At 40.6% G+C, this 144179-nt stretch overlaps 3 long non-coding RNA genes and 1 pseudogene across 6 annotated transcripts; 2 read left to right on the forward strand and 2 right to left on the reverse strand.

Moving 5' to 3' along the window:
* The first annotated feature begins 29905 nt into the window (after positions 1–29905).
* On the forward strand, positions 29906–31053 carry LOC147577320 (uncharacterized). The gene is made up of 2 exons (XR_015255800.1): positions 29906–30005; positions 30753–31053. It is a non-coding gene; the product is annotated as an uncharacterized LOC147577320 (long non-coding RNA).
* Positions 31054–43245: 12192 nt separating this feature from the next.
* On the forward strand, positions 43246–100545 carry LOC147577321 (uncharacterized). 4 transcript variants are annotated; one of them, XR_015240145.1, is made up of 7 exons: positions 43246–44814; positions 45313–45392; positions 48077–48123; positions 50092–50193; positions 57960–58101; positions 86540–86750; positions 99393–100544. It is a non-coding gene; the product is annotated as an uncharacterized LOC147577321 (long non-coding RNA). The 4 variants fall into 4 exon arrangements; XR_015240147.1 differs by lacking the exon at positions 50092–50193 and having other exon boundaries at positions 99393–100545; XR_015240146.1 differs by lacking the exon at positions 45313–45392 and having other exon boundaries at positions 43247–44814; positions 99393–100543.
* On the reverse strand, positions 87918–89050 carry LOC112850201 (glyceraldehyde-3-phosphate dehydrogenase pseudogene; annotated as a pseudogene).
* Positions 100546–119591: 19046 nt separating the features above from the next.
* Positions 119592–131066, reverse strand: LOC147577322 (uncharacterized). The gene is made up of 3 exons (XR_015255801.1): positions 130948–131066; positions 121865–122002; positions 119592–120035 (listed from the first exon to the last, which is right to left on the reverse strand). It is a non-coding gene; the product is annotated as an uncharacterized LOC147577322 (long non-coding RNA).
* Positions 131067–144179: the final 13113 nt, after the last annotated feature.

A 144179-nucleotide genomic window follows, 5' to 3' on the forward strand; every position in this document is an offset into this window, starting at 1 on the left:
TCTATAAAAAGAAACTCACTCTCAGCTCCTATTTATCGAACTGCTACCATACGCTGAGTATTTTACAGATAATGTTTCCTAAGTCGAAGTGCTGATAATTCTCACATAAAATTATTCCCGTTGTCCCATAAAATTAATTTTTAGGCATATTTCATTTGGTTGCACTGTATTTCTTCATCTTTCCATCCTTCTTTTCTCCCTTTCCCCATTCCCTTTCTTCCAGTTCTCTTTGGAGAACTTTTTTCCAGGGGGGAACTCTCCCCCCACCCCCTTTTTAATGCTTATTTATTTCTGACGGAGAGAAAGCATGAGCGGGGGAGGGGCAGAGAGAGAGGGGGACAGAGGATCTGAAGTGGGTTCTGCTCTGGCAGCAGGGAGCCCAATGTTCAAGAAGAACCATGAGATCGTGACCTGAGCTGAAGTCGGACACTCAACTGACAGTCCCACAGGCTCTCCTCTTTTTCCCCCTTGAAATTTGTTTCTGCAAGGACATAGTCATGTCAGTGGTCACTACTGGATCATGAGAAGAGTTCAAGATTCTGAACGTGCAGAAATGAAAATTTAATGTTCAAGAAAATGTAACCTTTCCCAACAGCACTTGCCACATGCAGGTGGAGATGTAACTGCTCTGATCAGGTTTTACCAGAATCTCTGATATTTGGAGGGTAAAGCTCATTCTGGAATTTATGTGTTCAATTTTACCTTTTTTGGGGGTGACTCACTATTGCTTTCAGCCCATTTATGATATTTATGAGTAGATATAAGTAAGTTGGTTGTTTTTCAGAGTTTAAATCAATATTTGTAGTTACAGTTGTCTGATACAAGATGGTCTCCAAAACCAAATCAAAGATTGCTGGGATTTCCCACAAAATTGCTCTTGGTCCACAGAGTCTGGGGTACTTTAAAAAAAATCTGTGCAGATTGGGGGCTCAGTCCTTGTTGAATAGGTGGGGCCCAGATGTGAGGAAGAAGGGACCTTTTTAGGAAAATGAACTTTTATAGAAAGCCAGGGCACCTCAAAGGCTGGGTTGAGTTAAAGCACTTCACCCAGAGTCCTGATCAGTCCAGGCTGGGGGAACCGGTCTCCTTGAGGTGAGCATAAAGCAGAAACTTGAGTGAAAGGACACAGAAGTAAGGGCATCATGCAGACTTGGTTCAAGCGCTGGGACAGATACTTCCTAAGAGGGACTATAGACCGGAAGACTCTCAGCCTCAGCTTCTTCATTTGTCAAGTGGTGATAAATATGCCCTCACCACCTCTCCAGGGTTGTTATGTAAATCAAATAAGATAATGCTACTGTTTTGAAAGTTTTATAGCCTTGTTTAAATGAAAATATTTCAATGAATATTTATTTCTTTTAATAGTGAAAAATAGCAAAATTCGGAAAAGATTAAAAAATATATATATCTGGTTTCCTTAACACCTTTTTATTGTTGTGTATTATTTCTGGTCATTATTCACATGCCAAAGTTTTACAGACTTGACGTCATGCTAGAATACCATTGGATATTTTGCATTTGTAGTTAACATTTTATTGTTAATATGACTCGGTTGCTGCATTATCCTTATAATTATTGTTTCTTTGTTATAACCACAGTTGAACATTTAAATGATTTCACTTTTACACAGGAAACTGCCATGAACATCTTTGTACATGAATTATTTCCTTAGAATAAATTCCCAGGGGTGTGATGACTGGGTGAAAATATATGGGCATTTTTATGGCTCTTAATAGATTTTGCCATATTGCTTTCCAAAGGCTAGTAACAATGAACCTGACACCAGCAATGAATGTGTGTCATTTACAGTGATTATTTCAAATCAATTATTCACCAGCCATATGTGAAGGCATGTCCCAGGATCCCTGTCTGCCAGGACCTTCCATTTCTGACTCATTCATTCATAAGAAATAAGTAGATGAAACAAGGAGACTGTGTATGCTGAATAAATGAAGAGTTCTTTTAGTTAAGATTCTAGAAAAGCCAGAGGGTTGTTGTTCAATGTGATACTTGCTTGCCTGTTTGATTTTACAGATTTGGTGATATTTTTTTGCAATTTTCCTGGAACCTACAGAGAACCAATACATGCCACTATCTAGAATCTTTTATACAAGCATATATAGAAGTAGGAGTTCTCATACTAGTTTTCAAGAATTTATCTTTTTTTTTTTTTTTTTTTTTTTGATCAGTCAAGATCTTTTTTTGTTTTGCTTTGTTTTGTTTGGGGTCTGTGGTTAGGTAGGTCATGATTCAAAAGCACAACTGAACCCAGAGTAGATATTAACATGTATAGTTTCAAACTATGGAATTATAATAACATCCACCATTTGTGAATACAGATCTTTTAACTTTCAAAGCTTTTTCCTGTGTGTGTGTGTGTGTGTGTGTGTGTGTGTGTGTGTGTGCGCGTGTGTGTATTTTATTTGATCCTTGCAACCACTGCATGGGGTAGGCCGTGGTGGCATTATCATCTCAGAGTGACTGAGATGGGGAGACTGAGGTACAGGAGCCTTGTCTAAGATCGCACAACATCTCAGCTGCCACAGCGCCTGACTCCCAGCTCCTGGCCCTTTTCACCCAAGTGTACGCTTTACAATAGTCTTTCGTATCAGTACAGTGCTGCTCAATTAGCATTTTAAAAATATATGGTCATATAGAATTAGCTTGTGGCTTGTTCTCTACAGCAGTTGTGGGGAGAAGGAAGTTTCTTAGTTAACGTTAGCAATAGTTAATATGATTAACCTACATTCTCAGTTAATGACAGCAATACCTGTCACATGCTGAGTGGCTAGTGTGTGTCAGGCCCTTCTTACCATTTTAGTCCCCGTCACAGCTCTGTGAAAGAGCAGGTGTTATCACTCACCGTGTTACAGGAGAGGACACTGCAGTTTGGAGAAGTAAAGGAATTCTCCACTTTCATAGAGCTAGGAGGTGACAGAGTTGGGACTTGAACCCAAATCCATCTCAATTCGAATCGAATGATTTTTCATCTGTACCGCACAGCTTTGCTCAAGGGCCACTTTTCAAATACTGAACATAATATAAATTAATTTTTTATTACAAAAGAATTATATGTTCACCAAACAGCACTTGGAAATATAGAACTTATATTTAAACAATGTCAGGCTGTGGTTTTTCATGCAGAGTACCTGATGTAAGATGCTACAAAGACTGGTATTTAATTAGCTGTCATCTCAGAGACAGAAGCATGGAGTTTAAGCGTCCAGTGAGCCATTTTTTGGCCGCCTCAAAGTCTACGTTTCTGTGAAGCTTAAAGGTTTAACTCGTTGAATCCCACCTACCTAGTTTATGTACTCTCTAGTTTCCGGTCTTGTACTTACTTTATTTGCCCACTTGGGAAGAAAGCAAACACAACAAAAAGAAATCAAGCTCTGACTTGGTACAGTAGTTAATAGAGCATCTTAAATCAACACAGGCAGGGGAACTTGTACTGATTCAAGTAATTACTTTTGTCTCTAGCATTTCACATTGTCTCTGCTACCAAAACTTCCTGATACGTAGACATGGGACAATGGGAAGCCCAGCTGTTTATTGGCACGGCACTCATCTTCGGCTTATGAAAAGAAGATGCCATTCCCGGTCTTGTCTCCTAGACCTCCAGTGTCACACCCTTTCCTTTGACTACAGTAAAGTGGTAGCAGAAAGCATTCCTCGAGACACAATAGAGCACCTTAGCAGCCACTCCAGAGTTGGAATTGGTATTAGGTTACCATTCTGCATTTTTTTTCGTACCATACCCGTTTACAGGAAAGTTGGAACGAGGTCAGGGAAAGTGCGTAATTGTTATCAGCTTTGCTGAGGCCACACCTGAATGAAAAGTTTGGGGCTGAAACAAGATCGAACTTGAATGTTATTTGGGACTTAAAACAGCAAACATCACCGTAGAAGTGAAACAGCCTCATGGAATTGTTGTAAAGGGGACCAAAGCCCCATTGGAGCAAATTAACTTTAATCTGGCGGATGTTTCTTGTGGGCCTGTTGCGTGCACCTATTTGTGCTGTACAGCCCAGGGTGTGCCTGTAGAGCTCAGACTGGCCAAGCTGGGCGTCCCAGCAGTTAGCAGCTCAGGCCCTGGCTGCACGCACTCTCGCAGAATACTACTTGTTATCACGGTGATTCGGATCTAAAACAGATCTGCTCCTGTTCTCAGAAACAAATTCCATCCAGCAAAAGCTTGATAGAGCATAATTAACCTATATCCTGTTCTGTCCCCTGACCCCGGTGATATACAGATCTTTAACATTTTGCTCATATTCTAGCGGCTGGCATGCTGACTCCTTTAATGAAATTCATATCTGGTCTTGGGAGCTGTCATTAGATGAAAATTATTACTGAGCCTGCAAGCAACTCTCAGATGATTTTGAGAACCTCCAGAATTAATTATGTTTAGAGACACTGCAAGCTACATTGGGTCAATCTGTTTTTTCTCATTTCAATTAAATTGAATTTACCAAACATTCATTGCATTCCTACTGTGTGCCAAGCACTGTGGTTACAAAAATGGATGGGATGCGGTTTGTGCCTGAAGGAGTTCTTCGTCATTGAGCAAGTTTTGGAGTCTTTCTCCCTTGCTGCCATCACAGCCGTATTCCATTCTCCCCGCCCCCGGTCTTTGGGTGTGTGTGTGGGTGCTGTTTCTTTTCTTTACACCACATGTGGGTGGTTTCCCCCCTTCTGCTGTGGATAAAACTCTCCCCAGTCCCATTCCTAACTCTGCGGTAGTCTTCCTAGTTCTAGGGAATAGCAGCATTGGGAGGGTGGGCCTGTGCCTCTGGATTTGAAAATGAGGCCAGTTGTCATTATCAGACAAGTGGAGCCAAATGCTTGGCGAAACATGGGTTTGTCAGGGGGGGAAATAGTTATGCTGTGTTTTTTTGAGTTATGGGAAAAAAAAGTGGTTGTGATTTGAATTCCCCTAAAGCATTTGCAGGGAAGGAAGAAAATATGCAGAAGACTCCAGTCTTTTCATTTCTGTCTCCATTTAAAAGATTCCCCAAGTCATCACAGACCATTGGCTGGCCTGGCTAAGGATGGCTGTTTAGAAGTTTTAATTGAAAAGTTGGCTTGGATTTTTCAGTTTGGACCTACAGATGAGAATCTACATTTTGAGGCGCAATTCAAAATGAGCAATTTGCCTTGAAAACAGGCATATTTTCCAGCTTCCTATGACTAATGGCACATGAAGGGAGTTTAGTAATCACATAATTAGTTTGCCATTACTAAGAAATCATTTTCAGAGACCAGGAGATGTGGTTTGCAATAACTTCAGTGGTTCTGCACCAACGACGTAGACTTTGGAGGCCTGCATTTGAAGAGAAAGGCCCAATTTTCAATGATAGAGCTCTGGGGAATTCTTCTAATTGGGGGATAAAGCTTGGTTTAACTCATTTTCTTTTTATTTTGTTTAGATTCCAACCCTTGGACCAGGTTTGGGGAAAAAACTTCTTAAAGTGTTTGTAAACTTTACAAATCTCAGGCCCTACTCAAGTTCATATATGTACATTGATTCCATGCTGAGTTTGAGAATTCGATAGATCATATATCTTTTGTAAAAGTATTGCACCGTGTAATATTATAAACCATGCTTCCAAAAAGATGGAGCTCTTTTTTCAATTTTTATTTTTAAAACCGGCTAAAGGGAAGTAAAGTGTGAGCCGTATTTGTACGTTTGAAAATAATTCCTGGTATTTTTGAAATTTTATTCAGAGAAACTCAAGTGATCCTATATGACAAGTACATTGAAGAGGATTTATTAAAATTTAGGGTTAACCTTTAGAAGATTAGCTACACATTAATAATTATTGGAGCTCAGTGATGGATATTTGGGGGTTTCTATTTTCTCTAAATTTTGTATGTTTGAAATCTTTTATAATAAAAAAATGTAAAATTTCAAAGAAAGAAGAGTGATAAAGATATAAAAGGAAATGAGACAGAAAGAGAGGAAAATGAGGAAGAGGAGGAGAAAGGAGGAGGAAAAGAGGTGAGTTAACCTTCTGCAATCACGTGGCAAAAATACCACATCTCTGGAGCCACTGGTTGAATCAGCGAAAAACAATAATAGTTACTAATAACGGTCTCTGACAGAATACTTAACATGTACTGGGACCGAATGAACATTACCTCATTTAGCCTTCACAACAGTCTTTGATGTAAGTAGCACATCAAGGTCTGCATTTTTAAACTTGTAAGCCCCGAGGTTCGGAGGGTTTACGTGAATTGCCCAGGGTCACACATCAATAAATGGCAGATTATCTGCAACCAGAGCCCCGGTCCCAAGCAAGGGGCTATTTTACAATGGCCTCCTGCAGGGTGAAGGAGCTTGGGTGAGAAGCACTCCTCATTTAGAGTCATGAAGGTACATTTCCGTAAAGATATCCACCAAAGTGCAGTGGAAACACTGCTGAACTGGACTTTCTTCACCTTGAATCCTACATCTGTAGCTTAAGGCTGCGTGACCTCAGGCAAAATGGAGCACTCCTGAGCCCTAGTTCCCTCATCTGTAAAACAGCACACAGTAGGTACAGAGGCACAGAGTAGGCAGTCGGTGTAGAGCACACCTATCATTTTCTTTTCATGCCCTGGCTCCGTTCCAGTGAGTGTCCACAATGTAGCAGCTTTTCATGGTAGAAGAGACCGTAATGAGTGAACTTTAGAATAGTTTTTGACCATGAGAAGAGGCTTAAAAATGGACCTTGCCTTATATTAATAGAATATGGAGTCTAGGTCTACATGAAATGTACTTCATCAGCCACACAGCGGTATTTTTATAATTGCTTGTGAGACGATGGTGAATCATCTTATTGCCGCTGAATCATCTCTCCACTCCTGGGAGAAAGATGAGCAAGGGCTCATCAGGGCTGACCTGAGCATTCCTCGGAAGTCTGGCAGTTGTTTGGATGGGTTTGATTATTTTCTTATTCTTCCTATGAGCCCCAGATAATTTTGGGGGACATAGTGAGTGGCATGGTCACGGTTACCTACTCAGTGGCTAAATGTGCTTATACTTACTGTTCCAATGAATAAAAACCACCCAAATTGGTTAATTCGGTAAAAAATTAGGTTAGCCACAGAAGTTGTTTGAAATAACTAATTTAATCAAAACAATAACTCAATAACCCCTACAGACCAGGCTAAAGAAAGTAAAATTAACTTAGTATTCTTAAATGTGTCATGCCACATGCTGAATTGATAAGAACATGAAAAAGAAGAACGTGTGAAAGACAGAGGATGAAAGTTTCTTAGTGTACCATGCTTATATCTACAACATCAGGAACCTCTCTTGACTTTTCTTCCTTCACCACGATCCCCAGCCAGGACTGTGTTACTTAGATATGCTCTTAACTATCGGCATTTAAAGGGTTTTCTTCGAATCTCCTTTGAGGACTAGAACAAACATTTTCAGACACTTTGTTGGACAGCCTTTCCTCCCATATAAAGAAAGCAATACATAATTATTTCCAAGTGCTGCAGTTCACTTCAACTCCAAAATTGGGCTTGCCATGATGTGGACATGGCTTGTGGTAATAGGTCAAGTACTTAATTAAATTGGGGACATCCTAGGTAAAGAAGCTGGTGAAAGAATTTTTTCCTGTTTAAAACAGACATTTTTTTTTTCTTGTAGGAAGGCTTTCATATTCTAAGTCATTTATATTATAAAACAGTTTCTTATTTACAGCTTCACTATTAGACATTGACAGGGTAGGAAAGAAGACAGAATAAAACATTATCAAGTAAAAGCAAATGGTGCCTCTTAAATATTACTTGGTAATTTTGAAAGCTTAATCTCTCTGAGGAGGGAGGCTTTTAGCTACTTTGCAGAAACCACTCTTGTTTATAAATTAACTACCTAACTTACTTCGTCTTTGCAGCATGATTTAGTAGTTCCTTGCTTGATCGAATTCCCCTAAACATCACTGGAAGTTATGTCTCAGTAACTAGTTCAAAACTAGGCCCAAAGCAGATTTTTGAGTGGGAAAATTCTAGATAATGTGTGAAATTTTGGTGTCTGTGTGTCAGGTTGGGGAGGGGGACATGGAACCTCCTAGCTTCAGATAGTAATACACATTTTATTTCGGTCCTACATTTGGTGAGACTGCTACAGAACACAAGGGGGTTCCTTGTGGAGGCCACACGTGGTCATATGGAGAAGTGAGACTTTAACATGTGTGAAATCCTGAGAATTATCCTGCAAATCTGTTTTCAGAAAAAACAACCCTTATTCAACTGCCCTTCCCATACAGGTGGTCTCCCAGACAGCTTTTTTTGTGTGAACAAATGAACAAGTGGAGGAATCTGACTGTTCCATTAGTGAATAAGCTGCTTTTGCAGAAAAATGCAAACTGGATTAAGGCTGGATTTTCTAAGAAAGAGGATAGGATCTAAGACCTGGAGATTGGTATTTGGTTTTGACGTCCACAATACCCTTTTAGCGATTGGTTCAGTAGTTGGCTGTAGATCTGGAAAGGAAGTGTAGGCAGCTCTCATCTACTTGAGAGGAAGACCCGAAACTAGCCCCTTGGGAGCCTGGATGCGCTTGAAGGTTAAGGGTTGGGCGGAGCTAGCCCAGGGCAAAATTGTGAAGAAGGGAAATCTTGATTTTTCAGGTGCATTCGCACTCCCAGCCCAAGCATCCAGTAACTTCCAAAGCGGGTGCCAACACTGTCATTTCCTCCCTAAGCCTAGATCGCTTGGTTGGGATCCAGATTTCAAAAGAAGCAAGAAAATAATAAAACAAAAACAAAAGCCAACAATTTATGTATTTGCAATTACAAAATAGTGGATACTAATTGCATAAAACCTGGAATATTCAATAAAGAATAAAGACAACGATTACTCTCCACCCATTACTCAGAGATGATCACATTAGCTTTTCTGATTATTCTATTTCTATTATATGTCACGTACATTTTTAGTAGGAGTGAGGGTATCACAGTTGGCCCTTAAGATTATTTTTTACCCTCTTCCCAATAAGATTTATTTATTCTGAATCTCTCTTTTTAAAAAAGTGTATTTACTTATTTTGAGAGAAAGAGAGAACACGTGATTGGGGGAGTGGAAGTGAGAGAAAAAGAGAGAGAGAATCCTAAGCAGGTTCTGTGCTGTCAGCACGGATCCTGACGCAGGACTCAGTCCCATGAATGAGATCATGACCTGAGCCGAAATTGAGTCTGAACTTAATTAACTGAGCCACCCAGGCGCCCGTGTATCTCCTTCTTTTAAGATCCTGTTGAATGCTAGAGATACAGTCAGTTCTGTTCTAATGTGATATATGCACTTCTGAGAATATACATGTTCAGCACAGCTGTACAATAAAAACCGTAGTCCTTATGAGAAAATGAGATTAAAGGGAAAACACTCAAAAACATTGTCAGTGACACATAAAAAGACAGAAACCCAATAAAGTGGTAGCACAGTTGTACCCATGCAAACAGTGATGAAATGTATAAACACTACAATACATAGGGCACTATATCTGGAAAAAAGAGCTGATGTTTACTTGGAGAAGTATGTATTGGGAGGGCTGGCTCTTGTGAGTTATTATGAAATGCTACAAGAAAGGTTATCTAAAATGTTTTTGGTAATTTAGCTTAGGGAAAACTTGATCCAGTTTAGGTTCATTTGTCAGCACCTGGTTTAAACTGACGTAAGGCTCTTTGTTTTGCACAGTGTGAATATTTATACACTTTGCTGCAAAAATATTTTTGTATTTGACAGTTAGATGGTATCTCAGACCCTCCTGGAGGTTTAAATAATATACGGCATAAGCAATCTTCTAATATCCCCCAAATTCTGAATTCTGAAATACATATAGCCCCAAGAGTTTTAGATAAAAGACTGAATCTGAAGGGGCCAAAAATGTGTAACTCATTTTAGATAACAGCACATTTCCATTGTGACGGGGACCTTCAGGGCTGTAACATTTAGGGTCAGCCATCTTGGGAAGGCTGTTGTAGAGAACGGTGTGACTGACCATTCTTCCCTTGTTGAAGCTGTCTTATTTGTCTCCAGGAGCTATATTCTAGTCCTACTTTTTCTACTCCAGCTGCTCTTTCTTAAATTTTATTGTGTTTCTTTCCCTCCGCCCATCGGTAACATTAGTGTTTTTTTTTTTTTTTTAAAGATTTTATTTTTAAGTAATCTCCACACACAATGTGGGCCTCAACCTCACAACCTTAAGATCAAGAGTTGCATGTCCTGCCAACTGAGTCAGCCAGGTGCCCCAAAATTAGCATTTCTAAAGGTGTGGTCCAAGGCCTGTCTGCATCAGAGACATCCAGCAAAATGCAAACTTTCAGGCCTCAGGGCAGACTTTCTAAATTTGAAACTCATAGAGTGGAGCCCCGTATTTTTAACAATTTGCCCCATGATTCAGAAATGTAAATAATCGTATACCTCAATATCCTTTCCTGTATTCACTTCTTAGTCTTACTTTGGTCTCACTGGATCAATGGCCACGTGTATGCCGACCACTTTATTGTTTATGGCACGTCAGCATACAGTATCTTTATCTTTACTCCTGGGCTTCAGATTCCTATGAGCAGCTGCTAATGTGGATGTCCCAGGGGCATTGCAAAGTTAGCTTATTCAAACTGGACCCCTCTTCTTTTTACATTTCAGTGAATGGAGCCACAACCATCCCATTTTCTCCAGCCAAAACTCTCAGCTCATCTCAGCTCTCCACTTCCATACCCTTCTTCCACTTTCAAAACATATCTCCAAGTTTTCCACTTTTCTCCTTCCCCTAACCTAGGCCACCACAATCTCTTGCCTCGACTACTGCAGCAGCACAAGCTTCCCCTTCCAGACTGTTCTTGTCCAATCCATTCTCCATAATGGAGCTGGACTGATCTTGTTAAAATGTAAGTTAGAGCATATTAGTCCCCAGATTAAAAACATTTAAGAGAATAAAAGGTCCTACCTGTTGTTACTTGCAAGAGCCCAAACTCCTTATCAAGACCAGCAAGGCCCTGGTTAGTCCTCCAGCTTCAGCTCTATGGCCCCTGTCCCCTGTGACACTCCTCCCCGGGCCCCCCACTGCATTTAGGTCTCCCTGCCATGTGCTCCTGTGGCACCTCATGCTTCCCTCTCAGAACACTCATTGAACTGTATGCAATTACTTGCTTAATTATCCGTTTCCTCCATCATCAGACTCTAAGCTCCATGATAGCAGGACCCTGTCTTTCTTATTACGGAGTATTCCAATGGAAAGCGCTCAATTAATATCTGATGAACAAACGAATAAATGAATTATTTTGGCATGTGTGGATGTGAGGGCAGGGGTGGGGCCTTTTATGCTTCTTAAGCAATATAAGTGAGGATGGATGGCCAATTCAATTTAGTTCAAGACAACTCAATTTAACAAACAGTTATTATTGAGTATTTATTATGCTCTATTGGGCCTGTCACAAAGTTGGAGAAGACAAGGCCTCTGCCCTCAAAGACCACTGCCCTAACCTAACTTGTCACTTGCTGGCATCCTGCTGTTATGGACAGATGGCTCAGAATCACAATGCCACTGATGCCCTGACTTCAGGAACTGCCCACGCCTCTAACCCCCACTCGGTGTCCTGCCTGTTTCCACTTCAGGTGTTTGGCCAAACTAAGCCTGAATTTGCTACATTCATTAGCATGAGCAAAGAACTGTTTAATGACTAAATTTTCTTAAGGACATTCCGACTAACTCCCCACTGCCATGTGCCCTTGACCATTGGGCGACAAGCAATTTCCATATAAGATTACACTTATAGAGGAAGTTACAGCAGAAGCAGGAGTGAGGCAGAACTCTCAATTCCAACTTTTAGTAGTTTAGTAGTTTAGTAGTTTGTTGACCATGGGCAAGTCTTGATTTTCTCACGTATAAATAAAGAAAACAATAGCCAACTCATAGATTTTTGTGACTTTTAATGCTGTTAACCAAAAATAATAATGGCAAAGATTTCTAGAGTGCTGGGCCTTGCCCCCAGGTTAGCACCAGAGTCCATGTCTGCCGTCACTGCGCTATTTCCTTGGGGGTAAGCTTAACTGAAGATAAGGATAACCTTCTATTCTGGTATTGGGGAAAATCAGCAAAACCTTTCTTTCTTTTTTGTTTTTAAGTTTATTTATTTATTTTGAGAGAGACAGAGACAGCACAAGTAGGGGAAGGGCAGAGGGAGAAGGAGAGAGAGAGAGAGAGAGAGAGAGAGAGAGAGAGAATCCCAGGCAGGCTCCATGCTGCCAGCGCAGAGCCTGGCACAGTGCTCAAATTCACCAAACCAAGAGATCACGACCTGAGCCGAAACCCAGAGTCAGATGCTCAACCCACTGAGCCATCCAGGCCCCCCAACAAAACATTTCTGAAGGGATTTATTTTATTTTATGTGAATTCTCTTATTTTCCAGGGCCCAGAGAAAATGTGCTGTTAAGTTTTTTACAGAACAAACAGGTGCTATTAAAAATAACATGCCACCGTTCATGTTATCTTCAGGGGCGCCTGGGTGGCTCAGGTCATGATCTCACAGTCGGTGAGTTCGAGCCCTGCGTCAGGCTCTGTGCTGACAGCTCGGAGCCTGGAGTCTGCTTTAGATTCTGTGTCTCCCTCTCTCTCTGCCCCTCCCCTGCTCATGCTGTGTCTCTCTCTGTCTCAAAAATAAATAAAAACATAAAAAAAAAAAAAAGTAAATAACATGCCAGTGTTCATGTTATCTTTTACTTGGCTTTTCCTTCTTATGTTACTGATGTATTATCTGTTAGGTGTAGTTGGATTCCACGTGGCCTGGTCTTACATACGTTCAGCCCTTTGGAAGGTACTTTGGAGTAACTGAGCATATTGAGGAGGGGAGGGGGAGAGAAGGTACATCTTTTAGTCACTTGTTGAAGTAAGTTTAGCAGTCAAGTTAATTCTTGAGTCTAACGGCTGTCTTCGAGCCAGATTTTTGCTTTATTTGATATATTATTATCTTGATTATACAGTATAACTGAAGTAATTTTACATCACAGGAAGAGTTTTTGTTTAAGTGCTTGCAGGTATACAGTGACTCTAGAGCAACATTCCAGCTCACAGTACGGTCAAAAGGGAATTATACCAGTGTTTTAAAAAATATTTTAATTTTTGTTTTTAATTTTTTTCCCCAGAGGAATCTATCAAACATTTATTTTTATTTTTTAAATATAATTTATTGTCAAATTGGCTCACATACAGTGTATATACAGTGTGCTCTTGGTTTTGGGGGTAGATTCCTGTGATTCATCGTTTACATACAAGGCACAGTGCTCATCCCAACAAGTGCCCTCCTCAATGCCCAGCACCCATTTTTCCCCTCTCCCCCGCCCCCCTTCAGCCCTCTGTTTGTTCTCTGTATTTAAGAGTCTCTTATGGTTTGCCTCCCTCCCTCTCTGTTTGTAACTATATTTTTTCACTTCCTCTCCCCCCATGGTCTTCTGTTCAGTTTCTCTTGGTCCACATACTCACAAGTATCTGCTAGACACTAAGGATTTCTAGATTATAAGAATTTGGGGACACAGAAGGCATATTAGTGACTGAATGTGGCTAACACCCATTATCCTAAAATATTCCTACAGTCTTACTTCTACAGGTTTTGAGCTTTTTGGGGGCATAATATAGGGCTCTACTGTGATGAGACACATTTAAAGGAGATAAATAGTTGGGTCGAAAGCCCAGTCCATGGCACGTAATTGACTTCACTGGAGTTCATGTAACCAAATTTCCTTGGTCACATGTAGCTCAGAATAACTGAGGCCAGCTACCTCCATATTCATATCGTGTTTTCTCTAAGAAAGATTCAGGATAGTGGCAGGAATATAAATAAATATGCTGTAACTTCATAAATCTATGTATGTGTATATATTTGTGTTCATTCAAGTTTGGATTAAAGTAGAAATTATTGCAGTAAATAAGTCCATCAGCAAAGGGTACCTTTCATCAAGTAACTGCAGCATTTAAAGAAGTTAAATATATTTAGGCTTCTATCCATTTGAAGGCAGATTCTGAAGTACTGACACGAGGCCCTAAAAATAAATGTGAAAAGACATATGTACTAAGTAAATAAGATTGCAAATTTAGTGAGATTTAACATAAGCATTTACAGAAGCTGATGTGGAAGGAGCAGAGGCAATCTATAACTCAGAATATGGAGGGAAATGTCTCTTAAGTGGTGTTATGGGCTGAACTGTGTTTCTCCAAAATTCGTATGTTGAAGCCCTAATCCCCAGGATGTGATTATATTTGAAGAGGTAAATTTTAAAAAGATAATTAAGTTAAAATGAGGTCATTAGGGTGGCCCTAATCCAACATGACTGATTTTCTTATAAAAACAGGAGATTATGATACATACATGTACAAAGAAAAGACCCAGGGAAAGACAAAGAGAGAAGACCATCTATGAGTCAAGGAGAAATGGTTCACAGGAAATCAACCCAACCAACAGATGCTTTGGTCTCAGACTTCTAGCGTCTGGAATTGTGAGAAAATTCATTTCTGGTTTTTGGTTTTTGTTTTTAAAGCTATGCATTCTGGGGTACTTTGTTATGGCAGCCCTAGGAAACTATACAAGTGGTTTTTACCACTTCTCACCCCTTGACCCTCTTGCTTTGTTTTTGAAGACACAAGCATTGTTTCACTTCTACTTGATTTGGCTCTGAATATGATGTGACTCTCAGAATTGCTGATGAGGCACAAGAGTTTCATTTCTACACGGAAATGCCGTGTTAGCTAAGTTTGATGCTGAGAGACCCTGTAAATATCTTCAAGTTTATCGTTGAATGGGAACAGAGAAAGATGCTTACTATATTTGTAGCTAACAAGAAACCAGACGGTACGGGCCAACCCGAATCATCTTGGTTGGTTGAACAAGGAGCTGAGCGGAAGTAGAGGAAAATTCAAAAAAGATAAGGATAAGCTCTTGAACTTGGATTTTAAAATGTCAATTGCATAAGCACAAGGTAGGAGAGAAATTGTTAAGCAGTAGTATGTATTGAAAGCTCATTATGAGTCATCTGAATCATGAGAATGCCCTCATACCCAGTATTCTTATAAGCTATCATTTATGGATTCCATGTTTTCAGGGGTGCCTAGTAAGAACATGAGCTGCCTTAGGAAGCAGGACTATGAATTTCATATGGCTGGAGGTGTCCAAGCAATAACTGGGCAGCCACAGGGATGTGGCAGAGGATACCTAGTTAACTTGACACACTGGTGGTTGAAGTTAGACTCACACTAATTGCTGCCTGAGGAATTCAAGACCACCTGCCCCCACATAATTCTGAGTTTTTGGCATTGCTATCTTTTAAATATTAGTGCTTGGGAAAGCTGGTGGAGAGAAATGGAGATAGCCCTGAAAGCCAATGACACCGATATTAATTGATTTTTAGCTCTGTTTGCTTACATCTTCCTTTGAGATAAATCATTTATTTAAATGGGGATTTGGAAACAGTGGTCTTTGACTGTATCGAGGGTCTGTCCAGCTTGACAACTCCAGATATTGGGTGAATTTGATTTATTTGGAGGTTAGTATCTTAAATGATGGTATGTTGATCTTGGTTTCACCTCTATCCTCTGTTGCTTTTAAGATAAGCAGAAACAGATTGATCCATAAACCATGTGTTTACCTGTATACACTAGTGAAATCTTATGCTGGGAAAAGTCCCCATTTTAATAAGCTTTAAACAAAAAATTCTACCTTAGGTGCTAATTAGAATCTAAATTCAGGTGTTAACCTCTTTGACTGAAAGTGCATGTTGAGTAATTGCAGGAAAGGGGCCAATTTCAGGCACAGCAGTAATTACTGAATTAGTAGAAAAGTTCAAGTAGGGCTTCGGATTTCAGATCATTACTGAGCTTTCTGAGGAACAGCTAATCCTGGAGTGGTTGGGCTTCTCACACCTGTGCGCGCGCACTTGTTTGTGTGTGTGTGAGCATGAGTGAGTGTGAAGGGAGCTCCACTTAGATTTCAAAGAAATAACCTCACAAATGACCACAGAATTGGATACCGATATTTCCTATTATTTAAAAATATAATTTTAAAGACCTCTGAGTTGACCTTTACTGCTTTTTTACCCTTTACTTCAAAAGCAGGGGAAAAAACAGAGTCTGTTTTATCTGATAAAATGGTTTTATTCTTAAATTTTAATCTGTTGCATTATTTACTTCCTTAATGTCCTGGGAATTAGCCTTTAATACGCCAGGGAGTATGAACCTCTGACGTACACTCTTCATTGAATTTAGTTGTTGCCAAGGGTTGATTAAGCCCTTAAACCTACTGTAGTGATACTCTCCAATGATGTAGAAGAGGAAAACATGAGAGACTACAGTTGCCTTGTTGGTACATGGGGTGCTGTTCAATCACAACGTTATCTTCCACCTTCAAACAAAATCTAATGGTCCTAAGTAGAAACAAGATCCGTAAAGACAAAATCAACCCAAATCTTCAGGGCACAAAATAGCTTATGCCCTCCTTCACTATGGTGACTGTTTCTTTACCTTGGGTGTAATTTCAAGTGTTAGCTCTGATTTATAAAGTGTTAAATGGTCTGTAGTCTTGTAAAGAGCTTCTCGCTTACCCTAGGAACAATGGTGAATTATTAGCATCTATTCACTGACCTCAAAAGTCAAACTGTGGAAATTCGCGGTACCTAACTGTTTATGAGCATTTTTCAAGGAGACTCTGCACACATTATTTTTTAGTGTTTACAGCGTGTGATGTAGAAAAATATGCCATAGGCTTCATGCCCTGATGAAGAATTCATAATCAAATAAGATATAAATATGGGTAGAGTTAAATAGTAATACCAAATAGAATAAAACTGAAATAAGGGTAGCTATTCATCAATATGGAAATTGATAAATAAATTATGGGATATCCATATACTGAATGGGATACTGTGTACCCATTAAAAAATTTAGGTAGGTCTGCATTAGTATATAAAGGGCCTCAAGATCTATCTTTGAGATTAGAAAAAAAGCAGAATTAGGATATAGAATTAGCTTACCTGTACGGTTTTTTTTTTAAAGAAAAGGATGTCTATAAATAATGTGTATGCTTATTACTTTTTCTTAATGTTCTATAAGAAATATGATAGTAGTTATTTTTAGGTGATTGGGGATAATTATGGGAGGACAGGAATGTGTGAATAAGGAAAGAATTACTTTAATTTGTATCTTTTGGTATGTTTTGATTTTTTTTACCATATATTTATTGATCTATTTTAAAAATATAAGTAATTTCTGAAAGGCATGCAAAGTCAGACTATATTTAAAATAAAATAAGGTGGTATATTATTCATTATCAAATGATGTTATACTCAGTGGGCATCACAGAAATTCAAGAGAGAGAGAGATCAGTAAATGAGCTCCTGCGTAATTACTCTAATAATTACTCCATTTATGGAACTGTGCTAACATCATATTTGATGTTTCTATCCATTACAGTTATTTTTTTTATTTATTATTTTTTAATTGATTAATTTTTTTAACGTTTATTCATTTTTGAGAGACAGAGAGAGACAGAGCATGAGCGGGGAAGGAGCAGAGAGAGGGAGACACAGAGTCTGAAGCAGGCTCCAGGCTCTGAGCTGTCAGCACAGAGCCCAAAGCAGGGCTTGAACTCACGAGCCGCGAGAGCATGACCTGAGCCAAAGTTGGACGCTCAACTGACTGAGCCACCCAGGCACCCCCATTGCAGTTATTATCTTTATTGATTCTCAAATTATCTTTTCTTAAGCCAGTGGAAGCCTCTTCAAGTTGGGTCCCACATCCTTTTGATATAACCTTGGTAATCGTTGATAGTTTCTTGCAAGATATTCCAGGATCATCTTGTACATTTTCTACCCTACATCTGGAATTGGACTTCTCTCCAAAGAGCACTGGTCTGTTTTACTGAGAGATGGTGTTTAGAGAGGATGTCTGGACACTAGTAGTACTTATTGCTACAGGGTTGGTCGCTTTTTCTAAGCCTTTCAGTGAACATACTTAGGAAATTGGGTGTGTGTGTGTGTGTGTGTGTGTGTGTGTATAATACATATTTATTTACATGGTAAAATACACATGAGTTCACACTGATATTTTCTATCAATAATTGCTTTAAACGTAAATGGTTTAAATGCTCTAACCAAAAGACATAGGGTGGCAGAAAAGATAAAAAAACAAGACCCACTTATATGTTGCCTACAAGAGACTTATTTCTGACCTAAAGACATGGCAGAATGAAAATGAAACTATGGAAAAAGATACTGTATGCAAATGGAAAAAAAAAGTACCGATATTTTCAATTCAGATTCAGAGGTTTTTCTTAACCTCACTGATCTTACATATTTATCTCTTTTTATTCACACTGGAAATTCCAGTTCTCATAACATAATTACATAACAGTCTCACAATAACAATACCAACACTGCTACTACTAATGTAATTATGGAAAACAGAATTAGTGAAAACAGTTGTCTTTAGAGTATGTCCTCCCAAGAACATATGGTCAAATAGCTGTTGTAAAAGTCATTTGAACTAGCTCTTCTCTGTGATGTTAGGCTGTCAGCTGGCCACACAGTGAGGTTCATTTGTTTTACCTTACTTTTGATTCTTCAAAGATGGCATTTTAAAATTTAATTTTGTTTATTTATGCAAAATATTAACTTGGTGCCAAAGTCAAAGCTATAAAACAATATATATCCAAAAATGTTAAGCACTAATGTCCCCTGCCCTATAAGTAACCTTTAAATTTTTTTATTTGCTGATTTGCTTTTCCTTTGTTGTATTTTTTAATTTTTAAAGTTTTGTGCCCTACCACCCGCCTGCCCCCCCCCCCCCGTTTTATTTTTAATATAATCAAATGGGTATTTTAGGGAAATGGAAGCACATAAAATATAATGGAGATCACACCATAGTAGGAGGTAAAGATATCCTTTATTTCTTTTTATAGCATCTTTCATAGCTTTTTGTTTTCTTTGAAGTTTTTAGTTCTCAATATTCCATTTTACCTATTTATTTTTTTACTTTGCTTACTTTTTCTAGGTATTTAACACCAACTTATATATCACACTCCCTAATTGTCTAAATCTTTCCTCAGTGTATTTGAGCACATCCAGTATTTCATCAAGTTCATCTCTGAGTCTTTCTCCCAGAGGCATCAGACTCTGATGGCTATCTGGTTGGGTAACTCCTCCAGCCTACTGCACAATTGCCAGCCCATCCTTTCCCATCTCGCTTCACTACCATCTTGGGAATTTCCTCCTTTTTATTGAGTAAAATCACCTGCTTATTGATTCCCCTGTCGCCTTCCTTCTTGTTTTCCTCCCTCATTTTGATAGTGTGTCGTTAACTCCTTTGGCTTGATTATGTGATGAGGTTCATAAGTATTGTTCACTCTGTTTCATCTCCCATCACCCAAAACTGGGGCTATCACTGGAGATTATCCCAAGGAATCATCTTGACCCATCCTGTGTTTTCATATGGCACTTAAATCATGTAATGTGTAAATGTTTCACAACTTGATTTAGATTCTACCCTTGCTCCAGAAGGCCATGACTTAAGGCTGTGTCCATGACAATTAACTAGGGAGTCATTTGCTCTAAGTTCAGATAAGCTTCTTTGCCTACTGCTGAGCAGTTTCTGATATAATTGGTTGAAAGCTGTTTTATGTACATGGTAGAAGTATGTGACACAGCCTAAACAAAGCCTTGAATAAGTCCAAGGATCTCAGAGTGTGGTTGTTTGCATCAGATTATCAGTGTCTTTGTGGGGATGATGAGAGTCAATGATAGGTGTGATATCTTCATGCCCACAGAGCATGATTCTCTCATACAGGTACAGTGAAATTCCCAGGTTGAGTTTGAAATAACGAGAGGGCATAAGCTACTTGAATTTAAAGCAAGTAAGCAAACAAACAAATAACAGTAGCAAGATTATTGTAAAACGAGAGATGCATGCATGCATGGATGCTGCAGAAGAAAAGAGGAAAGACATTCATTGGTAGGCTTTTGGTTATGTATTTCAATAATGTACAGGGTTTGTGGCTTATAACATCATCAGAGTTATACAGTAGCATTATATCCCTGAGAGTTGTGCAGTTATCTCTCCCTTTCTCTTTCTTTTCTTTGTATATAATGGGGGATCTAAGCCTGGATCCATGCCCTACCCAGGACATTTCCTCTTTGTGGCATGTGAGCCGTTACCAATGCTAAGATTTACTGCTTTGGGGATCGGTTCAGAACAAATGTTCCAAACAGCCGTCTGCCTCAGGCAAGGTAATTTTGGACAAATTCAACAAGACTTCAAAGGAAGCCACCTACTACAATGCCTAAGGAGGATAAAGACCTGATTTAAATGAATGTATTGCAATTAGTGGGTATTTACTTTATATGTTGCCAAGTTCTGATAGCTTTCTCTAACCCTCAGGGAAATAATATATATGTCTACTTCTGGTGAGCTGAAGAAACGGGATATGTGCTTTCCAGAGAGACAGGTGTTGTGAGCATACACAGATCTAAAGGAGAGAAAAGACAAAAAGTCCATGAAAGCTGGAGACAAAGAATAAATGCGATGTTTGTTTTGAACAGAAGCGGAAAAAAAAGGTGCGTGTAAGTGATGTGCTCCCAGCATCCCCTTCCCTGGAAAAGGGGTAGCCCGTCTTCCGCAAAATTCTGTTTTCTTTGAAAACAGCTTGTATTAACTAAAGAAGTAAGGAGGAGGAAACATTTATTATCGGCAAATGTGGAAAAGCCACGTATCAACTAAAGGAGTCTTGGACCACCACGCTGACTTAGGTCCATCCTGAAGGGCTGGAGTTTAATCCAATCATTCAGCACGAAGCATTCCAGTAGTGGAGGAAATGAAGGATTAAATAGTGGTGGAAGAATGAGAAAGTAAGACGTTGGATGTATAGCCAGAGTGGACTTTAATCAAATCAAGCCAGAAACAGACTGAAATGGAAATCTAATAGCCCCATGTTCTCAGATTCATGTTCCCAGTTTCATTCCAGATCTTATTCTTAAGAGGGAGGTTTAGCGTAAGAATTGTTACAGGAAGAGACTAACATGTTCTCTCAGCATTTTTCGCAGAAGGAATGTTGAGAAGGTCAGTCCCAAGTTTTGTCAAGAAGTACAAATAATACTGTATAGAGACTTCTATTTGGGGGTGAGGGGAAAGTAGAAGGGGCTCCATGCCAAAGTCTCCCAATCTGACTTCTCTTTGCCCCCAAAAGATCCCAGGAGAAGAGAAGCAAAATACACTCCCTCTCCTCTGTGCTTGTGCTTATTTCAGGCAGTACACAATTGAGCAAAGAATCTCTCACTAGGAAATCTACTCCAAGACACAGATTTAAAAGCAGATCTAGAGTTATTAGAAGTCTGTTAACCAGTAAGACTACCTTACTCAGATTTCCAAACCCTATTTATCTAGACAATTGTCAACCTTCTCTTCCACTGGAGATACAGCCATGTATTTCCATCATGTTTATCACTAAGCTCTTCCTGAGTTTTGGACTCAAACTCATACTCCGATGTTTAGAACTTATCTGACAGATGAAGACGCTTTGTAAAACTAGCCTCTAGAAAAGACTGCTCAAATATCGTTTTGATAATGGTGCTGTCTCTTGCTATCCGGAACACATTTCCTGATCTTTATCATTCGATATTCTGTGAACCAGCTGAATGTTTTTCAGTCGGTGGCATATTTCCTCCTTGATGTCCTGCACCATTCCTAGTCTGGGAGCTTTGCTGTTGCCCCTGAACTTTGGAGTTCTCTGAGACTGTTGACTCTGATTACTGGTGTTTCTGAGGAGGTGGAAAAACAGAGGAACCGTTTAGGAATGGAGAGTGGAACTTCAGGCGGCATGAGACGAGGTATTTCAATCAGTCTTAAACCATCTGACATGCGCTAATGGTTGAAACGGAGGTGTCTTTTAGGTGTGTGGCCTGGCGTTGCTCTCGCCTCCTGTTTACGTTAGCAGCTTGTCTGTCTGAAAGTTATGATACCACAAAGCCTCTTTAGGGTCTCAGAGCATGATGCGGCACGCTGGCTCCGAGAAACAGCCCCCAGGGCCAGCTCTCTAAGCCGCTGCAGGTAAACGTCAGAGGTGTGGGCAGGTAAGCGTTCAAGGGAACAATGAGGAGGAGAGCAGGTGAACGCAGCCTGGCTTCAGCTGGACGTCCTGAAACAATTAGGCAACTTCTATCGGAAAAGGCTCTCCTTTGGAAAGATAAAGGCAAATCTGTTAAGTGACTACTGTCACGTCCTGAAATGCCATGCGATGCTGATTTCTTACTTCCTGGGCCGGCCATTCCACCCAAATCAGATCTTGCTCAGCACACTTGTTAGCAAAGTCAATCCTGTTGATTGGTGCCTTTTAAGTAAGGAAACTTTCTAATTTTTAAAAACACATTAGCAAAGGAATTTATTCTCAGATAAGGCAGCTTGAAGTGGCAGTGTAAACATAATGAGCTAAAGGAAAGCAACCTTTAAACCACGGGGGGGGGGGGGGGGAATAAGAGATTTGAAATGATCAATTTCTTTAATCTGGCGGCCACACTTTGGCAAATATGTTTTTCACTGCATCATTTCTGAAACAATTACTTGTAACACAATTTAAATTGTTTATCCCCCCACCCCTTTGACAGTCTGTTCATTTTTTTTTTTTTATTATACAGGTAATACACAAATACAGCATTATTGTAAAAGATTCAAGGAATACTTCTATCCTGACGCCTTCCAGCCCTGCCCAGTCAGACATAATCATGCACCCTGTCTTTCCCCTTAGAGGTACGTGACTACTGCTAGAAGTTTGCTCTGTGTCATTTGAATTTCCTTTCACTATTTTTACATATAAATATAAATTCTTCAGAGGTTTAAAAAAATAAGCATAAATAGAAATGTATCTACTTTATTTGAAATTCTCTCTTTTTTTTTTTTTTACTTTAAAACATGTATTGGAGAGTTTTCTAAGTCAGTGCATATTTGATCCTTTGCATTTTTTTTTAAATGTTTATTTTTGAGAGAGAGAGAGCATGTGAGAGCAGGGTAGGGGCAGAGAGAGAGAGAGAGGATCCGAAGCGGGCTCTATACTGACAGCAGAGAGCCTGATGTAAGGCTCGAACTCACAAACTGTGAGATCTGGACCGAGCTGAAGTCAGACACTTAATCAACTGAGCCACCCAGGTGCCCTGAGCCTCTGCATTTCTTAATGGCTGCATTAGTGTGGAGTTACCATTAACTCATTTACACCTCCCTCTGTTGATGGACAGTGAGGCTGTCTCTCTTTTTTTCTATTATAGTGAAACACTTTCTCTTCTCCCCCCAACCCCTCCCACAGGTGTGAATGTATTTTTCGCGGAAATTTCTACAAGTAGAATCTTTGGGTCAAAGATGTCAATTTTGCTATCCTTTCCCAATAAAACTCATCTTTTAATTGATAAATCAATTACTAGCATATATTGTATACCTACTATGCGCATGGGGCTTTAGACAAGACATAAACATATATGTCTTAGTAGGGGATATGAATGACTCCCATATGAGGCCAAGGCCTTTTCAGACAAAAACCACCTTTTAATTAATTTTGCTTTCTTTGGTCACAAGACTGTCCTCTAATGTAATTAAAGACTGTGGGCCTTTGTTGTAAAGCCGACTGAGGCTACTTTATTATAACATAACAGTTTTCCATTTAGGACCTTGCATCGCAAGTTTTAATTGATATTTAAGTACAAGATTTCAAAGGACTAGTGGCTGTTTTTGTCTGGGGACTCCCAGTCTCTGAATATCTAACTATCCCTCATATATCTGGGCAGTGCAATCCTTAAAATACCTTGTGACCCCAAATCAGGGCTCAGGGACTAGACTGACAGCCCAGCCACGATGTGCAGCAGACTCAGATGGGGGTAGGAGGCGTGAGTCTGATGGTTTCCCTCCAGGACAGCTTGATATGATGGGACATCAGCTCTGGGTGAAGTGATCTGCCTTTAGCCAGTGAAGAGTACAGCAGAGACTAGAATTCAGGTATTTTGACACCACAGCCTGAACATTTCACTACTAGGTTATCCTGCAACTCCTCTGTTCAAAATGGGATTTTTGTCTCAACGGTGTGGCTGTATCCTTGTGTGCTTGCTTAGGGGGCCTCGTGCTCCAGCAAAAAGAGTCTGAGTTTGAAACCAGAAGGACCTGGATTCACATCTTGGCTCTGCCACTTTGTAGCTTGGAGCAAATTCCTGAATGAAGAGTCACTGGTCCCCGGGATCAAGCGGGGAGAGGCTGAGACCTGGTCACACTTGAATGCCTGGCTAATGAGCTTTGTAAGAATTTTTTGATTAATAAGTGAATGGAGTTTTCTGAGCCTTTATCTCTTCATCTGTAAAATGAGGATCATCAAGCTTATTGCATAAAGTCCTGCCTCCCATAAACCAAAAAATTGTGAATACTCTAGGCCCACACTAGAGACAGAGGCCTGTGCCACAGTATCTTGCTTTTCTAGGAGTTTGGTGATTAGGGGGGAATGATAATTCCTGGCTGGTTGTTATTTCAAAAGATGATTTTTTTTTTTTTTTTATTGGAGTAGTACACATTCATTTTATAGAGAATTTGGAAAAACTCAGGGAAGTTAAGAATAGAAGATAGAAAGTAAAAATATGTCACTGTAGGACACCTTTTGGGATGAGCACTGGGTGTTGTATGGAAACCAATTTGACAATAAATTTCATATATTGAAAAAAATAAAAATAAAAATAAAAATGAATGATTACAAAAAATAGAAAATAAAAAAATTAAAAATATGTCACTGTAAGATAATAGATATCAGTGTTACTGTTTTGGCCAATCTTCTTCCAAACTTTAATTATTGCTTTTCCTGTCTGAATATATTTTATGTAATGTAAATGAATGAATAAATGAATATAATGAATATAAAACTTTCTAACCTGTTTTTTTCCAAGTACCGTTTTATTATGAGAATTTCCCCAGACCTTAACTAGTCATTGAAAACAGGATTTTGAATGTCTGTCTAAAATTTCATTATATAAAGTATCCTTACATCATTGAAACATTTTTTTATTATTGAGCCATTTCTTGTTTTACAGTTTTTCAGGATTGTCAAGAAATGGCAAGAAACCACCTCACTAGTGGTGCTCTGAGGTTGATTCCGGGCTGACAATATTAGAATTACCTGGGTAACTTTTGAACTGGACCTTTCTGTCTTCCACCCTGGGGATCCTGAGCAGTAGGCTTATGGGGAGGGAGGTGTTTTTTAAGGGGGTTAAATAAAAAGGTTAGTGTAGGGTACCTGAGTGGTTCAGTCGGTTGAGCATCTGACTTCAGCTCAGGTCATGATGGAGCGGTTCGTGAGTTCTAGTGCCACATCAGGCTTGCTGCTGTCAGCCTGTCTGCTCAGAGCTGGCTTTGGAACCTCTGTCCTCTGCCCCTCCCCAACTTGCACTACAAACAAACAAAAAGGGGTTGGTCTCTCTAGGTGTTCCTGTTAGAGATGAGGGACCACTGACCTTGAGTTCCCTGAAGACTGGCTCGTGCACTGCTGGAGTCCCCATGTCCCAGGCAGTACCTGGCACATAGTGGGTACTTACTAAATCCACGTCAAACACATTGTTCAACACGTTTTGATATTGGTTACTATTTCTTTAACACAGAAACTTGAGAGAGAAATTAGCAGGTTAACATTTTAATTAAAAATATCTTGAGAGTTTATAGTGCCTTCTTAAGAAATCAACACATATTTCTTTTTCTTTTAAAATAAATAATTTTCAAGAGCAATATAGGTTCATCATAGGAAAATTATAAACTGCAGATAGGTAAAAAGGAAAAAAAAAACCTTTCTATAATTCTACATCTTGGGATGTAAACATTCTCCATCTAGTTCTTTTCCTCCATGGGTATATATATAGAATATTATATGAAAAATACATATTAGACACATATCTAAACATAGTGTTTTATAATCTGCTTTTCCCCCCCTCTTTATGGGTACCATAATCAGGGTTTTAAATCTTGGTTTCCAGTTTTTGTTACTAGCCTGTTCATAATTAATTCCTAGTCTATTAAATCTGCATTCAATAAGGATCTCCTTTGATGGCTGAATTTAAATATTTCCTAAACAATTAGCAAACACATTAAAAAATAATCAGTGAAACATTTTGTTTGGCAAGGTGTAGATTGAAAGTTTTCATAATTTTTGTACTTAAAAAACTGGTAAATACCTTTTTGGGACCAGTGTGGAATTGACATGAGTAAAGGTATTTAAATAACCTAACTACCATCTACTACTGTATCACCAAAGGAGTGACACATGGGTGGTTCAGTAGGTTGAGTGTCCGGCTTGGGCTCAGGTCTAGATCTTATGGTTCTTGGGTTTGAGCCCCACATCAGGTTCTGTGCTGACAGCTCAGAGCCTGGAGCCTGCTTTGGGTTCTGTGTGTCTCTCTCTCTGCCCCTTCCCTGCTTATGCTCTCTCTTTCTCTCAAAAAAATAAATAAACATTAAAAAAATTGTTTTTTAAATATGGGGCACCTGGTTGGCTCAGTCAGTTAAACATCCAACTTTGGCTAAGGTCATGATCTCATATGTTCCTGAGTTCGAGCCCCACATCGGGCTCTGGGCCGACAGCTCAGAGCCTGGAGCCTGCTTTGGATTCTGTGTCTCCCTTCCTCTCTGCATCTCCCGTGCTCATGCTCTTTCTCTGTCTCTCAGGAATGAATAAATGTTAAAAAAAAATTTAAAAATAAAATACATTTACTTTTATGAAAATTAAGACATGCTCTCTGATGAGTGTCACCCTAGAATCACAGGCTTGTGCAGTGAGATGGTGTGTAGCCATTGCAAAAGATGAGTTGAGACTACGAAGGATAATATTGAGAAGTTTGCTCATTTTGCTTCAGACTGGCAAAAACATGGTCATTAAGCAGCTTTGGCCCCTCAGTGTCACCAAAGCAAACCCATGTTTTTTGCTTTTCAGCCATTTTTTTTTTTTTTTTGCTCGCTGATTTGTGGGCTCCTAGAAGGCAGAGACCATATCTACTTCATCTTTCTTTGTTTTAAACATTTAAAAAAAAAATCAGGCTCCAAGCTCTGAGTAGTCAGCACATAGCCCAATGTGGGGCTCGAACTTGTGAACTTCGAGATCATGACCTGAGCTGAAGTTGGATGCTTAACCAGCTGAGCCACCCAGGCACCCCTCTAACTCATCTTTCTAACCTCAGTGTTTAGGACCATGCAGTTAGAGTAAATGAAACAGTGGCTGAGGGGACGTGCTAAATAGTGGATTCCAATGAGAAAGCATCACTTGTTTCGGGAACTGCTTTCTTTTCACCTTATCTTTCAAGTTTCCTAAAGTTGCTGTTTAAATTGTTGTTAACAATTTGAGCAAAAGACGTAGGTGGTAGAGTTGGGCAATAGGAAGTTTTGATACAGTATAAACTTGATTTTCAAGCTCTGGCTGAATCAGGGAAAGGTGTTTGACATGTATTATCTTTGTAGCAACTTGAACCATTAAAGAAAGGGAAGTCTTCAAGAAAGCATGAACACATTGCTATTGTGCATATAAGGTTGAAAGTGCTTTGCCAATTTGGTCTCTGTTGCTTACACACTTCAATGTCTCCTTGCTATTTTGTTGTGTTTCCTCTGCCAGAGGGTCCAGGCTTTACCTTCCAAACTTCCTCCTCCTCTTTGAAAGCCCAGCTCAAATGACACTTCCTCCATGGAGCCTTTATCTCCTTCCCCTTTGGTGTCTCCAAACTGGCCAGATGTAGTCATTCTCATCTTTGTTCTCCCATAATGCTTTGTTCATGTCTTTGTTTTAACACATCACTGTGCTTTTTGTGTTAAGTGTATGTTTTAGTCCGTTTATGCTGCTATAACAGAATACCACAGACTGGGTGGCTTATAAACAGCAAACATTTATTTCTCACAGTTCTGGGAGCTGGAATTTCAAGCTCAGGGTGCCAGCATGTCCAGGGAGGGTTACAGACTTCTCATTGTATTGTATCCTCACAAGGTGGAAGGGAGCTCTCTGGACCTCTCTCTCTCTCTCACTCTCCCTCTCTCTTTTTTAAGTCTTTCTTTTGATTCTAGTTAGTTAACATACAGTGTTATATTAGTTCCAGTTGTACAATATAGCGATTCAACACTTCCATGCCTCACCCGGTGCTCATCATGATAAGTGCACTCCTTAATTCTCAGGCTTCTTTTATAAAGGCACGAATCCCATTCATAAGAGCCTGTCCTTATGACCTAATCACCTTCCAAATGCTCTACCTCCTAATACCGTCACACTAGGGACCAGAGTTTAATAGAGGAATTTTGGAGGACACGAACATTCAGTCTCTAGCAGTGTATATGGGTCTATCTTGGCTGCCAGGTAGAATTCCCTGAGGGCCAGGAGGGTTATTATTTATCTTTGTGTCCTCAATATCTGGCACAACACACGATATAGAGTAGGGACTCCTGAACTTTGACCTTTTCAGGGCTCTTCCATTCAGCATCACCAGCTGTAAGTATACTCGCTTTTTTTTGTCCTCAGTGGTGGCTGAGCTGAACCTGCAATGATACACAGCAAAATCAGGATGTTCTTTGTGAATGGGCTCTGTTGGCTGGGTGGCTTCCCAGGCATCTTCCGCCCATTGTTAATCCCCATGAGAAGGCGCTGTGGGTGGGGTGGGATGGGACTCTTGAAGCAGATGCGGGGCTCAAAGTCTCTCTCCCCCTACACTGTTACCAAGCAGGGAGGCTTGCTTCTCACCCCATTGGTCTTCCAAACCCAAATGTGTTTAATCACCTACAAGTACCACTCATTAGCTGCCCCTAAAAACAATAATTAGGTAGCACTTTTTAATGTGAAGTGATCCATGTTACTATTGTTTCCTCCACATAGTGACTCTCCCACTGCTGGTATTGTGACAGCTAAATAAAAAGGCCAGTAATATGTGGGTTTCTGTTGTGTGTGTGTGTGAGTGTATGTGTGTGTGTGTGTTTTACCTTGAGGAAACAAAGACTACCCTGACGTAATGAGATACTAGGAATCTCAAAAGAGTCAAGCAGAACAATACAGATTCTTTTAAAAATGTTTTATAAAGCCACCAAGAAGGAATTATTCAGCAATAATATATTGGAGACTGGTTATTGTTAGAACTTACAGTCCATGGGGAAGGGTGGGGCTTGGGGAGAGAAACCAAGCTGTTCAAGGCAACCTGTGAAGGGCGGGTGACCACACACACATGCACATGTGTTGTTAGAGTTGACACTGTCTTCCAAGGACAGACATGAAAAAAAAGCAAGATTGCTAATAGGAATTGGCCAATGCACCTTTTCAAGAAAGCTCTCTAGCTTTCTTGGTAAAATGTTAAACCAACATTTTTACAAGAAGCAAACCTCTTGATTAAAAAAAGTGCTCTGGCAGCTCCTGGGTGGCTCAGTCAGTTAAGCGTGGGACTTTGGATTTTGGCACAGGTCATGATCTCACAGTTTGTGAGTTCGAGCCCTGCCTCTGACTCTGCACTGACAGCGTGGAGCCTGCTTGGGATTCACTGTCTCCCTTTCTCTGCCCCTCCCTTGCTCGTGCTCAGACTTTCTCTCTCTTTCAAAATAAATAAATAAATAAACTTAAACAAAAAGTGTTCTGCCAAATGCCACTCTGTATAACATGAGTTTCAGAGTCCTCACTGGAAACCTGCTTGCCCTAATCTCCCTGGAATTTCTCCATTTCCTGGTTGGAAAGTTTGGAATATGTCAGCACCAAGATTCTAACTCATTGGTCTGAGGAGTATGCCCCTCTCCCTCAAGGTTCCTGCCTGTGCTCTATGGGGAAGACCCTCCTAACTGTCATAGAATGCTCGGGTGACAAAACTGACATCTCACCATCTGATTGGCTTGGTGCCCAGAAGCACTCTGGGAAAGAATTTGAGTGTTCTAGGTGGTTGAGATTCAGACCCTGACAGTTGTAACTGATGGACTAGGCTGGGCACTGCTGATGAACCTCACATTCCTGAGAGAAAAATCATCCAAAGTAAGGCATTTTGCATGATAGACTAGACTCGGCATCAGAGCTTGTCACTGGAAAGATGTGGTATTTCCAAGGACTTGACCCTACCTAGACACCATACCTGAGAGGGCTCTGTGCCTTGTGAATGAGAGGATTATGAAATAAAACTGGAAAACAAAACAAAACAAATATCATTTGGGTTTCCAGTCACTTGAGAGAGTTTGGCACTAAAAGGGACAATGTTTCCATGTTGGATGGAGAGAGGTGTTAGGACTGGAGATTAGGTGGTGGGTGATGAAGAAATAAAGGCAGGGGGAGAACAGATAAAGCAAGGTCACTGGAGGTCAGGAGTGGGTCAGTACTCCCTCATGGGGCTTTCAGTTGGTACCAATCTTCACATTACAAGCCACTGCTCTGAGGGCTGTGGAAATTTTCTGGAATTAAGAGGACGTTCTTAATTTTAAAGTGAGAATAACCTATATGAAAGGGTGGGACATAATGACCAACATAGGGCATTGACATTTTATATTAGTACCAATAGTAAGAGCACTAAGGATCCAAAGGAAGAAGGGATTTCTGGGAAGTCATTTAGAGGGGGATTAGAGAGCCTTAATAAAAAACCAGAGACACCATTTAGGTAGTTGGAGGGAGAAACAAGGGGGGCAAGAAACTGTCCTAGGAGCTGAGATGTACCTTGATTCTGTGAGTGATTTGGGGTGCCTTCAATATCCCACCTATCTTAACCATTGTGTTTACTTTTTTTTTTTTAAGAGTATTCTTCAACTTTCTAGAAGTCATTATGAGGGGCCCTGACTAACTGAGGAGACTCATACAGAAACCCTTGTCCCCATCACAGATACCTGGTTACCATGTTCCTTCAAGATGGCCATCCCTTGGGAGGATTACCCTTGGGCCTCAGAGAAGAAAGAAAACCAAAAGGCATAAACAATAAATTGAAAATTGAAGGTGAAAGTCAAGTCTAAAGATTTAGAGTAAGAGTTGTAGGTAGTATGAAGTTATATCCTTAAAGGGAATAAACTCTACCTGAGGTAGTAGGACATTTGTTAGTTAATGAATTTTGTCAGTGTGGTTATTTGTATAATTCATGTGAGTGCACATTTACAACCTGAGATGAATTCCTTTACCTTGGTCTGCTTTTGGCTCTATCTTGGTATACAAGGCTGCTATAAAATGGAAGATGCAAACTAATTACAAGATTAGGAGAATTTTCAGATAGGTGCTTATCCTTGACCTGGCCCTACTAGAAAATGAGGATCACTTCATTTTTTTTTTTTTTTTTTTTTTTTTATTTATATATGAAATTTATTGTCAAATTGGTTTCCATACAACACCCAGTGCTCATCCCAAAAGGTGCCCTCCTCAGTACCCATCACCCACCCTCTCCTCCCTCCCACCCCCCATCAACCCTTAGTTTGTTCTCAGTTCTCAACAGTCTCTTATGCTTTGGCTCTCTCCCACTCTAACCTCTTTTTTTTTTTTTTTTTTTTTTTGTTCCCCTCCCCCATGGGTTTCTCTTAAGTTTCTCAGGATCCACATAAGAGTGAAACCATATGGTATCTGTCTTTCTCTGTATGGCTTATTTCACTTAGCATCACACTCTCCAGTTCCATCCACGTTGCTACAAAAGGCCATATTTCATTTTTTCTCATTGCCACGTAGTACTCCATTGTGTATATAAACCACAATTTCTTTATCCATTCATCAGTTGATGGACATTTAGGCTCTTTCCATAATTTGGCTATTGTTGAGAGTGCTGCTATGAACATTGGGGTACAAGTGCCCCTATGCATCAGTACTCCTGTGTCCCTTGGATAAATTCCTAGCAGTGCTATTGCTGGGTCATAGGGTAGGTCTATTTTTAATTTTCTGAGGAACCTCCACACTGCTTTCCAGAGCGGCTGCACCAATTTGCATTCCCACCAACAGTGCAAGAGGGTTCCCGTTTCTCCACATCCTCTCCAGCATCTATAGTCTCCTGATTTGTTCATTTTGGCCACTCTGACTGGCGTGAGGTGATATCTGAGTGTGGTTTTGATTTGTATTTCCCTGATAAGGAGCGACGCTGAACATCTTTTCATGTGCCTGTTGGCCATCCGGATGTCTTCTTTAGAGAAGTGTCTATTCATGTTTTCTGCCCATTTCTTCACTGGGTTATTTGCTTTTCGGGTGTGGAGTTTGGTGAGCTCTTTATAGATTTTGGAGACTAGCCCTTTGTCCGATATGTCATTTGCAAATATCTTTTCCCATTCCGTTGGTTGCCTTTTAGTTTTGTTGGTTGTTTCCTTTGCTGTGCAGAAGCTTTTTATCTTCATAAGGTCCCAGGAATTCACTTTTGCTTTTAATTCCCTTGCCTTTGGGGATGTGTCGAGTAAGAGATTGCTACGGCTGAGGTCAGAGAGGTCTTTTCCTGCTTTCTCCTCTAAGGTTTTGATGGTTTCCTGTCTCACATTCAGGTCCTTTATCCATTTGGAGTTTATTTTTGTGAATGGTGTGAGAAAGTGGTCTAGTTTCAACCTTCTGCATGTTGCTGTCCAGTTCTCCCAGCACCATTTGTTGAAGAGACTGTCTTTTTTCCATTGGATGTTCTTTCCTGCTTTGTCAAAGATGAGTTGGCCGTACGTTTGTGGGTCTAGTTCCGGGGTTTTTATTCTATTCCATTGGTCTATGTGTCTGTTTTTGTGCCAATACCATGCTGTCTTGATGATGACAGCTTTGTAGTAGAGGCTAAAGTCTGGGATTGTGATGCCTCCTGCTTTGGTCTTCTTCTTCAAAATTACTTTGGCTATTCGGGGCCTTTTGTGGTTCCATATGAATTTTAGGATTGCTTGTTCTAGTTTCGAGAAGAATGCTGGTGCAATTTTGATTGGGATTGCATTGAATGTGTAGATAGCTTTGGGTAGTATTGACATTTTGACAATATTTATTCTTCCAATCCATGAGCAGGGAATGTCTTTCCATTTCTTTAAATCTTCTTCAATTACCTTCAAAAGCTTTCTATAGTTTTCAGATCTTTTACATCTTTGTTAGATTGATTCCTAGGTATTTTTTGGATACAGATCCTTTACATCTTTGGTTAGATTGATTCCTAGGTATTTTATGCTTCTTGGTGCAATTGTGAATGGGATCAGTTTCTTTATTTGTCTTTCTGTTGCTTCATTGTTAGTGTATAAGAATGCAACTGATTTCTGTACATTGATTTTGTATCCTGCAACTTTGCTGAATTCATGGATCAGTTCTAGCAGACTTTTGGTGGAGTCTATCGGATTTTCCATGTATAATATCATGTCATCTGCAAAGAGCGAAAGCTTGACTTCATCTTTGCCAATTTTGACGCCTTTGATTTCCTTTTGTTGTCTGATTGCTGATGCTAGAACTTCCAGCACTATGTTAAACAACAGCGGTGAGAGTGGGCATCCCTGTCGTGTTCCTGATCTCAGGGAAAAAGCTCTCAGTTTTTCCCCGTTGAGGATGATGTTAGCTGTGGGCTTTTCATAAATGGCTTTTATGATCTTTAAGTATGTTCCTTCTATCCCGACTTTCTCAAGAGTTTTTATTAAGAAAGGGTGCTGGATTTTGTCAAAGGCCTTTTCTGCATCGACTGACAGGATCATATGGTTTTTCTCTTTTTTTTTGTTAATGTGATGTATCACGTTGATTGATTTGCGAATGTTGAACCAGCCCTGCATCCCAGGAATGAATCCCACTTGATCATGGTGAATAATTCTTTTTATATGCCGTTGAATTCGATTTGCTAGTATCTTATTGAGAATTTTTGCATCCATATTCATCAGGGATATTGGCCGGTAGTTCTCTTTTTTTACTGGGTCTCTGTCTGGTTTAGGAATCAAAGTAATACTGGCTTCATAGAATGAGTCTGGAAGTTTTCCTTCCCTTTCTATTTCTTGGAATAGCTTGAGAAGGATAGGTATTATCTCTGCTTTAAACGTCTGGTAGAACTCCCCTGGGAAGCCATCTGGTCCTGGACTCTTATTTGTTGGGAGATTTTTGATAACCGATTCAATTTCTTCGCTGGTGATGGGTCTGTTCAAGCTTTCTATTTCCTCCTGATTGAGTTTTGGAAGAGTGTGGGTGTTCAGGAATTTGTCCATTTCTTCTAGGTTGTCCAATTTGTTGGCATATAATTTTTCATAGTATTCCCTGATAATTGTTTGTATCTCTGAGGGATTGGTTGTAATAATTCCATTTTCATTCATGATTTTATCTATTTGGGTAATCTCCCTTTTCTTTTTGAGAAGCCTGGCTAGAGGTTTGTCAATTTTGTTTATTTTTTCAAAAAACCAACTCTTGGTTTCGTTGATCTGCTCTACAGTTTTTTTAGATTCTATATTGTTTATTTCTGCTCTGATCTTTATTATTTCTCTTCTTCTGCTGGGTTTAGGCTGCCTTTGCTGTTCTGCTTCTATTTCCTTTAGGTGTGCTGTTAGATTTTGTATTTGGGATTTTTCTTGTTTCTTGAGATAGGCCTGGATTGCAATGTATTTTCCTCTCAGGACTGCCTTCGCTGCGTCCCAAAGCGTTTGGATTGTTGTATTTTCATTTTCGTTTGTTTCCATATATTTTTTAATTTCTTCTCTAATTGCCTGGTTGACCCACTCATTCGTTAGTAGGGTGTTCTTTAACCTCCATGCTTTTGGAGGTTTTCCAGACTTTTTTCTGTGGTTGATTTCAAGCTTCATAGCGTTGTGGTCTGAAAGTATGCATGGTATGATTTCAATTCTTGTAAACTTATGAAGGGCTGTTTTGTGACCCAGTATATGATCTATCTTGGAGAATGTTCCATGTGCACTCGAGAAGAAAGTATATTCTGTTGCTTTGGGATGCAGAGTTCTAAATATATCTGTCAAGTCCATCTGATCCAATGTCTCATTCAGGGCCCTTGTTTCTTTATTGATCGTGTGTCTAGATGATCTATCCATTTCTGTAAGTGGGGTGTTAAAGTCCCCTGCAATTACCACATTCTTATCAATAAGGTTGCTTGTGTTTATGAGTAATTGTTTTATATATTTGGGCGCTCCGGTATTCGGCGCGTAGACATTTATAATTATTAGCTCTTCCTGATGGATAGACCCTGTCACTATTATATAATGTCCTTCTTCATCTCTTGTTACAGCCTTTAATTTAAAGTCTAGTTTGTCTGATATAAGGATGGCTACTCCAGCTTTCTTTTGGCTTCCAGTAGCATGATAAATAGTTCTCCATCCCCTCACTCTCAATCTAAAGGTGTCCTCAGGTCTAAAATGAGTCTCTTGTAGACAGCAAATAGATGGGTCTTGTTTTTTTATCCATTCTGATACCCTATGTCTTTTGGTTGGCGCATTTAGTCCATTTACATTCAGTGTTATTATAGAAAGATATGGGTTTAGAGTCATTGTGATGTCTGTATGTTTTATGCTTGTAGTGATGTCTCTGGTACTTTGTCTCACAGGGTCCCCCTTAGGATCTCTTGTAGGGCTGGTTTAGTGGTGACAAATTCCTTCAGTTTTTGTTTGTTTGGGAAGACCTTTATCTCTCCTTCTATTCTAAATGACAGACTTGCTGGATAAAGGATTCTCGGCTGCATATTTTTTCTGTCTAGCACACTGAAAATCTCGTGCCAATTCTTTCTGGCCTGCCAAGTTTCAAAAGAGAGATCAGTCACGAGTCTTATAGGTCTCCCTTTATATGTGAGGGCACGTTTACCCCTTGCTGCTTTCAGAATTTTCTCTTTATCCTTGTATTTTGCCAGTTTCACTATGATATGTCGTGCAGAAGATCGATTCAAGTTACGTCTGAAGGGAGTTCTCTGTGCCTCTTGGATTTCAATGCCTTTTTCCTTCCCCAGTTCAGGGAAGTTCTCAGCTATTATTTCTTCAAGTACCCCTTCAGCACCTTTCCCTCTCTCTTCCTCCTCTGGGATACCAATGATGTGTATATTATTTCTTTTTAGTGTATCACTTAGTTCTCTAATTTTCCCCTCATATTCCTGGATTTTTTTATCCCTCTTTTTCTCAGCTTCCTCTTTTTCCATAACTTTATCTTCTAGTTCACCTATTCTCTCCTCTGCCTCTTCAATCCGAGCCGTGGTGGTTTCCATTTTGTTATGCATTTCGTTTAAAGCGTTTTTCAGCTCCTCGTGACTGTTCCTTAGTCCCTTGATCTCTGTAGCAAGAGATTCTCTGCTGTCAGCTATACTGTTTTCAAGCCCAGCGATTAATTTTATGACTATTATTCTAAATTCACTTTCTGTTATATTATTTAAATCCTTTTTGATCAGCTCATTAGCTGTTGTTATTTCCTGGAGATTCTTCTGAGGGGAATTCTTCCGCTTGGTCATTTTGGATAGTCCCTGGCGTGGTGAGGACCTGCAGGGCACTTCCCCTGTGCTGTGGTGTATAACTGGAGTTGGTGGGCGGAGCCGCAGTCAGACCTGATGTCTGCCCCCAGCCCACCGCTGGGGCCACAGTCAGACTGGTGCGTGCCTTCTCTTCCCCTCTCCTAGGGGCGGGATTCACTGTGGGGTGGGGTGGTCTGTCTGGGCTACTTGCACACTGCCAGGCTTGTGATGCTGGGGATCTGGCGTCTTAGCTGGGGTGGGTAGGCAAGGTGCACAGGGGCAGGAGGGGCAGGCTTAGCTTGCTTCTCCTTAGGTGATCCACTTCAGGAGGGGCCCTGTGGCAGCAGGAGGGAGTCAGATCCGTTGCCGGAGGTTTGGCTCCGCAGAAGCGCAGAGTTGGGTGTTTGCGCGGAGCGAGCAAGTTCCCTGGCAGGAACTGGTTCTCTTTGGGATTTTGGCTGGGGGATGGGCGGGGAAGATGGCGCTGGCGAGCGCCTTTGTTCCCCACCAAACTGAGCTCTGTCGTCCGGGGGCTCAGCAGCTCTCCTTCCCTTTGTCCTCCAGCCTTCCCGCTTTCTGAGCAGAGCTGTTAACTTATGACCTCCCAGACGCTAAGTCGCGCTTGCTGTCGGAACACAGTCCGTCAGGCCCTCCGCTTTTTGCAAGCCAGACTCGGGGGCTCTGCTTGGCCGGCGAGCCGCCCCTCCGCCCCGGCTCCCTCCCGCCAGTCCGTGGAGCGCGCACCGCCTCGCCGCCCTTCCTACCCTCTTCCGTGGGCCTCTCGTCTGCGCTTGGCTCCGGCGACTCCGTTCTGCTAATCCTCTGGTGGTTTTCTGGGTTATTTAGGCAGGTGTAGGTGGAATCTAAGTGATCAGCAGGACGCGCGGTGAGCCCAGCGTCCTCCTACGCCGCCATCTTCCCGCAATTCTCAATGAGGATCACTTCAACATGCATTGGAGAATTAATATTCCTGGCAGGCTAATTCTACTTCTTTGCTCAATCCAGGAGAAAAGAGAATAAAATGAAAATAACAAAAATAATTTTCTCTCAAGGCCATCATTGCACTTTGTCCAAGTCTAGCGAGCACCATGTGACAAGTAAGGGGTCAGGTATATGGCTTGACACCTGTTCCCAGGCAGCCTGCTTAGGTGCCCACACTGTCCTGCACTGGAAGTTTTTCTCCCTGAATGATCCAGGCCGGCTCTCAGTGCAACATGAACTCACTGATTCCTTGCCAACCTCTCAGTTCCCTTGAAGTGGCAGGTGCTTAAAAGCCTGCCTCCTGTTGCAAACCTCTGACTTCCAACAGCATCCCCTTCTTGGCTACACTTCTGAATCTGGAGTTTTAGCAACCAAATATCAGAGGCTGGCAGGTGGGTATTTTTGAGTTTTGACTTCATGTTTGGACCAAGATGTCATATTTGAAAGGAAAGGTGTTTCTTTGGTATTATTTTTTAAAAATAAAAATAGCATTACTAGCATCTCAACTCTGCCATTCCTGACTAAAGATTAGCCCCAAACAGGCTTCTGGGGTTTCCATCAGGTTTATCAAAGATACTGACAATATTAAGCTGCAATTTATGTTAATTTATTTCATATTCTGCCTTAAGATAGTTTAATCCATCCTTCCTCTCTCCCTCTCCCCTCCCTTCCTTCCTTCCATACTTTCCTTCAATTCTTTCTCCTTCCCTCCCTCCCTTTCCTCCTTCCTTTTCTCACCCTCTCTTTTTCTTTTTTGACAATCCGAAGAAATCTCAGACGACGTTCTCCTGGAATCACCTAGCCTGAGGGGTGCGTCCTTATGAGGTCAAGGCTTTCAGAGGTATATGTGGCCTATGACTTGGACCACCAGGTGAATATTGTTGAATGGGCCCTGACTCATTTCAGGTGGCCACCACATGGACAGTAGGTATTAGGAGGATCTTTTCTGTTCCAGCTGCTCCATGGACATAATTCCCCCCACCCCACTTTATACCCATTCAGCCTTTTATACCCATTGCCTGAAGGTCAGATGTAGAACCCCAGGGGCAGAGGGGAATTTTCCCTTCTATTCTCCCTTCCCTCCCCCAAGGAGGTCATTAAGAGCTAAAGGAGAACTGTGTCCTGGGAATAACCTTGGACTCTGAAAATCCTGGGTCAAGTAGTTTAAGAAGGGTGACTACTGATTTCTCTGGAAATCCTTTACCCTCAAGACTTAGGAGATGGGCTGAGTGAAATGCGTGTCTGCTAGTGAATGGAGCCTAGAGCTACAAGCTTCAAGCTTGGCCACTGGCCGGGGGATGGGTTGTTGCTAAAATGTTAAGGGAAACAGTTTAACATCAGTAAGGAGTTCACTTCCACACAGAGGAACATGTATAGACAAAAGATCTAAAGTAAACTGAGGCATTTATAGCTGCATGTGAGATTATAGTTGATAGCTTCTTTCTTTGTGTTTTGTACTTCCCAACCCACAAAGAGCATTATGTAGGGAAACAATGTAGGGGTAGGAATTGTGCTTTTTCATTTCATTCTTGCAGTTAATGTCTTCTGCAGTGGACACCTGGCCTGACACGTGGGTTGTGACTTACTATGGAGACAATCTGGGGTCTCCTCTAGTGCTCCTTGGGCAACAGAAACAGTGGTGTCTTGGAGACCTGGAAATGGTCCCAAGATAATTCCCCGAAATGAAGTCCTTAGCTAGGGAGTCCTATGGACTTGTCATGATAATGAAGTTACGCTGCCAGCTTGCTAATTGCAATGATAGAATCATAAAGTGTTAGACCTAGAAGGATCTTGAAGAATCATCTACTATGTGTTCTCATTTTTGTGGCAAAACCAGGATGAGAGTTTGATAGTAATGTTATCTTTTAGTAAGCATCCACTATGTGCCAGGAATGGTACTGGGGACTTTATGCGGATTAATCTTTAGTCATACTACTAAGGTAGGTATGTAATACCCCTATCTTGATTTTTATAGAGGAAGTTGAGGAATAGAGATTTAGAAGCTTTCTATGTCTCAACTTCCTCATCTATGAAGTAGCTTGTTTCAAATTATCCAACCAGAGTCCAAGGCAGGCTACCTGTTTGGCTCCAAAATGGGCTCTTGTACATAGTTCTGCCTTGTTTTCAGCATGGGTTACCTGATTCCCAGTCTTAGAACTTTATCTCTCCTAGCCACTTAATTATTTTAAATTATTATTAATTATTTTAAATAATACAAGTCTGTTTTTAACCTGTGTTAGCCGAACAGATCAACCCCCAAATTATAGTCCTCTTGTTGGGGTAGTCTGGTGCCATGAAGAAGCCCGCTTCCAAATTTATAGGCAAATGCAATATGAGAACAGGCCTTCAGCCTGAGCTCAGATACACTTTCACTTGCTCACCCACTACCTTTCGTTTGTGAGTGTTCCCATGTATAGGCTGTGGGAATGCCCAGCCAGAGTGAGGGTGTGGTGACCAGGAGATTTTCACCAGAGCCGGAGCTGTAGGAGAGGAGCTGGTAAGAGAGCCTCAAGGCTGTCGCACCCTAAGGCCTCTGTTGGCGGTAGTTCAGGCTGTCTCCTCCTGACCCTTCTGCCTTCCCACTGTTGGAAGGTTGGGCTGACGTGGTCTTTGGTGAAGAGAGAACTGAGGGTTTTCTGAGGTAAAGGTTGAGGGGAGGTAGGGCAGCGAGGTATTTTCTCTGTCAGAGGAAAGTAAAGACTTAAATCATGAAGTGAATCAATGTGGAGTAAGTTCTCCATGTTTCAGCCATGCCAGAGGCATTCTGGTTAATCACATATTCTGAACTAGGGTGATGGTGTGTGCTATGCGTGGCTGAAAACCTTTCCAGGGATTATAACACAATAAAGTATGGGTAAAACCCAAACTACACTAAATATAATTAAAACTTTCTTTGATGATTCATAAGTCCTTTAGGATCCTGTAGTGCCTCAGGGTCACCATTATGTATATATCATCATCCTTGATGAGGCAGGCAGCTGAATAAAAATATAAGATTTTACGTTATAGGCCTCATTCTCGCTCTGCCTATCTGGGTGGTCTTGGGCAGTTCTTGACCTCTTGAGCTTCAGAATCCTGTCCAAAATAGGGGTGGCAACATCACATCATAGGGCTGTCGTAGTAGAAAACTATGTGCATGTTGTAATTATTATCATTACTGGTAAGCTACCAGGATATCAAAATGCTGGCTGATAGACAATTCTATTATATGTTTTTGTTTTTGTTATCCAACACGATTCAGAGTAATTTAGTCTCCTTTTAAGGAAAACATGGTTTTCCCAGAAGCAGGTATTTCTAAGAAATGATTATTTAGTCAAGGGCTAGCAGGTGCATTTAAACTGTGTTTTTAGATGGCAAAAGTGGTACGTTTTTGTGAAAAAAATTAGAATATTACAGAAGAACATATTAAAAAATAAAAGTCCACTCTGTCTTCATTGTCTCAATCTTCCCCAGAAGGAAACTTAATGTAGTTTAGTATATATATACTTGTGTGTGTATATTAGATGTAAATTATACTATTCATTATTGTCCTTATGTCCCTATGACTATGCCTTTTTTCCCCCCACTTAACAGCATATCTTGGGGATCTTTTCATTGTTTTCATTACAGCTACATCTGCATGATCTTTCATAATATGGATGCTTCATCTTGTTTAACCATTGCTCTGTTGATAAACGTTAGTTATTTCTAGTTTCTTTTTCTTAAAAAAAATTTTTTTAATGTTTATTCATTTTTGAGAGATGGAGAGAGACAGAACATGAGTGGGGGAGGGGCAGAGAGATAGAGGGAGACACAGAATCCGAAGCAGGCTCCGGGCTCTGAGCTGTCAGCACAGAAGCTGACGTGGGGCTTGAACTCAGGAGCCATGAGATCATGATGTGGGCCGAAGTTGGACACTTAACCGACTGAGTGACCCAGGCGCCCCTATAAATATTTTTTTCTTAATCCATGGCTTATCTTTTCATTTCATTTCTTAAGTGCTGATTTTTGAAGAACACAAGTATTTAATTTTGATGAGTCTAAGTTTTTAAATTTTTTCTATTATGGATGATGCCTTGGGTATCATATCTAAGAAATCTTTGCTCACCTCAAACTCACAAAGATTTTCTCTTACATTTTCTTCTAGAAGTTTTATAAAAACAAGGTGATTTTATAAGTAATTTCAAAGACTAGATGAAACTAATGTTTTCTATCGGCTCTTTCTTGACTGAAATTAATGGGTCCATGGAGTTTAACCTACAGAGCAGGTCTTTGCTACTTTTTCACAGTAGTTTTTACAATTTGGCTACATTGTGTATCTACAGAATCAACTACTGTGGCCTTTATTACTGACTCCTTAAAATGTTTTCCCAAGAGAAAATGTAAGATCATATTCATTTAGCAGGATCAGGATAGGTTTCCTTTGAGGAAATTGTATTTATTTCCTATACCATGAATAGAATATTCTCTCTGTTGCATCATTTAACAAATGTAGGGCAATATCTTTCAGTACCAAAGCAGTAAAGTCATTTCCTATTACTAGTTGTTTTGATATGGCATATTTCCACTTGCTTCTCTTTATTCCTTGGAACTCATTTTATTTCTCTGGGTAATGAAGCTATTATCTGTTAGCTCTTAACAAGGTTCTGTGTGTGTGTGTGTGTGTGTGTGTGTGTGTGTGTGTGTGCATGTGCGTGTTCAAGCACTATATTGCTCTTGATTATTAGGAAAACTTCAATCTCATTTCTTTCAAAGCTTCGTTGATCAGAGCACATATAGTTCTTCATCCCTTATTGGAAACTCTTAGAGCCAGATATATTTAAAAATTAAAAAAAAAAATTTTAACTTTTATTTATTTTTGAGACAGAGAGAGACAGAGCATGAATGGGGGAGGGTCAGAGAGAGAGGGAGACACAGAATCTGAAACAGGCTCCAGGCTCTGAGCGGTCAGCACAGAGCCCGACGCGGGGCTCGAACTCACAGACTGCGAGATCGTGACCTGAGCCGAAGTCGGCTGCTTAACCGAATGAGCCACTGAGGCGCCCCTTAAAAATTTTTTTAATGTTTATTTTTGAGAGACAGAGAGACAGAGCATGAGTGGGGGAGGGGCAGAGAGAGAGAGACACACACACAGAATCCAAAGCAGGCTCCAGGCTCTGAGCTGTCAGCACAGAGCCTGATGTGGGGCTTGAACTCCCAAGCCGTGAGATCATGACTTGAGCCCAAGTGGATGCCCAACCGACTGAGCCACCCAGGTGCCCTGAGCCAGATATATTTTTAAGTGAATAGTTAAAAAATTTTTTTCTTAGAAGATAGTATACTGAATCTCCAGAATGAATATAATTTCTCTTGAGGGTCAAGATAACTACTATTACATAACATGGATATATTAATATTTTAAACATACTGAATATTACAATATGTAAAATAAAGACTATAAATAGCTTCTATTAGTTCACATCAGGTTTTCTACCACTTGAATTCAGGTCTGGTTACTTCTGGGGGCAAATGAATTATTTACAAAGTTTCCATTTTAGAGCTTTTTTGGATTTCAAAATTGAGAGAGTAAGGGCTGGTGGATTTGTATCGCCTGGGAGCACACTACATCAGTGGCTTACTCCTTAGTAGTTGACCACTGCTGGTTCTGCACTTGGAGCCACGGTAAGTGGGTTCACATTCCAGGACACACGGACAGACTTTGGCAAGCCTTGGTGAGGCTTTCAGCCTGAGTTTTCTGAATGAACATTTTAAGGAGAAAGAATTTCCACTGTGTACCACGTTATGGTTCAGATGATTTTCTAGGGGGAGGTATTTTGTCATTCAAATCAATATGTGCTAGAAAAAAAAAAAAAAAAAACCTTCTCATCTCCCACTAATTCCAGTGCATTAATTCCATCTGCCTCACGGCACAGCCTCTCAGATCTGTTATCTAGGGGGTCTGGAGTCCTGGCTTGGGGTGAAATTATATCCTATAAAATGGAATTGAGTCAAGCTGTGATATATTTGAATCCTATTGAGAACTAGATTATATGGTCAATGGCAGCTCAGAAGCATGTTTTAATCACCAAGCGCTGTGGTGCTGACCTGACAGCACTTGTGGAAATCTCTGGCCCATGTCCCTGGGGAAAATGAGAGCTTCATTGTGCCCACAATTTTTTTCCTCATGAATAGGACATGTCATAGTGACCCATCAAATGGCACTTTATGAAATAATTGTAGGAGTAGTACCTACCTGTCATGAAATATTTGTATAAGTAAAGGATAGACAAACACTTCCATAAGTATATGGAGCTAAAAAACAAAGGAAAAGCCCCTTAATGCCACTGTCCCATTCCATCCCTTCTATCCTCCTCAAGGAGGAGGGGTGATACCAGTGATAGCAATTTGGTGTGTGTCACGCGAGACCTCTCCTTTGTCACCACGTGTGTACACACACAAACACACATGATCGTACCTATAAACAAATGGGTCATACTCTTCAGATTGTTTTTAGCAATTCCTCAGAGACATCTCTTGGACACTACTATCCTTTTGATGTCTGCAGAGCATTCAGTCCCCTAGTGAAAAACCTGTAGGTAATTTGGGGGGTGTTATAAACTATGCTTTAATAACCTCCCTTATTCATTTATTTTTGGGCATATATGTGTGTTTTTATGGACTAGATAGAAAAAGGTTCATGGTTTTTGGTTTACCTCTAAGGTCTTACTCTCAACAATTGCTTTTAGTCAGCCTAAATGTCAGCATTGTCCTCTGTCCTTCTGTTTATCTAGAAAGCCATCTGGGGCACTGGTCATCTTTGCTGGACACATGGTGTCTCTTGCAGTGAGGATGGGGGGCATACAAAGAGGAGAGTTGTTTATGTTTACAGCCTTTGATACTTTTGATTTTGTCTGCCAGCTACTAACTGAGTGTTGTGTTCTTTTATTCCCATATATAGGACAGGTCAGATAAAGTAAGAACTTGCCTTCAGTTATGTACATTGTTACAAGCTTTTTGGAGAGCTCTTGACAATATCTACTGAAATTTAAAATGTTCATGCCTTTTGATCCTGCAATTCTGCTGCTACACGGTACTATAGAAATAACCTTATTTTGAGACCTGAAAGATTTTGTTCAGATATGAATCTCAGAAACTTACAGGAAACTTATTATTTAAATAGTTCCTTCAATGGAGTGAATGTTTGTGTCCCCCCCCCCCAAATTTGTATGTTGAAATGCTACCCCCTAATGTATGGTATTAGAAGCTTTAAAAATCCCGTGATCTGACCCTATTTTCATAATTTTTACTAATACAAGTCAGTTGGTAGACATACAGCCAAACTAAGAAACAGGTTGTACTTCTGAACAGGAAAAAATGGCTATTAACTTTTAAATGTAAATATGCAGTATTTTCCCATAGAATTGATGCTACTAAATATTATTTAAGACAGTGTAGTACTTGTTGAACACAGGCGCTATAGTGGAAACTACGGGTCCGGAGAGAAATGAGATAGAGCGCTTGTCCTCAAGGAAATTACCAGTAAGTAGATCATATTTTGGCTATTTTTTAAAAACCCAGTAATGCTGGGACAGAAACAGGGTCAAAGGATGAAATTCCATGGAGAAAGCTTTGGGCACAATTTATTATATTATATTATATTATATTATATTATATTATATTATATTTTATTTTATTTTATTTTATTTTATTTTATTTTATTTTATTTTATTTTATTTTATTTTAATTTTATTATTATTACTTTTTAAATATAACTTATTGTCAAGTTGGCTAACATACAATGCGTACAGTGTGCTCTTGGTTTTGGGGGTAGATTCCCGTGATTCATATGCTTACCTACAACACCCAGGGCTCATCCCAACAAGTGGGCACAATTTATAGATCACCCAAATGGATCCAAACTCTGTCCGCCTTTGAGTATAAGTGAGGCCTTACTAAGATTATGGACCAAATTGTGATGACCCTTGATGCGCCCTTCGATAACTGTAGAACCATACCTCCCCTTAATGTCTCTTCCAGTTTCCAGGGTAGGAACAAGTTCATGCATGTTTTCCTCGTCTGGTAACCTGTCACGTCACTTGTCTCTGGCCCAGCTGCAGGTACCTGTGATAACATGCTTCATTGGCAAAGGGTTCTTCTGCTGAGATTCTAGGGTTCCACAGAGGCACAGAGTCTGTGGCAGTGTCTGGGGAGGAACTGTGTTCTCCCAAGCCCTCTAAGCACTTTGTTCCCTCGACCCCACAGGTGCTCTGCTTGTGCCTCGAGTGTTCCAATGAGTGACTTTCATGAGAAATGTTCTTCAAATTCCCACTCTAAAATCTCCCTCATCATGTGGATCTAAACCAGTGCCTGTGTGTGTGTGTGTTGGGGGGGGGGGGGTTGGGAGGGAGGTGGGATGGGGTAATGGACTGAAATTGAACTGACTTTTCATGTCCCTGACAGTATTTCCCCATTTTTCCTCTCCAGTCCCTGGTAGTTACTACTACTCTCTCCTTTAGAGAAACACACATTGTCCACACACATTCCTTAGGCAAAGATGCACCCAAGGATGTAACAAGCCCACCAGCTCCCCCAAACTACCTGACCCTGACACGGACCATGTCTTGTTTGACTTTGTATCCCTAGTGTCAGCCTAGTGCTTGCCACAAAAGTGGACCTTTAATCCTTGTGGAATTAATGAATCCATGTTGTTAAAGGGGGTAGATTTAAGTATAATCTATGGATATCAAACACAGGTTTCTCCAACTTCATGGTCACACCCATGGGAGATGTTAGCATATGTTTGTTAACTTAATGAACAAATTGGTATCTTTCATGTTCCAGATTTAATGATCTCATGATTTGTGCTGCCCTGTTTTCTATATTCTTACCCTGTCACCTTTGTGACCAAAGAGATATATTTGTAAACCGTTTGGCCAGGATTAAAGGTATATATTTTCTGTATCTGTAAAATGATTTAAAAGGATTAATAGTAAGCGTTTATTAAGAACAACATGTGCAATTCAAATGCAGAACAACTGTTCTAGGCACTGGGGACTTACCCATATTATGGAAAGCAGCAGGCACAAAAGAATGAAAGGAAACAGGGAACCTGGGTTGGGGGTGGGGGAGGAAAGGAGGGAAGAAATAGAGAGAGGGTGGGAGGCAAGGCAAATGATGACCACAGATTCCTATCAGAACTCCTGGTTATCTAGATTCCAAGTTCTAATACTGGCACCGAGGTGAGCATGTTCACTTTTATTTTTAAAATGGAGTTTTTGAGGAATAAGTTAATAGATTCACATGGTTTGACAATTAGAAGGTCTCAAAGTAAAAAAAAAAAAAAAAAAAAAAAAAAAATCCACTCATTTTTTTCTAGTCACTTGGCTCTTGGATAGACATCTTATCTCTCTCAATGCAAATGTAGCTCAGATTGAAGTCAAAGAGGAGATATAGAGAAACTTACAAAATTTTTTAGTCCCTTAGGCAATGTCAGAGCTGACAGACTTGTTTAGGAAGAATTTGTGATCTTGGTCTCATTAGTTTTATGTTCTAACATACGGAGCTTATTAGCCTGGAGAGGAGCCCCTGATTGTTCACAAACCAGCAAAACCTCAGAAGTCTTGCCCTTTGTTTTAAAATATCTCAGGGGTGTCTGAGTGGCTCAGTCAGTTGAGTGTATGACTTTGGCTGAGGTCATGATCTCGCTGTTTGTGAGTTTGAGCCCTGCATCTGACTCTGCTGTCAGCTTCAGATCATCTGTCTCCCTCTCTGCCCCTCCCCATCTCGCTCTCTCTGTCTCCCTCTCTCTCTCAAAAAAAAAAATTATATTTATATAAAATAAATATTTGTATAAAATAAATATCATTTATATAAAATAAAAAATACATATACATCTATATAAACATTAAAAAAACCCAAAATATTTCAGTAACATTTGAATCTGGTGTTGGGTTGCGAGGAGGCTGTGACCATGCTAGGGACTCCCCCATGATAGTCCAGAAGCAGAGCAGAACCAAAGGCTAAGAGGGAGAGGGGAGGCTCAAATGCCAGAAGACCAAACATAAGCAGTCTGTGCACAGGGCCCCAGGCAGGTAAGTGGACAAGTGTGCAGGGCCAGAAGGTCAGAGGTAAAGGGTCAGAGGTCAGTGAGGAAAATACACCTCCAACATTTAACTTAACCAGTGAAAGAGCTAAGACAGCTGAAGTCACTGCTAACCCAGCAGCAGAGCTGGGTGTTTTGGTGTGACCAAAAAAATCTTTCAAGCTTCAATAAACATTTTAGCGAACTTTATGTAGTAATGTAGAAAAATGATCAGTTTAAAGGATTGCCACTAATTAGAAGGATTGACAGAAAAGTGACAGTCATGATTTTCTTCTAGTGAATACTTTGTTTTCCTCTTTCTGTGTGACATATTTTATTTTATTATTTAAGAAACAATTTTTTTAAGTTTATTTCTTTTGAGGGAGAGAGCAAGCAAGGGAGGGGCAGAGAGAGAAGGAGACAGAGACTTCCAAGGAGGCTCCACGCTGTCAGTGCAGAGCCGGACGTGGGGCCCAATCTTTTGAACTGGTGAGATCGTGACCTGAGCTGAAATCGAGTCGGATGCTCAACCGACTGTGCCACCCAGGCACCCCCATGTGACATAATTTAGTAATTGTTGTTTGCCCTGCCTTATTTTCCGAAATACAAATTTATTTAGATATATAGCAATAGCCTGATTACATTTTAACTTTCAGTTAAATGTTTAAAATTTTACAGTGCAATTCAATTTTAAAAACCCCTGTTTTTGCCGTCACGTAGCTTACAGGATGATCCTGTACCTTCTCTTCCTGGCACTTACTGCATCTGTGAGTAGCTAATGTTTGGTTTCATTTGTGTTTCCCTCACTTATCTTGTAAGCATCCTCAGGACAGAGCCATATCGGTGTTGCTCATTCAGAAACAATTTCTAGCACCTTGCACGATGTCTGGCACACAATATGCATGTAGTGTTTGCCAAATGATGAAGAGAAAGAGATCAGCTGCGGTGAAGTGGTTAAACCAATGAGGAACCCCTCATTAGAGGAGGTCCTGGTGTTACTGGCATACAGAACAGAGGCTGTTGACCCTGGCGGGAAGGCGGTCAGGGGAAACTTCTGAGAGGGCTGATGTCTGACTGAACCTTCGCCAGGTGGGGAAAAGCATGCCAGCGTGCAAAGGGAAGAATGGGAATATTGGGAATGCCACTCCTTTGACACTGGCTACAAGAGTGAGGCTCTGCGGTGAGAGGGGAGAGACAGCGGATGCAGTGAGCCACCCTGTGGTGTAAAGGGACCCGTGTGTCAAGGAGCGTGGCATTCGCTGAGAGACGGTGGGGAGCCTGGAGGGCGCGGTGGCCACAGGAAGGTCAGACTGAGGAGAGGGAGAGACTTTAGGGAGGCTGCTTAGGAGACCAGAGCCATACCAGACACCCTTTTTAACTTCTTCTAAGTCTCTCCCTGTCACCTCCTCACCTCTCACCGACGCTTCTCAGAGGAGCGCTCTGTCCCCACAATCTCTTTCCTCCGTCCATTCCCTCCTTCACCTGCTGCAAGGGGCTTCCCCTCCTCCCATTCCAGACCTGTAGCCCCTCTCTCCCCATGCCCCCTCCCCTTACACTGCTGTCACCACACTCACCAGTGACCTCCTTATCCAGCTGTAGTCTCAATCTTTGTTTTGTGGGACTTCTTGACCACCATATTCCCCTTAAAGTATCTTTTCTTTTTTAAAGCTTATTTATTTATTTTGAAAGACAGAGAGAAACAGAGAGACAGAGAGACAGAGATAGACAGAGACAGAGAGAGCCAGCGGGAGGAGCAGAGAGAGAGGGAGAGAGAGAGAGAATCCCAGGCAGGCTCCACACTGCGAACACAGAGCTCGATGTGGGGCTTGATCTCACAAACCGTGAGATCATGACCTGGGCCGAAATCAAGAGTTACGTGCTTAACCGACTGAGCCCCCAGGTGCCCCCAAGTATCTTTTGAATCATACTTCATTTATGATCCAAACCCAGAAAGCGTAAAAAGGAGTGAGTAGGGTCTTTCCCATCCTTGTCTCTCATTTCTCCACCGGCAGCCACTGCTCTTAGTTTCTTATGTATCTTTCCAGACATTCTTTATGCATATTTCAGCAAATCCAAATTTATTTGTATTTAGCGACAAATAGGAATGTGGGTTCTTGTTTTTTCCCCTTCCTTACACAAAGAGTAGAATATTACACATCCTCTTCATCTCTGTGCTTTTTTCATTTAACAAACGAAAACAATGCACATGCATGGATGCTGGGCATCTGATGCTTACCTTGTTCCAACTACTGATTACTTCCCAAACTTGCTTCTCCTACAGTCTTTCATACACTTGGTGTTGGTGGCGGTAGGGAGGGGTTAGGGCCATTTGCCGAGTCACTGAAGCCGGAAACCTGAGAGTCCTCTCTGACCACTCCTTCAGTGTCATCCAGAATATCCACAGGCCCATCATTTCCTTTTCTTCATTCCTACCACCACTGCCTGGATTGAAGAACTTTGTCCTTCAGGAACCCTTTGCCAAGATACTCATTATGACTCACCCAGTTGTTCATTCCCATAGCATTCTGTATGTACCCACAACACTGAACATGTCATGACGACAGATTTGTCTGTTCTCTCACTGGACTGTGGGCCCTTGAGGGCAGAGATGTATTTATCTCACGTTTTACCCAAAGAGACATAACGGATGCTAAATGAAAATATGAAAGAATAGATGTCCAGAAAAAAGTTCACTTGGTAAACTGTTTAGTGACTCTTTGTATGTTTTGGAGCAGTGAGGGAGACGGATGTATCTCAGAGGATCCCCGGTTTTGGGGATGCAATGAACAGAGATCCAGGTTCCAGGCAGAAGAACAGGTTTTCATTCTTCAGACCTGGTAATTTGTGGGTTATACATTCTGTAGTTACATATATGATTTGGTGGGTCATATACTTGTGTATGTATCAGTCACAGCTTAGAATAGTCTAGAGAAGTAAGTTCAGAGAGTTATAAACACAGAGTGGCTGAAGTCAGGGTGTGATGAGATCACCTAAAGGTAATCTATAGTAAGAAGATGGATAAAGAGAGAATCCCGGAAGGCACGATCTTGGTGAGTGAGAAAGGGGAGAAGAACAAGTGGTAAGTGAAAGATGAAAGGTAGGAGTGTTGTCGTGGAATCCCAAGGAGGAAAGGGTTTCAAGCAGATGGCGTAGGGGCTGACAGTGTCACTTGCTGCCAAAATGTTCAACCAGATGAGGACAGAGAAGTAACCATTGAATGTGACAACTCTGAGCTCTTTGGTGATGATAGCAAGGCCAATTTTAGTGCAGGGGGGTGACTCTCAGGGTGAGAAAAGGAAGGCCAGGGATCGGGAGGACGCTTCCTTGTAGGGAGAAGAGGTGCATGTATGTAGAGTTTTATTTTTAAGCTTTTTTTTTTTTTTTTAATTATAGGCAGAATATATATTCATTACTGAATATTGGAGCAGTATGGGAGGGTAATAAAAAGCCAAAAAGATCTATAATCCTACCACTCTAAACACTGCTGCTCTTTAAAACAATTTTTTGGGAGGGCATGTGGGTGGCTCAGTAGGTGAAGCGTCCGACTTCGGCTCAGGTCATGATCTCACAGCTTGTGAGTTCCAGCCTTGTGCCAGGCTCTGTGCTGACAGCTCAGAGCCTGGAGCCTGCTTCGGATTCTGTGCCCCCCTCTCTCTCTGCCCTTCCCCTGCTCACACTCTGTCTCTCTCTTTCTCTGTGTCTTAAAAATAAATAAGCATTAAAAAATTTTTTAGAAATATTTTTTAAGTTTATTTATCCATTTTGAGAGAGAGACAGAGGGTGGGGCAGAGAGAGAGAGGGGGAGAGAGAGAATCCCAAGCGGCTGTGCACTATCAGTGTGGACCCCGATGTGGGACTCCTTGGGGGGGCTCCGTGTGGGGTTCGAACCCACCCATGAACCATGGGCTCATGACCTGAGTCAAAATCAAGAGTTGGAGACTCAGCTGAGTGGGCCACCCAGGCACCCCAACACTGATGCTTTTTTTAACCATTTCCTTCCAGTCTTTTCCATGCATTTTAACCAAGCTGGGAAGAGGCCAAATTAGTGATTACAGGTTCTGTTTTGCACATACAGAGGACTGGCTTTAGCATCTGTCCTTGCATTAATTACCAGGGTGGATTTGGCAAGTCTAATTGGCTAGACCGTTTTCCTCCCTCACTGCACCCTGGGTATTTCTCCATATGGAGTTATTTAATTAGACAGAGATAAAACTTCTCATTCATTCATTCAACAAATATTTGTTAGCTGTCTACCATGTGCACTGCGTTAGTTGCTGAGGGATGGAGCAGTGAAACAGACAGACACTTATCTCATGATGCTTGAATAGTGTCACTTGCAGAGGACCTCTACTTCACCCTGTGGCATACCCCTATTGCACTCACCTGCTAGATCTTACAGACAGACTTTCGATTTCTTTTGTATAACTTTTCCACTTGATATTTCCTCTAACATTAAAAAGTCTTTAGAGAGCTTCCTCTTAATGTTAAATATTTAGCTTTTCTTTTCATATTTCTCCTTATAATGACACCTCCAGAAGTGTATTTGAAGTTAAGCTTGGTCCATAATTTGTACTATTTTTCAAGAATTAATTTTTGGAAGAGGAATTTGTCGAGTCAGAAGACCTGAACTTTTTATGGTATTTAGATACTTATTGTGAGATTGCTTTCCAGAGAAGTTTCCACTAATTTAAACTTTTTTTTAAATTATTTTTTTTATGTTTATTCCTTTTTCAGAGACAAACAGAGAGAGACAGAGTGTGAGTGGGGGAGGCACAGAGAGAAGAGGAGACAGAATCTGAAGCAGGCTTCAGGCTCTGAGCTCCCAGCACAGATCCTGTCGCCAGGCTCCAACTCATGAACTGCAAGAATCATGACCTGAGTTGGGTGGGACGCTCAACCGACTGAATCACCCAGGCGCCCCTCCACTAATTTAAACTCTTAACAGTGGAAGACAAAGTTACCTTTTTCACCTGAGAGAGGGTTCATTTGTTTATATGCTAAGTTGACTCAGCCAGTATAAAGGGAAAGGTTGAAGATAAAGAAGATGGAACAAGTTTCCTGAGAAGTAGTGTTGATGAGATCTGGAGAAGGTGCTAGAAGGTACTCTTGAAGAAGAAAGCTCTCCTGTTGAGACAGGAGTTAAGAAGGGTGTTTGTATATGTGTTGTACAAAGAGTGCTACAAAGACTGTTTGTATATGTGTTGAGAAATGGGGAGCTGAGGGAGTTTCTATTAGATGGACTCCATTTTCTTTGTCCGGTAGGAGGCAAGTGCATCTGTACAGAAAGGAGTAGGGATAAGAAGAATTAGGCTGATAGCTGTGGAGAATGAAGATGGCTTGGAAGGGCTATGTAGAAAATGGGACACCCCTAAAAGGTGCAGTTGCCCAGATTATGTTGCATTTTGTTTATAATTGTAAGTGAAGGCTTGATGCTAGGACTTTGTTTACAGGGTATAGTGAAATTGAGAATTGGTGATTATTTGATTAATTTGATGAATGTTCCAAATTAGGAATACCAGGTCAGGGTATGTTTCCGACCTAAATTATACAACGCAGTTGTCTGCGATGATCAAATTAACCAGCTGATTGCCAAATCTCTATTTCTCTCTGTCCCCTGTGGACATAGCCTAAAGGACTAATAAGTGAACTGGACTCTGCCCCAATCTATTTTGGGATAATTGATGTCTTTGTACTTGCATCCCAGCAGCTTGGTATTAAACACTGAAGCTTTGTGGAGAATGTCAGTAGGCGATTTACTACCTCAAAAAGCAGCCTTTCTCTTAAAAAGCTTATCAATCAGACCTTTGGAGAGAATTTTCCAAGCTCCCTAAGGAAAATCATATTTTACTGCTATGGAAAAATATTTGATTCCATGTGTTTTGCTTCATAAAATGAATTTGTTTCAGATTCCGAATGCTTATTTGTGATTTTTATTTCTGCCTTCGTGAATCACTTCAAACCAATTTCAGTTTTACATTTAAGTGGTTTTTGTTCTTAAAAATATTTATATTCACCGAAAGTTGCATTTGTTTTTTTTTCACTCACTGAAAAGTATCAGTGATTTTAACCTCTTGATAAGGAAAATCAATTGCGGTGAAGAAACATTTCATTTCTTACTGTTTAAATATTTCTTTCCTAAATTGGTGGTTGATGTAATGCAGGTTATGAAATGCATGGAGCCGGTTACTAAGGTAATTTGGGCTCCGAAATCCATTTTGTGAAATAGCAATGTAATCTGAATATTTTAGGAATTGACCTCAGTGTTCAAATTTCCTTTGTATGTCCTTAAACGATGCTGCGACGAGTCATTCACTTATGCATGAAAACAAAAGTAACTGTAGTTGCTCCAACTTGGACTCTTCCCTCAGAGGCTCAGCCCACCTCCCCTTCTCCCGTGTATTCATCACCCCACAGGGCTGTTGTGGTGCGAGGTGCTGGACGAATAGGCCTGGTGTAACGTTTCCCTCCTCTCAAAGATCTCCCAACCTGTTGAGGTTTGCTAGCAGACCAAACTTGAACAAAGAATAATTCTGTTTCAGTGTGAATATTGGGCTGATTAAAATGTGGCCATTTATGCTGAGAACAGCTTTTGGCATTAGAGATTTGTCATGTGCTCTTACCAATTGTAAAATGGATAAGTAAGCAAAAGTTCAAGATGGTAGAATTGTATCCTTTTGCATCTGGATTTTTCTCTGTTCCTGGTCTAGGTCTCAGGATTGACAAGAATGACAAGTTGGGCTTGGCCTACTTATTTCTACAGTAGCTTGAAGGAAATGTGTGTAACTGAAGATACCTGGGAACACCTAGGCTTCCTCAGTTTTGACCTCCCACCTAGAGGGGGGAAGCCTCCAGGTCTGAGGAGCCCAGAACCCACTTCTTCATTTGTTTTGTTTTTTGAGAAAGTAGTAGAAGTGTATAGTTTTTATAGAAAATCCATGATTTCTTTTTCTTTTTTTTTTTTTTAATTAATTTATTTATTTTGAGAGAAAGAGAGCATGCAGGGGAGGGGCAGAGAGAGACAGAGAGAGTGAGAATTCCAAGCAAGTTCCACACTGTCAGCACAGAGCCTGATGTGGGGCTCGAACTCATGAGTTGAGAGATCATGACCTGAGCCGAAACCAAGAGCTGGACGCTTAACCAACTGAGCCACCCAGGCTCTCTGGAAATCTATGATTTCTAAATATTGGTATCTCATATATACATGTTGGCCTGTTGTACCTGGGCCAGTTCAGCCTCAGGGTGTTGGTCTGTGACCTCTGAGTTTCCAAGCTCTCATTTTCTAGGTAAAAAGCTAGACTTCACTAGTCTCCTTAGAGGTCAATGCTTATGAAACACAAGGTGGAACATGCTCCTTTTCATTACTTAATCTGCTCAGCCTTTTTATGTTTTGAAGAATAAGAAGGGACCCATACTTAAATAAAAAGGAAGGCATGACTAAAATGCATTACACTGTTTTATTTCAATTTTTTGGTTAAATTAAACTGAAAGAAAGCATTTACTACATAGTCCATGGCATTTTTTTTAATGAACATATATTGTGATTTTTAAAAATTTTTTATTTTTTTAATATAATTTATTGTCAAGTTAGCTAATATACAGTGTATACCGTGTGCTCTTGGTTTCGGGAATAGATTCTTATGATTCATTGCTTAACTACAACACCCAGTGCTTACCCCAACAAGTGCCCTCCTCAATGTCCATCACCCATTTTCCTCTGCCCCCCATAAATCCTCAGTTTGTTCTCTGTATTTAAGAGTCTCTGATGGGTTTGCCTCCTTCTCTGTTTGAAACTATTTTTTTTTCCCTTCTCTTGCCCCATGGTCTCCTGTTTCTCAAGTTTCTCAAGTTCCACATATGAGTAAAAACATATGATATCTGTCTTTCCCTGACTGACTAATTTCACTTAACATAATACCCTTCAGTTCCATCCACATTGTTGCAAATGGCAGGATTTCATTCTTTCTTACTGCCAAGTAGTACTCCATTGCATATTTAAACCACATCTTCTTTATCCATTCATCAGTTGATGGACATTTGGGTTCTTTCCATGATTTGGCTATTGTTGAAAGCACTGCTATAAACATTGGGGTACAAGTGCCCCTATGAATCAGCATTCCTGTGTCCTTTGGATAAATTCCTAGTAGTGCTATTGCTGGGTCGTAAGGTAGTTCTATTTTTAATTTTTTGAGGAAACTCCACACTGTTTTTCCAGAGCAGCTGCACCAGTTTGCATTCTCACCAACAGTGAAAAAGGGTTCCCATTTCTCCACATCCTCACCAACATCTGTTGTTTCTTAAGTTGTTAATTTTAGCCACTCTGATTGGTGTGAGGTGATATCTCATTGTGGTTTTGATTTGTATTTCCCTGATGATGAGTGATGTGGAGCATCTTTTCATGTGTCTGTTGGCCATCTGGATGTCTTCTTTGGAAAAGTGCCTATTCATGTCCTCTGCCCATTTCTTCACTGGATTATTTGATTTTTGGGTGTTGAGTTTGGTAAGTTCTTTATAGATTTTGGATTCTAACCCTTTATCTGATATGTCACTTGCAAATATCTTTTCCCATTCTGTTGGTTGCCTTTTAGTTTTGTTGATTGTTTCCTTTGCAGTGCAGAAGATTTTTATCTTAATGAGGTCCCAATGGTTCATTTTTGCTTTTATTCCCTTGCCTTCAGAGACATGCCGAGTAAGAAGTTGCTGCAGCTGAGGTCAAAGAGGTTGTTGCCTGTTTTCTCCTCTAGAGTTTTGATGGTTTCCTGTCTCACATTTAGGTTTTTCATTCATTTTGAGTTTATTTTTGTGTATGGTGTAAGAAAGTGGTCCAGTTTCATTCTTCTGTATGTTGCTGTCCAGTTTTCCTAGTACCATTGGCTAAAGAGACTGTCTTTTTTTCCACTGGATACTCTTTCCTGCTTGGTCAAACATTAGTTGGCCATACATTTGTGGGTCCAATTCTGGATTCTCTGTTCTATTCCATTGGTCTATGTGTCTGATTTTGTGCCAATACTGTCTTGATGAGTATAGATTTATAGTAGAGGCTAACCTCCAAGATTGTGATGCTTCCCACTTTGGTTTTCTTTTTCAACATTACTTTGGCTATTTGGGGTCTTTTGTGGTTCCATACAAATTTTAAGATTGTTTGTTCTGGATTTGAGAATAATGCCAGTGCAATTTTGATTGGGATTGCATTGACTGTGTAGATTGCTTTGGGTAGTATTGAAATTTTAACAATATTTTCTCTTCCAATCCATGAGCATGGAATATTTTTCCATTTCTTTGTACCTTCTTCAATTTCTTTCATAAGTTTTCTTTAGTTCTCAGCATACAGATCTTTTACATCTTTGCTTAGGTTTATTCCTAGGTGTTTTATGGCTCTCAGTGCAATTATAAATGGGATCGATTTCTTCATTTCTCTCTCTCTCTCTTTTTTTTTTTTTTTTTTTGCTTTATTATTGGTGTATAGAAATGCAACTGATTTCTGTACATTGATTTTGTATCCTGCGACTTTGCTGAATATCTGTATCAGTTCTAACAGCTTTTTGGTGGTATCTTTTGGGTTTCCTATGTGGAGTATCATGTCATCTGCAAAAACTGAAAGTTTGACTTCTTCTTTGCCAATTTGGATGCCTTTGATGTCAATATATTGCGATTTTTATTTGCTACTTTGCCTGTTGTTTTAGTTAAAAAGAAAGGAAATAACTTATTTTGGGTAGTATCTATTTAAGGAATAGTTAACTAAGTAATGGTGAAACTTTACAAAGTGGGGCCTTCATTTATCCTGGGAGGTATAACACTTGCCATAGGAGGGAACGGCTCTTTGATTTAGGTGTTGAGTAAAACGACCCTAACAGTAGGATCAAATCATACTGGAATGGACTTTAATGTCACTGTCCTCTCTGAACCATTCAGTTCCATAACTGATCCTGTTAAGATCATAGCCTGTATTTGCTTCAGGTGGTGAATACCTTAGAATGCTTGTTTCTCTATGTTTGTGAAGTCGTATAAAGCAGTTGAAGTTCATGCAACAAACTTCCACTTATATTAGAATGATGCAAGATTAGATGTGCTGGTGAATGAAATCTGCTTTACTGACTTTGATTTATTTATGACATAAACATTTATTGAGAACCTACTATTGTATTGAGATTCAAGATCACCAAAATAGCTGATAGTTGTGCAATTTATAGCACATATATGATAATTAAAATTATATTTTCTCTCCTCTGCTCTCTTGCTGATAGCAAACTATGTGTCTCAGGTGCATGATTTGGGAATAAGAGAGATAGGAAAAGCGCTTTGTGGGAAGCTCTTCTTTCCTTGTCTAAGCCTGCTGAAGTCTCTTAAATAGTCTTCCACTGCCAGTTGGAGACTCATTTATAGGCTTCCAAGGGTGTCCTGAGAAAGTCTTCATGACAAGTTTGAGGAGCATCACTGCAAGGTGTCAGATGAGCTCATTCTGGGTGCAGAAATTTATATAACATTAATATCAGTGAAAAGAAAACCAGTGAATACATTATTATCATTAAGGTTAAAAAATCTAAATGTTTTGTTAATTGAATTCAGAGTATTTGCCTAGAGTGCTATGTGCTTTTTGATTTTCCAGTTAGCACTTCAGTGGTGAATACAGAAGACAAAATTAGTACAGATCAAGTAACATGGAAAAGAAAAAAGAGACAGCACTAGATACAGAAGCAGACAACAGGAGGAGAAAACTCAGGCCTTGGCAAAAGCCACATTACCGAACAGTAAGTCTTGCCCATGACACTCTGTGTTACAATAGTGAACTCTTACATGGCATGTAATAGATTCCAGGCAGTTCTACAACTTTATATTTGTCATGGGTGGATGCATAAAGAAAGGTACACAGGTAGATAGATAGATGAGAATTTAAGTTAGTTTTACAAGGGTTTTTTTCATTTTTTCCCAATAAAGTCCATTTAGAGATGAGTAAAGACCTCACTCAGGTGTCATTGAGAAGAGAAATCTCAGTTCTCAAGCATCTGTGGACATTCAGTCACTAAGCATGTGCCTAGAAGGAGTTAACCAGTTAACCATCTTTCAGGATTGAACTGCCAAATTTCACCTGATTCAAATCCATTGGCCATTAAAACTGTTCAGAAATGATTAATCTTTGCTCTACTGTAAAACACATGAATGTCTTGCATTGTCAAGGGCTGTCAATATGAATGGAAATCATCATAGTGCTGTACTATAACAAATAGTCATTTGAGTTTTTAGACATTTGATATCAGGGAAATGGTTTTTCAGTGTCCATAATTGGTTATGCAACATGTGTGTGTATGTGTAGGTGTGTCTCTGTATATGTACGTGTATACATTAACATGTATACCCATGCATATGCCCATGTGTGCATGTTTACATGTAGCTGATGACTTGACCAAAGAGATAAAGATGAGAAAACTGTTGTAGGGTCTTAAAATCAATCAAAACTTACTGTTGCCTTGTAGACAGAGCACTGACAAGAAAGCTGGAATTTCTTATGCCTAAGGTACCTAAAACAGGAAGAGGGAGGCAGCCTACATGTGAGGATCAAAAGGTTCTAGGTGGGGTGGAAGGAGAATGCAGAGACCCAAAGCTAAGCAAGGTGTGACACATTAGGTATAACAGTGAATGATGAGGGGAGAGTAACAGGGCTTGCCAAAGGCTGTGAAAGGTGGGAGAATGACATTGGGCAAAGAGGGAAATAGAGGCGATTGACCAGCATGACCTTCTCGTACATGAGATTTGTTTTGTGTTCCTGGCTCTTTTCTCATTGTTTTCTTGGTCCTGTTAGGGCTTGACTTGGTAGATACTGGCCCCAGGTGATTCTGAGAACTCTGATGTACATATTTTAAAACGAAACATTATGAGGGAGATAACTTTATTAAGTAGACATTAACTACACATTGAATTGGGTTTTTGGACCATATTTTGATGTGTAGTCCCCTTTTCCCTCTTTTCCTCTTTGTGCTCACACGAGATTACACAGTTACAGACTGTATTTTTTTTTAAAAAAGAGCTTTAAATAAATTCTTCCAGATGCTAAAGCTTCGATGCTTCAAAAAAAAAAAAAAAATACAAGTATACCAGGAAAATTCATACATTAATTCATTGGTTCAATAAATATTTTTTTAGATTTTGCACTAAGCCCGAGGGACATGGCTGTGAAGAAGTCAAGGGGCCTGTCCTCCTAGGGTTTACAATCCGGTGGGGGAGGGTGAACTTTCTATTTCTATTCTTTCCCAGGTCCTATCACACACAGTATTTGAATCATTCTTGCCTGTTTCAGAATCACACATCCAGTATGGGAAATTCAGAAATTCATTTGGGAGTAGCAGTATTAGAATTTGAATTTGTCTCTGCATCCAGTCAATCATAGAATTCCCAAATGTAGTGTCTCTTTTTGACAATGGGATAGGCTTTCAGGACCAGATGTCAGTGTTGATAAGCCTATAGGCAGTGACTCAAGACAGTGTCCTTCATATTTATGGGGGAACATAAATGTTACTTTATTCCCCCATCTTTAACGCACTCGACTGAATGAGGGGATACTTTAATAGCTAAAACAAAATTGTTTCCATACTTACCTCAGCTCTCATAAAAAGTTTGGGTCATTTTTATCAAACAACTATATTTCTTAATAATGTAAGCGAAGTATAGAAAATTTAGTTTTGAAGCAGGATAAGAAAGAAATATAATGCAGTTTTTGAAATCAAAGGAGATTTTCTTGTTTCTGTCTCTCGACCACGGCTCTCAACCCAAGTGTCTTGAAGGAACACATGATCAGCTTTTCATCTCCACTTAGTTCAAAATCTACATGTAATTATTAATAATGATTTATAATTCTAAAGAAAATTTTTCTGATAGTTCAAGGTACTTTTAAAAGACAGGCAACTTGGGGCGCCTGGGTGGCTCAGTCGGTTGAGCGTCTGACTTCGCTCAGGTCACGATCTCACGGTCCGTGAGTTCGAGCCCCGCATCAGGCTCTGTGCCAACAGCTCAGAGCCTGGAGCCTGCTTTAGATTCTGTGTCTCCCTCTCTCTCTGGCCCTCCCCCCATTCATGCTCTGTCTCTCTCTGTCTCAAAAATAAATAAATGTTAGAAGACAGGCAACTTTCCAAAACCTGGGGAACCCCTTACTAGAAAGGATTATAGTTTAAGAGACCAACCTGCCTTACCCTAGTTGATCCATGTTTTCTCTTTATGTCCATGCCTGATTTTTAAGGCACAATAGATCTTCAAGGTCTCTAAACATAGCATACATTTATGATGATTCCTTCATCATAATTTGGGCCATATGACCCTTCTGCACCCATTGAGCTAATAGTTAACTGATCATTTGGCTCAAGAATTTCATTTAAAAAAGTTCTGGGGTGCCTGAGTGGCTCTGGTTAAGTGTTAAGTGTTCGACTCTTGGTTTTGGCTCAGGTCATGAGCCCACAGTTTTGTGAGTTGTAGCCCCACATTGGGCTGCGCACTGACAGTGTGGAGCCTGCTTGACATTCTCTCTCTCTCTCTCTCTCTCTCTCTCTCTCTCTCTCTCTCCCCCTCTCCCTCTCCCTCTCTCTGCCCCTTCCCCACTCTCTCTGTCTCTGTCTCTCTCAAAATAAATAAATAAACTTAAAAAATTTTTAAATAGTTCTGAAGATAAAAAGGAATAGAAGGAGATGTTACTTGGCTCTTTTTGTCAGATATCCTCCATTTATTTTAGAAGTGCTTTTTCAAGGAATGGCACCAGGAGTGTGGCCACGAAAATGTATACAAGCATTGGCTGGTGGAACACTGAGGGGTTGAGGGAGGCAGGCTCTGACTCTGTGTCCTGCTTCTGCTACAACCTGGTCAGGCAGCCTTGGGCATACTTAACATCCCTCTTTCCTAGCAACTCATTTTGTTTGTCTTGACAATGTAGGCTTATGAAATGGGGTCCATCTACGGCTGTTAGTGTTTCAAGGATTGGGTTTTGGGTGATAGGTGTCTGTAAATCCCCATAAATAGCATGCATAATTCTGTTTTTGGACATTATTTTCTTCCCACTGGGTCCATAACTTTATTCAGAGTCTCCAAAGGCTCTGAGATCCTTAAAAGAACATTTAGAAGATCACTCAAATCTTTTCAGTAGGAACATTCTATGGCCATTGGCTGTCTGTGTTCATGTGTGTGCACATTTTCTTCTAGACTATAAAAATGTGTTTGGCCTATTTGAAGGAAAGATTCTGACGAGGATATGGCTTAGAAATCCTTCTAGAAGGCCAAAAGCTCTGATGCTGAGACATGGCTGGAAATCCCAGTTCCATCATACATAGCATATATAGGTATATATATATACACGTGTATAGGTATATAAATATATATACACGTGTATATACTCATATATGTAAAAGTACTATATATATTGCATTAAAGGCAGCTCCAAGTTTTCCAAAGTGGTTGCTTAGAATGTCAGTGTCAGACCTGACAAAGCTTTAACAACTTCAGCCTCAGTATTAAGCCAGTATGTATTTAAAAATCTTTCCTAATAACAATTTGTTTTAGATATGTCTCTTATAAGTAGCATATAGCTGCTTTTCCCCCCAACTTGACAACCTCTGTGTTTTAACTGATTAATTTAATTACATTTATAACTTATTTAATTATATTTATTTATTTAATTACATTAAATGCATTTATTTAATTGCATTTATTTAAATTTATTTTTATTACTTGTATATCCTGTTTACTATGCTTTGTATGCTTTTTTCTAATTTCTTATTTCTTGCTCTCCTTTGAGTCGACTACATTTTTAAAATTCTTCTTACCTGGGTTAAAAGTTTTAGAATCTATTTCTAGAGTTTTAGTCACTACTCCTAAAATTTTAACACCCAATTTATATGCTTTTAGTTTACCTTTGGCATTCTACTTCTTCCATTTGTATTTCTTTTTATTTCAGTAGTTCTTTCAGATTTCTTTAGCATTTTTTTAGTGATGATTTTTGCATATTATGACCTCTTTAATCCTTATTTGTCTTTCACTTTTGAACGACAGTTTTGTTGGTTATAGAATTCTAGGTTGACAGAATTTTCTTTCAACACTTTGAAGATACTATTCAATGATTTTCTTTTGCTACTGATGAGCAGTCCATATAGTGCTAAGTAGCTAAGATGTCTATTTTCCCTGATTGCTTTTGATATTTGATCTTTTTCTTTGACACTCTACAGTTGCACTCTGAAATGTTCTGGGTGCGAATTTGATTACATGTATATTGATATTGATATTTATTTATTTTTAATTAATTTACTTAGTTTTAAGTAGACTCCATGCCCAACATGGAGCTTGAACTCACGACCCCCATATTAAGAGTTGCATGCTCTACTGATTAAGCCAGTCAGATGCCCCTATGTATTTATATTTTCAGTAAAGTGCTATGCTGTATTAACTGTCTTGACATCTCCCCCAAACAATAAGTATTGATACAGAATATCTTCCCATGTCTATAAATATTTGACTACTCTGTCAATTTCAATTATTGCATTTCTGAGGCCCGTGGGTGACTTGGTCGGCTAAGCATCCGACTTTGACTCAGATCATGATCTCACAGTTCATGAGTTTGAGCCCCACATCAGGCTTTGCACTGTCAGTGCAGAACTTGTTTGGGATTCTCTTTCTTTGCTCCTTCCCCACTTGTGCTCTCTCTCTCTCTCTCTCAGAATAAAGAAATAAACTTAGAAAAAAGTTAAATTATTGCATTTCTGTATAGTTTGAGATTAAAGTATTTAATCTCATTTTTTATTTGCATGAAATCATACATACACATATGCCAGAAAAAGAGGTCATAATGTCTATGTAAGTATTGGACACTGCTGATGTGCTGAGTAGCTTACCCATTCACTGAAGCCACTCAGGCTATGTTAAGGACTGCAGACTGTATGCATCTCCTCCCAACTCTATATTCAGTAATATCACTTTGGTCACAGTGGGAATATTTACACTATGAAAATCGACTAATGCTGCAAATCAGGGATTTTTTTTCTGGAGAATTTTTTCTTTTTTTCAAGTTTATTTATTTTGAGAGTGAGAGAGAGAGAGAGCACATGCATGAGTGGGGGAGGGGTAGAGAGAGAGAAAGAGAGAGAGAGAGAGAGAGAGAGAGAGAATCCCAATCAGGCTCTGCACTGTCAGTACACAGCCCAACATGGGACTTGATCCCATGAACTGTAGGATCATTACCTGAGCCAAAACCAAGAGTCAGAGGCTTAACAGACTGAGCCACCCAGGTGCCCCCTGGCACATTAGTTCTTAAACTTTCACCAACACACCACTAGTTATCTTCCTTCTAGTAGAAACTTGTTACCTTTTGCCAGCATCGATCATACCCATCTTCTGTAAGCTCAGCCTTGCTGAGATCCAGAAACACTCATGACTTCTGCAAGAAGTCTGTTGGTAGTCTCAAAGTCTATTAACTAGTGGGCCTTAAAATCATTCATTCATCTGTTAGTACATTTGTTTAATGAATATTTTTGAAGGCCTAATATGGTGGGCAGGAAGAACACAGATGACCAAGAACAGGACATCTAACAAGTCAAAAGTCAGTTTTAATCGCCAGTGTACCTTCTCTCTACCACTTGGCATGATCATTCGTTGGGCTGTATTGCTAAGGCCTAATGTGCCTCAGCTTAATCTTCCTGCATTATGACATCCATGTCAACTAAATGGGGGGGAAGATGTGGCCAGAAGTATGGCATGGGTTGGTTGCTTTTGTTTATAGGCATGAACTTCTCTTAGCAAATACTGTTCTAGCCTTCCAGAATAAAGAGTAGCAGAACCCACTGTTTATCCATAAGCTCTTATAACCTCATCAGGCATCTCTAAGTAAACAATTTTAATTAAGTTTTCATCTATAGAATTATACATTTTGAAATAAATTTTAGAGGTTTGGGAATTGATTCCTACTTACCGTAATACCAAGAAGACTACTTAAAAATTTAAATTCTTGAGACATCAAGTACTCTTTCTTTTTTTTTTTTTTAATTTTTTTTTCAACGTTTTTTATTATTTTTGGGACAGAGAGAGACAGAGCATGAACGGGGGAGGGGCAGAGAGAGAGGGAGACACAGAATCGGAAACAGGCTCCAGGCTCTGAGCCATCAGCCCAGAGCCCGACGCGGGGCTCGAACTCACGGACCGCGAGATCGTGACCTGGCTGAAGTCGGACGCTTAACCGACTGCGCCACCCAGGCGCCCCCAAGTACTCTTTCAAAGTTATATTTTGATGAGTTCAGGATAAATCAATAAAAAACAGATGAATGAAGTTATTCTGGAGTTCACATGGGCTTAAAAATTAAGCTAGATATATTGACAAAATATGTTTTGGCTTTTGCCAACTTTCCAGATTTTTTAAGAAGTTTGAAACATTTTGTTGAGCTGAAAATGTGACTGAAACTACTAATGGACTATTTAACCAGCATAGTGTCTGTTAAAACAATATTGAATTTTTAATTGAATTGATTATTCCACTTTTATGAAGATATGATAAAGTTAGTATCTTAGTTTACTAAATTAAAAACAAAAGGAATTACATGTTTCATAGATTAATTATAGGTGTCTCACAATTAATGTGTTAGTAACATGAAAACATCAAAACTAAGATCCAAGTTTAGTTATTTATGAGGCCTTGTAAGCTCTTCAAAATATTAAGCCGTTATGTAAATGATTGCATAAATTAAGAAAACATGAAAATTCCAAGATGTATGTTACAATATTTCCTAAACATCCATAAACCTGTGAAGCAAATCTATCTTTCACATTCAAAGTGGTTTGAGACAAAAACACAAAAAATCTTGTTCAAAAATCTTGAAGAAGCCATTCAAAATATTAGGAGAGGTGTCAGAAGAGAAAAATGTGATTGCCCAGAGAGTTTTTCAGTGAGCTCAAATGGTAAGGAGCCACGGAAGAATGGCCGAATAAATGAGGATTAATGCAAAAGGGGCACAGTTTTGTTTAGAGGCTAAAAGAAGGGTTAATTTTAAAATGCATTAAGCCTCATGAAACACTGAAGACCTCAAAAAGGACGTTGAAAGCAAGAAGAAAAAGATGTCTAGCTTGGGAATGACAGACTACCGGTGACCCTTGAACAGCATGGGTTTGAACTGCATGGCCCACTTATACACAGATTATTTTATAGTACAGTACTATAAATATATTTTATCTTCCTCATGGTTTTCTTACTAACATGTCTTCTCTAGCTTATGTTATTGTAAGAATACAGTATATAATATGCATAACATACAAAATATGTGTTAATCGACTCTTTATGTTACTGGTAAGGTTTCTGGCTGACAGTAGCCTATTAGTAGTTAAGGGAGTCAAATGTTATATGTGGATTTTTGACTGTGGAGGGGGAGGGGTTGGGAGATGGTGTTGGCCTCCCTAACCCTTACATTGTTAAAAGTTCAACTGTAATATTTATAGAAGGTGGAAAGAAGACAGATAAAATAAATGCCTTTCTTCCTTATCAAAGAATATAGTATTCAGATTCAAAAATGTAGGGTAAATATTCTAGACAGAACACATGACTTAGGATAGGATAAAAAGTTTAAACAAGTCCATGCCTTTAAGTAGATTTGTGCCTCAATTTTTGAGTGATAATATGCAGGATGATCACTAGGTCTACAGATGTGACTTCCAATCCATTCTGACAGAAATTAAGGAGATGTTGCCAGGAGTGGGGCCAGGAGACAAGAAATGAGCACATGCTGTTGCTGTTAACGAAAGGAGAAACTGTTGAGCTACGAAATTATAATGCTGATCCTGGGCAAGAATTGAAAACAAACTAGAAATCTAATGATTTCTAAGCACCTAATGGAAAAGCTGAGTTATTAGTTGTCGGAACCAAATACAGAAGAACCAAATACATTGACAAGCTGTTACCTTATTCTCCGCAAGATGATACAGTCTGTCATTAAAAACCTGGATGGCAGAAAAGTTGGTTGGATTAACAGCATGTCTCTGTGATTATGGAGAGAGATTCTTTAGAAGATGAAAGGGTCTTAACCTTGATCCTGTTCTGTTCAGTGTCTATTAATGACTTAAATGAGGGCATATATAATATTCATCACATTTGCAGAGAAGTCCAGATTGGGAGGGAAACAGATGACAAGTGTAAAAAGATAACCAATTCCTGGAACTATGGGTTTAAATTAACATGATGAAAATTAACAAAGAGTACTATAAAGTTATGGGTTTAGGTTAAAAAAAGAAAAAATCAAAGCCTAAAGGAAGGGTTGGGAGTTGGGCATGGCAACAGTTTGTGTGAAATGTGGATGGACCATCTCAGTCACTCTGTTTCCTTATGAAAAGTCAAGTCACCCGTGTTACAATGGTCAGAAAGAACATTTTGATTAGAGTGTTCACTTTGGGGGAGGAAAGTAGTAAGGATGGGGATGATTCTTGTAGTTAACTAAAACTGGTGGCTGGTTGAATGAATGGTCGGACCTACATCCAACAGGCCAACTTACCTGTGAAAGCGTGGAACAGGCAAAGGATTTTGAACAAGTAATGTTCTGGAACAATTCCTGAACTAGACTCTTGGGTGCCTCTGTGTTTTTGAAGAAGTCCCATAACTTCTGTTAGCCTCAGTTTCCTTGGCTGAAAACTAAAGATAAAAATACCTGCTTTGAAGAGTTGCCATGAGGATTATTGACGTGTAAGAGACCTCTCTCAGGGTCTGCCAGGTGTGTGCTTGGGAAATAGTAGCTATTAGTATAATAATGACCACTTCACTGGTTCTGGGCCATAGAATCATGTGTGGACTTCACAGATTAGGATGCCCTCATAGTTCACTGGTCCCCAGGAATAGGGTACATATAAACAAGATTAAGAAGAGTATGAGGACACCATCTTTATGAAGACTGCACTCAGTATCAGATTTTTAAATTTTGATGAAAGTGGTCTCTATTGGAAGCAAATGTTATTTGATACATATATCGTAAAGGAAGAGGACACCCAAACTCTGAGGTTTAAGGCTGCAGATGATGGCGACTGATTTGAGACTAGGTGCTAATGCTAATAGAGATTTAACTGCTAAGGATTTTTAAAGGACCATTAATGTTTTTATTAGTGCTCTGTTACAAAGCTCTACGGTTTTTGAGGGGTCTGCCTAACCTTATTTCCCGCATAAAGTCTGTTATTTTTCTTTTTCTCTTTTTTAAAAAAAATATTAAATTTTTTTTTTTTTTTTTTTTTTTCGAGAGACAGAGAGACAGCACGAGCAGGGGAGGATCAGAGAGAGAGAGGGAGACACAGAATCTGAAGCAGGCTCCAGGCTCTGAGCTGTCAGCACAGAGCCTGATGCAGTGCTCAAACTCACAAACGGTGAGATCATGACCTGAGCCGAAGTTGGACGCTTAACTGACTGAGCCACCAGACGCCCCAAGTCTGTTATTTTTCACTTGCAATTTTGCAGAAAACAAAGTTTTCTTCAATTACACATACATTGTACTATAACAGAAATGCTGTAGATGGAACGTAGGAATGTAAGTGAAACCTGATATTTACCTGATACCTTACACAGAAAGTAGTGAGAGAGAACCTTGGTTTAAACCTTTGAGTAGCTGGGTTCTAATCTGAGCTCTTCTCCCCTTGGCTGTGTGTCATGGGCTGACTTGTGTATCCTGAAATTATAGTACTATGCCCAGTACCTCAGAATGTGACTGAATTTGGAGATAAGGCCTTTAAAGAGATATTTAAAGTTAAATTAGGTCGTTAGGGTGGTCCGCAATCCAATGTGACTGATGTCTTTAGAAGAAGAGATTAGCACACCTACAGGCTCAGAGGGAGGACCACGTGGAGACACAAGGGGAGGAAGGCGATTTAGAAGCCAAGGAGAGAGGCCTCAGAAGAAACCAACCCCTCCAGCAACTTGATCTCAGACTTTAGCTTCCAGAGCTGTGAAAAAATACATTTGTGTTGTTTAGCCTGAAAGGGCGGGCCTACGCCAGCCGACTCCATCTTGTTCCGTGTCCTTCACCTTGACCACACCTCCTCCCCTTGAGTAACCCCCCCTCACCTGCCTAACAGGACTCGGACCCTTCCCCAGGACCCTTCCCCAGCCAATCGGCTGAGGCCACAGCCATTACCTCACCAACTGCCCCTAGGCCCCAATAAAACCTTTGTCCTTTTGAAACTCGCTCTTTCCCTGGTATCTCACCGCTGCGTCGGTGCAGGTAGGGGATTGAGCTCGAGCTAGCTCGAATAAAGGCTCTTTGCTTTTGCATCAGACTCGGCTCCCTAGTGGTCTTTGGGGATCACGAATTCTGGGCATAACAAGCCAACCAGCCCATGGTACTTTGTGATGGTGGCCCTAACAAACTAATGTACTGTGTAACTCTGTAAATTTAACCTCTTCGAATTTCATTTCCTCATCTTTAAAATGTAGATTATGACATAAAAATTGGTGGCATTTTATTTTATTTTTTTAGGTTTATTTATTTATTTTGAAAGGGAGAGAGAGCATGAGCAGGGAAGGGGCAGAGAGATAGGGAGAGAGGGAAAATCCCAAGCAGACTCCACACTGTCAGTGCAGAGCCCTACTCAGGGCTCAAACTCATAAAATCATGAGATCATGACCTGAGCTGAAATCAGGAGTCAGACGTTTAGCCGACTGAGTCACCCAGGCGCCCCTAAAATGGGTGGTACTTTAAAATAAACAAATAAAATAACCTATTTCATATGGGGGGAGGGAGGGGAGATGAGCAAAAAATAGTACTGAATCATGGTGGCTTTTATATTTTATTTCCCTAAATGTCTGAGAGGGAAAATATATGTATATCTTGACTTGAAAAGACCAAAAATGCTGTGTTAAAACTAACTAAATAAGTGAATGGTAATTATTTATAGGAAAAATTCCCAGTAGTGTGATGCCATCAATTAGAGAGTACTCCAAGGGAATTTCAATTATAATTTGATCCCCTCGCCCCCCCAAATTTCAATTTGCATAAATCAGCTCTTCAGAAACACACCTATTGCATAAATCAGGACACACCCGCACTTGTTAAATACTCGTTTGATTTATTCAAAGATTTCAAATGCTAAGAGCGGTCTAGGCCTGCCATTATTGTGATGCATGCATCGGCTGCAGTTGATAATCAGAGCTGTGTTGGGCATTCCACTTTGCACCTCCTAGGGCACCAATTTTCAGCGACTGTTAGAACCCAATAGAAAAATCTCACCTAAGATTCATCTGTGAGCTAAATTACAGGGAAGCCATTATCATTCATTTTACATGCACTATTGTTCTGGGGTGTCAGCCGAGCACCTCTAGATCAGAGGGAAGAATTTTGCTAGCTTTGAGAATCCTGAGAGTTGAAATGGTCAACCAAGGTATTTCTTTGTTCTTCTGATCAAAAAATCTTCTTAATTGAACCAAAAGGGTAAATTGAATCCCCACTAGATGCCTGCCCTGGATGCCTGAGTTCTGGAGTGAAGATGGAGGAGTAGATATTTAAAATCTGGTTGGAAGAGACCAAACAAATACCAAACAATTAGAAATCAATGAAATGTTAAGTTATATGGAATTAAGTGAAAAGGGATTTCAGAGAAGGGCAAGAACGGTGTAAACTTGAGGAAGTGGATGAGGCTGAGGGAGGAGGAAGAATTTGGATATGGAAATTTGAAGTAGAGGATACATTGGAGGTTATTTTGGGGTGGGTGCAATTTGAGGGGAATGTTGTAAGCATGTGTTGCACGTATGTGATCAGGCGCTGCTTTCTGCAGGGAGTGGTGAGGGAGCATGAGCAAAGGCATGTAAGTGAGGAACCTAGATTCCGTGCATAAGGAACAAAGAAAAATCTGGCTGTGAGAAAAAGATGTGCAGTTCCATCCCATTTATTGCCAGGATTAAGAATGTGTTCTTTCTAAATCCTGAGAATAACCTACAATATTAAGCATTACCAGCCTCATTTTGCAGATAAAGGAACTGAGTCTTAGAGAAATTAAGTGACTTGCCTTCAGTCACACGTATTAAATGCACAGCCTCCAAAGTCTCCCAGAGGTTGTCTAGGCGTAGTGGAGCGTATGTAGGTCCGAGTGGGAATCACAAATGAATGGATGCTGCTGGTCCCCACGGTAGCATCCACTTTGCCAGCTGCATCCCTCAGCTGCATTCATTCCCCGGGAGGATACAGCCCTCGAGACCTTGGCTAATGACCATTATGCATGGGGTACAAAAGGCCGGCCCCTTTGTTCAAGCTGGAAACCACTTTGTGATGTGCTTTGTGCTCCAGAGCTTTTTCATGGGCTCCGACTGAAGCTCATCTGAAGCTGAGATCACATTCTTGTGTTCTTCTCCCTCCTCTCCATACACTCTGTATTTCATCCTTTACTCCCTTTCTGCTGAGAGCACTCCCCTGATATATCAAACCTTACTAAGACACAATCATTCAGCAGATAGGTCTCAAATCGTGTTTGGGATGCGCAGTGTTATCACTGCTGCAAGTGCTAACACTATGTTGTGCGACCATCACCTGTCCGGCAGCCTGTGCCGAGCAAACAGTGGGAGTGGTGATGGTGACCACCTACAGCCAGCATGGATATGTTAAGCACTGCACCTGCATCTTCGCATCTAAAGCTTACGACTAACCCTGCAAGTTAGGTTCTATGATAATGCCTGTATTCATATATATTCATAGATGAGGAAAATCTGGTCCACAGAGTATATGTATGTATGTATGTATGTTACGTTACCTGCTTGTGATCACACAGCTTGTAAGTTGCACGGTCAGGATTCTAACACACTTGTGTTTAAAGTCAAAGTTATTTCCAAAAACTAGTTTGTGCACACTGGCACGTGTACCTTACTAAATGTGTAATTGACTGAAATGCTTAGGAACCATGGCTCAGCACAGACAGAAACAAGTAGTTCCACTCCGTGTTGAAGGGAGCACCAAGTTATAATGGTGGGTCCAATCTAATCCCTGAAATGTGTCACTATAAATACAAAATGATTTGAAGTCTACAGAGCATAACAGAAGATGGTAAAGTGGGCAGAGGGGTATGAAGTAGTCAGGAGATACAGTGACCACATAACTGATTGTTCAAATTGGAACACTATTGAGGATGGTAGGAGAGGCCATTAGTAATCACACGAGGATAACAAGTGTAAGCCAAGACTGTAGCAAATGAGGATGTATGATCACCGCAGTAATAAGAGGCAACAGGGAGCTATAGTAGGTTCTTGAGCAGGGGCGTGAAAGAATTCTTCTGTCACTGGTATGCAACATGATGAAGACGAAGCCTTGGAGGTGAGAGAACAGCAGATAGTAGATTGTTCTAGCTCTACAGTGTGTGATGTGTCTGGGTTTCTGTCCTGGCTTCTCGTTTTTTCTCTAGTTCATCGTTATGAAAATAGTCATCCTTTCTGGACCTCAGCATGCTTGGCAGAAGCTATCAGCCAATTGTCTCCAGGTGATCAGAACTCTGTCCAGGTACTTCTGACCATTGGATCTAACCAGTGGACTTGCCTTAGAACCAAAATATCCTGGCTCTGTTCCCTGGAACATTGCATCCCCATGGGGTGTCCCAGGCCCTGCAGGGACTTGTAATTGTCCCCACGGACACTTTTGCATGAACATGAAGGGGAGGATGTGTGAGGATGCACACCTGCCATGAGACACTCAGGGTTTCTGCCTGGACAGATTTGTCCTAAAGGTCATTTCCCTCTGGGCTAAAGCAAGAAAGTAAATGGAAAAGGTTTGTATGAAAGGTCTAGGGTTTTTGGCTTTATGTTCCTCAGAGTTTACAGCAATCCTGGGTTAAATGATGAGGCCTCCTACCCTCATGTAGGGCCTTATTGCTGTCTTTTCACCTGGGGTTTTAAATCCATTGTGTTACCTTTACAGAGTTAAGATTAAGGTCAATAGTTCTAATCATGTGGGTTTCAGAGGGGGAAAATGAATAGAGGACCTGTTATTATCGATGGAGAACTCCTTTGTAAAAAGGTAGACTATGGACTTGCAGCATTAAAGAGAGAGAGAGAGAGAGAGAGAGAGAATGTATCTCCAGCAAATCTCCAGGGTCTGAAGAGATCCAAGGAAAAAAAAAATTAAACATGTAGCCTGTGTCATTTGGAATTGAAACACAGGGTTTTTCATGAAGCAGCATTCTGTGCCCTGGACCTTGGGAAAATACTGTCTCTTGGTCTGCTTTCAGGGAGAATAGAAGAAACAAGGAAACCGAGCAATAAATGAAGCAAATTTAGGGAAGAGCCCTTGAGGTGTGAACGTGGGAGTTTGCCTCTGAATGCAAGTTGATGGTCCAGGTATAAAGAACTTGAGCTTGCGAGATGGGCGTAGAGTGTATTCGTGTGATTTACAATGTAGTGAAATGCACCCAAAGCTTGGAATCCTACAGATGAGGGCTCAAATCCTAGAAATATCATTTAATGATCTTGGGACTTTGGATAAGATCCCTAACCTCTAAGCTCTATATTCTGTAGCTACAAACTGTCAGGGGAAAACAGCACCCCCGAGGTCATCAGGCCATGTAAATGAAGTGCTGTTTGTCACGTCTGGAGTGTGGAGCCTGGTGCTCAGTGAAGGGCAGCTTTTGCTCAAACAAGGCACTCATGGGCTGATTTCTGCCTCCTCTATGCTCCTGTACTACTCTGTATAGCCCACTCTTTTTTGTTTTTTAATTTTTTAATGTTTATTTATTTTTGAGAGGGAGAGTGAGACAGGGAACGGGAGAGGGGCAGAGAGAGATAGAGAGAGACACAGAATCCAAAGCAGGCTCCAGGCTCTGAGCTGTCAGCATAGAGGTGGACATGGGGCTCGAACTCACAAACCATGGGATCGTGACCTGGGCCAAAGTCAGGCATTTAACTGACTGAGCCACCCAGTTGCCCCTGCACAACCCACTGTTAGGGCACGTATCATACCATCTTATACTAGTTGTCTTGTGCCTCCTCCATCATATCACTTGTTTCTCCTTGTATTCCAGAGCCTGGCATACAGGTGCTCAGAATATATTGCATATATATATATATATATATATATATGTGTGTGTGTATATTAATTATATATATTATATATAATATATACATATGTACATATATAATGCTTATATATGCATATGTATATACATATAAAATATATATACATATATGTTTTAATAATAGCTTCAAGGCAATATTCTCTTTAAATCTTGAATCAATAAAGTTTTTGTTCCTTTTTTAAAGAAGAGGCTATCTAAAAGTATAATTGCATTTACACGTGTTTTTTTGTTCTTTTTTTTTTTTTTTTTAAGATGTACACTTCCAACGCCATTTCCCCATAAAAAACAGGAGAAACTCACAGAGCTCCTTTTCGTCTGGGGTCCCTGTGAGGATTAAATGACTCAGGGTCTGTGAAGGGCTCGGCACAGGCCTAGTTCTGAGCAGGTGCTCAGTAACCACTTGTGGTCATTTATGTTCAACTAGCTGTGTATTTGCTATCATAGAGAATAGCATTTGAGGTCGCTTGATTGTAATTTTTGTTTTTTAGAAGATACGTTTATGTTAAGAAACCTAATAACATGCTCACTACTGATTATTTGGAAAATATAGACAATACTGATTCCTCAGCTTACTGAAGGGCTTCTTTTTTGAGGCTCTCGTGGAGTGAGTTTGGTGAGCAACACTCATCTTAGAAGACATGAGAGAATCGGAGGCCAGAACTGGGATCCCCAGACAGACCTGTAGATGTAGAAGCCCTCTGGCCCAGGGCCTTGGTCTGGGCTTGGAGCACATTTTCTGCTGGGATTCCTGAATGGCTTTGGAGAACATTATCAGTGAGGGGCCCAGCTACATGATGTCTTTCAATCCAGTCTGTGTTTCCGAAGCTGTCTTAATGGAACCCGAGTGTTGCTCTGGAACCTCTGGCACGGGCCTGATTGTCCTGCCACTGCTAGAGTCCTCATCTGCACTCAGACTGCCTGGGTTGCCATCCAGCCGTCTGCTGCCTGACCCCTGGTTCGGGTGAGGTTAGTCGAATGTTGATTTGTAAAAGCCTGTAGGGTCAATTAGGCTATGCCCACATTTATGACCACTCTGTTGTCTCATCAGCTGTTTTAAACACATTCTCTCATTTTAAACCGCTCAACCAAATGGAGACCCTGCCCTCTCTCCCACTCATCAAACTGACCCTTTAGTAGCGGAACCAGTGACTGCATAGGAAATGTCCCATTTGGCTGTGTGGCTGCAACAAACCCTCACTGTCTTCTCATTCTTTCCACAAGTGAAGAGCATTACCAAGGATAAAACAACAATTACATTCTCTCAATTCAATCTCAGAAGGAGCTTCCAGGGGTGCCCGGGTGGCTCAGTCGGTTGAGCACCCAACTTTAGCTCAAGTCATGATCTCATGGTTCATGGGTTTGAACCCCGCATCTGGCTCTGTGCTGACAGCTCAGAGCCTGGAGCCTGCTTTGGATTCTGTGTCTCCCTCTCTCTCTGCCCCTCCCCTGCTTTCACTCTCTCTCTCTCTAAAACAAATAAACATTAAAAAAATTTTTAGAAGGAGCTTCCAGATTGGCCCTTCCCATCCATCCTTATTGTCTAGCCTTCTTGAAGCCGTATAAATGTGCTCATGCCACCTTACAAAGTACTGGCCATCTTGTCCCAGCTCACACTTCCCGTCTCACTTCCTGGAAGGAGATGTGGCCAGTATCCAGCTGCCCCAGGCATTTTGCTGCCCAGGAATTTATCACAGTTGTCCGTAAGTCCATGTCTTTCAAATGTTGTTCTCTTTGCCTAGAATATTCTTCCATTTTGGAAAAATCTTGCTCATCCTTCATTGCCAAACTTGAAAGTCATAGCCACGGCACTCTTTGTTGACTCTGGAAAAACAAAGAATTATCCACTCCTTCTCAGTGCTCTCAGAGTTCTCTTTTTTGTCTCTGTTAGGGCCCTTATGGTGTATTTACACGTGTGCCTCCTCTCACTGAACTGTGGGATTGAGAATGGCAGAGATAGCTCAGATTCAGAAGGCCATCCCTAGAACCCAACACCTATTAGGTGCGGTGTTGGAGGAACAGCTACTGACTGGATATAAGGTTCTTTTGCTCATATAAAATGGGCTTTACACTGCTGTACTTTGTGATTTAATGTAAAATGATAAACTTTAAAGAGGAAAAACTTTCCTGACCTGTTGCAACGTACAGCAAGAGATTTTATTGCTTATTTCTGTTCTCATCTGCCATATGGCTTTCCATTCACAAACTGCTCTAGTGAGAATTACTTTTGCAGGTAATTTTCTAATGATTGTCTTGGGATAAACAAATTTATCAGACTTGTTTGGCTAATGTATTCAAGGAGGTTCACAGGGGAAAAGATTAATCATCTAAGAAGCAAGCCGGTGTCTGTCATTAAGCGGAAGAGTCCAGAGATGATCAGAGCTGAGCGGGTGGTTGCTATGACTGCAGATACTTTTCTCTCCCTTTGTGAGGTCAACGGCAGCTCCCAAGCTGATTGGCTAAAATTAGATTATCCTGCTGACCAACCATGGGGAGTTAATTTCATCAGAAAGAGTGAAATGGTGGGAAATCCTGCCGTGATGCTACAAAGGAATTTTTTTTTCGAAACCCACAGAGTCCAAGTTTGCTTCTATTATAATTAATATGTACTTTGTAATAAAATAATTTAAGGAAAGCAGACAACAGCACTTGCCTATTATTTTGTATATCCATATAAGCTTTAATCTGGTTTGTCCTCAAACCAACTCTAAAAGCTAAAGTAACCTATTTTTTCCTGTATTACCTCCATAACCGAAGACAGTCATCATGTGTGTGTTTATATGATTGGAGATAAGCTAATTGCGGAAAACAAAAAAGGAGCTGGCACAGTTAAAGGTATTTGCTTACAGGGCTCTTGCCCTAGGGAAATAGCATCACAAAAAACTTTAAGCAGAAATACCTACCTTTGGATGGAGAGCATCATTCAAATCATTGAAGGGAATCCTACCCTCCAAAGGGGTCCCTCCTAGAAGTCCTATATGGCCTATCCTCCAGCTTTCCACTGGGTACCTCTTTTTTCCTAGGAATTAATTACCATTGGCCTAGATTATTTATTTCTGTGCAGGAAAGATACAGAATGAATCTTAGAAACAAGACTAACTTCAGGTTCTGCTGACCTGTAAAACTAAGTGGATGTGAAATACAAATCAAGGAAAACCACCCCAGCATTTATTTGTTTCTTTAGCTCCTGTGTGACTATGGAAATAAAATATGATTAAGGAAGAAATGGAAAAAGAACTAATGTTGAAATTATGGGCAATATGCATGCTTCTATCTGTGTGATTGTCAAATCAACATATTTTAAAAATCAAATTAGCTTGTGGCACATTAGGTTCTGTGCCAAAGGGTCCATAAGGAGGGACCCAAAAGGCCATATTCCTAAGAGCCACGTTGTGGGGAGTCGGGGATCATTATGTACATATAAAATGTAATGAAGAACTCCAGGCAGCATAAAAACACTGTCAAGCAATAGCTTCAAGCAGGAAGCACTATAGGAATTTCTAGGAAGGAGAGGACAATAGCACCATGGCTGAAGTCATCCAGATCCAGGCATTTCTCCCAGGGAGAGAGGAGAAAGATAAATAGATCCCCATCCTGATGTGTGTACTATTAGCACGTCACTGAGGATTTAGAAAACAAAGACAGAGCACCACAGTTCCATCACCCTTATAGTAATCATTATAGTAAGCTTATCTGTTCGCTGCTTATGTTGTCAGCCACAGCACTCATTTACCTCCCTACAGCACTCTTAAGGCATCAGCTATTTTGTTGTTGTTATTAAATTTATCATCACATTATAGTTAATATGAGGAAATCGGTCAACAGAGATGAACCCACGTAACTTCACACAATTTACAATCTGGGAAGCCAGGATTGGGAAGCCAAGTTTCTCTTGTTAGCATTTTTCTGCATGTGTCTCTGAATGTTTGACATAGGTATTCATCACAATGTGCGTGTTTTGTTACTTTTTCCACTTGTCATTATATAAATTTAATAATCATTTTTGGTAACTGCATACAATTTTGTTGAGTGGCTGTACCACCATTACTGCACATTTCATGATCGCTGAACTTTTCATATTTTCATATTTGAAAAACATTTTCTATATAAAACTCTTTTATCTGTCCAATATTTAGGCTATTAAGGTTAATTAATTCCTAGGAAGGAAAGAGTATGAAGGCTTTTCAAAAAACTATGTTGTCAAATTCTCTTGTCAAGAATATAAGGATGCTCTCGGTTGACCACATCCCTGCCAGCACTGGGAAGAATCATTAATAAACAAAACCAAAGATGTAAATTGATAAGCAATAATGAACTTCCTGTTTTAATATGCTTTTCCTGACCACTGATTAATTCATTTATCTTGGAATATATCAGTGGGCAAAATAGGTAAGCGATCATAAGTCTGTTTACTAATTCCACTCAAGTATTTTTATTGGTCATACCACTCTGGCAGCATGTGGAAGGAAGACCAGTTAGAGGGGGGAAAGAGTTGAGGAAGGGAGGCTGGTTCCCATTCTATCTTAATAGGATGAATAAGCTAAACGTTCAACTGAGTAATTTAAAAGTGACAATTGGTGCATAGAAAATATAGTGTCACAAGTTCCACGAGTTATTTAGATATTTAGTTCTAGTGGAATTTCCTTATGAGGAAAATATTATCCAAGTCCCCAACCCAGGCAGTTACATTTGATAGAATCTTTGTAGGTAGAAGTGAGAGATTTTCAAAGCTCATCTTCACACTCATTTCTTTTCCAAACTCTTGACTGAGGCTGTTGGGTTGTCATGTTGAGTAGCTTCAAACTGAGGTAGCATGTCAAGCAGGAGTGATGTGGTTCTGGTGAGAGATGTTGAAATCTGAGTTTTGTAGCATAAGAATAAAATTGATGCAGCTCTGTCTCATGGCTCCCTCCCCGGGAGGGAGGGAGCTACATTTCTGGCTACAGTGCAAGCATCATACAGCCAGATGGTTGTTAGAGTGTGGCTGTCACACAATGAGGGGCTACTTGAAAGCAGTCAGATGGTAACACAATCGATTATTGTCATCTTAGAGAGTAGACAGTATGAAACCAATCATATTCTGTTTCTAGACAAAAATAGCTCAGAAGATGTTTTTATTCTGAGATCATGCATGCTGGATACACACACACACACACACACACACACACACATATTTAGCTCAGTGACTGGTACAAAGTAAATGCTCAGTAAATATTCACCACTTTTGTGATTTACATTATGATTGTTTTATTTTTAAATTGCTAAAGTGAGATTTCCCCCTCATACTCTAAAGGCACCTAGAAATGAAAGGAAAAAAGGAAGAGCACTGTGGAAGATCATGAAAGACCATGAATCAGCAGGCAGGATGAAGGGGGGGAGCTATTTTTAGGATGGGGTTGCTGCTGGAAAGCTCAGAGGAAGGAGCAAGAAGAATAAAGAGGCTGATGAGGAGGGCAGAGGGGAGATCAACGGTTAACTGTGTGGAGTTTCAAGAGCAAGGAAAGGTCCTGGACAGGAAGAGCACTTCTGTGGAAAAAGGAAAGAAATGTGAGCAAGTCAGAGCTCTGAAATCCCTAAGGACTCCAGCTGCCTCAGGCTAAGCCCTGGTCTGTTTCTGAAGCCACAAGGTGCTGAACCGGGCTCACAGGCTGCCTGCCAGGGTGTGTGCGGATTTGCAAATGAGAGCAGACCACTCTACTGTTATCAAGACTTTAACGGCTGAAGCTTGGGGATGATGAGTTGATGGGCCATTCTTTTGTTTCATTTAAAGCAAGATTTGCAACTTAATGCTGAGATTTCGGTTTGTTAACTGCACAGAGGATCATGTTCTGTTCCGCACAAAAACCGAACTACAGGTTCCAAGATTTGGGGGCTGGTCTAACGAGGTGGCCAGGACCAAGTGAGCTCAGATACTGAAGAGCACTCCCCAGGAAAAGATGCCTTCTGTCTTCCTTGGACAAGTTTGCTGACCTTTGCCCCTGCTGAGGGGAGAGGAGGTGGCATCTCACCTGCTGGTGGGCACACAGTTTATTCAGGGTCCCCAAAGAGATTTGGCAAGTGGAATCTCCACAGACCAAATTGTGTTTCAGCCAACGTCGCTGGCTCTGTGCTTGTAGTGTCAGCGTCTGCCAATGGAAGGGACACCATGATGGGTTCACGTAGGACATTGCCAACCACCCACATGGCTTGAAGCCAGCACCTTCACCCTGCTGTACTTCGGTTTCCACATCTGTAAGGTGAGGGGACTGGGGAAAGAGCTCCCTGGGTGTTCAGTCATGACCAAACTTACGCAGGTGTAAAGATACGCCTGCAAGATGTGGGCCTGGAGAACAGTTGAGAAATGTTCAACAGAAATGTTGGCTGAAATAGGAGGAATATGATCTTTTCCAATTGTATTTTTCCTGGCCCAGGACCAAGTATTTGTTTAACCCCTCTCTTACCTTCGTGTTATAGCCTATTAGATATTGTTAATGAGCTCTTGCCTGTTGTGCGTGTGTTTACAGTTTGGGCCGTGAGCTATTCAAGGACAGGGACGGTTTTGAATAGGTAACACATTTACATGATTTAAAAGGAGCAAAAGAGGAATATAGTGAAGCCTCCTTCCCCTGGCTACCCACTTCCTACTGGCTACCAAATATTATTGTTATCTTGTGTCTCCTTCCAGAGTTGTTTTATGCACGCACACAAAATTACATACGTATTTCCCTTCCACTTGCTCCCAGTATCTTTCAGGGAAAAATGATAGTGTAGTATATGCACTGTTCTGCATTTTCTGCTCAATACTTTATCTTGAAGCTCTTTTTACATAGTAAATAATGAGTTCCCTCAGCCTTTTTTATAGCTTCATGGTATTCCATTATATATGTATATATGTATATGTGTATATATATATACATATATATACAATTAATATATATCTTTACCATAATTTATTTAAACAGTCCCAAACTGGTAAATACTTAGGTTTTCAATCTTGTGATAACTAATACTATAATGAATAATCTGATGTATAGGTGATATTGCGTGTGTGTGTGTGTGTGTGTGTGTGTGTGTGTGTGAAATTTTGTGCTAATGAAAGAAATGGTAGATATCGTTTAGCGTGATTTGGGAAAGACCAATGGGGTCTCTCACATCTGGGCACTTAGCCCACCAACACCAATTTCATTTGATTTCTCCTAGTTCTACACTGGGACTCATTCTTTTGCTGAAGATTTTGTCTCTTATTGAAACACTAACCAGTTAAGCCTCAACAGTCATTTACAATCTATGATGAAATGACTAACCCCCTGAACAGCTTTGCTGTGGTTGTACCATGCTCCTGCTTAATACACTTATTTCTGTGGTTGTCCCCACCTTCGGTCAGACACATTTGGCAAAGCATGCAAGGCCTTTCACAGCTGGCCCCTGCTCATGTTTACAGACTTAGCCCTTCTGGTTGCCATCATACTTCACTTCTGTCGCCTCTCAAGTGAGTGATGGCTTTCTCATCTCCAGGCCTCTGCTCACCATGCACCTCTACTTGGATTATTTTCCCTAGTACCTCTAGACCTGCCAGTGCCTTAGCTCAATCATCGCTTCCCCTGACTATCCTTTGCCATCTTGCCTGGTTTCAGCTCTTGAGGGTCATCCCGTGGACTCTTACTTCCATCCAAACAGAAGTTCCCTAGCATTGCAATTGCTTTTAATAGTTTTTTTTTTTTAAATTCCTGTAACTTAATAGACAATAAGTTCCTTATAATTAAGAACTTTTTTTTGTGATCCTTTTATTTTTAGTGCCTATAGCACAACAGGGACTCAGAATGTTTTGGGGATGATAAATGAATAGATTATCTTTCAGTCCAAGGGATGAATTAACAGTCAACTGATCAAAAGGAATATGGGTAGAGGAACTAAAAATCGAATTAGATTGCCATCTGGATTATTTGACCTGGAGTGTCCAAAATCTGACTGTATAGTTAAACATATACACTGGCTGGAATCCCTTACAGAACTAGCACAAGAGAGTCATGTTTTACCAGTTCCTGCATAGACTCACTCAGTCAGGGGATTGACTGTGTCCTTTAGCCACAGCTGTCCGAGGTAGATGGCGTAGAAGTTGTCCTTTTGGGCTGCATTGATACTGTCAAGATGAAGATGCAACCGGATCATTGTTTCCCTTGTGGTCACATCGAGGGAATGAGGCTGAGGGGGGGCAGAGCACAGACATGAGCTGGCCTCATCTGGCATGACAGAGACATAGCTGAATGAGTCACTCTGGTGTCTCTCCCAGGATATTTGGCTTTGAGATGTGGGTTTGAGTTGGGGAAGTTTGTTTTTATAGCCCTTGGAACTAGGCCTTGGAACTATAAGGTGGAAGTAGGCATCCCTAAGCAACTTATTGTAGGAAGATTTTTCATTTGCATGTGCTGAGGGTTGGGATGACCTTCTACCTTGGATATGAGAGTTGTGTAAGTTTCAGTAACAGAGCATCACTTCCAAGTAGACCCATGGGACCAGCCCCTGTCATAATTCTTAAGCCATCTTTTCCTAGATATTATTTCCTTGATTCTTGGAAAGCTGGATAGTTCCTTAGATTTTTGTACAACTTACGTGGCTTTCGGTTAAAACTAGGCAAGCTAAGGCCCCAAATATCTTTAATTTGCTTATGTAAGCCCACAGGACCTCATATCATGTTGGTACTAGGATAAAGTGTTTGTTAATCTCATAAAATATTGGTGAGATTTCCCTGTATTACAGTGTGTGTATATGTGTGTACATGCATGTGATATATGTAACCTGAGTGGTGGCCAGGATATCTGCTGAAGATTACAGCAATTTGCAGGGTTGGGTTAGGTTGATATATCATTGACTTTCAGTCCTGGCTTCATATTGGCATTATATGACCCATGGCAAATTATTTAACATTTCTGTCACTTGTGTTGTCATCTGTAGAAGGGGTTAATGATAATAATACCTTCTTGAGACATTTTGAAGATGAAATGAGGAAATAGACGTAAAGTGCTTCAATTGGTGCTTGGCACACAGTAAACGTTCAATACGTGAGAGCGATTATTATTATTAAGGCACTTTACGTGATCTCGGGCATGCTTAGTGGAGAAGACACAGTGGCCTGTAGAGATCCTGGTAGGGGTCTGGTGTTGAGAATATGCACCAGCTCTCACCATTCTCTTACTTCCTCACCTCTTCAGAGGAGCTTGGAGATGCAATAGCCAGATCACGGTGACTTGGACATCCGTTGGACAAGAACAGGCCCTGGGGGATGAACCCAAGATGTGGATGGGAGCTTGGCAAGGCCACAAGTAGATTTCAGGAGAGTTCAGGTGCGGATGGGTCAACATGGGTCAGCATGGGGACAGTCAGGCTGCCAGTGCCATGCTGCCACTGTGGGGCTGGGTTTCTCAGTGGAAACTGACGGGAGAAGGCAGACTGGTGGGTGAGGGGAAACTGTGCGGCTCAAGTCTCCGACAAAGGGCTGGTTTCTGTACTCTATAAAGAACTCTGCAAGCCAATGAAAAAAAGCCCCAAACCCTATAAAAAGTAGGCAAAGGATATGGACAGTTTGCAGACACTAAAAGAGAAATGGCTTTTAAGGACTTGGAAAAATACTCAGCCCCACCCATAGGAAGAAAAATGCAAATTACAACAACAGTGAAATTTCATTTTTCACCTGTCAGATTGGCAAACTGAAAAGAGTTTGATAATACTGAGAAATGGCTTTCTGCCAATTGGTACAACTTCCAGAGAAAGAAATTTGTTAATATCTGTCAAAATGTAAATGCAAATGCCTTTGACCTAGCAGCTCTACTTGTGGCCATGCATCCCACATACATATTGTCAAATGTGTGAAACGATCCATGTAAAGGATTATTAATTGAGGCATTGTTTGTAGTAGCAAAGTTTCAGAACATTCTGAGAGTCCACTAATAGGATTGGTTAAATAAATAATGAGGCATCAGTTTAATGAAATACTAACAGCTGTCAACAAGAATGAAGGAGTTGTTTATAGATATGAACTCCAAGGTTTCCTGTTTAATGAAAAAGAGCAATGTGCAGAAAAACACATCTAGTGGGCTACTATTTGCTTAAAAAAGAAAAAAAATGACTGTATATATACTTGCTATCATATATATATACATATATATGATATATGTATATGCATATGCCTAAAATAGGTAATAATTTGCCTAGTGAGTAGGGAATTGGGAATTGAGGGCTTGGGGATGAGGGAGGGAGAAACTTTCCACTTTGTATTATTGATAGTGTTTGAATTTGAATCATATTAGTTCATTACCTATTCAATCTTTTTTAAAAATAGCAATATTGCATCTTGCTCCCTAATACAGCCATTGGATTTAATGTGAAAAATGTTATAAAATATTGATTAATGCAATTACTTAATCCCCCACCACCTTACTCCTCCTGTTCCATTTGACACTCACTAATATTTGAACAGGTTTGATGTCCCAGGAAAATGCTACAGGTTTATCCCATAGCTCCCCTCATCCCCGGCATCCATACTCAACTATTGCTGGACGTGCCCCCTCCCCAGGGAGAAGAGGTTGTGGCGGCACGAGCAAGGCTTTGCGAAAGACAGAGCTGGATTTGAATCCTGCCTGTGTTATTCACTGGCTATGTTAACTTGGTTGAGTTGCTTTACTTCTCTAAACCTCAGTTTCTGACCTGTAAGTAAAGTAAAAAAAAAATTAAGAAAAAAAGGCGTGTTTACTGTTGCATCCGAAATCGATCGTGGCTATAGGATTTCAAGTATTTAAGGATCAAATTTATTAATAACAACAACTTTATTGTGGCCCGCCGCACCCATATCCCAATTTGCCTTTGCCAGAGTCATGGTGGAGCTGGCCAAACTCAGCGCTGCCCCTGGTTTCACTAACGCACTCAGTAATGACCTGGGACCACTGCTATCCTGCTGGAGTTGGTCTCTGTCCTTCCCAGCTCAGCGGGTTCCCCCTCTAAGGTACCGTCGCCACCTTGGCCCTAAGAGTTCCTCTTTTGTGTCCAAAGTCTCTGGCTGCTTTTGGACAGACTTGGTTATTTTCTTATGGTTGAGAGAAAGTTCCTAAAGTTCCTTTAGTATTGGGGTATGGGGGCCAGTGTGTGATGTCCGCAGCACCAGGGACCTGGTGACAACCACACTTCTCTTGTGGGGATTTGTGCCTGGTGCACAGGCGTAGGCATTTCAGGGGGGTGAATTTCAGACCCCTATGTGAACTTTTCATCTGCGTACGTACCTGTGTCTTGCCAACTGTTTATTTAAGCAACTACTGAGCCCTGTTAGTAAGTGATATCAAAAACTCTGAGGTGGTTGTTTTATAGTCAGTCTAAGCAATGGTAGAAGGTTCAGGTTTACATGTGCTCATATACTTGAATGGGGGGAAAATTCATATAGGGTCAATAGCTTAGTTGCTATGGTGAGATAGAATGCTTTTTGAGAAAGTTTCTCTTTAAAGTCGAAGCTTAATCACGTTTAAGGCGGAGGAAAAACAGAAGGAGAAAAAAAAAACCAGACTGTGGTAGGCTAGATTTCCCCCAGATATTATTGCTGCTTCTGTCTCTACAGCCGAACATAACAGCTGGTGAGTAGAGAGAAACTGGAGAAAGATCTTTTTTGCCTTTAATCCAGTATGCTGTTTTCCTGTGCCCGTTTTACTGTAATTCTCAGCGGCTGCAGGACAAAAGCTGTTGACTGATACATGCAATTACCTCCTCTAATATTGCTCTCAACTGTCGGCCCTGACTGACAAAAGTGGATGAGGTTTAGTTAAGGTCTGGGAAAACACTCTTTTAATAAAAGCCATTCCCATCTCTATGATCACCTCCCTCCCTCAGACCTTTTCATCTGTTTTCTGGAAAGATAAGGCCTGGTGATGGAAAGTTAAAAAGTGGTGCTGAACTTGGACGATCACGACACCACCATTTACCTCATAAAAACTCTCACAGTGTGTGTCTCTGTGTGTGCCTGTGTGTGTGTGTGTGTGTGTGTGTGTGTGTGTGCAATTTGCATTTGAAATAAGGAAAATCAGTTTGGGTCTCTGGGCAAGTCTTTTCCCAAAAAGAATAGGAGGTGAATTTAGGAAATTACACCACATCCTTTTTGGGCTCAGACCTCTTTTGGTTTTTGTAGGCAAAAGTAAGCCCTGAGGAGGTACTTTCCTCAGGGTCCTTCGGTGGATTGCTGGACTTGGATGCTCTACGTCCTATTGGAGGATGTGCACAGCAAAACCGTGTTTAATGAACTGTAGGTGGAAACCTTCTCCTTCCCGCTGATGCAATGCTGTACGTTGAATGCTCACAGAGCACCACAATCCGAAGGAGTCAAGGCCCTCCCAAGGAGCCCTGGGCAACCCCAAGGAGGAAGAGGGGCAAATCTAGGGAGAGGGTTCCCCCCTCCCCCGCCCATTCTCGGCTTAGAAGAATTTATAGTTCACACAGGAGGAGTGTGAGACACAAAAGTGAGGACGACACCCTATTTACAGGTGTGGTCTGGGAGACTGAAGTGGAAAGTACGGGAAGACGTCCTTATACAAAGCGAACACTGTGTGGATTGGGCTGTGTCCCTGTGTTTTGAAAGGCCTGCTGGTTGCTCTGAATGCAAACTGCTGGCCATGGTGCAGGCATAGGGGGTTCTTTAGGAGGCAGCACTTGGCACAAAGTCCTCACTGATCCCTTTGATTGGTGAGAGCAGAGCAGACAGAGGGGGTTGGGGCTGAGGAGGCTGCAGTTTGTTCCCATGCCCAGAAGGGACCTAACTTCGGTCCGAAGGAAGTCTGCTCCCTTATCAACAGAATGAGGTAGCTTTGTCCTATCAGTTTCCCCCTGTGTTGGCACTCAATTTTCATAATACAGTTTGTAATGTGATAAGGTCTACACATTATTAATAGTAGCAATAGTATGGCAAGATTATTCCTATGCAGTTTTGGTAAAGAACAAAGGGCCGGGCTGCCGATGAAGTATAATTACCTAGGATTTTAGAACCAGGGCACAACATGTTCCTCTTTTTCAAGTATCTGCAGACTGTTTACTAAAAAAATGCTTCTCTTGGAGAGAAACCCACTTTCTACCTCCACCCCACCCCACCCCACCCCACCCCACCCACATTGATATGGAGACTATACATCAAGTTAACACCTTGGTTGCTTTCTGTAGGGGTTGCAGAGAGTGTCAGCTGGGGTCAGATGAGAACAGCAGTCTGACTCAACAGACATTTATTGCACTCCTGCTGTATGCCAAGAAATGCACCGAAATCTGGAAGTGTGTAACACAGGAGAAGAAAAGGCTTATCGCCAAGGAGCCCTCACCTGGAAAGAGAGATGGAATCTCAGCCTAAGGTGGTGAAATGTTGACATGCTACCAGGAGGTGAGTCCATGGACAGAGAGCAGGAGATAGTTAAACTCAGCTAGGTCAAGAATGGCTTTCTGGAAGAAAGGGATGCTGGAGCTTTGTAACTAAGTGGCTACTTCCTTGGCATGCTTTACAGGCACTCAAAGGCCACTGCTCTATGTCCAAGGGACAACAAAATATTAAAGGGGCAGCAGGGTCTCCCTTAGGGCAGTAACATCCCAGTAATGCAGACAGGCATATAACCAAACAATGGCATTATGGTGTGATTCCACAGGGCAGCAATATGGCACCACAGGGGCACAGATGACGAAGGGGGTGATCTGCTTCAACTTTCATGATAACGAGGGGCTCACCTGTCACCTGTTTGTGCTAATAGTGATTGCACTGTGCTTTTCCCATGCCAAGCCTGGCTCTAAGTACTCTGGATATAGCAACATGTGTCATGTTCACACAACACTAAATGAGGACACGAAGGCAGAGAGAAGTTCCTGGATGCACAGTTAGGGCCAGGTCTTAAACATGGGTTGCCTGGCTCCTGAGTCCACACTTGTCACCATTCACTACTCGCCCTCCAATAGGGAGCAAGCTTCATTCTGGCCTTTCCTTAGGGGGAAGCAATTGAGCCCACTGTCTCATCTGGCTTCTGGGGAGAAGGCTCAGGAAACGTCTAGGCAAGGAATATTGAAGGAATTTTTCAGTTGTGGAATCCTGCCCCCAACCCCCTCCCTGCCACACAGAATCACATGTGCATTCACACCTACACAACACATAAACACCCTCTTTCTCTCCCTTGGGCCCCAATTCTGCCTTTGCATAAAAATCACCCAAATTTTAAATAAAATACCGATGCCAAGGCCCTTTCCTGGATATACTAAATAATCGTATCTGGGAATAGACCTTGAGGATCTGTTTTTTCCATTTTTAAGAAAATTAAATGACATGCATGCCCAAAGTAAAAATTCACAGTACAGAAAAGAAAGTGTCTGCCCCTTCCATCCAGCTTTCAGTCCTTCCTTCCACAAACACTTCCAACAGTGACTTGTGATCTGTTTCCTTCTAGAAAGCAATGATCTCACATGCCCATCTGTTATTTTCCTCTCTCTCTCTCTCTCTTTCTTTTTGGCTGGGTATTTATTAATGGCACATGACAAGGCAGGTCTCCCCAAGCCCCTCCCCTTTATCAAGGGGTCTGGGATGGAAACCATATAGAGGTCAGGATATTTTCAGTGTGTTGGGGGATGGGTTGGGGCAAGGACTCCCCAGCAGCTGAGGGCTTCTCTTTTCCTCTTACTCTTGCTGGGACTGGTGATCCAGGGGGCTCTTACTCTTTGGAGGCCATCTGGACCACAAAATCTACCACCCAGTTGCCTTAGCCAAATTCATTATTATACCAGGAAATGAACTTGACAAAGTGGCCATTGAGGGCAATGCAGCCCCGGCATCAAAGGTGGAAGAGTGGGTGTCACTGTTGAACTTGCAAGAGACAACCTGGCCAGTGTAGCCCAGGATGCCCTTGAGGGAGCCCTCCGATGCCTGCTCCACCATCTCTTGATGTCATTGTATTTGGCATCTTTCTCCAGGTGGCAGGTCCGATCCACAACTGACATGTTGAGGGTGGAGGCATGGAAAGCCATGTCAGTGAGCTTCCCATTCAGCTCAAGGATGATCTTGCCCACAGCCATGGCGGTGCCAGTAGAAGCAGGGATGCCGTTCTGGGCCCCTCCTCAGTCATCACACCACAGCTTCCCAGAGGGGCCATTGACAGTCTTCTGGGTGGCACTGATGGCATGGACTGTGGTCACGAGTCCCTCCACGGTGCCAGAGTTGCCATGGATGAACATGGCCTGAGGGTCCAAGCAGTTGGTGGTACGGGAGGCATTGCTGACAATCTTGAGAGAGTTGTCATACTTCTCATGGCTCACGCCCATCACAACCATGAGGGCATCAGCAGGATGGGCAGAGATGATGACCCTCTTAGCTCTACCTTTCAAGTGAGCTCCAGCTTCCTCCATGGTAGTGAAGACACCAGCAGACTCCACAACATATGCGGCACCAGCATCACCCCATGATGTTGTCGGGAACTTTCTCTTAGAAGACGGAGATGGGCTTTCTGTTGATGACGGGTTCCACATTCTCAGCCTTGACTGTGCCATTGAATTTGTCATGGGTGAGATCATACTGGAACACATAGACCATGTAGTTGAGGTCAACAAAAAGTCATTTGTGATGACAATATTTACTTTGCCAGATTTAAAAGCAGCCCTGGTAACAAGGTACCCAATAAGGTCAAATCTGTTCACTCTGACCTCCACCATCATGTCTTGAGGATGCAGCCGGCACTGCACAAGAAGATGCCGCAGTCTATTGAATGGAGAGGCGCAGAGAGCCCCCGTCTGTTATTTTTTAACCTCTGTAGATGATTCTGATGAATAGTCAGGTGAGAATCTCTGACCTGTGCCCTGCTCTGTCCACCTCAAAGATGTTTCATCTGTGGGAAAGGAGGGCAGGAAGAAGGAGGCTTAAGAAGTGGGGACTTTTTGAGTAGATGAAGTAGAAGGAGAGCCAAAAGGGCAAAGCTCAGAGAGAGCCTACTCAATGTAGCACATTGCTTCAGAGTGAAAGAGGTGAGAATTCCTGTAACACACATTGAGTGCTAACTGCTGAGAGAGGCACAGTGGCGAGACACAGTCAGAAGTGAGTGGGGATCAATAAGGAAATGCCTTCCAGAGGAGACTTGAGAAGTCTCAAAAATGAAAGGAAAGGGTATTTGGGGTGGAAAGAATGGCATGGGATGTGAATGCTCATTCGCTCATGTATTCCAGGTATTTTTTCCTTCAGTCCTTTGGGATGCGATAGGTGTAATTGCAAGAATATGCACTGTGGTTTCAGGCTGCCCTGGATCACAGGGGTTGAAAATATAGTAGGTATGGTGACGGTCATACAGGAGGCACTGGGAGTGAAACATGAAGTAGATATATCCTTATGTTCAGTCTCTGGGGAGACAGACATCTAGAAACCCACTAGTGTGATAAATGTTTTCCTAATGGTGAGTAAGTAAGGTATGTGAAGGGTGGAATAGGACTAGTAACACTTGGTAATTTTTTTTTTACTCTTGGGATTTTTTTTTTTAAGAACTTAAACAGGACCTTCTTGGTCAGAGTCTTGAAATAGATCATCTTTTTGGTTCTCAGATTCTGGAAGGGGTCAAAACTGACCTGTCACAGACAAATTTGGGGACATATAAGGTTTGGTGGACTTGAGCAAGCACTTGGTTATAGTTTTGTGGTCTGTTTGCTTTCCAGAGTCTCCATGAGTCACGGGAAGACACAAGTGGTGTGCCTGCATACCTGTTTGATAGCCCTTCCTCTTCTAAATGCAGGCCAAGTCTGAGTTAGAAATCAAAGGCTTAACTGAGTTTTATTATTTCCAAGACTTTTACAATTTCTTTTCTAACTTCCTAATGATACATTTTCATTTTCTGAAGACAATCTGGAAAGGATCATTAAGGATGCAATTTTTTTTTTAATGGATCAGAAGGAAATTTTCATGTTGTACCCCAGACTAGCCCAGATTAGGTTCCAGGATTTTTTCTGAATAGGATAGGACTGTCATAGGAGGGACTGTGAATCTTTTTTTTTTTTTTTTTTTTTCTTTTTAAGCTGGAAGGACTTTTAACAGTCAGATCTTTTCCTTTTTAAATTACTATCTCATGCCAATATGGTTGTCTATGCTTTGTCTTTGCAGCAGCACCATAAGGAAAGTAGGGCCCTTGCCATCATTTTACAGATGAGGGAAATGAAGACATCAAAATATTCAAGACTTTACCCAAGATCTTTTTGTTCTGATAAGTGGCCAGGCTGGTATTTGAACTTGGGTAACTCCACAGGAAAGTCCAGCTTTTCATTTTGCCAATGAGCCAACTGAAGTCCCAAGATGGCTCACTTCATTGGTTGCAGATCTTGGAGCTCAGGGCTTCCGATTTTGTGTGTTTTGTATGACATGAGGGTCACCCCTGAGGAGCGACCTGTATCTTGGGTCTCTTTCTTCCCAATGCATCTCATATACAGTCACCCTACAGCCTGCTGCCCCCTCCCCACCCCCACAAATCCATGCTTGTGGTTTCCCCGAAACTGCAGATGATGGTCCCAGCCTCTATCTTGACCTCTAATATCTCTGGCATTGACCCCACCATCCAGCCACACCAGAGACCCTACGTTCCCCTACAAGAACTCTAGATACATACTTTTCTGTCTCTGTCTTTATTCACCATTTCCCACTTTCTGGTATGCCCTCTTCTTGTCAGATCCACAGATCCCAAGGCTACTTGTCTTTTAGACCCATCATCCAAGCCACCTCCTCTATGAAGCTTGTAGGGTCCTACAGTTATATAGGATCTGTCACTGTTGCTGAAGGATAAGGGACAGGTTGGAGAGGAGAGGGAGGGGAGAAAATTGTTGGAACTCAAAAGACAGTAGATATGAAGCTTGGAGGTGGATGCAATGATGGATGACCCCAAGGCTAATCAACAGCCACGGGAGTTGTGGATTGTTGAGTGCTTACCATGTCTTGGAGCAGTTAAATGCTGTCATCTCCTTCAATTCACAGCAAGTCATTGGGTTGCTGCAGCTGGGAGGCAAGTCTAGCTCTGGGTGAAGTCACAGCTTGTGCTCTTTCTTGTTATCATGTTGTTTCTGGACAGCTGGTTGTGGGGCAGGAGAAGAACAGAGCAATCTCCGAAATGGAGGAGTAAAGGGATGAAACAAAATTGAGGTCATGGATTGAGACAACGCAGTGAGAGATACTGGAATCAAAAGGCTTGATTGAGGGCCATGGGCAGAGTGGAGCTCTCTTAAGGATATGGCTCTCGGTCCCTGCACCTTTGTCATAACAAGCCAGCTCAGCTTGTGGTGATCATCTGGGCACTGGGGGCTGCACTTGTGGCTTGTGTCTTGCTCTGTGTTTCAGGGCTTTTGGTTCCCAAACTCCCTGAAGGCAGGGACTGTGTCTATGCCTTTTTAAAGTAGAAACATAGTCCATCCTACCAAGTGGCCAAAAGGAGGTGGGCAGAGGGACAGAAGGACAAGCACCTTGCTCTGCCCAAGGATGTGGGGAGGCTTCACACAGAGATGAAATGTCCAGGCAGAGAAGGGAACAGGGTGAGGGAAATTGGAGGCAGAGGGCAGGGCACGTGTTCAGGAGGGAAGGCCCAGAAAGGCCTGGGAGTGGTGTTTAGGGATGTGAGAGTGAGTCAGGAGCAGCCAGAGGGGGGAAATAAGGCAGGTTGGGCTTGGGCCTAGATGTAAACGCGGCCCCTCACCCTGCCCTGCTGTGTGTATCTGACACACACACTCCAGACTACTCCCAGCAACTTGTCGTTTGACACATTACCTTGTTTGTGAGCCTTGTGTAGGCCCAGGAGAGACCCTTCTTACTCCTCTTTCAAGGCATTTTAAGCACGCGTCCTGTGAGGCCTGCGTCAGCACTCTCAGCTAGAATTCACTGTCTCCCGGCAAGTGTCTTTTCTCCCTCTCTGTTTTAGCGCTGGTCACACTGTTTTGTCTACCTTCCCTACTATTGGGAGAGCTATTTCCGGGGGAGGAATTTTGTCTTCTCTTTGCACCCCCGATGCTAGCGCATAGTAGGTACTCAGCACGTTTTGATGATCGAATGACTCCGGACTAGCATTCATGTTTTTCCCATACACAGTGTAAGCGGTCAGTGGGGCCCCACAACTCCGGGAACAGTAGAGGGGAATTTCCCTATTTGCTCCGTGAAAGCTAGTGGGCGGCCAGCATCCCGCTCACCCTGACTCCCTTCAGCCTCCGGTACCTGCCTACCCCGCCATGTCATTGCTCTGCATTTTCTCCTTTATCACTTTTTTTTTCTTTCCTTCAAGGAGTGTAGCAACCCCTCAGGAGTTGGATTATATTGCAACATGAATAAGATATTTGAATTATGCTGTTTAAATGAGTCATCGCACCCCTAGTGTAATTGTTCGCCCCCTGTCCCGCTAAAGGTGATCTGCATTCCCAAAAGAATGCTTTGGGCCTGAATAGGGAATTGCTGAAATGGTGTGTTCCAGTTCTCTGGCTTATCTTGTGCATTGCAGGGTGTGTCATTTGTTTTACCCCTGGGCAGATGTGAACTTTTAAATGGTTACTCAGTGGAGCTGCTGCTATTTACAGAAAGACGTTGAATGGTAGGTAGCGCCCAATGTTCGTATATGTGTGGTGTGTGTGGAGGGGACAGAGAACAGCAGAGCGCAGGCTGGTGTGGAAGACGGTGTCCGATCTCCGCGAGGCAGTTTCTCAACATAGAGGAAAGCTTAAGCGGAACCGATTTAGGTTTTGGATTTGTGGTCTGAAGTCTCCCTGTTCCACATTTCCTTCATACGAATTTTGGTCACTCTAAAATATTAGCCTGCCCTGATGTCCTCACGCTGGATGGATCACCGAGGTAGCTCGCTATGCCTTAGCACTTCTTCATGTCGAAGCTGAGTTATAGGATAGGATTCGTCTACTCCCCAAATGGAGTGGGCACATTTCCCTCCATTGTTCATTTCTTTTAATGAAGAGAACATGATTGATTGTCAGACTGTCAAACATAACTAACTCCAGAGCCACCACTCATAGTCTGTGAAGGTCTCAGGAACTGGTGGTTATGTTGTCTCAGACATTTCAATTACTCAGACCTCTGTGCATTTGAGTCAGGGCAAGGCCCACACTGAGATAGACAGGAATTAAACTTTCCAAATTAAGGGTGAGCTCTATTCCTAAAATGATAGGTAAAGTCAGGTGTTACATTCATTCAGCATGCCCATGAGTCAGAAATATGCTCAGGGACTGGTAATATAAGAGAAACAGGCCCTGGAGGCCCCTGCCCTCAAGAAGTTCACAGTCTAGTGTGGTCGACTGGCATGCAAATGGTAACAATATAATGGAGGCATGTACGAAACACTGCTGGAAATCGGTACAGCAGAGCTGACCGAGGAAGTTAAGCAAAATTTTAAAAAGGAGGAGATACTTTTGTTGGAACTTGAAAGATGAGTAGTGGTGTTTATGAGGGTGCACAATTTGGAGGTGGGCATGCTAGGCATAGGCTAGGGTGACTAGAGCCTCATGGATGGTGACTGAGATGAGGCAATTAGATCATGAAGGGCTATGTGTACCAAAAACTATATGCTAGTTTTGCACTGTAGATGTATTAGCATGTGTTCATCTGCACGAATGGAAACCTCCAACACTACTGACTTAAACACTGAAGAAAATTGATTAGCATATATAATGTGCTTAAAGGCAGGAGGTTCTAAGATGGCTGAATTCAGTGGCTCAACTCTGTCATTAAGGACCTAGGCTCTTTCCACTTTTTTGCTCTGCCATTCTTGGTATGATCCTTTATCCTCAGACTGCTTCTTCTTTGGATCGCAAGATGACCAAAGAGGAAGAGAGGTTTGTTTGTTTGCTTTCTGACTTGATCTGTGTCTTTCTAATCAGGGAGGAAAATCTTTCTTAAGATGCTCCCCTGGCAGACTAATCCCCATGCCTCAGTGGCCAAAACTGCATTACATGCCCAACCCTAAACCATTCACTGGCAAGGGGAATGCAACCACCATGACTGGCTCAGACAGACCTGGACTCACCCCCTGGAGGAGATAGACCCACTTCTTCTGAAGTACATGGCCAGGTAGAGAATATTGGAACAAATTTGGGCCTCTGAGAAAAAGTAGGGGGAACAGGACAAATGGCTGCTGAGTTGGCAACTGACAGTGTTTGCTACAGTAGGTGATGAGAAACTACCAGATGATTGAGCAGGGGGTGGCATGGTCAGCTTTTCATATTTAAAAAGATCACCCTGTCGGGGCGCCTGGGTGGCTCAGTCGGTTAAGCGTCAGACTTCAGCTCAGGTCACGATCTCGCGGTCCGTGAGTTCGAGCCCTGCGTCGGGCTCTGGGCTGATGGCTCAGAGCCTGGAGCCTGCTTCCGATTCTGTGTCTCCCTCTCTCTCTGCCCCTCCCCCGTTCATGCTCTGTCTCTCTCTGTCTCAAAAATAAATAAACGTTAAAAAAAAAAATTATAAAAAAAAAAGATCACCCTGTCATTAGTGTAAACTTTGTTTTTATAGACAGAAAACTGAGAACAAGTGCAACAGTCTTATGAGATAGCACGTCATTGATCAACACTTGTGTTGAACTGGAGTTCAAATTTTCCTTGAGTCATGCTCTCCACCTTAAGGGTGGGAGGGGGTGGAGGGGTGGGTTCTGTGCAGAAAAGAAGCTTTCCATTCTGGATTTGCCAAGAAGTCCTTTATGGTATCATGGCAAGCATGCTATCTCTTTTAAATCCAGATAATGTGGTCCACTCAAAAGGGCCATTATAATCCTAGAATCCCAGCATGTTGGAGCTGGAAGTGACTTCGAAGTGATCTAGTTCAAGACCTTCACTTTACAAATGAGGAAACTGGGGCCTAGACAGTGAAGTGACTTGTTAAGTTCCAATGTCTGGTGCATGGCTGAGCTGGAACCACGCCAGCAGCTTTTCTTGACTCTAGCCCTGTGCTCTTCGTAATGGTTTCTCAGGGCCACCTTCTATGGAGGCTTATGTATGCACTCAGGAGTGCCAGAAAGGCTCTGCAGGACTTCTTCCTGTGTTTCTATTATCCTTAAAACTACCCTATTGGATTTTTCTTTTTAAAAATAATGCTTTGGTTTTTATAAAATTGCAAACAATACTGGTATGTATGTTGAAGTTCTCTTATTATTCATTTATGATATGATATTAGTGTGAATGTGTCCCTCTGGTTTTTTCTTTGAAGCAGTTTTAATGGGGAACGAGGAGAGACCTTCTGGGCCCTGGCAACCTCAGAGAGGAAAGGAGACCCTAAGAAGAAGCTTTAAGGTGTGAAGTGGGAGGGACACCTGGGTGGCGTAGTCAGTTAAGGGACCAACTTCGGCTCAGGTCATGATTTCACGGTTCGTGGGTTTGAGCCCTGCATCGGACTCTGTGCTGACAGAGCCTGCTTCGGATTCTGTGTCCCCTCTCTGTCTGCACACTCCATCTTTATTTCTTTTAAAAATGAATGTTAAAAAAAAACCCAAGAAATGATTTTTTTAATTTTTTTTTTTTAACATTTATTTATTTTTGAGACAGAGAGAGACAGAGCATGAACAGGGGAGGGGCAGAGAGAGAGGGAGACACAGAATCTGAAACAGGCTCCAGGCTCTGAGCTGTCAGCACAGAGCCCGACGCGGGGCTCGAACTCACGGACCGTGAGATCATGACCTGAGCCGAAGTCGGACGCTTAACCGACCGAGCCACCCAGGCGCCCCAGAAATGATTTTTTTAAAAAGATATGAAGCGGGAGACTTGAGGGGCTCATTACTTCGCTGGGTCTTTTCTTATGACACTAAGCCAAATAAGGCACTAAATAAGATCTTTGATGTCAACTGAGACATTAATACGTGGCAATTGGTTTGCAGGTGTTGGATGGAACCTCTGGCCCATTTTTCTTGGTAACTCAAACATCCATTCACGGTGGCCGATCGCACCCTGCCTCCACTCTTTCCTTTGACCTTCAGGGTGTATGTGCCCACCCCCCCCCCCCCCCCCAGAACATACATATGTCTTGGCTAAAATTTTTACCCAGAAACCTCTGAAAATTCATCCCTGTAGACAGAGTGGTACCAAGAAGGGGGGCGGGGGGTGGGGGAAACAAGTAAAAACTAGAAATAGTTCCAGAATCAAGATTTTACTGACAACGTGCTACATGCAAAGCACCAAGCTTAACCAAAGACTGATAAGTCCATTTATCTCAACTTCGCTTTTGAAAATAGTTCTACGGTATATTGGTTTATCTTTCTAGTAGCATGTCGAACATCATACAACTTAGTTCTTGATGTAGAAGGTGGAGAAAGATTAGGCTGAAGCTGTAGAGACCAGGGCATCTTTGGATTTTGTGTAAGGTGGTCTCATTTATAGAAGGATAGATGGAGTTGCTAATCTAAGTTATTTTGTTGAGCAAAGTGGGCGGGAGACAAGGGCTGGCACAGGCCATAATGTAAGAGAAGAAAGGGACTGAAGACGCATGTGTATGGTGCCATTTATATCAATTTATCTTTATATGTGGGTATGTATACAAAAAAGTAAATAAAATGCTTTTAAAAAGTGACCTGGGTAATCAGGAAACAAGTGACTGTAATCTTCACGTGCATCTAAAGTGATGACATGCTTCAGGTGATTGGCCGGACTGTGGGATTGTTAAGGGGGCCTCGCTCAAACTGGCAACGTTACAATTCTCTAAAATCGGAAGTGTGAACATGTGGCTGAGGATGCTGCTCCACCTTGATTTACATTTTTGTTCTACTTTCACCTACCGATTAAACAGTTTTTCATTTCATTTCATTTTTGCCATCTTTGTATCAGTAAAGGCTGAATTATAATAAAAACATGAATTGCAGGGGCGCCTGGGTGGCGCAGTCGGTTAAGCGTCCGACTTCAGCCAGGTCACGATCTCACGGTCCGTGAGTTCGAGCCCCGCGTCAGGCTCTGGGCTGATGGCTCGGAGCCTGGAGCCTGTTTCCGATTCTGTGTCTCCCTCTCTCTCTGCCCCTCCCCCATTCATATTCTGTCTCTCTCTGTCCCAAAAAATAAATAAACGTTGAAAAAAAAATTTTTAAAAAAAAACATGAATTGCAGATATAATTATATACATAGTTATATCTAAGTTTATTTCAAAATTGGGTATACTTTGTTCTACAGTGTGAATTTGTCCATCGTAAAAATCCTCTAGTATTTTTATAATGTCCTGATTTAAAGGAACCCCTCAAAGTGTTATGGAGAGATCCCTGAACAAGCTGGTATCATCTGACATTTTTAATTGAGCTCTTGTGAACCCCTTTCACAAAGTGTGCCTAATGAACTGAAACTGCCTTTGGGATCACCCAGGACATTCATCTGACACCGTGATTGGGCAGAGGCTAGAGGCAAAGCTCCCTTTCCTCCCAGCCACAACCTAAACCACCTCCCAGAACACACAGGAAGGCCAACACCATTTATTAAGCACTTATGTGTCAGATACTTTCCTCAGGGTAAACCAGCAAGGACGTATATTTTATGCCCATTTAACAGATCAGGAACCCGAGGCCCGAGGGGTTTAGTAATTTATTCAGGGACAAATGAACTGAGCCAGTGTTTAAATCCTTAGCTCTTTAATTGAATAGGACAGTTTTGTTGTTTTCTTTTTCTCTTCCCAAACCAACTCAGCCAATCAGGAAAAAAAGCAAACTGGAAGGGTTTCCTTACTCTGAAGACTTCCCCTTTTTTTGAGGTTTTTTTCCCAGCCACGGCTTTCAAGAGGTGGAAGAAGAGATGGGAAGTGAAAGAACAGGTGGGGACAGATGGGAACAATCTCTCTCCATTCAAAGGTTAGGTTTTGCTAGGAGAAATGCCAGTCTAGAAATGACTGTTCTAGAATAGCTCAAACTTGGGGTAACTTCCCTCTGAGAACCTCATCCATTCATTTCTGGAACCAATGCCTGGTATCAGTGACCTGGCTTCCAGAGCTTTCTGATCTTAATACCATTTCATTCTTAGTGTGTTGGACAGGGAGTAGAGCTTCTGAGTGTTCAAAGACAGAAAAAATAAGAATAAAACAAGGGAGGGGGTCTTGATGTGAGCAGACAAACCTTTCCCAAATCTTGGCTTCTTAGAGGTAAGCTTCCTTTTGTTAAGTAGCAAGAGTTGAAAGAAACTTCCACTAAAAGGAACATTCACTATAATCTCCTATGGCCTACCATATATTTTTAAATTTATTTATTGTTTAATTTACACCCAGGTTAGTTAGCAAGTGGTGCAACAGTGATTTCAGGAATAGATTCCTTAATGCCCATTGCCCATTTAGCCCAACCCCCCCTCCCACAACCCATCCAGCAACCCTCTGTTTATTCTCCATATTTAAGAGTCTCTTATGTTTTTGTCTCCTCCCTGTTTTTATATTATTTTTGCTTCCCTTCTCTTGTGTTTCTCTGTTCTGTGTCCTAAAGTCCTCATATGAGTGAAATCATATGATATTTGTCTTTCTCTGACTAATTTCGCTTAGCATAATACCCTCTAGTTCCATCCATGTAGTTGCAAATAGCAAGATTTCCTTCTTTTTGATTGCTGAGTAATACTCCATTGTGTATATATATACCACATCTTCTTTATCCATTCATCCATCAATGGACATTTGGGCTCTTTCCATACTTTGGCTATTGTTGATAGCACTGCTATAAACATTGGGGTGCATTTGCCCCTTCGAAACAGCATACCCGTATCCCTTGGATAAATACCTTGTAGTGCAATTGCTGGGTCGTAGGGTAGTTTATTTTTAATTTTTTGAGGAATCTTATGGACTACAATAAAGTGGAAACAGGGCAATATGGATATTTTTTCTCTACCAGTTTGGACCCTCTATCAACCCTCAGATTCAACTGAGCACGTGTTTATTCCTCTCTGATACATGCACTTTAGGATTAAACTACTCTGAGTTTGTTAAGGGGAAAAAATCCATTTAACATTTTAAGTCATTACTTATCGTGTAGGTTTTATCAGTTGTTTTAGCAGAAGGCTTTTGGTTGCTTCCCACATATATGATTTTTTTTTTTTTTTAACCTTTAAATAGGACAAAACAGCAGAGGACTAATTTTTACTTCCTGTTGGCTCAAGCAGGAAACCCAAGCCAGACTGATTCCTCCATGTTTGACTTACAACTTCAAGAGTGTCTAGCCAGGTATCCTGAGTGCCATCAAGCAAGTAACAGCTGGAGAACGTGCAGCGAAAGAAACCACACAACAAGGAGACAAATCACATTTTTCACTTATTACGGAACAACTTTAGGATAAGTTGACACTTAACACATTGCAGTCCGATGTTTGCCACCGTGTCTGATACACGGCACTGTGTGTATATCATGCAATTATGTTCTTCACGTGATTGTTCACATAAACTTATTACATTTTGGAACAGATACAGCTAAAATAAATCTCTTTTGAATTTTCAGCAGAAAAATGCTATTGGTTAATACCAATTAATATACGATTAGACTATGTGTAGTTGTTTTGGGCATATGACACTAAGGGTTCTGCACCTAGTTCCAACGTGTGAATTTTTCCCCTCACACCAAGCAATGCTCCAACACCCGCTAGGCATCCTACAACTCAACTCAATAGGTTTCTCATGCTGTCTCTACAGAGATAGTCCCACAAGACTGCCCTCCACTTCGAATAGCTTTTGGCAAGTCTAGGCTTGCTACTTTTGCTTCTGACAGACTCAGAGGTTCCCATGACACCCTCATTTTTTCATTCTATTTTATTTTAATATTTATTTTTGAGAGAGAGAGAGAGAGCGAGAGAGAGCGAGTGCACAAGTGAGGGAGAGGCAGAGAGAGAGGGAGACAGAATCTGAAGCAGGCTCTGGGCTCTCAGCTGTCAGCACAGAGCCTGATGTGGGGCTTGATCTCACGAACCGGAAGATCCTGACCTGAGCCGAAGTGGGACGCTTCACCGACTGAGCCACCCAGGTGTCCCCCCTCCTTGGTTTTGATTAATTTGCTGGAGCTGCTCATAGAAGTCAGAAACATTTTACTTACTAGGTTACCACTTTATCAAGAAAGGTACAACTCAGGAGCAGCCAGATGGAAAGACCTACAGGACGACGTTCGGAAAAAAGGCTTAAAGCTTCCGTGTCCTTCCAGAGCAAGTCACCCACCCCAAACTGCCATGGGTTCACACACCCGGAAGCTCTTCAAACCTAGTCCTTTTGGATTTTTATGGAGGCCTCATTACACAGGCATGATTGATTAAGTCATTGGCCTTTGGTGATTGAACTCAATCTCCAGCCCCTCCCCTCTCCTGGAGGTGGGGGGTGTGGGGGGGTGGGGGGAGTGGGACTAAAAGTTGTAACCTTGGAATCACAAGGTTGATTCCACAGGCAACGAGCCCTAATTCACAGGGCAGTCCAAAAGTCCCTTCATTAATATAACAAAAGATACCTTTGTCACTGTCCTCACTTATGAAATGCCATGGGTTTTAGGAGCTCTGTGTCAAGAACCAAATATGTATGTCTAATTATAAAATTGCAATATCACAGATACCCATTCTCTGACCATTTCATACTGAAATAACTAAATTATGCAGTAATAAATTATTTGTTCAGACATTTGGAAGGACAAGAGAAAGGTAACCTAAGATATTTTAAAAGGTAGCATCAGAAAAAAAAGTAATTATAAAGTAGAAACATAGTTAAGCTGGTGGTGGTCCGACCTTCAACTGCCTTCTTTTGCTTTCTGATTGAGTAGTTAAGGGACCTTGTAAAGGCATCTCTACCTTCTTTACCCAAGGAATTATCAGCTTTTATGTGAATAATATCAAGGTGCTGTGATCTGTTGCCCTCTGCTATGATATGCTCTCAGCAACTCCTAAGACACTGTTAAGCATGAAACAGACCCAGGCTCATTGAAAATAGTGATCTTTATACTTTTTAATTCAAGGAAACGAATAGCTAATTTGGGGTAGGAAAGCATAACAAGACATGTTTACAGTTTCTTCTTGATGATAGGGGCAATTGGTACCAAAATTTATTCAACCACTCTCCTAGCTTCTGAATTTGGGGCTGAGTCACATGCAAAAGTAAAATATTAGAGCCTTTGAATAAATTCCTTATTTAACCTTCCCTTAGAATTTGCTTAATTGGCATGGGTTCTAAATTATAAGCCACAGAAAAGAATATACTTCTAATTTTTTTCTTTAGATGTGATTCACATATAAAATTCACCCCTTTGAAATGCACAACTTAGTGATTTTATGTATATTTACTAAGTTGTACCACTATCACCACTATTTAAGTGTATAATATTTTCTTTACTCCCCAAAGAAATCCCATACCCATTAGCAGTTGCTTTTCGTTCCCCCTTCCCCCGTCTCTGGCAACAATTACTTCACAGTCTATTCCCTATGGATATGGCTATTCTGGACATTCCCACTTTTTGATAAACCAAGTCATGTTGATTATTCTCATCTCACTTCTATCAAGAGTCCTCTGCACTCTCCTAGAATGTACTCTTTCTATATGGAAAGCCTTCCCTGTGAAAATATCTGCATAAAGAACTTATGATTTTATTCTTATATCTTATTGTCATATCCAGGTTATTAGTTCCAGGAGATCAGGGAAAATATCTTAAGGTTTAGCGTTTACTGGGGACTTCTGTGTTATCAGGACTTCACCGAGCTTACATATTTATCGGGCACCTACTGCATGTTAGGCCCTGTGCTGTGTGCTAAGGATACAGTCTCTGCCTCAGAGTTACCTAAGCCTCATCACAACCTTTGATGTTTTATACTGTTCATGCAATCTTATACACAATGGACTTGAAGTCCAGGTTTTCCCAACAGGCAAGTGAAGAAGAAGGATATGAACTCAGGTTTGGACAGCCTTTCCAACTCACACTCTCCCCATCATGGTCCCCATCACAATCTTCATATGAAGATTCACCACATGGACCTAATTCAGTACTTATCACTCACTGTGTTGATCCATGTTATTGCTGGTGTTGGTCCTCTTAACACAGCCCTGTGGTAGACAATTTAAGAGTTAATAAACTTGTTTTAGAAAGAAGTAGAAAAATGTTTAACCTCACAAATTATTAGAGAAATGCAAAGCTAAAGAAGAAGGAGGCACTATTTTACATGTGCTAATAAACATTTTTAAAGTAACAATATGCAAGTGTTTGCAATATCTTTACATTTGATGAAAACGTGAATTCTTAAAGTCCTTTGGAAGACAATAGCTGCCCAAAACAAACAAAAAAAGTTCAGTCCCCTGACTTAAAGGAATTTAATGTAAACAAATAATACAACAGATGAGAAGAGTTTTATTTATGAAGATATTCACTATAGCATTCTTTCCAATGGTAATGCATTATTTAAATGTCCAAGAATAGTTTAATAAGTGGCATAGTATGGCAGATATTTTTAATGGAACATTGTACAGCCACCAAAAGTGATAATTATGAAGACCTGAAAAATGTTTTAAAATAATGAAAAAAAATGGTGTTTTAAAAAACATATATATAAAACATATATACTTATATTTAAACCTTGAATACAATTATATAACAATTGCATGTACAAACAAGTTTTAAAAACTGAGGACAATATCTGGCACATGGTAAATAGTAAATATTGGTTGAATGAATGACTGCCTGAACAGAAGTAGAGAAACACTCTGCATGGTATGTAATGTCCTTTTCACAAATTACAAAATTTAAATAGTGTATTCTGGTTGAAGAAAGACTTTTAATAAGGCTAAAGGCTATGTAGTGACTCAGGAAATGTCAATTATAAAATATCATTGCAGGTCTAGAAAACATGTAATATTTTAAATGATGCATGCATACAAATGATTTATAACAAAACTTTAGAACATGTAGAGAATGTTAGTGAATATATCAACAATCATAATAGTTTCATTAATGTGGTATAATAGTGTTTTTGTATTTTTAAAATAATTTATCATCTAATTCCAAAAATAAGATAGATTGGCTAAGAGTAATAATTAAGAACACAAAGCCATCTGCTAGTGGAGAAAGGAACCATGTAGGAGAAAGGAACAGAGACAAGCTCTGTTCTGCAAAGCTCTGTTCTGCAAGCTGTGAAGTTGAGCTTGTTGCTACAATAGACAGTCAGAAGGGAGAGAGATCTGTGGTGGGTTTCATAACAATCCCTACCATTTATTGGATGATGACTCTGCCTGGTTTATGCTAGAAACATTCCATATGCTATCTTGTATCCTCATGGAAGAGTCTGGTAGATATGGAGGCCACCTCCCACTTACTGTATGACCTTGGATAACTTCAGCTGTAAAATGGGAATAATAACAGTATCCACCACACAGAGTTGTTGTAAAGCCCAGTGCCTGGCAGACAAAATGTTCAACGGTAGCTATTCCCATCGTAACTCGGAAAGATATTATTATTCCTTTCTTACAGGAGAGTAAACTGAGGTTTATAAATATCAAAAAGAGAAGATTCAAACCCAAACACATCTGCCAAACACAGAACCCAAACATTTCCCACCGTACCTTGTCAAGTATATTGCTGATGGGAGGGAATGTTCATTTTGAGGAGACCTCAAAGGGAAGCACATCCTCCGCTCACAATTTTACACGTTTGACAATCGGAAAATTTCCCACAGACCACGTTCTAGTTTCATAAATTTGAAACTGTGTTACTCCTCCGTTGCACAGGTAATGCTGGGGCCAGCTGCTGCAAGACACATTCATGTAACAATATCTGCCTCGTAACTTTGCTTTGTGATGTGGGGTGAGTCAGCACAGTAGTGGTAGGCATCAACTGGGAAGCCCCTCTTTATACCGTGATGGCCACCAAACCATATAAATACATCCTATTAAAATGAAACAAAATATTTCCCCAGATTAACTTCCCCTTAACTGGATCTCAAAAATACACGTACTCTAAGGCCAGCTGAATGAAACAAGGAGAAGCATGACAGAAAGGAGGTCAGAGTGGAAAGACACCAGGGTGTTAACTGATCAAGATTAGATATCTTTTTTTGAAATTGCCCAAAGCACATGACCACCTGAACACTACCAGGGCCGCTCCCAGAGCCTTCGAAGGGGCCTGTGCAAATGAGGGGTCCTGGAGCTCAAACCTCATTAGCATCATGATACACCTGCCTTTGACTGTCACTTCCTCAATGAAAGGAAAGAAAGTTTTAGAGAGACAGAGACAGAGCCATGAGTGGGGGAGGGGCAGAGAGAGAGGGAGGCACAACATCTGAAGCAGGCTCCAGGCTCTGAGCTGTCAGCACAGAGCCTGACATGGGGCTCGAACACAGGAAGGGCGAGATCGTGACCTGAACAGAAGTCAGATGCTTAACCGAGCGAACCACCCAAGTGCCCCAACGCTTGTAATTTTGAATGGTATAATCTAAAAACATTTTATTGTATATAAAAAAAGACATGCACGTATAATGCACATTCCAAAAAAAAGGTCTTATTTCTGGGGTACTGGAAAGGTTAGATAGCACATTAACTAGCTCTGGCAGGAGGAGAAGCTTATTGGTCATCACAGCTTCTGGTTCTTCTTTTATCCTACATCTTGGAAGTCCACTCCTGGGCCTCTCCCCACTGTCACCACTGCGGAACACGTCTCCACATCTCTTCAGTTCTCTAGTTGCCATTGCTAGGATGCTCATAACCCAGGGGTGCCTCAGTCACTAGAAACAGCCAGAAAGCGACTCTGCCTTTCTTTGCTGTTGCACTTTTACCTACCCAGATCTATCTCAATCCATAGCTTTGCTTTAGCTTCTTTGCTTCTGACTTTTTGCAGAGTAGAAATTAACTCAAGTTGTTAGAGGGGGAAGAACTGTAAATTGTAGCACAAAAATAGTCTGTCAAATCAAAGGAAAAGGAAGCCGTTCTAATTTTGGCCACTGCAAATACATTAAACCACTTATTGAAGTTTTCTTGGTGCCTTAATATTACATGACCTCATGGCCTTCATTCCAGGCACCCGAGATTAATCAGCTCTGTAAGGAAGGTAGACAGTGTCAGAAACTAAACAGGAAATAGGGCACCCCAAATCTGGGGACAGTCACTGTGAGACTAGAACATAACAGCACATCTGAATTTTGTAAGGTCACAGAATAGACGATTCTATTCAGGAATCCTTTAGTAACAAAAGAAGGCTGTGCGCAGCAAGTGGAGGAGGAGGATAAAGTGGATAAGACCCTTCGCCTACATTAATTGGGAAGATATGTGGACTCTGGGAGTAAGACATGTCTACAGTAGTTTTTTGAGGGGATTAGTTACCTCTCTAAAGTTATGACTTTGGGAAGAAATCAGTAGGAAGTTTTGGTGACCAAGTGGCAGTTAATTATGACATTTCTTATGTGGCAATAGTTGTTTTTAAGCTTGAATTTTATTTGTACTTAGTTATTTTAAAATGCAAAGTAACTTTCGTTGTTACTTGGAATGTTACAACAGGGACCTTAGTTAAGCAACTATAGGTATTTCGCTTTTTAGATATTGTCCGATAACACACACACCATAAAACAAAAACTCTCTGGCTTCACCTCTCACCTGGGTTAGCAGGGGAGATATTTTCAGTAACTTCTGGTATCTGGCCATATACCTTAGGGCCCCCCACCTCCTCCCCCTCACCCCAGAGGAAAGAATCACCTAGATTTTCCTCTCGGATTTGATATGTGGATATGTAACCGAGCAGGTCTCGGGGGCCTGTGGCTTGCTTGGTTTCTAGCAGAGCATGCCATCTTTTCAGTTTGGGGTTCAACATCAAGCTTCAGGATGATAAGCGTGTCTCCTCCATTGAAGGCAAGTACTTTGCTCTTCTGGATTTCATTCCATAGCGTGTATACACTCCTGTTCATCTCACCCGGCTTCTGCCCACTGTATAAAATGAAGAACATTTAGTACCATATGCCAAACCAACGTGCGTTTGCAGCAGTTTCAGCATCACTAATGGTTGAATCAGAAATGATGCTAGCACTCCCTATCAGCTATATCCAGAGAGTAGGCTGGTGGTACTCACTGTGCCCTGCCGTGGGATTTGATCTTGACGTCAGGTCCATTCCTGTTGATCCCAAGTCCAGAAGGAATGCCTAACCTGATGGTAGCTGGTCTAGGACACGCTGTGTAATGGGGTGGTTTCTTTGTAAGGGACTTTCACCTAATGGATGGTTCTTTTTATCAGTTAAAATATTCCTGTCAGAGGATTAAACTTGGGCCCCAGAACGTGACCTAATCCAACAGAATTTGCTTTTTCTGAATGGGTGCGTTTTTCTACTGAGGCAGCAGAAGGAAGTCAGCCAGAAAAAGAAATGTGAAGAAATTAGCCTTTCTCGGTGTGAAGGCGACTTGGCCGTGGGCCTTGGTATCTGAACCACACACTGGACCATGGATTGTTATCTTTCAAAGACTTGGGACATCATTTGGTGGTTTCAAGGCAGATGGGATCTATGAGTTTAGGCAAAGGTAAAATGGTAAACTGGAAAGACAATGACTCATGAGGAAATGGAGATGGTGATGGAAATTTCGAACCAAAAGGTAAAGTGGGCTTGTTGTGCTCTTTATTTTCACGATGAAACTTTACACAACACTCTAGTTGTTCCTGTTCAAGGGATCTTATTCTTTCGTAAGCTTCATTGCTAAGCTATTCTCCAAAGTCCTCTGAACATTGGGATCAGGATCTAGTAAGGGAAGACAATTGCAACTGTTATGCACGAAAAGAGTAGGTCAAACCAACAAAGAGCAATCGTGTCCAGAAGATGAAGTGTGTGTTAGTGTGGCAATGTTTCATCATTTCCAACGAAAGCGAAGAGACAGAATGATGATTCAAGGAAAAGAATTTTTGTCCAGGTTATTGTTATCTCAGAAAGAATAGCACAAAGTTGTATCCAATGCTGTCTTTATAGCCTAATACTTCTCTTCCTTCTTAAAATCATACTGTCTGATCTGATTCCTTCAGGATTGAGATGGCAGATGTGGATTGAGTCTACCTGCCCACAGTGCCTGGTGGTATTCTTGACTTCAGTGGGACCTTTGTCTCAACCTCCATACTTGCCATAGCAAAGTTGAGAGAGAGAGAGAGAGAGAACTAGACTAATTTGTAAAATTTGCAATCCTGTGCCCTTTTCAGTTTGGGAGAGGGGGGAGGAAAAATTATATACATATTACCTCATTTTTTGTGTAAATCAGATTTAAAATTTCTGGGTGAAAATGTCACCAATCAAGATACTGAATTTTTCTGATCACAGTATAATGTTTTATCCTGGCTCTCACCACTCCCAGGTTTTTACTACTCTATGAAAGCTCTGAATTTGGGAAAAGGGAACAGAAGGCTCTTGTAGCAGAGCTAAGACTGGGGCTGCTGCATTGACAAAGTAGAAACCATGTTTGTGAGTATGGAGAAAGGAGGACACTAATATGTGGTCAAGACATGGGGGCACAGCACACGATTCTTGTCTGGGACTGAATTTATAGCACGCCTAGTGGAAAGCATATAGGCTTTTAGATCAGACTAAACCTTGGTTTTATTGCTTAGATAAAAGCTGTATAGCTTTGGGCAAGTTGATTTATCCATTTGTTCTCAAATTTTAGCATGCATTAGAATCCCCTAGAGAGGGCTATATGCATACAGATTACAGGGACTTGTCCCAAAGTTTCTGATTTAGTGTTGGGTGGGGTCAGGAATTTCCACTTGTAGCAAGTTCCCAGAGGCCGGACTTTGAAAACCATCTGAGTAACCCAAGCTTAGTCTCAATCTTTTCATTTGTGAAATGGTGCTAAGGCTTAAAATAATATCTAACTTGTATTGAGTGCTTACCATATGCCAGACAAACACTATGCTAACTATGTCACAAGTTTATATCATTTAGTTCTCAAAGAAACCTCACAAGAGTTGGTTTTCTCTCACAGAAGTGGTAACTGAGACATGGAGAGTTTGCTTAAGGTTAAACACCTAAGAAGCAGTTGAGGCAGAATTTAAACCCAGGAAGTCTTGGGACCAGAGCCTATGCTCTTAACCACGCCTCTATACCAACTTTTGAAATGAAATGAGATCATATGTAAGGTATCTATTATGGTGTTTGGCTCACTTCATACACGTAGCGACTGGTGGTAATTTTGAATTGTTCTTTCTTGAACTAACCCAGGGGTGGTAATAATAATAATAATAATAATAATAACAATCAACAGAGTACAGGAAGATGAAGTGCCTGTGTTCTCAGTGGCTTCTTCTATCATAAGGTGCCAGGCTGGTGGCTTGGCTCCCTGAGCCTCTTTTCTTCCTTTGCTTAATAGAAATAGGTATGTCAGAGAGAGACATGGGAGACTCAGCTTTCAGAGGCTCCACCCTACCGTTTTGTCTGGTGTGATGTGCCACAGTTAAAAAGCCCTAGATTTTACTCTCTTGGGTTGAGACAAACCCACAACCCCAAAGCAGTTTCTACCATCATCTGGATTGGCTCAGGGATTGGCCAGAAGGGAGTGTGTTATCTGGAGCCAAGCTTTGGCATTCTTACTGGAACCTGAAACCACTCAAGTTCAAATATATCCCCATGAGCCAACTTTGACTATCTGGCTAAAGTAATGATAACATTTAACAAATATCACCAGATAGGGCATGTAACTGCTCTGAAGATAAAAACTGATGAAGAGCATGAGAAGATCCTGCTTATTTGTTGCATCATTTTATCTTTTTTTTTTGAATGTTTATTTTTGAGAGAATGTGAGTAGGGGAGGGGCAGAGAGAGGGGGACCGAGGATTGGAAGAGGGCTCTGCAATGAGCCTGATGTGGGGCTCCACGCCTCAAACCATGAGATCATGACCTGAGCTACAGTTGGACGCTCAACTGACTGAGCCACCCCAGATGCCCCTGCATCATTTTGCCTTTAATGAAAGTCAGTGGAATGATTTTTAGGGGAGTGGAAGTCACTTCCAGGACTGGTGCCCCAAGTTGTCACTAACTCTTCCTAAGAAGAAATCATAACCTTGATGTTTCTAAGCTTATAGACCTCAACAAACACCAAACTAAACTTTGAATTAAGAAAGATTTCCCTGGTTCAATGCTTTGTTAATTAGCAGCAGCAGCAGGAGAAATGGTGACTTATCATGGGGGATATTGTGATGTATATTTTCTATATTTGGCTCTATTTGGAAAAAAAAATCCTTTTTAAAAAACTGGGTTTTTAAAAATGTTTATTTCTGAGAGAGAGAGAGAGAGTGAGAGAGCAGGTGAGGGGTAGAGAGACGGGGGACAGAGGACCTGAGGCAGGCGCCACACCAACAGCTGAGACCTGGTGTGGGGCTCAAACCCATGAGCCATGAGATCGTGACCTGAGCTGAAGTCGAATGCTCAACCTACTGAGACACCCAGGTGCCCCTGGAATAGAATGCCTTTAAAATCAAACCAGGCCTGCCGCTTTGCTTTTCTGATATTTCTTCATTTACATCTTTAAAAAGGTTAGTCATACAGTGCAAACAAATTTAGTGAAACATATTGCAAAAATCTGACATGTATAAAAAGAAGGAAATAAACCAAAATCCAATTATTTGCTGTTGTAATTGGAACTAGTCCAGTCCCTCAGGATTGAACTACCATTCCCTTGAGAAGGCAATATGGATTACCAAAGATAAGAACGTGATGAATGGGGATGTGGCTTTTATTTCTGTGACTGTGACTATTAAAACAAACATACGTGTACATACATTCATACATACATATGTTTATGTATATCTATAGCACACATTTTTCTTTTGGTTATTACATCTTGAAAACAAAAAGGAGAAATTCAGAATGGAAAATGTAGTTGACAAAATTGGACCCTTTTCATCAAGAAGAACAATGCATCTTTCTGGCTCTGTTACAATGCTCTGAGCGAGTTGTCCTAGTCCTGCACGGACTGCATTTTCCCATCGACACCCCTGACCTCCAGAAGGGGACCTTATGAGGATTATCAGGACAGTGTTAGCAAATGCACGCAGAGTTCCCTGGTTAGGAGGCAGCATTGGAAATCAAAGCACCATTATGTTTGGCACTTTTGATAATCTAAGGTCTATCTGACTTCTCTAAGGCTTCCTATACATAAAACCATAAATATCGGATCTTAGTGCCTGTAAAAATTCCATTGCCAGTTACTGCCCTGCATTCAAGAGCTGGGGACCTTTGATGTTTTCAGTCTACAGAGTTTCTAATCTTTCTGCGAAGTAAACGGAGCACTCATTCTTTTACCGTTTACATTCGGTGCTTTAATTTTGTAATTCCACCTTCCCTTCCCCCTTCCTTCCTACTTTGCAGATCTCACAGGTGTCTGGTCAGACCTGTCAGGTGGGTCTCTGTTTGCCTGTCATTTGGGAAGCTGATGGTCTTACCTGGGCATGGCTGATTGCACAAAGCGGAACAGGGGTTAGTTTGAATTGCAGGTGTGAGCAATCAGTGTAGATCAGCACTAATCCTTCAGATATTAGAACTGCCAAGCTGTTGCAGACACTGCAGAAAGAGCCAAATGCTGAGTGTGACTGGAGGTGTCTGTGTGTGTAGCCAATGGTTTCCAGTGTTGAAGGATTTTGTGTTTTTAGAGCATGGTCTCCCTGACTCTTACGACGACACTTCCTTATTGGGGCCCCATTCTGTTCATGGCTGCGTGAGAAATCATGGTGACCGGAGAGAATTAAGAAACTGATTACATCTTTGGGTAGTTTGTAACCCAAGGGAGAGACAATGATGCACAGCCTAATGGTACAAGCTCAGGCTACAGAATTCTGAGTTCAAATACCCATTCTGTCATTTATTGTCTGCTTGCCCTTGTGCAAATTTCTTGTTCTCACTGGGCTTCCTTTCGTCATGTACAAAATAGGGATAATACCTACTTGGAAGAGTTATTGTCTCTGGCACATAGTAAGTGCTAAATACACGTTAATTGTTGTTATTGCTATTTTTTACTAGTATCATTAGAATGTGGTCAAAAACCTGAGTGGTACATATGGAGTGAGAACAGGAAGATAACCACTCCCAGTCCGGGAGCACAAGGAAACTTACAGGAGGGTTGGGGTGCCAGGAACCCGAGCCTTGAAGATCCAGACAGGATCACAAGGAATGGCCTTAACAATGCCTGGTGTGTGGGCTCTGGGACCAGCAACAAGTTCATTTGGATTGGTGTGATAGAGACAACTGTCCAAAGGGTCCAGTTTGTCAAGGACTGGCTCATAAGGGGTTTGTCCTTTCAAAACCAGTTCTGAGATATGAGACCTCCAGCAGTCATTTGTCCAAAGGTTTGGTTGTAAATACTATCACTGTGATACACCTGTTGTCAAAAAGCCAGGGCACATCGGAGGCACACTTTCCTTCTTGCCAGTGACTTTGACTATGTGCGCATTCCTCAGCCAAGGGATGTTAGAAGTAACTGCTCCATCTGGAAGCATTTGCCTTTGATAATTTTAATACTGCAAACATGAGGGGGAGGTTGCCCTTGGGATCCTTTAGTGCCTTTAAGCTTCATATAAAAATATAGGGTCATAAACCCATGAGGTCCAGGAAGCCAAAGACAGCTTAAGACTGAGATACACATTATGAGATGATGGATGTTAACCAAACTTATTTTGGTAATCATTTCATAGTACACATAAGTCAAGTCATTGTGCTGCACAAAGTGCTGTATGCTAGTTATAGCTCAACAGAACCAGAAAGAAATGTTTTTAGATAAAAACTTGAGATATGTAGAAAGGTGAGTTGTGAACAGAAGGATTGGTCACAGTATCAGGTGGAGTGTAACAGGTGAAGTCAGGAAGTCTCTGTCATTTATTAATGGGGAGACTCTGGGGCAAGTCACCTCACCTTCCAGGGCCTCAGTTGCCTACAGAAAATTAGAGTGTCATCCTGATCATTAGCAGAAATAAATTTTTTACTTTAAGTCTTTCTTAGGCAGCAGCAAAAGCCCTTTTGAAACCGATAAATCCACTCCAGAAGAGCAAGGCATACGTGATATAAATGCAGAGCAGCTCCGGCTGGTGGGTTCAGGGCCCTGCCAAGGCCTCAGGGTTCTCTCTTGCAGACTGGGGGCAGCAAAGGACACCTGGGTTTCTGTGCCGATGGACTGCAGGATCACTGAGATTCCTCATACTTCCAGCGTGCTACAAACCTCCCATAGCTTAAATTTATGTGGCAGTGTATGTGTGTGTGTGTGTGGGGGGGGGGGGGGGGGGGGGTTGGGGGTTTTAACTGAACTGAAAAGTTTTGTAGAAAATAAACTCATAAAAAGCTTCTCTTGTAGCAGATTGCATATTTACGTATGCAATGGTTTTCATTCACAAGACATATTTTGTTTTATTAACGATGCCAGAGCTCCAACACCAAGTGCCCTGATAAGAAGGGCTTTGAAAAACTGCATCTTATTGCAACTTAGAGATATGCTTATTCATATGGGAAGTTGTCTTTGTTAGGAATGATACCCAAGTGTATGCAGTGAAACTCTTGCCTGGCATTGAAATAGAGGTGAGGAAACTTAAAGGAAGAGATTTTTTCTTTGCAGCAGAAGAGGCTTCCCGTGGAGTTGGTTGATGCTTGTCTATTGATTATTTGCCAAGCAAGAGTAGCATGGTGGTACAGAAGGGTAAATGCTCTATCCTGGAGAAGTCTGGGCATAAAGGAGAGTGGCTAAAAGACACGGTCATCTTAAGCATTCAAAAGTTTCCTAGTCCACTCCTGCCTCTGTTGGAACAGTCAACACTCGGCTGGAGAAAATGATGCCTTAAAGCTTGGACGTTATGTAGCTCCTGGCACTGTTATCCCCTGGCAGCAAAGCATCTGTGGAGAAATCAGATAGTGTACCTATAGTGTCTCTAATGCGACAAAAACTTGGACTGTACGATAAGCAGGATGATTATGTACACACCTGAGGATTAATGCATCATAGAGAGAAATCATATCCGATACTCAGTCACCAACTGCTGTCATAGAATACCCGTGGTCAGTTGGCATGCTCCATCTCAGAGGAGCAGCTGTATAGATCAGAGGATTCCTATGACCTTCCTGAGCCACTCAAACACCTTTGCAGCTGGGAAGCCTCTGTGGCTAGCAAAGGGGTGTCACGTTCTCCTCTGTGCCTCCCGCCTCATTCCCATCATGTATTCAACGAGTAGGTTTCCTCCTAGAAGATTTTATCTTTAGAAAGTTCCAGGTTTATCAATAATTCCTCGAGAGTTATGCTTGAAATTCTATGCTAATTTCAAATTCTATACTAATATTGAATTACTATGCTAATTTTTTCATGCATCTAAATGCACATTATTATACACATTATAAAAGGAAAGCAAAGAAACAAGTCCTACCAAACATAAAAGCCAATAATAGCGAGCTGAAGTCTGTGTGTTGGCTCTCCCAGAAGGGATAGCTGTATAGCTGTATTATTCCTACTGTGTAAGGATATTTTAATTCAAACCTTAACACTATGAAAAGTCCCTCTGTAGTCTTCCTGTAGGAAGTAATAAATGGTATTTTTATTATTGTCATTTTTAGTCTCTATTTGTTAACTGATTGATCCTGTTGATGATTGTGTCTGAACCATGAACTCATTAAATACAAATTACTTATCTGAAATTCTCTAGAAGAGTTACCTTGTCTAGGACTGGGTATTAGTTGTCCATACCAAGAGCACACACAAGAAGTGGCCCACAGTCAACCAGCTAATGATACATTGACTTTCTGTAAATGGGAACCCATTATAAATGAATTCATTATAAATTTTAAACAAATAATAAATTATTATAACAAATAGTTTAAGATGCTCCTGAGGCATGATTAAGCCTTTTTGGAGGCAATTCCAATACAACTCGGTTCAGACCAATTCCTAAAACACATGGGATTAATATTAAATAAACACACTGGCAAAGTGATAGGAGTTAAGTCACTTTCTAGACTTGCTAGCTTAATGCTAATGTGGACAAAGCTTAAATGGCTAATTCTACCTAGAAAGGAAGGTTTGAAGAGCTATCGCCTCTCTATTCTTTTTGACCCCTTTGCTAGTTAGGGTGTTTTTCTTAGCTTGAGTGGAAAAAAAAAATACCCCCAAAAGATTGCTAGGTATTTCTTTCCTTCGGTTTACTGTTTCAGCCAAAGTATAAGACCTTACTTAGATGACTAGCAATTAAGGAATTTTTGTGGTTTATTTCCTGATCTAACTGCTTACTTCTGAAGAAAGCAATTCTGACAAGTTTGTGTTAACCTGGATCTGACCAAAACTGTAGATCCAACAACATTTTTGAAAGATTTAGTAGAAGAGTTGGCCTGGAATTTTAACAGTAACATCCTTCTTAATGTTGCTCTTCCTTGATCACATGGACTTTATTTTCTCTCCTTAGATACTGATTTTGTAGAAAATGTATTTCCTGTGCATTAACTTAATATTTTAATAACATTGGAGACCTGCAGCTGAACTAGAAGTCAGGTGACTAGTAAATCAATGATGGTAATTCTACTTACAATAGTATTTTGAGTTAATAAAACCCTTCACTTATAAAGATCTCAATACTGTTTTTATAAATTTGATTCATTGTTTTGTTAGCACTAACTGCATATGGACTTAACTTTTAATTATTTTTCAAAGCATTATTATAAGGAAGAAAAAAAAAAAACGTTTTAAAATCCACTTTCCAGGGCCTCCTGGGTGGTTCAGTCAGTTGAGTCTCAGATTGCTGATTTCGGCTCAGGTCATGATCTCACAAACCATGAGATAGAGCCCTGTGTCAAGCTCTGTACTGACAGCATGGAGCCTGCTTGGGATTCTGAATCTCTCTCCCTCCCCTGTTCTCTCACTCTCAAAATACATAAATATTAAAATAAAATCCATTTTCGAGGAGGAGAAACCCAGAGGTGTCACATTCAGTGTCAAGATTCAGAACTACATCTTTCTGATTGTTGGTTATGATGGATAGTTGTAGTGTCAACTGAGGCATGCATCAGCAGCTTGAGAATACCCCAAGGATCAGACACTTTCACGTCTCTGTTTGCTGATAGACACATTGACTTCATCCTAGGATGCTTCGCTAACAATTGCAAGATGGCTGCTGGCAACTCCTATAGTTGTTTGCTGCCTGGTTGACACAGCAGATGAGCATGGCCATTTTTGCTTCAGTATTCCCTGCAGAGATTCTGAGGTCACCCTTACTAGACTGGCTTAATCACAGTTTAGGGAGCCTCACGTACTATGTCCACTGGTTATGAGACTGCAAGGTGCTCATTGGCCTTGTTAGAGTCACAGGCTCTATGTCTGTGGTCCCAAGGCAGAGTTAGCAGCATCCAGAGCACATGGTCTAAGACTGGGGGAAGAAGATCCCCTGGAGCAAATGTCCATGAGATTGATTACCACTTTACACAGCCACACTTTGAGAAACACTGTGGAAGGTGAAGGGGGGTGGGTGTGGAGAGGTGGTAAGAGAGTGAAGGTGCTGGGGGCTCTTGAGCAGGAATGTGGCAGAGTCAAAACGGCAATCTAGGCATTTGAGAATTATGATGATAATGATAATATCTTATATAACTAGTGCTTTGTATTTTCTAACGTGCTTTCACTTACCTGATTCAGGTCTCAATTTTTGATATACTTTCTTTTTACCGTATTATCATTTACAATAGAAGTTATTGCTCCATCAGCTTCATCAAAGAAGACTACTCATTTCAAAGGTCCCTAATTCGCTCACAGAATATTTCTTGAATTCCTGCTATGTGCCAGGCATCACATTAGATGTAATACATTTTTTTGAATTTATTAAGAGGTAATAACAAACAAGCCACTATGTTGAGTCATTAGTTACATGAAAGCACAGGGTGGCAAATCACTAATCTAGTCTAGAAAGAGAGGAGCTGTCAAGGAAGATTCTCAGAGTAGATGATATCTCAACGAAAATCTCCAAGACAAGTAGGAGTAAGCCAGATGGAAGGATGGAAGGCCAAGAGTGGAGAGAGAGTAAAACCTCCCAAAAGAGGGAACAACATGTGCAAAGTTCCTGGGGTGAGAGCATGGTGTGTAGAAAAACTGCATCCGGTTGAATATGGCTGGAACACCAAGAAGTGGGTGCTTCAGTTGCGGAGATGAAGGAGGCTGGAGAGATTGGTTATGGACACAGTGTGGGGTGTCTTGAATGCTTTGAGATTTACCCAAGGGAATGCAGGGACATGGAAAGCTTTTAGAAAGGTCAGTCAGCATATAGAATGGAAAATGGATGGGAGCAGGAGGGTGGGGGGAAAGAAATGGGACAGGAAGACCACCATGACTGTTTTAGTCACTGAGGAGTGAGGTGATGATGGTCTGACGTAAGCTGGTATTAGAGGAAGGAAAATAAGTATTTTGACTTGTGTGATATTAAAATGGCAAACGCACAAAACATTATTTCACCTCAAGAAATAATAAGTGGTCAGATTCAGAACTTTTCTCTCCTCATTCAAGTTTCTCTTAAAACAAATCCCATGGGACCTCCTTCATTCAGCAAGCATTAATTGAGCACCTGGTGTAAGCAGATTATAGCAAATATTCTACCACTGTTCAGATGTGGGCATTTTTGTCAGCTTAAGTTGTTTAAAATATGTACATTTGCAGCTTTTAGATATATCACAAAGTCAGTTTCTGTCCTGTTTTACTTCATTTCAGATTGTTCTGAATTCATATTATTTTGAGTGCAAGAGAAAATGTTTCCAAAGGGAGCTGCGGGATAACTTGTTTTTTAGCAACTTTTCCTAAGCTAAAAAAATCTTGTTCATTTTTCTGATAGTATCTGGGAAAGAAAGATAAAGAAGTGTATCCAGAAGATCACTTTATCACTTTGTAAAACTGTGCAAAATCACTACAGAAATCACTCCCAATGCATTTTGTGGGGCTTGCTCGAATTTCAAAATTAGGACAATTCTGTATTCCAACAGATGCAAATGAGGAAAGGTATTTAGCTCCTTCAGGGAATAAAAGGATTTAGGCAAACATGCAGGATGTGTTTACCAATTAATTCAGCTAAATTTTGATGATGTCCGATGCTTAAAAACATTCTATTTACTTACAGAATTAAAAGTCTCTACACTTCTTCATTATCAGCAGTCTGGTATATTCCTCACCCACGTATCAAGCTCCCCTAGTAATCTCTAAGCTGTTGCAATGCTTTACAACTTGGGCTGATAAAGGCAATTCTAATTTAGTGCTCACGTTAATTATCAGTAATATTAAATGAATATATTGGAGCTATTTACATGTGTCATTCATAGTTGCTGTATTCTAAAGAAAATGATTATAATTGTTCTTGCTAGTTATCATATTTCATGCTTCTACAGTGAAGTTCTTCTTTCTCTCTCTCTCTTTCGTTCTTTCTTTGTTTTTGTTTGGGGGGGGGGATATCTTAATGAGGAAAAAGGCTTACAATATTTTGAAATGTTCACAAAGCACCAAATAGCACTTTCTAATTCATTAGTCATAATTTGTTGGACAATTCCTTTGTGTTATTTTATTTATTTCTGAGCTCATGTAAACCAGATTAAAAAAGAAAAATGGGGCAGTCAGTCAATCTTCTTTAACTGATAACTGGCAAAGAGATTAGAATACAGAACAAAAAACAGAACACCTCTGAGATTTCAAAAAGTTTACATTTCTCTGCATTTTGTTCTTAATTTCATTATAAATTAAAATATGAAACATGAAGCATAACTTTTGTTCCCTAAATATTACCCAATTAGAATCCTGACTCATAGTAAACCTGAGGATAACTTGTTTTGATAGTACCTTTCCCCTAAGCCAAAGCATTTCACTCTACCTATATTGAACAAAAACTTATAATTTCTAATATGTAATTACCTGCCTGCTACAGATGGTTGGTTAAATTTCAAAGTTGATTCAATATTCTGAACTTTGCTATGACAATAAAAGTTGCAGGATGTTCACTTGAATTGACTTACATAGAATAAAATCTGTTATTTAGTGCAATTGGGGGAACGAGGTATTTTCAAAAAATGGATTGTTTCCAAATAGCTGAAGTTCAAATCTTTAAATTGTTTTTCACCCTGAGCACTCCTATTTATCATTCAAGGCTCAACTCAACATTGCCTTTTCTGGAAAGCTTTCCCTAATCTCTCTGCCAGCCACAGTCAGAGTTTATGCTCCCTTTTTTGTGACCGCACACCATTTTGTATTGTAAGCATCTGTTTTACTCAACTGTCCTTATCAGCCTCCTTTCTCCTCCCCCTCCATTAACTGTAAACTCAGTGTGAGTTGAGACTGTCCTGCTCATCTTTGTATTTCCAATGCCTCACACCATGTCTCATGTATAGCCGGTAGATTCTTACCATGAGATGGAAGCCATTTGTGAATAGACCATACATTTCCTTACCTTCTTAAACAGAGTTTATAATGAATAATAATCGTAAAATTTTTAATTACTTAGACTTGTCACCACAGGCCCAAAATGTTTGTAAACCCTGCAAATATGTGTCTGTCAGTCTCACAGTACACGGCTGAGCTGCCTCGGGTCTGTGTGCCCTCTACGAGCTCCTGGGATGAGATGGGCTCTTGGTGCCAGATCTCTAGAGTTATCGAAGAATCCTGTGGGGTCCGTTGAGGTAACTCCTAACAGCAGGGTGTCTGCTCCTCAATGCTTTAATTGACCTTCATCTCTGTGTTATGTCGGTCTCAGCCTCTTGATAGTGATGCTATGGCTAGAAATGTCAGAGGCACTTGCCAGACCTGTATTTCTGGTAGTGAGCCCCCACAGACATGTGCCTCACAGGCCCTTGTGGTTGCAGGATGCATTTCAGTAAAAACCATGAAGGAACTTTGAGGAATGAGATTTATTATTCACAAGTCCTGGAAGGTATAAGACACACCCAAGGATTGCACAGTGAAGTCTGGGGTAGAGAAAGAGAGAAAGCTTGGACCCAGGGCTCTGCCTTTAGCAGGGCCCCGAGGTAGCAGTCTCAGGTTTCACAGGTACACTCTATTGGCTAGTTTGTTTATCTATCTATCTATCCATCCATCCATCTATCCATCTATCTATCTATCTATCTATCTATCATCATCTATCTATCATCAATTTTTATTTGAGAGAGAGCACATGCACATGCACAAGCAAGGGAAGAGAGAGAGAGAAAGAGAGAGAGAGAATCTTAAGCAGGCTCCAGCCCTGCACTGAGCCGTGCTCAGTCTCACCATCCTGGGATCATGACTTGAGCCAAAATCAAGAGTCTGATGCTCAACTGACTGAGCCACCCAGGGGCTCTCTATTGGCTAGTTTAAAGCATAAGAGTGGGACTTAGGGCACAGGAAGGGGAAGTGGGGTCACTTGGGTGGTCAGTTCTGTAGGTCACCCAGGGCTTTCTGAAGGAGGGAACTTCATGGGTGGGGGCAGGCCCATTCCTTAGATGGTTGTTTTGCTAGTAGCTTTATCATACAGCTAGCTGTATGTTTATTCAAGATGGATGTCATTTGAGTTGGATGCAATTAAAAGCTTAATGCCAGGTACTTATACTACACTCTGCTACTTCCGATGGTCCCTTTGTTTCTCTTTTCTCTTCTTTTTAGTTGAAGCAATTGTTGGCTCTTGAGCCAAATGTCCTGGTTTTCAGAGCAATCACCATCCTTTCCTCACAATGTGGAAGCCAACACTCCCATTCCATCTTATGGCATCTTTCTGGTTAGTTTCATTAATGTTTGTTTTTCGAATTTTCAATTACTCGTTTACCTTTTCTTCTCTCCTGATAGAGAAAGCCTAATTAAAAAACAAACAAACAGACAAGAAAACCAAAGAAACAATCAAAACTCCAGACTCATTTTCATTCTGAATGTTTAAGCTGAATGTTTAATGTTTACAGAAATCTGTTTTCTAGAAGATAGAGGTGTGACTACAACTGATTCCCATCTCAAATGATTCCTTACAATTTAATTTGTATCTAGCAGAAAAATAAATGTAATTCTGCTTGGCATATGCAAGTAGAATATTCTATAGGTATCAAATTCATTTCAAGTAATTCTATAAACTTTTTGCTTGGATGAGTTCTTTGTCCATTTCCTTTAAATTCTTTCAAGACTCTCAATGGTCTTTATTTTTGTAACTCATAACTCTTACATCAGAACATGTTTTAGATAGTTAACCCAAATATTTCTTAGAGTGATTTTGCCTTTTCTTTACTGCATGATTCTCAGTGAAAACACAGATTCTTCATTTAGTACCAATCTAGTGCAGCCCTTTAAAAACTTAATGACTCCTCTAGCCTATAATTGTTAGAGCCAAAAAACTCATTAGTTTTTAGCATTTACTTTTAGGACTTACATACAAGTCTGCTAATTTTTCCCCTTAATTGTCCCACCTTTCTTAAAATAAGATCCTTAGATCACTTGCATCAGAATCAGACTTACTCAATAGTATTTACTGTAAAGGAAAAGTACCTCAAAATCGCACTCCACATACTCATTTATACAGTATCTCACTTTGTATAAAAATAGAAGTAACAACAACAAGGTGAGTATTCCACTGATAACTAAATCCAGATTGTAGTCTACTGTGAGCCCCTAACCACCACCCCCTTTATCTATTCAAAGCCAGCTTGTTTTATTTTAATTTGTGTTGAAAAGGCCCCATAGAGGTCAAGTAATCTCTGTCAGTTCCTTTTGAGGAATTCTCCCCCTTTTCTAATCTCAGTTTTGATTCTCCTTTCTATCCATACTCTCTCTGGTTAGCTGCACCCAGTCTCATGGCTTTCAATGACATCTATAAGCTAATGGCTTCCAAATTTATAACTCTGGCCTAAACTTCCTCCTGGACTCAGGACCATATATTTAATTATCTACTTGTCATCTAATGGGCATCTCACATTTAACATGACTAAAGTTTAATTTTCGATTCCCATCTCAATATCCGGAGCCCATATTTTTCAAGTCTTCCCCATTCCAATGAATGGCATTACCTTCATTCATTTTCTCAGCCAAAAACCTAGGAGTCATTTCAGATTATTCTCTCTCTCTGGTCCCTTGCATCCAGTCTTTAGCAAGCCCTGTTCGTACAATATCCAACATACATTCTGAATCTGACACTTCTTGCCCCCTTCATGAGTACCATGATGGTCTAAAGCCACTATTATCCTTTGGCTAGTTGTACAACAGCCTCACCACTGTTCTCGTGACTTTCACTCTTACTCTCTACCCAGTGGCAGAATCACCTTTTAGCTTTAGTCAGATTGCATTGCTCCACTGCTCCAAACTCTCCTTGGGCTTCCCACTGTACTTAAAACAAAACCTAAAGTCCCTGCCATGGCCCGCAAGGCCTCTCTCCCATCTCATCTCCTGCTACTCTATCCTAACATGTTCCTATGTCAGGGTCTTTGCAGTCGCTATTTCTTCTGTCTGGAATGCCCCTGCTCCACAGATCCACCCAAATTCCTCCATCACTTTTCAAGTCTCTGCCCACCTATCACCCTATTCAGGGTGGGGGTGGGGGCTTTTCTGTCTAAACTGCCACCCTCCCATCACTCTTCATTGCCTTACCCTGCTTGACTTTCCTTCAAGACATGTATACTACGTGTCATTATATTACATACTTACTTTTTACGTGTCTGTTGTCTGTTTTATTTCTGTCTGTGTGACTCTACTGTATGCACTCCTTGCTCACAGCTGTTCAGGGCCTACAGCAGGACCAGCACATAATATCTGTCGAATGTATGAATGTAATCCAGCTCCCTTCTTCCTATAATAATTCAGATAAACTATGGCTGAGAGTTTGAAAGAAACCATTTTGAAAATGTTCTATGATCTAAAATAACAATGAGATGACTCAGCATTGGCCGATCGTTAAAATAGCATGTTAACCTTTCCTTTCCTTTCTTGTTTCAAAGTATTTCCTTAAGTCTGATCAGCTTTGTTCTCTTATTGAGATTCCTCTCTTTATATCAGCTGAGTCTCTTAGGCCCTCTGCCAATCTAACCCAAATCGAAATTATAGCACAGTCATAACTGTTTTTATTCTTTGATCTGGCATGTGAATCTGGATATAAGTTATCCACAGCATTTCCTCTAACAAATTTCTTGATCTTGTTTCCTAATTTTATAAGTTACATGTATTTTGGACATGTATAGTCATATTTTTACTCCCGAAGTAGCAAAGACATATGTTAAATTGGTATTAGGGATATTAAAAGCTCTTTTTTCTTAGTTTGGCATTATTAGCCATGCTTATGTAGGTAGTTGAATAATTATGCCCAGAATTTAGTATATGCATTAACTATGATAGAGTTCACCAGGAAATGTAAAAATAGAATAAAATACAACACTTTACTTGCAGATTGGAGGTGAGGTGATTGGTATGTTAATTAAAGGTGACCTCAGCACTCTTAATATTAACCTCCTGATTTTCTCCAGTGTTTCAGGTAGAAAAAAAAATTATTCTTCAATATTCCTAAGAATGAGATTGGATAAAGGACACAAATGAAGTCCAGACCAAGTACAAAAACATGAGCTCCTTCTTCTGGCTGCTCAACTAATGCAGACTTAGTCTGGGGATGAGATAACTATCTCAGCAGCCATTCCATCGCTCAGACTTCAAATTATAGTAATTATGACAATTTGTGCCAATAGCCATGAGGTGGGATTTTTGATGTGGTTAAAAATAACATCTGTAAAACCCAATAAAAATTACATTTTGCTAATTTTCTGATAAGATACTGTTTTAACTATACTGTGTCTTCTGCTGCTGCCAGTTTTCAATTAGAGCATTCCTTTAAAAAAATTTTTTTTAACCCATTTTGTCTCCTGGATCCAGTGCCATCCTCAGCAATGCATTTGTTTTAATGCTGTTAATTAATTGTTTTGTGTGCATTTTCCCTTTCAAACTGATACTAATCTTTGAGACTTTATTAACTGGCTGATTGCTAAATCTTGATACAAAAGGACCAAGCACAGGACCCAGTTTGTTCTTTCTGGCTTAGACAATGGAGTTCCCCTAGAGGCCTGCTCAGCCAAGTCAGTGCCAATGATGCAGTGAATAATGGGCCTACTAAGACAGGTTGGGTCTGCGGTTCTGTCCACCTCAGAAATTGCTGGCCTACCCAAGAAACATAGTCATTGGTGATAGCTCACAAGCAGTTCCCCTCAAATGCATTGTAACAGTGCCTTGTGAGTCTTCCTGTGCTGGGTTTCCTTAAACCCTTTTCCTCTTGGTCAGCTTCTGATGAACCAATTACATATTTTCTCATCTTCATACTGCATAGATATAAATCCGAGGTTCAGAGAGCTCAAGTGGCCTGTCCAAGCTCGCCCACTTGGAAATGAATACTAAAGGCAGGGCTAGCACAGGGTCCTTTAGATTCTTCTTCCACTGGTCTTTCAATCAAATTGTGTCTTTTCTAAGCTATATAAATGTGTGTGGGTAGGACCCACCACTGGTTCTTCAGAAATCATTCCCCTTTATCTTTGCCCTTGTGTCTACTCCTTCTAAACAAGCCAATGAAACTCTTCCTTGATCCAGCACCTCCTCCAGCCGCCACCTCAGCTCTTCCCTTCCCTTTTCTTTCCTTTCTTTTCCTTCACGTCTATACTTTTTTTTTTTAATTTTTAAAAAAAAATTTTTATGTTTATTTATTTTTGAGACAGAGAGAGACAGAGCATGAACGGGGGAGGGTCAGAGAGAGAGGGAGACACAGAATCTGAAACAGGCTCCAGGCTCTGAGCTGTCAGCACAGAGCCTGAGCTGTCAGCACAGAGCCCAATGCGGGGCTCGAACTCACGGACTGCGAGATCATGACCTGAGCCGAAGTCAGTTGCCCAACCGACTGAGCCACCCAGGCGCCCCACATCTATACTTTTAAAAAGGATCAACTACTCTCGTTGACTCCATGTTCTCGCAATCACTGGACAGCATACTGCTATTCAATTGAGACTAGTAGGTGACAACATTTCTCAATTCCAATCTTTCTTCTCTACTTGTACCTTAATTGCTCCATTTCTGGTTCTTATCATCTCTCTTCTGATCAAGCGGGAATTGGGTAAGATGGGAAATGGGAGTTTATTCATTCACCCATTTATCAACTTCTGAGGTCATTAAAGTTAGCAAGAGAAACACAGATCCTGTCCTCACTGAGCTTACAATTATCTTGGGTCTGTCCTGAGATGAATGACTAAGCTTCCTTCTCATTTTCTTTGATTTTCTGTCTTTCTGCCTCAAGTTGTGTATATAATCCTCTCACTCAAAAAGAAAACTTCATTTTACTATAAAGACCATAGGTCAATAATTATATTCTCTTATATCAACTTCTGAAATATATCAGCTAAAATAATAGCCTAGTTAGGTATCGAAACTTAAGTCATATTCTCTAGCAAAATTTTTGACCTCCAAGATTGGTGAACATGTATGTGTATATGTGCACACATGTGCATGGTCAGAGTTTACATGTACTATTTCATGTGATAACTTCTCTAGTTGCTATTTATATATGAAGACATTTTCTTTGTCATTTCTGACTACTTTCAAACACTCAAGGGTGTCTTTTTAAATATCAATATTCAGGTTTTACCTTTTCATTCACTTTCTCCTACTTGCAATAGGTAATCTCTTGCTGACTGGGAAAAACCTAGATTTTAATACATTGCATTATCATCTAATTCTTCAGCAATCATTTTCTGTTAACTAATCCATACCCTTTGTTACTTTAAACTTTATCATTGGCAACAGATAAACACTTCCAGTTTATTTTAGTTTAAGTCCAAAATACAAATAGTATCTTTGGAGTGACTCAACATTTTGTTATTGTTTCATTTATGTTTTTGCTCACTCTACTTAGAGCTTGAAGATTCAGATATGCTGAGAAATTAGCCTTTCCTGAAGGTTTGAATGGCTTGTTAGGGAACCTGGCTCTGTCTGTGCCTGGCAGATAAATGAATATAGCTTGAACAGTCCTGATAATTTTAGGAACCACTAGAGCCCTAAAGGATCCTTCCATATCAATCTTAAAGATACCGAGAAAGAAATAGCCATCTTCCGTTCTTATCTCACTGACCTGCCACACTGAGATTTGATTTCTGGAGGAAGAATGAACATGAGCCATTGTTTTTCAATCTCAGTCAATCCAGGGCTCACCTGAAATCTTTTGAGAGTAGAGTTTAGGGAACAAAAGGCGACAGTGAAGAACAGTGGGAAGAGAGTGCTTAGAGATTCGTTCCCCAAAATTTGCCCAGGGGATCAAGACTTAAGGGCAAGTAGGCCACGGAAATATGAGGACAGGGGCCAAGTGTGCTTTGTTTTCTGTCACATCCTTTCACTTGATGAACATTTACCAGGGAGAGGGGTTTCAGTGCTTTGTGTTGCAAAGTCAGTGGGAGGTGAAAATGAGGACAATCGTGATCTGTTCTTTAATGATATTTGTTTGAGTAGGAATGAAATGATGGCTAGAGAAGCTGTGGAATCAGAGGAGGTATTTGTTTTTGGTGGGAGGGGGGTGGTTGAAAGCATCTTACACATGTTTCTGAGAGTAGCAAAGAAGTAGAGGAGAGGCTGAAGATAAGGAGAAAATGGTGATAGATCAAGACCCAAGAGGAGCAATGTAGGATGTGCTCACACACTCTCTTCCACGCACCTTAACAAACATATGCGTCTCTTTCCCGTATGGTATAAGAGTATTAGACTTTGGAATCTTTTGACTCTCATAGGAAAGTCTTTTCTCTTGCTTTTATTTCTTAAGACATCCTGGTGTAAAATTCCTAATTCTGGAAAAATGAAGGAAAAGGGAAAGAGAATTCCACCAAAGCACCAAACAGAAGAAATAAAGGTAGATGCACATATATATTAATTATATATGAATACATAATATATATATAAATTATACATATGAATTACATAGAAATTTATAAAATATATATCTATTAATATGAGTATCTCTAGGCAGAGATATATACTGAAATATTATATTATGCCTGTATTTTGTTTAAAATAATCTAGGTTGGGAGAGACCAGAAGGGGCATAGATGAAACAAGATTGATCATAAGAACCCTCCACTATTGTATATATTTTAAATTTTATCTAATGAAACATTTTTTATAAAGCAAAAGTCAAATGTCCATTATTCACTCACTCCTTGAGATTTATTTTGAAGATACCATATTTTCCTGAAGAAAGTAAAGTGTATTTGCTTGTAAGACCTTGGCTAGTCTATAATGATAGTTCATTGGGTGTTTTGATATCTTTGGTAAAAACTGCACCAGGGGACTTAAAACATTCTCAATCCCTTTAATTTCATGATCTGATAGAAAACAGGTAAGTTAACTGTTTTTTTTTTAATTTTTTTTTTAACATTCATTCATTTTAACATTATTCATTTTAATGGAGAGAGACAGGGCCTGAGCAAGGGAGCAGCAAAGTGAGAGAGAGAGAGAGAGAGAAAGAAAGAGAGAGAAAGAGAGAGAGAGAGAAAGAGAGAGAGAGAGAGAGAGAGAGAGAGAGAGAGAGACAGACAGACAGAATCCAAAGCAGCTTCCAGGCTCTGAGCTGTCAGCACAGAGTTTGACACAGGACTTGAACCCACGAACCATGAGATCATGACCTGAGCCAAAGTCAGACGCTCAACTGACTGAGCCACCCAGGCACCCCGATTAATTGCTTTAATTGTTTAATTATTAGTAACATTGAATATCTGTCATATGCTTATTGGCTATCTGTATTTCTCCTGCAGTTGGCTTTCTATTTTTTGCCAATCATACTAGTTTCCTGTGGCTGCTCTACCAAATGACCACAAACCTGGTGGCTTAAAACAACTCAGAAAGGTATTTTCTCACAGTTCTATAGGCCAGAAGTTAAAATCAGTATCACTGGACAGAAGTCAAGGTGTCAGCATGGAGACTTGCAGGGTGAATGTGTTCCTTATCTCTTCCAGCTTCCAATGGCTGCAGTACTCCTTGGCTTGTGGCTGTTATCACTTCAGTCTTCAAGGTCGACATCTCCAAATCTCTCTCTGCTCTGTGTTCACACCATATTCTCCTGTCTATAAAATTCTTCTGCCTCTTTCTTATAAGAATATATCTTATCAAATTTAGGGTCTACCCAGATATCTATGATAATCTTCCTATTTCAAGATCCTTAATCATACTCTCTGAGAGCACGTCGCCCCTCCCCCCCAAAGTAATAGTTGCGGATATCTTTGGGTGGCTAGTTTTCAGACTACCACAAAGTTTTACATTGTCTTTTTTAAAAAAGTTTTTTTTTTTTAAATTTTAGACTAATTTTAAGTTTAGAGAAACATTGCAATGACAGTACAGTGTTCCCATACATCTTTACCCCAGCTTCCCTAGGATGGTTTTTAAAATGTTTTCTTTCTTAAAAATTTGTTTTTGCATTAGGTGCTAATAAGACTGGGTACAGTGTTTGTTTTTAGAACAAAATATGTTGAAAAAAGCCTATGTGGTACTTTTTATTTGTTTCAAATGAGATCCTCATTATTCATATCCTACTTTTCCAAAGAAGGAGGGAGAAGACCATGATTCTGGCTAACAAATGAATTGATTAATACAAGCATGGATCCACACAGTTCCACTTAGAGTAATAATTGGGAAGAGTCATGATTGTCAATTATGAGTAAGATTTATAGTAATTTTAATAGGGTATACCCCAAATTTATTTTTTTACCTTAATAATAAATTTCCATAAATATTTTGTTTCATATATATCCAAGAACAGCTTCAGATATTTCAAGATTTCTTTTTATTAGAAGAGGAAATGAAAAATAAAAGTTCATTTTGTGAGTCAGTGAACAGTGAGAAAAAAGAACATCTTAAGTGTCCCATTCACTGGGCCGATGCTAGTCAATTAAATTATACATTGAACAGTACATTGAACAGAGTGAATTAAGTATATATTGTTTATTGGGAATTATCCAGTGTGATCTGATCTAAACTCTAAACAACGTTAGTACATCTAGGGAGGTTAGCTAAGTCCGTATAAATTTCATTCAATGGAAGCCATTTGAAGGTGTGGGCAAATGAGCCACTGCTTTCATTTTCCTTTTCATTTGATTTCTGAGACCAGATGTTTGTCATGATACATATTTGGCCATGGAGATCTGGGGATCAGATCTTTGATCTCATTTGATAGGATCACATAAACAGAAGGCAAAATTCTACCTGAAGACTGGGATTTAGTGATGATGATATTTTTAGCTTCTTTATGACCATTTAGTTGATACTGTGGAGAATCAAGCTGATGCTCTTATTGTAGGTAGCAAAACACCCCATTTTCATTGGGACATCTGGAGAGAGATATTGGCTCCATTGCATTTTACCTGATATACAGAAGACTAATGAGAGAAGCAAACATTTTATTAAAGTTTGAGATCTCAGGGCTCCTCAGGCCACCACCGTCTTCAGATATTGTTTTCTTGATGGCTTTGGGCCAATTACTTAGCCTCTTTACCTCAGCTTCTCAATTGGTAAAATGGGAACTGTTATAGTGTGATTAATTTATCTCCTAAGGGGGTTGTTTATATTAATTAACTGCTGTTAAGAGCTTTGAAGATGAAAAGTGCTAACTGCTTATGCCATGATTAGCCATGGAAGAGTGGAATATGATAACTGCTTCACTAGATAAATGACTAAACCTGATACACACAAACTGTGAAATCTGTGGGAGGAGTTAAGACCCAGGGCAATGAGACAGCTGATGAACCAACCTCATCAGGGAATATATTAGTTACACTTGAGCCTTGGTTTAAACGGTTTAAACCCACTTCTGAAATATATGTTTAAAATGTCATAACAGAGGCACCACAGTTTGCTTTCTGAGTGCCTGTTACTGATATTTCTTTCCTGGATATATTTTCCCCACAAACCCAACTAAATCTACCCTCACTCATATTCTAAAGAGTATCGATTATTTTCAAATACCCTTTACTTCTGCACTTACATACAACCCCAGACAACATGCAAATTCTATGGTTGACAAGGTAGAACATTCTGCCTTTTATTTGTATTGTTCAAACTAATGCAAACATGTTAGTGGAACATAAACTGCCATTCCTTTGAGCCAATGAATATTTAAGGATATTAATTTACTTCCTTTAATAGTCTTTAAGAAATTTTAAAAATAAACATATGGAACAAAGGAATAAGATGTCACTGTAAGCTTGAGCTCTGGCTGAGGACTGTGTGTTTTGCCATTGACCGTATCATTACCTACCTAGTTATGAGGTCATACCTCTGCACAGTTCATTAGAATTTATCTTTGATTTTATGGCAAACCGTAAGTGCAAAGCCAAGATACTTTGGTCAACATTTATTGCATTGGTATATTTATCTCAAAGGCGTATGTTAAAAAAAAAAACAAAACAAAAAACCAACAACAACAACAAAAAACTAAAGGGACAGGGTCTCTCCAAAGTTCTTGGCATTAGGATTCTTGGTAATACTCTAAAATGATATTTCATTTGGGATAGCATTTTGGGAACCTCCTCTAGCATTCTCATGATTCACAGATAATATGTAATCCCATTTTGTTTTAGGACAACTTATAAACTTTAATTAATTAAAAAAATTATTTCCTTGCTTATTTATGGATATGCCACATTATTTTAAAGGGGGATTTAAAAGCAGTCTCCTTTGTTAGGGGAAACACCTTTTCTATATTATAGTTTGATCTTTAAAGCTTGTATCTGGAGTAGGATATGGGAAAGTGCAAACTCAAGTAATTCTCATTTTAAAAACAACCACTAGAATCCTTAATATTCATGTCCAAGGGGTGTCACAGTGTAGTGGAAAGAACACCAAATTTTGAGTCAGAAAACCAAATTTTACATCCTTGCCCCAGCACTTCCTCAGCAGTGCAATTTTGACAAATCATTTACTTTCAGTATTTCTATCTATGAACTGGAAATAGTACCTTTGTCATAGATTTACTCTATGGCCGGAATGACCCATGTTTATGAGAGAGTACCTGATATCTGGTAGGGACTAGGTAACGTTTTACTTATCCTCTTTGGCCCGTTAGAATCCAGTAGAGAATCTTGCCAAAGAGCCATTATAGACTTTTATCTAAAAGCTCACGTTTGCATCATTTCTGTTTCTGAGAATAGTTTATTCTTGAAAAATTTCCACAACTATAATGTGGCTGGAGCTTTCTTATGCTGAGTCATAAGATTCATATTAAAAGCTAATTTGCTTTTAAAGAATTTAATCTTAAGAAAAAAAAAAAAAAAACCCAGATGTATCCCAAATGATTCTTCAAGTGAGAAATCAAGGATGTGAAATCTCACAGGGTATTTTGTTATTATTAAAAGAAAACAGATACGTTTTCAGAATGGTCTGTTAAAGATTTGACTACGCAATTTGGGTTTAACAATTTAAATTGTTACAACTTTATGTGTCCCCAAATTCACCATTTTCAGGCTCCAGCTACTATTTCAATAAATAAAACATCAGTCCCTTAGGACAAATGACAAGGAAATCCTCATATAACCTTAAACGGAAGTAGAAGGGAACGGGGAAGTGCTTAAACCTAACAGAGGAAGAAGTCTTTTCGGAATACAAGCCCAAATAAATATTTGAACAGGAATGGTATCTTCATGCGTGGTGAAAAATAGTCCTTTTCAGGCTGTACAGTTTGGCAGGCTGGCATGTTGACTTTATCACCTCGGGATCTCTGGGGTTTCAGACACCTTCCCGCAGGCGTCATCACGAGCATGCGCACACCCCTGCCCAGGGGCCTGAGGCTGCAGGCTGGGGCCTGTGAGCCGCTCCCAGGAACATCCCCGGGGCCCAGCCCTCCAGTGCCAGGGCGAAGTTCTTTATCCCTCCTTCGACACGACCAACGCCATCGAATGCCATTTTAGTTGCGTCTACTTCATATCTCTGGAATTCAGAACTCTGGTATAATAGGTAGAAGTGACAACCTTTCTATCCCGGGATGAGTTCTGCTTCTCTCATTTCACTTTTACGATAAAACTCCACACATTTGGATTGAGAGGGAAGGCAAGAAGCAGTTAAAATTTTTGAGAGTTTGGATGGCAGACTATACTAAAAGGAAGCATAGAGCCTAGCAGCCTGGTAAGTAAGGATCTTTAACAAGTTCGGTTTCTTTATGTAATGCAGGGGGCAGGTTCAAATGCCGTTTTGGAGGTAACTTAATATAAAGTGTGGAGACTGCCCAGGTTGTTCTTTTTATTGGTTGGCATTTAAGAAGAAGGTGGGTTCAAGAGATTATTTCTGAGGGTAGAAACTCTGCTTGACGGACAGTATTGAGATGCCCACCAGGAGTGGTCCCAACCCCATGACCTGATGTGACAAATGCCCAAAAGTTAGTTGGAAAATTTTATTATACTCTGCTAGGAAATAAAAATGCCAGAAATAAAGTACCGTCCAAATGAAAACCATCAGTTGTTTATAAGTATTTTTAGGTATTTGCTGTGTTTTCAGAAAATAGTTTTGTTTGCTTTTTGAAAGTCATTCCATGATGAAAATGGTTATGTCACATGTTCTTAGCTCAACATCCATTCACTATTAAAGCTTAATATTTCTAATTATTATGACTATTATTTTTAAATAACATAACAAATCATTGTGTATCATTAGTACTTTGATCTCCTTGCCTTCCTTAATGGAATGTCTTTACTCACAGTATACTTTGTTCTTTCAGGTTGACCTTGGGAGAGTTGGCAAGGCCTGGGTCTTCAAAGTCAGATGATTGTCAAAAAGTGAATATGATGTACCAGTACCTAGTTTATTACTTAGAGTAGAGGCTGGAATACATAACTGATTTTAAAATAAGAAGAGTGGTTAAAAAAAAAAAAAATAAGACTCTTAAACACAGAAAACAAACTGATGGTTGCCAGAGGGGAGATTGGTGAGGAGATGGATGAAATAGATAAAGGGGATTAACAGTTACAAACTTTCAGTTATAAAATAAATACGTCACAGGATGAAACGTACAGCGCAGAGAATACGGTCAATAATATTGTTATAACATTGGTGACAGATGGTGGCTACACTTATTGGGTGAGCACTGTGTAATATATGGAATTGTTGTATCAGTATGTTGTACACCTGAAACCAATACAACACTGTGTGTTAATTACACTTCAACAAAAATAAAAATTAAAAAAAAAAAAAAAAGAAGAGTGGTTTAATTTTTACAAAGTATTCACCCAGATTTGCAAAGCTAAGCTCTAATGAACGTTTTCTTAACTTCATGGACAAATTCTGAAATAGTTTCCAAAGGCTGATAGAAATCATCAGATAATGTCCATAAAGTGCTGAGCACAGGGTCAGGCACACATGAAGTGGTAAATAAATAAAAGCAGTTATAATACTGTTAAGAAAAGCCTCCAGATATCATTCAAATCAGCACGCGAGAGAAGTAGAAGACCATGTCAACCATTGCTCATGTAGCTCTCTGCTCTGCTCCAGTGTGTAATACACAATGTAGTCTGGAACTTCTTGGGTCACTATGGAAAGATTTCCCTTCTTTATACGATTCCAGCACAGCACTTCTCAAAGGGCATTGGCTTGCCTTGTTCTGGCACCAACTATATGCCAGCAAGAATAGTGGAAGTTTAACTGACAGAAGGGTAAAGTTCAGGGGGCATGTTATCATTCGTGTCCTTAAAAAGTCAACATCAGTCTCAGCTGACAGCTTCCCTCCAAGCTTAAGTATACAGTCTGGGTTTTCCAGGATATTGTCATGAGTTCACAGCTTACTTCATTTCCCTGACCCTATCCTTGACCAACCTGCTATGTTAGAACTATGGCTTCCAGTGGTTGCTCAACACTTGGCAGATGGGCTGAACTTTGAAATGGTGTTTTACACGAGGGCAGCCCTTGCTCTGGCTGGATCTGTATGCAGAAGATTCAGTGGGGAGGCAAATTATTTGAACATGTATATGTGTGTGTATAGAGGAGTGGAGGCAGGACTATGGCTGCCCAGCCTGAAACTAGCCCATATCCCAGACTTCCATTAACTTTTCCAAAAGTGGACTCCAATTCAGTGACCAACAACCTCAAGCTGACCTTTAAGACATGACAACAATATCAAAGCTCTAGTTCCCACCAGAACCTGAATCACCGCCAGAGGCATTTGGCCTGCAAAGTACCCATCCATTCCACTTTTGGAGCCATTTTGATTTCAGAAGACCAGTATGCCAAGGTCTGAGGGAGGCAGATGGCTCCAACAGTCTTTTTTTTTTTTTTTTCCTTTCTTTTCCTCAGAGAATAACAGCATGAGAGCCATCTTTTATCACTTGTACCTTCTGGTTTTATGTCTTCATGGGTAGTGTAGGGCAGTAGTAGGTGAATGTGTGGAATGGGGTGGGAATAGGGAGTAGGGGAAAACAGAGATTAGATAGGGAGAAAATGGGCTTAAATGGAGAGTACAGATTTCATGAGCCTATACCAGGGTAAGTGGGGAAATGAAGCTAACCTAGAAAACTGAAATTGCTGCCTTCCCAACATAGAATTATCATCCTAGTCACGCCTGAGGCCAGTTTGAGGGCAAGTTGTTGGGGGGGGGGGTGGTGGTGACTCTCCCATCCTTTTCCCTAAACCTAAATCCTTTTCTTTCCGCCTGACTTCCTTCACTTCCACTATTCTCTATATATACATATTTTTGTGGTCTTTTAAAAAACTAAAAAGATATGCACCAGCCCGTTAATACTAACTAATGTTGGAGGCAAGAGGGATGATATTCACTTTATTTTTTTTATTCTTTTTTTTTTTTTGATATTCACTTTAAAAACTATATATTTTTGGATTATAGTACTTGTTGCTTTACAGATTTAATATTTTTAAAATTAAGAAATAAAAACGTTGATAAACACATTTTCCTTCCTCTACTGCTCCCCTTCCCCAAATCTTCTGGCTCAAAAGTGAGTCTTCCTTCCATTCCAGCCCAATCAAAATTTCTTTTTATTTTATTTTATTTTATTTTGTTTTTATTTTTGGAGAGAGAGAGACAGGCTCAAACTCACAAACTGTGAGATCATGACCTGAGCCTCAGTTGGGTGCTCAACTGACTGAGCCACCCAGGGCCCCTCCCCTCAATCAAAATTTCTATTTCCCCAATGTTAGGTAGCTAGGCAGTGATCAAACTGTTTGGTTAAAGTAATTCCACTAATGTGTGTTCAAGAAGTGCTGTTGGGCATTATTGACATTGTCGATCCGGCAATAAGTGGGTGAGGGTATCAGAAGAGTGGTCGACCTGGGTGATAATCCCATCACCACCACGAGCTTCGTCTAAGACTTTGAGCATATCATTTCAAATGCCCATATCTTCGGCCTATTTTTTTTTTTATCTTACATGCAGAACTAAGAAAGTAATACTACCATTCTTGTACCCTGAAAGTTTTGAAGAGTCATTTTGGGCTTAGTCTGTGAGTTTTCACTGCATTGTCTCCTAGGTCCGGTGGCAGTGGTGGTGGTGGTGATGAGGTGCAGGGAGATGGAGAGAAGAAAATACCATTTCTCTTTACAAAGGAGAAAAGATATGCCCCCATTGACCTAGATGTCGTGAGTCTTTTTTTCTCAAAGAGAAATGCAGGTTCCAGAAGCACCTTGTAGTTGGGAACCACTAAAACTTAAAACACAAACTACTTTGCTTTGTACTCTTTATAGACGGATATGACCTAAAAATGGTTCCGTACTGTCATTGCACTTTCCATAGAACACCATGAGGAAGAACTGGCTTCCTCAAGGACATGCTTTCCTTTGCCACACTGAGTACCTACCTTGTGCTTAGATTGTTCTTATACTGGGCTCTGTGGACAAAACAGAATTTCTTAACATGAGAAATGCTCAGTTAAATGCTCATTTAAGAAGTGAAATGAGAATGAAATTTCAGTCGCAAGCGAAGCCTATAGTATTTTTAAAAACAAGGAATAAAATGAGGGAAATGAAATCATAACCTTTACCTGAACCAGTTCATCCTCTTTTTTTTTTTTTTTTTTTTTTTTAACTTTATTTCTCTAGTAGGAAAATAATTCATCTGGCCTGACTGTGTTCGTTACCACATAGCCGGCACGGTTGTCTCATGCCAGCACCAAGACCATATGAAGCTAAATCAACAGACCCTGATTTGTTGGCTCAACCAAGTATAAACTAGCCACTGGAAAATCGAGTTGAAAACATAGGACAAATATATGAAAGAGACAAGCCACAGCTTGCAGGAGAGAAGATGTTTGCAGAAAACTCCAGCATTACAGGTTTATCTAAGGTGTGGTCTCAGGTAAGCTGCAGTAATTACCCAGGATACCACAGCTAGTGGCTGAAAAATGAAGTGCTTCACAAACTTAACCCTTTCATTTCTCCCCAGACAAGCTTTTAGAGGAATTCACTCGATAGCCAGCTTATAGTAAACTAGAAGAATCGTTTTTATTGTGATTGAAATTGTTTTTAATCATTCCTATATCCAAAGATATTTCTTAACTGTGGCCTTTCATTTGTTCTTTCTACACTTAGCTTTACAAATGTACAGGACTTCATTTTTTGGTGCAACATAGTTGAAGATCTTACACCACTGGGGGCTTTGTGGTTTAAGGATGATGTGGTTAAAGAAGCACAAAGAAGGTTAAAAATCGCATTCTGGTAAAGGCCAGTCCCTTTACAACTAGGATCTCAGTTTCCTCATCCTATACAAGGCATAACATCACATGGTCTCTGAAGGCCCTTTTTAGCTCTGACCCTTCATTTTTCTATTTTGTAGAAAGTGTGGCATCAAGAAGCAGTTCTCCAATCAATCCACAAGACACATCTAAATTATTGATTAATTATAACATCTGAATTTAGAAAAGCCATTATGTATTGAAATTGCTTCATTTTTGTTGAGAATGAGAAAAATTTTAAAGTGCCTGGTTTAGTTTGAATTGTGTACAAGCTAAAGCTCTTCTACCTACTTAACTTCCCTTGAAAATGATCTGGTTATATTGTGTTTTACTATGTATTTTGGATTTTCACATAACATTAGCACTCTATGTCCCTTGAATATATTTTCATGCTTTTTTTCAGATGGTTTTATCTTTGCATCACATTTAGAATTTAAGAGAGAAGATGCCTATACCTATAGCTATATTCCTTATAGAATCTGTATTTCATTTTGCCTTCGCACAGTAAATAACCCATTCCCAACAGAAACTATGCAAATACCTGTGGCTAGTGGTCCATCAAATCCTATAGTTGGAAGAAAAATTAGGCATAATCTTATCCAGCCTCTCACTATTTTTATGATAATAATAGTATTATAATAATGAATAGCTATCATTCTTTCAGTACTTACTATAAAAATATAAAGCCAGATACTGTGCTGGGTTTGTTATGTTCATTATTCATTCAGTTCTTAAAACAGCATTGTGAAATAGTAGTTATTATTCCCATTTTGCATATTAGAAAGCCAGAGCAAACAGTTTAAGTAACTTGCTCCCAAGTCCATACACTATTGGTACTGAGACTTGAACTCAGGCCTGTCAGACATTAAAGTCCCTTGATTTTCAGCCGTAGAATAGAGGGAGGAAATCGAGGCCAGCCAGAGACATTAAGTATAGCTCAGGGTAAGAAAACTGCACATGCTGCTTCCTTTGTGTGGAGTACTTTTCTCTCCTGCTCTCCACCCCCTTCTTCAAACTTCAACACCCCTTTGGAGAGAATGGTCTTTTTTAAGATTGCTATCCCTTCCTAACAGATGGTGTCAGTCTCCCAGCCACCATTTTGTTGTCTCAGGACTGCTTTACTTTTCCTCCATGGCACTTGCCACAGTTTGCAGGGAAACATTTTTATGACTATTTTATTGGTGTCAAGTTCATAGCACTTCTCACCATCTAACATATTATACAGTTATGTGTTTCATTTATTGTCTATATCTCCACTAGAATGTGAGCTAGATATCTCTTGAAGATACTGGGTATCTATCATCTATCTCTCTATCTATCAATCTATCATGTATCTGTTATTTATCTTGAAATCTCTAAAGATGGGTAGTTCTAAAGAGTCATACTTGATGTATGTTAGGACAACAATGATTATTGCAAAAGAGTCTGCCATTTATTCACTAATCCTTCTTGATAAGAATTTCATTGAGACATGCAAATGCTGCAAAATATTTCTTATATCTGCTTCTGATTTAAAAAATTCTTCACGTACATAATCTTATTTAATCCTCCAAGACCCTGTCACATAGGCAGGATAAAATGCCCCTGGATGAGGAATTGAGGTTCAGAGAAATTAAATAATGTATCTCAGATCACATGGTTTAAGTGGTGGAAGTTGGGATTCTTCTCTTAGACACTGTATCTCCCTGGAGCGTGGACAAAAGGCATCTGGAGTTCATGGAAGCGGGGGTGAGATGGCAATTACTCCAGTGAAGTTAGACATAGCAACCAGGGCCCTGAGGCACCCTGCACCTCAACACACACACACACACACACACACACACACACACACACACACACCCCTGGGAGAATCCCTACTACTGGACAGAATGAGTATGACTTTGTAAAGAATAAATTCATGTCTTTGATATAATTCACCCTACATCAGTGGCAAGTATGGCTGTGATAAGGACAGGAACAAGAAAAAATCCCATGCCTCTTAGCCATCACCACTGGGGAATCACTCTAGAGCAATTGTCCATAAGCCCACACGGTTTGGCCTTCTTCTCTTTTAGGCAGATGAGAGAGTATAAGCGGGGTCCAGATACCACTGGAGGGCCCCTCATGAGCAAATTCATGCAGGGGGAGGGTATGGAGAGAAGCAAAGGGGGAAGATCAAGGGATGTTAAGGGGGCTTTACTTTTAAGGACTATTAGGTGAACTGTTCTGTGGGTGTTGGAGAGCAGGGTTAGGGAGTAAGTGGTAGGGTAATCTGACTGGCAGTGTGTATTCAAATATGCATAATGATAGATTATCTTGCCTGTTATAAGGAAAATTTAGATTCAACTTTATAAAACACATTAATTAATAAATATAACTTTGTTCAGACTTCCATTATGTAAATATTCAAATGATTCTTGAATCAGTTCCAATGAGATTATGAGTTGTCCTTAAAAGCCCAGAGTGCAAATTAAAATTGTATCTCCCCAACTTCCACAACACCTGCCAGCCTCCTACCACGAATGCCTTTAAATAAGTTTATAACTATTTTATTTGGAAACGTTTTGGAGGATTCTCAGGGACATTTTAGCTTGGCCCAGAAGTTGCTGTGGTCTTGACAAAGTTTAGGCCGCTGATTTTGACAGAACTAAGCTGCCTATTTTCTTAAGTAGCTTCCTATAATTTTGTTCTCTTCAAGATGATGTGAATGGAATGATTTGCCAGCCAGAAGAGGCTGTAGTGAGGGAAACTGGGTTAATATTGAACACACATGTCACAATGTATTCCCATCTATATTTACTACACACATACCACAAGTTTCTTTGGTAGAAATAGGGGGGTTAGGGTAGATGATAAAGAAGGGGAAAAATGAGAAAGAAGATTAAGGATTGACATTTCTGAGTCTTGGAGTTTTAGTTATCTATTATTACAGAATGATTTGTCCCCAAACTTAGCAGCCTAAAACAATAAACATGTATTATCTCAGTGTTGGTAAATCAAGAATTCAGGAGCTTATCAGGGTAGTTGTGGCTCAGGCTTTCTTACAAGGTAGTAACCAAGGTGTTATCCAGGACTGGAGTCATCTGAAGGCTGGATTGGGGCTGAAGAATCTATTTCCAAGATTCTACTTACATGGTTGGTATGAGGCTGCTGACAGGCAGCCTCAGTTTTTCCCACAGGCTTCCCAGGGCTGATTGAGTGTCCTCATGGCATGGCAGTTTGTTATCCCCAGTGTGAGTGATCTAAGAAGGTGAGACAGAAGCCTCAATGTCTTTAATGATCTCACCTTGGAAGACACACTTCATCATTTTGGCCTTATCTTATTAGTTGTATATGTCAGTACTATTTGATGTGGGAGGAGACTACACCCAGTGGGACTACCAGGACCTCAGTTACCCCACTTAGTTTCTGTGTTCAAAGATAATATTTGCCCAGCCTGCCTCATCGTGCGGTTGTGAGAATCACATGACATAGTCGATATAACACCTAGACACAAAAGAGCATAAAAGTATCATGTGTCATTATAAATGTTATTTTAAATGATGGAGAAAAGATTTATTGAGCACCTGCCATATTCCAGGCCCTTGGTAAATGGTAGTGAATAAGATGGACATGGTCCTGGCTTTAGAGCTTACCTTCTGGGAGGAAGAAGAGAGTGTAAGAAATAAAAGAACAAACAATACTTATGATATTGTGTTGTTTCTATGGAAGAAGAAACAGCATTCTCTGATGGAGAGAAGTTGGGCACCAAAGCTAATGGGGCACTATGGAATGCTCCCTCAGGATTTGACCTTTCAGGTGAGATTGGAAAGATAAGATGGACACAGTCATACAGTGAGGGCTCAGATATCCCTGGAATAGGGCTCACCAGCTGAACAGACTTGTAGAGCTCCTAGGGTGAATCCCATAAAACACCAAACCATGTAAAAACCCAAATGAGCATGAGTTGCCCATAATGCAGGGTATTAGTCATCGTCTCAAACGCTAGAATTATAAAGTGTACTCATTGTGTTTCCCATTTAAGGAGAACTGTCACCTGCCCTGTCAACTAGAGGGGTGGCACCTAAAAGAAACAACCCAAAAGATGGTATTTACATGGCTTAAGAAACATCTGAGTATCGGGACCCCCCCACCTCACCCCTGCCCCACTGCAATGTTGCCAGCTTTAGAGTTTGCAGAAAAATAGATTACAATATAATAAGCACAACAGTACTGGTTTCTGGGTTCTTTCCTAGTTAATTTTTAAAGACCATGCTCTTGCTTTAATTGTTTTGTTATTTTTTGATCAGAGCAATAGAAGTAATTCTTCCAATTCTCAGCCTTACTAAGTAAACACAGACCTGAGTGGAGAGAAGGCTACCTGTAGTTTTGGGGGAGAATAAAAGATAAAATGAAGTATTTCTATCAAGTCTTGGCTCAGAATTTTTTTTTTTAAAGGTTTGTTTATTTATTTTAAGAGAGAGAGAGAGGGAAAGAGAGAGAAGGAATCCCAAGCAGACTCTGTGCTGTCAGTGCAGAGACCTACACAGGACTCAGTCTCACCAACCATGAGATCAGGACCTGAGCTGAAATCAAGAGTCGGATGCTCAAATGGCAGCCACCCATTTGGCCAAGGCACCCCTTGGCTTGGAATTGTTCTGACTGAAGTCTCACAGAATTGTCTTTTGCATAGGAAGATTTCACAAATGGATCACTCAAAGCAGAAAACATTTTGGGGTTCCTCGTGAATGTTTGTCCAACAATTCACCCCACCTGTATCAGAACAAGCTGAATGATAATATAAAACAACACCTGAGCAGCTGGTAAAAGGTGGGCTTTGGGGCCACAGAGGCTTTAAAAAGAAACGCAAAACCTTACAAAACAATTTTGTTTTAAATATGTTTTTCATGTTAATCTCAGTCACAAAAGATCCAAATCAAAAGAACGCACTATGGAAAATTGCTGTAAAGCACAATGCAACAAGGTGCTGCTTGGCCAAGAGACATACCTGACAAATTGTTTCAGGATCATGCTGGATGAAGCCTCATGGTGGTTATTAGACATACGATTTAGGGCCATGTACCACTTTTGATCTAGCCTACCACTGTCACTGTTTGCAAACAGAAGTCCCGGTTACTGCCACCCAGATCCCAGAGCTCACACTCATTAGAAGCCTGACAGTCTGGCATCACGTCATGGGCATGGACATTGATGTCAAAGGGGCTGGAATCTCAGCTTTGCTGCTTCCTATCTTTGGAACTTTGGGTAACTGAAATGTCTCTGAGACTCACTTTGCAATGGGAAAAGATGTAATATATACTGCCCGGGCATGTTGAAGATTCAGTAAGATAATGTTGATAAAACATCTTTCATAGTAAGCGTTGGATTACTATTATTGTTATTATTTTTTGTGCATTATTTATTATGTAGAATTGTTAACACCACATATTTATTATTCACCATCTTTCTGTTCACCGTCCTACATTTCGAGGGGCCAGTTATGGCCTCTGGCAGATAAATTCTACATCTGCTATCATTTGCATCTCTAACACTCCTTTTCCAAGTGAGTTTCATTGTTTTCTTTTTAGAGTTGATAATAACAAATCTATCCAGCAGAAGACTATAGTTTTGCCTCAAACCTCTATTCTATAGGCCGTAGTGCTGGAGTTATACTGCTATTATGTATTTGGACAACCTCAATAAAACTGTTAATGAATGAACATAGACCAGTGCTGAAGTCCAGTGCTAACAATTCCATTCAGGTGGGATGTTTTTCAGGCAAATAGTGTACAATTTTGCAGTCATTTCAGCTGTGTGACACTCTTCCTATGAGCTATTTTATTAGTGTAGCCATCATTTTTAGAGACATTACCAAAAGATTTTGTATTATTTAAAATTCACCTTAGACTATCTAGGAAGAGTTGAGCTGATTGGAAAGGCAATGGGCTCTTCAAGTTCAATGTAAATTGGCAATGTGGTTTAGACAAATTAAAGACCTCTTTAACTTCCCTGTGCTTAATAGGAAAAGCATCCAGACTAATACAATAGGTCACACTTAAATGATTCTCTCCTTAAGAATTAAACTGTCTTTGCACCATGCATTGGTGGCAGAAGATAATAAGATGCAGCTCCCCTAACTGAATCTTTCTTAAAGGAACTGACCAGGTAAAAGAATGGAGTTACTGTGCATGAAAAAAGAAAAATACAAAAATAATTTGACCTGCTAAAAGAATCAATTTTTCTGTGTACTGGAGCAAGACGCTAACAAGCATGACAGTAGCCCTTCGGCTATTGAAACACTCTGTAAAGGCTTTGCTTCAGCACGGAAGGTATCCGCAGACCCGATTTCAATGTGGGTGCTTCTAGCTGCCTAGGTCTGAATTCATAAAAGAGTCTTAGATAGAATGTGTCTGTAACTGCCAGGGGTTGGGGTTAGTTGCAAGATTTTATGTGGTGGGGAGAGGGGTTATTAGGATACTGAGGATTTAACCCCGTAGAGAAGCAGACTATCACTTCTATCGGAGCCTGCCAACCGCTCCTGAACACTTAAAAAATGTTTTTAAAAAGTGGGCATGTTTGTTAGCATTAACATAGAAAGAGCGCAGTACTAAATGGGGTTAAAACATTTAATTTCTTCCGAATCAGGTAGTATTTCACCTGCATCAGGTGATAGTGGGTGGGGACGGAGTTGGGAAGGGACTCTATTTTTGTAATGGGATTGCAGAAAGCTTTCTGAAAAATTGTATCATATTCTTTGGTGAATGAGCCTCTTAAGTTCTTTATAAATTTGAAATTATTTCATTCCAGCAAATAAATTATAGCTATAGGTTTGCATTGACTGTGTGAGGGGCACTCTTCTTCTTTTTTTAAAAATTTTATTTTAGGGAGAGAGAGTGTGCATACAAACGTGGGAGAAACACAGAAAGAGAGAGAGAGAGAGAGAGAGAGAGAGAGAGAGAGAGAATCTTAAGCAGGCTCCAAGCTCAGCGTGGAGCCATCCCCAGGCTGGATCTCACACCCTGGGATCCTGATCTGAGGGGAAATCAGAAAAGTCTGGAGCTTAATGTTTAACCAACTGAGTCACCAGGTGTCCTGAGGCACTGTTCTTTTATCCACATTTTTAGACAATGCCCATAATAACCCCCTAAGGCAGAAGTAGGTTTTCCCAAACAACAGATCAACAAACAAAGCCACAGTAAGTAACAAGGCCAAGTTCACACAACACTAAGTGGAAAATAGAGATTTGAACCCAGGTCCTCCAATTCTAAGATGCTTTTATGATGCTCCTCACCATGATGTAATTATTTCAATTCCTTCTGGTCCTCTGTGTTCCATGGTGAACTGCAGGATCCCCGTAGTTGTTTCTCAAGGGAGAAGATTTCCTTCATGTTATGGCACTACTCAATTTAAAGAGCTAAAGTGTGTGTCATTTTTGTATGTTTTGAAATGTTAATCGTAAAAGTGCTTATGGAGACACAGAATAAACTATTTTAAATTGGAACTAGCAGACAATACTGAATGCCTGGTCACTCTAATTTCAAGACATGTAACACAATGCTCAGTGAATGGTACTGCAGTTCCTGGGACCACAGCAGCCAAAGTGGGATAGGTGGTTGAGGACATATTGAGTATTAGATGAATCTCTTTTCTTGTATATGGTCAGCACCACTTAAGATTTGAGTATGGAACAAGGGACTCCGAGCCTTAATAAGGCCTGTCCACCCTCAAAGACCTTTAGACAGCATCGTCCCTGGCTTCTTGGCTTTAATGGCAGTGCGTGACTGAAACCAGACAATGTGAAAATGCTGATTGACAAAATAAATACTGTGAGCCCATCAGAGAAACTGCCAGATCCGCAGAGTGACCCAGGCGACTGAGAAGCACGAAGCCTCCTGTGTTTAGCCCCTCCCTCCACATCAGTACCTGAGGGCCTCCCCTCTGGGGCCAAGTTTTCCTCATTTCCCATCCCTGAATGAAATGTCTACCATCTAGTTAGCTAGACTCCATCTGAAAAATGAATTCATCTGTTCCTACCAAGAATATTTTAAATCCAACAGGTTCCAATGAACCCAAATTCTCTTTGCAAAGAAGAAAAAAAAAGTATAAAAAAACATATGTTTATTTAAAATCTTTCACATAAGGGCTGAGTGGCAGAAGGAATAGAAAGCAGAAGCCAAAATGAATACTATCGGGCTCAGTATCTTATTAGGACCATTTGTTTGGAGAAGTGCAGTAGGGAAAAAGCCTAGACCTAGATGGTGATAATAACTTTTTACTAAGTGTTAAAAAATAAAGAAAAAAGAGAGGAGAAGGGAGAGAAAGGAGAGTAAGGAAGGGAGGGA

Source organism: Puma concolor, chromosome C2 (genome assembly GCF_028749965.1).
Source record: "Puma concolor isolate L17-30 chromosome C2, mPumCon1.1.hap2, whole genome shotgun sequence".
NCBI classification, from domain to species: domain Eukaryota; kingdom Metazoa; phylum Chordata; class Mammalia; order Carnivora; family Felidae; genus Puma; species Puma concolor.